We start from the raw sequence: 107,150 nt of genomic DNA, 5'->3' as shown, positions 1-107,150 counted from the left end.
ACTCTGGTCTGCCCTAAGAAGACGGGTTTCCCCTGCGCCCCTCTCTCGGACACTCAAACCAAAGCCCTTCAGCCCTTCTCGAGCCCGGCCACCTAGGCCGCGGTGGGCCTGAGGAGACACTTCGGGAGGGCCGGGTGAGTCCGCTTCCTCCTGACAATGCCCCGAATCCCTACCCTGCCGCACCTCCCGGCAGGGTGGCGCATCCGCGACTCCCAGGCGCGGGACCGCAGGGCCCAGACAGGGACGGGAGGTGGGGGGACCGGACCGCGGGGCGCGAAGCCGGGGCTGGCGGGTCGCAGCCCCCTCCTAGGCTGGCCTTCGGGGCCCGCCCCCGGCCTCCGCTCGCACACCAGCCCGCCGGCTGACGTCAGGGGAGGGGCGGAGTAGCGGCCGTCAGAGAAAGAGCCGGCGCCCGCCGCTGTGGCGCGGGGAGCCCGAGCTCAGGGGCGCCGAGTCGGACTGAGGGGCGGTGGCGCAGGGGACGCGGAGGAGGCGGGCGGGGGCGGCCCGGGGTCGGAGCCGAACGTGAGGGCGGTGCCCAGGCACTCCAGCCGCGAGCAGAGGGTGAGTGAGGCCAGAGCGGCGCGGGGTCGCAGCCGCGGGGCACCGGGGCGCCCCTTTGTCCCCGAACTCTGCTAGGGGCCGCTTTATGCGCGAGGGACAGGGTCTGGGGGCGCAGGGAAGGTCAGGGGTGGCACAGTTGTCCGCCCAAGATCCTTCCTGCGTCCCCGGCCGTGGCTCGTAGTGGGGCAAGCAGTGCCCGCAGCCAGGGGGTGCGGAGGCGCGGACTGGTCTGGGGAGAGGGGCAAAGAGGAGGGGTCCCTCGGGTTTACGGGTCTGGGGCCGGGATTCTCTCCAGGCCCCAGAGCTGCCCCCAGCTCCCCCACCCCCGACGGAAAGTTTGGGGCGGGCTTGGACCGAGGCCGATGTTGTGGGATCGGATTTCCCCGCCGTGGCCCCCCGCCCGTTCCGCCCGGGAGGCGGGGTGTCCTGGAAAGCCAGCTCCGGAGCTCAGCCGGCCGCCGTCTCCCCGGCTGGAGCTCTCGCCCTGAGACCGCTGTGCAGGGTGGGCAAGGGTGAGGGGCCACCGCTGGGACCCCGTGCCCCTGCATTAAACCCGGGGTCGCCCCGATTTCCCCGCCCTGGGAGGAGTTGGAGGTGGGGGCACCGCCGTGCGGGCACGTCCGAGCGGGCGCATCCGAGCGCGCGGCGGAGTCCAACCCGGCCTGGGGTAAGGGGCAGAAGAAGGGCCAGGGGGTGTTGGGGGACCGATAGGGTAAGCCTGCCCCCAGTCCCCCGCCCTTCCCGCGTAGGGTCCTGGGCCGACAGGGGGCGTCCGCAGGCCAGGCTCCGCCACGCTCCCTGTGCCGCCGCTTTGTTTGCATTCAAATCCCCGACCTGGGGGAGGGGAGAAGGGGGGCCAGGGATGCGGTTTTGGTGGGGGACCCTTTCTTTTGGGGTGGGCAGGTCCCCAGCTTCTGTGTCTCTGCGCCCGATCATGGAGGCCTGGAGCGGCGAAAATGAACCCAGATGGCCTGGCCGGGCGGGAGGCGCGATCCCTGAGTGGAAAGGCTCCTCAGACCCAGTGTGGGGCCGCTCCGCGGTTTATTGGGAGTCCCCTCGCGCCATCCCCGCCGCCCAGGCTAGTCCCCCCCCTCCCCGCCCCGCCTGAGTGCGCCGCCTGGGGATCCCCCATCGGACTAGCTCGGCTCCGGTGCCACTGTCCCTAGCCCGAGGGCCTGTGTCCCTAGGAGGCTGTCGGAGGAACGGAGGAGGCGCTGGTCACTTCCACGCCCATCCCATCCACTTCCTGCCTCCATTCTTGGACAACAAAGGGGCCTCGGAAGCGGAGCCCTTTTAGCCGCAGCCCTGCTTCAGCCCTTTTGGTGTAGAGTGGGGTTTCTGGCTCTGCCAGGCCATTGTTTGCCCTGGGGGAGGGGAGAGGCTGCGGTAGGACCCCCGCGCCTGATGCCTCAAGTCCCCCCACCACCCACCCACCACATGCCCCCTCACACTGCTAAGGGGGTCACACCTTCCAGAAGGGGCTAGCTGGAGCTCCAGTAGGGTCAAGTCCTTACTTCCAGAGGTTATTTTAAGAAATCATTGAATCTGTCAGGCCTGAGTATGGGGGAGGGGTCCCCTTTTTATTTTCTTAAATAACTTCCTGTTGAGAGGGAGTGGGGGAGGGCCTGGAGGCCAGATAAGGTGTCTTAGGAGTGTCCACTCCCCCAGCTAACTCAGCTCCTCCCCTTCAGGGAGATCCCATGGGCCTTTGGAGGCACGGGGGTGGCGGTGGGAGGGGGGGTGCTGAGACCAGGTATTAGAGGGGACTCTATCACTGCTCCAAGGATGGGGGGGCTCCTGGGGAGGCCTGATGAGGTCTTCTGTCCTGTCAGTGCCTCCTGGCATGGGCCTGTGTGGGCCCCCTTTTGGTCTGTTTACTCTGGCTGCTATTCTGACCCTCTTCTTTTCCCCCAGCAGGGCAGCTGGCCTGGAGCTTAGAGCAGGGGTGTGTGCCATGGCCCCACACTGGGCTGTCTGGCTGCTGGCAGTGGGGCTGTGGGGCCTGGGCATTGGAGCTGAGGTGTGGTGGAACCTGGTGCCCCGGAAGACAGTATCTTCTGGGGGTGAGTGTCTGAAGTCAGAGAAAACATACCACTTTGGGGAGAGGGGGCAGGAGGGGCTGCTGAGGGAAGAGAGATGGCTAAGGAGTTGCCCCTTAGAATGAATGGGCCTGCTTTATTCTGCTGTTAGGCTCAAGGCTTGGATGCATGTGACCCAGCTTTCTAAGAAGTGTGACTGAGTGACCCCAGGGACTTAGAACTGGTAGTCCAGCTCAGGACCTGGGCTATCCCCTGCCTAATCTGACGCTTAGCACCGGGCAGCCACTGTTATGCAAGGGAGAGGGACCATTCTGCACCACTCCCCCCATGCCTCACTCCTGCAATCGTTACTCACTGAGAGTCTAGTGAGAGAAACCTGAGCCAGCATAAGCACAAAGCCAAAGGTGCTTACCTCCCACCAAATCTTTCTAGCTCTCTGTCCCTAGGAGCCTCCTTATCAACTTTAATATACCCCTCTGCTGCCCTGATACTCTTGCCATCTGGTGGCCCTAGATGGGTATGTACGTTCAGGGGCTCATGGGGAGGACAACGGACCTTATAGCCTCGTTGCGCGCACGCACACACACACACACACACACACACACACCCCCACACACCCCTCCCCGTACGAAGAGGTGATGTCAGGTGTTTGTATCATCTCTGCACTCTGGGGACCTGGGATGAGCTCACCTCCACAGGCTGTACTCAGGTGCTAATGAGGCACTCCCTTACCAGCCTGTATCTGGGCCCACCTTTGGCTCCAAAGACTATGTTGATTTAGGGGAACCATGAGGACAGGTCAGGTCAGCGGCTATTTTGAGAGACGACGTAGGGATCCTGTAACTATATGAATGTTGTGGTGCCCTCCGTGGTGAAAGGCAACAAGACTTCCCAGCCCCCTGGCTTCAGTACCATCCTGGCCCCAGCCTTCATTTTCCCCTACCATCCCTGCTGGTGCCCCTGGATTTTGGGGGGTGGAGTGCAGCTCTCACAGCTTCTGTATGTCCTGCCCTGCTGGGTCAGGAGCCAGGGTCTAGCCGGAATGTGATGTGGACAGTGGGCAGCGGAGCATAGAAAGAAGAGACAATGAAAGAAGCTGGGACGGAAAAGTGCTCAGCTCTGCAGCCAGACTTGCTGCTGGCCCTGAGAGTCAGAGCCATAAGTCTGATGGCTTCCTCCGGCCGGAAGCTGTGGCTGAGATGTCCTTCCTCCCTTCCTTCTCACGGCTCAGATTTGCCCCTCCCAGGCTGGGAAGGCCTAGGAGGCCCGCAGGAGCTGTCAGCCAGGCAGCAATTCAGCAAATGCCCTTTATTGCCAGTCAGGGGGCTGGGCTGCATTGCTTATGGGGTGCTGTCCCTGATGTGGGGAACAAGGGCAGTTATGCCCAGGAGACCATCATATAAAGCAGTGGTTTTCAACCTTTTTCATCTTATACCACACAAACTAATTACTGAAATTCTGTGGCACACCAAAAATACATATTTTGCTGATCTGTCAAAAAAATAGGTATACTTTTGATTCATTCACACTAGATGGCTATTGTTGGCTGTTGTCATTTTTTTATTTGACAATCTAAGGGAGAAGAAGTCAGTGTCCCTGACTACATAGTCAGGTACTGCGTGTTTTAAAAATTTCTGTGGCAAAGTGGTCAAAAATCTCTGGTACAAAGGAAAGCTGATTCAGAGTGGGGGTGGGGGGTGCCTAGAGCTCTAGTAAGGCCTACCCATCCACAGCCATGCTCTCTTCCATCTTGTCCCTGCAGAGCTGGCCACAGTGGTACGGCGGTTCTCCCAAACAGGCATTCAGGACTTTCTGACGCTGACCCTGACTGAGCAGACTGGGCTCCTGTACGTGGGGGCCCGGGAGGCCTTGTTTGCCTTCAGCTTGGAGGCTCTGGAGCTGCAAGGAGTGGTGAGAGGTGGGGGTGGGGGAGGCACACAGGCGGATGACCTCAGGGGCTTCTCTGGGTCAGGCTGCTGCTCAGCCCGGCTAGCCCACCCCACATCCTCCCTCTTGGGAATCTTGCTGGGTCTGCAAGGCAGCTTTTGGTAGAGGGCGAGAGTTGCCTTCCCATCTGCAGCACTTACTAGGTCCTGCTGCTGTGGGGCTGTTTGGGGCCTATGTCCTCTACTGAAATAAGATACCAGGGAGTGGGGGCCATGTACTGTCATTGGTATCTTCATGTGGCTGCCACAGGCCATGCTAAGTTTGTACCTATGATGTTACTGATGTGCCCCCTACCTGTCCCCAGATCTCCTGGGAGGCGCCTATGGAGAAGAAGACCGAGTGCATCCAGAAAGGGAAGAATAACCGGGTGGGTGCTTGGACAAACCCAGAGGGGTGGGTGGGTGGGATCCTTGCCTCCCCCTGTCTGGGCGTCACGGCTCACACTCTCTGCCTAGGGCTCCCCTTGTGCCAATACTGGTCTGGGACCTGATCTTGGTCCAGTGATCCCATTCTCAGGCCCTTGTCTTTTAACTGGATCCATTTCTCTCTCCAGACGGAGTGTTTCAACTTCATCCGCTTCCTACAGCCGTATAATGCATCCCACCTGTATGTGTGTGGCACCTATGCCTTCCAGCCCAAGTGTACCTACATCGTGAGTGCTGCGCTCTCCCTTTGTCCTCCTTGCACTGCTCTGGGTGTTGGGCCTTCTGCATCTCACTCTACGTATCTTCCTTGTCCCAGGACATAGTCACCTTCACCTTGGAGCGTGGAGCCTTTGAGGATGGGAAGGGGAGGTGCCCATATGACCCAGCGAAGGGCCATGCTGGCCTCCTTGTGGGTGAGTGCCTACCCTGCTATAGGCTGAGTTATGCCCCTAGGACTCGTTCCCATCCGGGAGTATGTGGCCTGAGTGTAGTACCTTCACCTCTCTCTCTGGCCTGGCTGACCCTGTGTCTCCGTAGATGGCGAGCTATACTCAGCTACACTCAACAACTTCCTGGGCACAGAGCCCGTTATCCTGCGTAACATGGGACCTCACCACCCGGTGAAGACAGAGTACCTGGCCTTCTGGCTCAACGGTGAGCCCCAAGGAGCTGGCATGGGGACTGGGAGAGCTTTGGGGGTAAAGGCCACCACTAGGGCCTCACTAAGCCTCTTCTCCTTCCCTTAGAACCTCATTTTGTTGGCTCCGCCTACGTCCCAGAGAGCGTGGGGAGCTTCAACGGGGACGACGACAAGGTCTACTTCTTCTTCAGTGAGCGGGCGTTGGAGTACGACTGCTACATGGAGCAGGTGGTGGCCCGTGTGGCCCGAGTCTGCAAGGTACAGCAGTCTGTGGTGGTGGGCACTGGGGTCCCAGCTGGCTGCGCAGGGCTGACTGCCAATGTCCCTTTGTCATCTGCCAGGGAGACATGGGGGGTGCACGGACCCTGCAGAAGAAGTGGACCACCTTCCTGAAGGCACAGCTGGTGTGCTCAGCCCCCAGTCGCCAGCTCTACCTCAACCAGCTGCAGGCACTGCACACCCTGCAGGATGCCTCCTGGCACAACACCACCTTTTTTGCGGTTTTTCGGGCACGATGGTGAGCTGGCCAGGAATTCTTGGGGGTGGGAAGGAGCACGTCTTCAGGTTAGGTGTGGTTTATGGTGCAGGCCTCTGGGCAAGTCCAGCTGGCCAGTTTTCTGGAAGCCAAGGAGGATGTTGGGCATCTGCTCCCAGTGGGAGATGGGCCAGTGCACTGCCCCTGATGGCACGTTGGAGCTGCCATCACATTGTGTGTGCCCATAAGTGCTTTGTGCTGGGCCCTGCCTTCCCCCAACATGCCCTGAGCAGAGGTAAAGTGGGCACCAAACCTGACCCTTGGGACCCCTCCCTTGCTGTGACAGGGGTGATGTGGACCTGTCAGCCATCTGCGAGTACCAGTTGGGAGACATCCAGAAGGTGTTTGAGGGTCCCTACAAGGAGTACCGCGAGCAGTCCCAGAAGTGGGGCCTCTATACTGACCCCATACCCATCCCGCGGCCGGGCTCGGTGAGTTGTCCAGGGAGGGGCATGCTGCTGCCCTCACCCCAGTGCCACTCCCACAGGCTGACCACTGTCCCCCATCCTCAACCCCCCAGTGCATCAACAACTGGCACCGGCACCACGGCTACACCAGTTCCCTGGAGTTGCCTGACAACACCCTCAACTTCATCAAGAAACACCCGCTGATGGAAGAGAAGGTGAGGCCTCGCTGGGGCCGGCCCCTGCTTGTGAAGAAGGACACCAACTTCACTCACCTGGTGGCAGACCGGGTCACGGGGCTTGATGGAGCCTCCTATACAGTGCTGTTCATTGGCACAGGTAGGCACGTAGGCATGTGGGCCTGGCTGCTGGAGGCTGGCCGAAGGCCTGTGTGTCCGGATAGGATGATCTGGGGATGCCTCGAGGCCCTCGTGCCCTCCTTAATATCTGTCCTTCCCCTCCCTCCCAGGAGATGGCTGGCTGCTTAAGGCTGTGAGCCTGGGGCCCTGGGTCCACTTGATCGAGGAGCTGCAGGTGTTTGACCAGGAGCCCATGAAAAGCCTGGTCCTGTCCCAGAGCAAGGTAGTAATCAGGCCCTACTGGCAGCTGTTTCTCCACCTTGCCTAGTCCTGTGCGTGGCTCCTTCGCGGCTGGGGAGGCCCTCAAGCACATCTCACTTAGCTTGGGGCGAGTTCCAGGAAATCAGAGTCCTGGCAGCCCTTGCGCTCTGTCGGCCTTGTGTGCAGCCAGACCCCTGTGTGGTTGCGTTGCACCTAGCATTCCCGACCCCCGCGCCTCCCACTTCCCTGGGGTGCTGCGGGCATCTCACCTTTTTCTGGCCTGTTGTGACACCCTGAACTTGCATGTGCTCACCTTTTACCAACTATTGTGGCTTAAATTGTTCCCCAGAATATGGAATAATGGCAGACTGGCAATCACCATCCGAACAGGAAAACAGCTTATGCTATGCTGGTACTATTTTGAGGGCTTGCTGGGCCTCACAGAGAACGTACTTCCCTCGCTGTTTATCATACCATGCTGGAGCTGTGTGTGGGTGTGTGTACCTGTGTGTGGTTGTACTCAGCCCCACAGGGCTGCTGTTCCTCTCCAATAAGGTCGTCTCTAAGGTGCTTAGGATGGCGCCTGGCTTGTAGTAAGCCCTCCATGAGGTCTTTGGTGCTTATTATTGCATCCTTGCTTCTCCTGTCTTTTGGCTTCTTTTGCCATGTGCTGCCCCCCAGCAGTCCCCCCATGCCCAGGCTGTGTCTAGGCCTGGCTGACCCTCCTATGCCCACTGCTTCTCTTGCAGAGGCTGTTGTTTGCAGGTTCCCGCTCACAGCTGGTTCAGCTACCCCTGGCCGACTGTGTGAAGTACCGCTCCTGTGCAGACTGCATCCTTGCTCGGGACCCCTACTGTGCCTGGAGTGTCAATACCAGCCGCTGTGTGGCTGTGGGTGGCCACTCTGGGTAAGCAGGGCTCTGCTTCTATTGGGACCAGGAGGGGAAGGCAGGCAGTTGGAGCAGGGATGCTGACGGACCCTGCTTCCCCAACCAGATCCCTGCTGATCCAGCAAGTGATGGTCTCAGACACCTCAGGCATCTGTAACTTCCGTGGCAGTAAGAAAGGTGAGTTGTCCTTTGTCCTCCTCCCAGTGGGATGGGCCCTGGGCCAGAGCTGGAGTGTCTGTACCTCCCCTTGGCCCTGGGTTTCCTGCACTAACTCTGCACCTTCTCCTTTCCTGGCCGTTGCAGTCAGGCTCACGCCCAAAAACATCACAGTGGTGGCGGGCACAGACCTGGTACTGCCCTGCCGCCTGTCTTCCAACCTCGCCCATGCCCGATGGACCTTTGGGGGCCGAGACCTGCCTGCAGAACAGCCTGGCTCTTTCCTCTATGATGCTCGACTACAGGCCCTCGTCGTGATGGCTGCCCAGCCCCGCCACGCAGGGGCCTACCACTGCTTTTCAGAGGAGCAGGGGGCACGGCTGGCTGCTGAAGGCTACCTGGTTGCTGTGGTGGCAGGCCCTTCATTGACCTTGGAGGCCCGGGCACCCTTGGAAAACCTAGGGCTGGTGTGGCTGGCTGTGGTGGCCTTGGGGGCCGTGTGCCTGGTGCTGCTGCTGCTTGTTTTGTCACTGCGTCGTCGGCTGAGGGAGGAGCTGGAGAAAGGAGCAAAGGCGGCAGAGAGGACCCTGGTATACCCTCTGGAACTTCCCAAGGAACCCACCAGTCCCCCCTTCCGCCCTGGCCCCGAAACCGACGAGAAACTATGGGACCCTGTTGGCTACTACTACTCAGATGGCTCCCTCAAGATTGTGCCTGGACATGCTCGGTGCCAGCCTGGGACTGGGCCACCTTCCCCACCTCCTGGCATCCCTGGCCAGCCCCTGCCATCCCCAACTCGGCTTCACCTGGGGGGTGGGCGGAACTCAAATGCCAATGGTTATGTGCGCTTACAACTAGGTGGGGAGGACCACAGCGAGGGGCTTGGGCACCCCCTGCCTGAGTTAGCAGATGAACTAAGGCGTAAACTACATCAGCGCCAGCCCCTGCCAGACTCCAACCCCGAGGAGTCCTCGGTATGAGGGAGCCCCACCATGTTGGTGGGGCAGCCTGGGAGCTGTGGCTCCTACTTTTGCACAGGCACCAGCTACCTCAGGGACATGGCGCGGGTACCTGTTCTACTGGGACAGGTGCTGCCCAGCACCTGCCCGCCCATGAGGACCTGCTCTGCTCAGCACGGGCACTGCCACTTGGTGTGGCTCACCAAGGCACCAGCCGCCCAGAAGGCGTCTTCCTCCTCTCTGTGAGGGGCTGTGAATCACGGACATGTGGGACCCCAGCAGCCAAAACTTCAAGGCAGAAGTTGGAGATATGGGTGTGTTTGTGTATGTGTGTGTGCACATGGGTGTGTTTGTGTGACACAGTCTTCCTGTTTCTGTGGAGTCTTCCCTTGGCTTGGGGTCCTCCTGGTGAGTCATTGGAGCTATGAAGGGGAAGGGGTCAATCACTTTGCTTCTCTTACCCCCAGCTGTCCCCAGGGTGGGGGGCAGGGATGTACATATGGGGGTGGGCTGGGCAGGGTGCTGTACCCCTGGGGGAGTGCAGGGCTCTGGAGTGGGCCTAGTCCTGCTCCTAGGGTTGTGAAAGTTTTCAGGGTTTCAGGGAGGGAGTGGAGCCTCCTGTGTGTTTGGGGGTAAGGGGGGAGGGGCCTCCCACTTGGTCCTGGGGTTCAGTGATATTTTATACTTGGCCTCCTTCACAGGGTTGGGAGAGGTGTGGGGGGAGGGGGAGAGAGGGTGGGCATGCTATAGATATGGCATAACCTCTCCCAGCCCTGGAGGAGGGCTTCTAACTGTAACTTATTGTGTCCCCACATATTTATTTGTTGTAAATATTTGAGTATTTTTATATTGACAAATAAAAGGGAGAAAATAAAAGTGACTGGGATGAGACATTTGGGCTAAAACCTGGGTCTCGAGAGAAGGCTCCCTGTGGGCTGAGTCAGGCTGGACCATCCCACCTTCCTATAGTCCTGGGGCAGCTCCCCTTCTGGAGGGGGGGCCCGGACGACGAGGGGGCGGGGCACAGCCCAGGCTCCAGTGATTTCCCACAATGCTAGCTGTGGGGCTGGGAACCAGGCCAGGGCCAAGGCCTATTGGGAGTCACCCTTGGCCTCTGGCCAGAGGAAGAAGTCAGAATTGGGAGTCAAAGCAGAAGAGGAACTGACTTCTCAGAACTCTGGGAAGGGAAAGTGGGAATGAGGGTGGAAGAAGGGGAACTTCCTGGAAGACCCTTAAAGTTGTGTGCTCTGGCTGAGAGGCTGGGGCTCCCAAGGATCTTAGGGGGAGGAAAGGCTATTTCCAGCCTTCTAGTTGCCAGGAATGCTTCAGCTTTGTGGGACATGAGACTTGACCCAGGGCCACCGAGCACACACCAAGCCACTGTTCTATGCAAAGAGTGGTACAGGCCACAGATATAAGAAAAACAGGGACCAGTCTGGACTGTAAATTGTCCATAGACAGGCCGTGGAAGTGAAGCGTCCTGTAAACATGACTGGTCTGGGGGTCTGCTGTGGCCAGAAGAGGCTGTAGCCCTGAGTGTCCTAGGCGCCCACTGTGGGAAGTGGCGGGGGTGGGGGGGGGGTCCCACACACAACCTAATGACCTAATGCCCTTTCTTTGCTCTCTTGGGTTTACCATTGCTCTTGGTGGCTCCTGGCTCCCACGGGTTTTTAAGAAACGGGCCATCCCTGGCTGGTGTGGCTCAGTGGATTGAGCACCGGTCTGTGAACCGAAAGGTTGAGGGTTATATTTCTGGCCAGGGCACACACACAAAAAGAAAAAGGGGCCGAAATAGGCCAGAGGAGCTGGAGGAGGGGATGATGTAGTGAGGCCTTTCAAGTGGCCGCGGTGAGCCGTCTTCCTGGGCCTTGGGTGCTGCGGGAAAGGTGGGGAAGGACCTGGAGGTGGCGCTTCCCTGCCCTGGGAGCCCCAGGGATGAGGAGACACCCCTGGAGGGCTGGCTCTAGCGAGCGATACTTAAGTGGCCCGCGTTGCGCCCACCCCTCCCCCGCCCCCTTTCCGGGGGAGTTGGTCCCGCCCTAGGCGCCGCAGCCACCATTGAGCATGAGGCGCCCTCTTGCGGCCGCCCTCGGAGAGGCGCGCAGCCTGGGTCTCTCCTCGCGGTCCGATTGGCTCCCGCGGGAGAGTCGGGTGCCTGATTGGACGTCGGGTCCGCCTACACCAACCGGTCAAGTCCCGCAGACAGCCGGGTGGTGCCCTACCTACAGGCAGACTGTGCCGCGAGGCCATGGCGGCTCCCGGTCCCTGTGCTGACGGCCTCTGCTGCTCTCACTCAGGCGTGCGGCAGTCGCTGGACGAGATGGATTTCGAGAGGGGTGAGGCAGGCGCGGAGCCGGAGATAGCCCCGGGCGGTCGGGAGCTGGCGGCCCTGGGTCTCAAAGAGCTCGTCCGATCTCGGCACGAACTCGGCCACTGGAAACACCGACCGGCGCTCAGGGAGGGAAGCTGGGCCTCTCGGGTGTCAGAGAGGGGCGCCTAGGGATGTGCGCCCATGCTGGGGATGCCGCTGTGGTGCGGGCGGCAGCACTGTGCGGGGAACTAACCTTTTTGAGCCTCAGCGTTATTTATCCGTGGGACCCGATAAATAACACTTCTCCCACCTGCTTTCTTTCCTCCACCTCTCCCCACGGTTCCTTAACGGATCTCACGAGTAGTGAGAACTAGCTGGGACAGTTCTGCCCCTTGACAATGTCTAGAGTCATTTCAGTTGCTACAACTGGGAGGGTGCTACAGGCCTCTAGTAGATAGAGACCAGAGATGCTTGCATGCAGCTCACAGTGCACAGTACTGCTACCAAAAACAATTATCTGGCCCACACTGTCGGTTGTGCTGCTGTTGAGAAAGAAATCTTGCCCTATGCAAAGTAGGGCCCCTTTGCCTCCAGGTTACTCCGACAAATCACCTTGCTTCCATCAGAGCAATTTTTACAATCTGACATTACGGGCACACCTCGGAGATAATGCAGGTGTGATTCCAGACCACTGCAAAAGGGAGTATCTCGATAAAGCGAGTTGTAATCTTTTTGCTGATGGAAGGTCTTCCCCTCAGTTTGTAAAATACAAAACATCTGTGAGGTTCAATAAAGTGAAGTGCAATAAAAGGTGTGCCTGTATTTTGTTTGCTTGCTCATTTATTTTGCACACACGGATATCTTTTTTGTTGTGTGGATATTTTTTTCTTCATATCTTCCTTCTGAGTTCATTTTTCTTTTCCCTGAAGTATATATATCCTTTAATAGTTTTTTTCAGTGGGCATGCTTTCCCACCATACACACACACACAGACACAGTTGAAGGAGAATTTAGCTAGTATAAAAGTCCAGGTTGACAGTTATTTTTTTCGCTCAATCCTTTGGAAATATTATTCCTTTACATTCTTGTACCTGCCGCTGCTAAGAATTCTGCTAGTAATCAGATCATAATTCTTTAGTGGGTGAGAATTTTTTCTTTTTGTAACTTTTTTTTTAAAGATTTTATTCTTAGAGGAGAAGGGAGAGAGAGAAACATTGATGTGCGAGAGAGACATTGATGGATTGTCTCTTGTACATACCCGAGCAGGGGACCAAACCCAGAATCGAGACAGGTACCCTGACCAGGAATCAAACCAGTGACCTTTCGATTTGCAGGATGACACCCAACCAACTGAGCCACGCCAATTGGGGCTTTTTTTTATTCTTGATGTTCAGTCATTTCACCAGGCCAGATTTGTCTTTATTAATCCTCCTTGGCATGTAATGTAGTTTTTTATCTGAGAATTTATTTTTGTCTTTACTTCAGAATAATTCTCAGGTGTTACCTCCTAAAACATTTCCTCTCTCCCATTCTATCCAGTTTCTTTCTGTGTTTTTTATTTTTGAAACCTATATTAGACATTTTTGTACATTCTGTCTTCTGTGTTTCTTCACCTCTAATATTTTTCTCTTTACCACTCCTTATTCTGGGTGATTTCCAAGTCAATTCTCCTTTCAGCTGGGTCTGCAATACTATTGAACTGTATTGTTGTTTTATTTTAATGATTCTACTTTTTAATTTATTGACTTTTGTTTCATCTGCCTGCTCATTCCCCCTAATGTTCTGTTGATTTGTGGATTCCATTCCTTTATCTCCATGAATACATTAAATGTTTTGAAGTCTTAGATTATACCATTATGACCAGCTCAGGATTTGGAGCATGCATTTTCTCATTTTGCTGAATGTCTTGCATGGCAATAGATTGCTTCTTGCTTGCCACCTTCTAATCTTTGAGCTCAATGGAGGGGGTGTACTTCTTTTGTAAGAGATGCTCACAGATAACCTTTTCTGGCTAACAGGAGCATTCTTATAGGGCACTTTTAAAAAATTAATTTATATTTTTTATCCTCACCCAAGGATATGTTTACTGATTTGAGAGAGAAGGGAAGGGAGGAAGAGAGAGAAGGAGAGAAACATTGATGTGAGAAAGAAATATCAATTAGTTGCCTCCTGTACACGCCCTACTAGGAACTGAACCTGCAACCCAGGCATGTGCCCTAACCGGGAATCAAACCCATGATCCTTTGGTCTATGGGATGTTGCTCCAACCAACTGAGCCACTGTGGCCAGGGCTTATAAGGCATTTTTAAAAGTTGCTTCTGCCTGGCCCTTATAGGGTTCACTTGTCTGGATCAGTTTTTTGACACATTTTAAATTGGGGGTTTGTCCTTTAAGGGTAATGTAGGTAGATATAAGTCCCACACCTCCAAGTTGCATAGGTCAGAGCATTTGATTTTATAGGTTTTTTCTGCCTTTGCTGTCTTCTCACATGTATTCAAATGGTGCTGTTTCTCATTGCCTATAGGTTTCTGTTCAAATGAACAGATCACCTTATCAGAGATGCCATCCCTGACCACTGCCTATACCCCTTCTCTGCTTTACCCACATTTTGCCATGTATTATGCGCTCCTGTGTATCATGTGCATCCATGTTTTTGGCCCAAACTTTCAGGAAAAAAATCTTTCATTTTAATTTTTTAATTCAGTTACTTATTTATATTTAGATACTTGGTTTTTTTTTTTTAAGATTTTACTTATTTTTTCGAGAGGGGAAGGGAGAGAAATATCGCTGTGTGGTTGCTTCTCAGGTGCCCCCTACTGCAACCCAGGCACGTGCCCTAGACTGAGAATCAAACCAGCAACTCTTGGGTTCACAGTCCAGCACTCAATCCACTTAGCCACACCAGCCAGGGCTAGATACTTGTGTTTTTTGTATTATAAAGGAATTTTAGCATTTATTTTCGAATGTATGGTACAAGACATTTTATGTAACAATTATAAAGCACAACAACAGATACAAGGTATTTCAGGTACTATGGCATGTATAATGCATATCCTTATTTTTCCCTCAAAAACTTGGGCAAAAAAATACACATTATACACAGCAAAATGTAGTGTTTCTCTTCATAGCACTTAGCACCGCCTGACTTATTGTGTGTGTGTTTATTTTTTTCCTATCTCCGTTAATTAGAATATAAGCTCCATAAGTCCAAAATTTGGGGGGGAAGGTTTTTTTTTTCTCAGCTGACCCTTAGTATGCAGAATAGTACCACGTGCATAGTAAGTATTCAGTAAATATTTGCTGAAAGAGTAAAGGGCCCGGGCATGGCGACTTGCTTCCTGCTGCTACTCAGGAGAGTGGAGGTTTGTCACTTCTGGTTTATCCATATTGTGCCTGCTCCTGGCCTTGTGCACAGAGCCTTACCGAGTTCCCTGCCATGCATGTGGCCTGCAGTCTTTGCCCCAGACTCTGCTCCAGCATGGGACCCAAAGCCTCTGAGGTGTGTGTCTAGTTCTGAGAACTCTTTGGATCCTATAATCTCAGTGCTGGCTCACCACCTTGGCTGTGGTTTTCACCTTGTCCTGGCACCGGGCAGTGTCCTCTTCTTGCTTTTGAATTTGACTATATATTTTATTTTTTTAATGAAGAAGTTGAATGTTTTATTAAACTGTTTTGTTTTCCCTCAAGGCTGCTGCTTCACTCTATAATAATAGCACCAGCAGTCCTGGCTGGTCTGACTCAGTGGATTGAGCAGCAGTCTGCAAACCAAAGGGTCACTGGTTCGATTCCCAGTCAGGGCACATGCCTGGGTTGTGGGCCAGGTCCCCAGTGGGGGTTGTGTGAGAGGCAACCACATGTTGATGCTTCTCTCCCTCTCTCCCTCCTTTTCCCTCTCTAAAAATAATAAATAAAATCTTTAAATATAATAAATAAAATCTTTTTTTCATTAAAAATTTGTTCCTATAAAGCACGTTACAGTATTATTTTTAAAAAATTAACATTTTCACAGTACATTTGCTGCATATATGGTTCTTCACTTCATTTTTCAGTAGAGATCAAGTTATTTGGTTGTCAGTGATTCGCTGTTTGCTAAGACCAGTGGAGGACCTGGATAATAGCCAGCTGTTTTTGAATTGCTTGAGGAGAACCTTGTGAATTTGTAGTCCAGGGGTAATTCTGCTATTGCTTCAATACTTGGAATTGCAATAGTGCTGTAAGTACTGATTCTTTTGCAGGACCACGTATAGACTGACGAGTTTTCTGTATTTTCCAGTCCCAAAATGGAGTCAATAAAAAAAAAGAGCCCCATTTATTATTAGATAATGAATACAGAGGCTTTGCCTTCTGTCCCTCATATTTCCCCTTCTTCTCTAGGGGCTCCAATTCCTCAGGCTTCCAGTCCCTGTCCCCTCTGAGCTCTTCCAGGATGAGGACAGTCTCCCAGTTACTATAGTGATGGGCTGGGAAAATATCTGAGTGCATGCTGTCCCCAAAGGAAACAACCCTGGGTTCAGGTTTGCCAGTCATTTTCTTCAGAAGTTCATAAAGGTGGACAGTGTTCCCTTGGGAGTACCTGCCAGGTTTATCCAGAGATGGCAGTGCCTCCTGCTCCTCGTCATCCTCTGACGTTTTAGACAGGCCTGCCCTGGCCAGCCACTCCAGGTGGCCTTCAATAATAAATAAAATCTTTAAAAATTTTTTTAAAAATAGCACCAGCAAACTCAGTATATTGCTAAATGAAGATAGTATTGTTCATCATCTGACACTGTAACAGCTAACAAAAACTTTTCTCCATTGCCAGTTATTTCCAATGGAAAGGTCATTAAGTATTTTGACCCAAATCCAGAGACTGATGTAAGCAGGTTACAATTTTACATAAGCTTAAGATGACAATGTTATCCTTGAAATACATAATTTTTATAACTAGATTTCACTACAGGTAATTTCGGGAATCCTGAATATTATAACTATAGCCTAGCCTAAAAATCATAGGGTATTGTAAAAAAAAAAGATGTAAATTGTGATTATCTGCAATCATTAGAAAGTTAAGGGATATTTTCTTCCAATAGCATTATTGTAGCTTCTTTTTCCATTGGTATGACTAAAAGTTACTGTTTTAAAATTTCTGTCCACCACTAATTTAAGTCAACAATGCTAGATTAAGTTATCTCATATTACTTTATTTAGGGGGGTTCTGTTTCTACTCCAATAGATTTATGTATTTCTCATATGCTTCATTCATTAGTTCATTACTTCTGAAGGTCACTCAGTGTCATCTTGATCAGTCAACCATCTTCATAACACGATTTGTTAACAAGTCCTGGCTTTTCTGGAGGAGCTTCATTATTTTCAGTTACTTCTGTTAGAGGAGAATCGAGTTCACTAGCAGCTTTCACACTTTCCAAAGCACCAAACTCATCTTGTTTGTTCAATTTTGTCCCAATTTCAGGCAGACTACAGGAAACCACATCTCCCAAATATTCCTGTACAAAATTTCTGGTTTCCACTGTTCCATTTTCTGTTGTTATCCATTCATGTTTCCCTGTGAATTTACACACAGAGGGCAGATTGGGGCCATTGCACAGAACCCAAGGGCAGCTCTTGCCCTTAGGCCCCGGGGCTGGGGCTGGGGCGCAGGCTGCAGGCCGAGGCCCACAAGCTCCGTGCTGCTTGGAGCTCTGTGCTCCTCAAACATGTTAAACATTACTCAACATTTGTGTGTTTGAAGTGAGGAGAAGGGATTTCTGTGTCTGCTCAGTCTTCCTGCCCTGGTCAACAGCTCCTTGTCTGGTTCACAGCTGTCACCTGCACCTAGGACAATCCTTGGCACATTGAAAGTGCTCAGTTAATGAATATTGTTGAATGAATATTAACTAGGCACCCATTTTTTTATGATTTAGTGGATGGAAAAAATGAAGATCAAGAGATAAAGGAAACATTAAAAGTCTTCATTCAGCCCTGGCTGGTGTGGCTAAGTGGATTGAGCGCAGGCCTGTGAACCAAAAGGTCGCTGGTTTGATTCCCAGTCAGGGCACATGCCTGGGTTGCAGGTTAGGTCCCCAGTAGGAGGTGTGTGAGAGGCAACCGCACATTGATGCTTCTCTCCCTCTCTCTCTCCCTCCCTTCCTCTCTGTCTAAAAATAAATAAATAAAATCTTAAAAAAATTAAAAGTCCTCATTCAGCATCATTCCATACTTTGGTTGTCTTTCCACAGGAATCTGGTCAGCAGCCCTTAATGGAGACCTGGGCCGAGTGAAGTATTTAATCCAGAAGGCAGTAGACCCTAGCCAGCCCGACTTGGCTGGCTACACCGCTCTAGTGAGTTGGAAGGACTTGGGGTGAGCTTGGGGACCCCTGCATCGCAGAGGGATTGAAGTTTACCTTTGTCTTTATCTTTTCCCTTCCTTCTCTCCCAGCAGGGTTTCTTTCACTCTCTTTTTTAAGATTTTATTTATTTATTTTTATTTTTTAATAACTTTTCAAGTTTTTGTTTATTTAATTTTAGAGAAAGGGGAAGGGAAGGAGAAAGAAAGGGACAGAAACATCGATATGTGGTTGCCTCTCATGCACCCCCAACCAGGAACCTGGCACACAACCCAGGCATGTGCCCTGGCTGGGAATCGAACCTGAGAACATTTTGATTCACAGGCTAGCGCTCAATCCACTGAACCACACCAACCAGGGCCTATTTATTTATTTTTAGAGGGGGAAATGAGGGATAAAGAGAGGGAGGAAACATGGATGTGAGAGAGAAATATCCATCCGTTGCTTCTTGAATGCCCCCAACTGGGGGGCCTGACCTGCAGCCCAGGCTTGTGCCCTGACTGGGAATGAATGGAACTGTTGACCTTTCACTTTGCAGGAGGACACCCAACTCACTAAGCCACATCAGTCAGGGCAGGGTTTCTCTTTTAAGTGTCATGTGAACCTTTTAATTAGGATAAGTGCCTTACATTAGTTGTTTACTTTTGTTTTCGTTAACTCTCCTGTGAGGTAGAAATGATTGAGGAAACTGATGCCAGACGTGAAGACATTTGCCCAGGTCACACAGCAAATAGAGGTGGTCCCTGGAGGATCCGGGGCCAAATGCCACCCCTCCCCACCAAGTCACCTGCCTGGCTCTGCTGTCTCACCTCAGTCTCTGTTCCCTGCAGCACTATGCCAGCCGCAATGGACACTACGCAGTATGCCAGTTTCTGCTGGAAAATGGGGCCAAGTGTGACGCCCAGACACATGGGGGTGCCACCGCCCTGCACCGGGCCAGCTACTGTGGGCACACTGAGATTGCACGGCTTCTGCTCTCACATGGGTCCAACCCCAGGCTGGTAGATGACGATGGCATGACCAGTCTACATAAGGTATGGCTCCTCTCTCTCTTCAAAAACCCGGTCTTTGTCGTTATGAAAGGTATAACATATTCACCGCAGGAAACATGGGGAAAATGGAAAAGCATAAAGTAGAAAACAAAAATCATTTCTATTCTCAGTGTTCGCTTTCATACTTTGGGATTAATGTGTAATTTTCCAGCATTTATTCTGTGCATGTACATAAAAAATATGGAACAATTCACAAATTTGCGTGTCATCCTTTCATTCAATGCATGTAAACTGGAATTAAATGTAGTGTTAATTTATTTTTCTTTCCTTTAGTGATATGTGTGAGTGCTTTTCTCCCTAATTGTTCCCTGAATCTTAACACATACTCTTGCCTATCCCCATAGTCAACTCTCCGTGCTATAGCTGGACTGATAATTTCATCACACTTCTGACTAGGAATTCCTACATGGGGTAGATAATTTCAGGAGTCCAAGATGGTATACTGTTAAAATGAATTTCCCTTCAACCCCCGACCCTAGTCTCAGTCTTCTAGGTCCCTCTCTTAAGGCATGATTTTTACCCATTTTTTTTGTTTTAAATTATATTTTATTGATTATGCTATTAGAGTTGCCCCAGTTTTTCCTCCTTTGCCCCCATTACCCAGCACTCCCCACTCCCTTAGGCAATCCACACCCCTTTGTTCATGTCCCTGAGTCATGCATATAACTTCTTTGGCTACTCCATATATTTTCCTGTACTTTATATCCCCATGACTACCCATTTGTACTTCTCAATCTCCTCACCTCTACACCCATCTCCCCATACCTCCCTTCCATCTGGAAACCACAAAATGCTCTCTGTTTCTATGATTCTGTCTTTTGTTCTTCTTCTTTGCTTAGTTTGTTTTTTTAGATTCAATTATTGAAACGTATGTATTTATTGCAATTTTATTGTTCATAGTTTTGATCTTCTTTTTCTTAAATAAATCCTTTTAAAATTTTATGTAATAATGCTTTAGAGATGATGAACTCCTTTAGATTTTTTTTTTGGTCTGGGAAGTTCTTTATCTGCCCTTCCACTCTAAATGATGGGTGGAGAAATCTAGGCTGTAGGTCCCTGCTTTTCATGACTTTGAATATTTCTTGCCAATCCCTTCTAGCCTACAAAGTTTCTTTTGAGCAGTCAGCTGACAGTCTTATGAGAACTTCCCTGGAGGTAACTACTTTTCTCTTGCTACTATTAAGATTCTCTCTTTGTCTTTAACCTTTGGCATTTTAATTATGATGTGTCCTGGAGTGAGCCTGTTTGCATCTATCTTGTTTGGGACTCTGTTTGCTTCCTGGACTTGCATGTCTATTTCCTTCACCAAATTAGGAAAGTTTTCTTTCACTATTTTTACAAATAGATTTCCAATTTCTTGCTCTTCCTCTTCTCCTTCTGGCACCCCTTATGAAGTTAATGTTTGTACACTTGAAGCTGTCCCAGAGGCTCCTTACAAACTTGTAAACCTGTATAGCTATACACCTCCCTTTTGCTATGTTCCATAAATTTTGGAAAGTTGTATGTTTTCATTTTCAGTGGTCTCAAGGTAGTTACTGATTTCCTGTTTAGCAGCATGTTGCTCAGTTTCCACATATTTGTGTGTTTTCCAGTTTTCTTCTCACTGTTGTTGATTCCTAGTTTCATGCCATTGTAGTTGCTTAAGATTTCTTGATATGATTTGAATGTTCTGGAATTTACTGAGATTTGTTTTGTGGCATAATATGTGGTCTATCCTGGAGAATGTTCCACATGCACTTGAAAAAATGTGTATTATGCAGTTTTTGGATGAAATGTTTTAAAAATGTCTATTATGTCAATCTGGTATAATGTGATACTTAAGGCCATTATTTCCTTTTTAATTTTCTGCCAGAATTATCTCTCCATTGATGTTAGTGGGTTATTAAAATCTACTATTTTTGTATTACTGCATATTTCTTCCTTTATGTCCATTAATAATTGCTTTATGTACGAGGTGCTCCTGCGATGGCTGCGCAGATATTTACGATGGTTCTGTCCTGCTCTTGAATTGACCCTTTTATAGTTATTAATGTCTTTTGCCTTCCTTGTCTTTTTTTTACATTCTTTGTTTTAAAGCCTATTTAGTCTGATATGAGCATTGCTACTCCAGCTTTCATTTCATTTCTATTTGTGCAAAATATCTTTTTCCATCCCTTCATTTTCAGTCTGTATGTGTCTGTCAACTTCAGGTGAGTCTCTTGTGAGCTGCATGTCAATGGGTCGTGGCTTTTAAGCTGAGAGGACTCAGTCGTCCTGTTTGTTTTTATTGGAGCATTTAATACATTTAAAGTCATTATTGATAAGTAGTACTTATTTCCTTTTTGGTGTTATTATGGTTGTTTCTGTAGTTTCTTTCTATTCCTTTCTTCTTCTTCTCTTGATTACTTCCCTTATGGTTTGCTGGTTTTCTTTATTCTTTTGTTTGGATACCTTTCTATTTATTTTTTTGTGTGCCTTTTGCAGGTTTTTGGTTTGTGGTTACCATATAGTTTATGTATATTATTTTACATATATAGCTGTATTTTAAGCTTATAGGTGTATCAGTTCTCATATATTCTAAGAGGACATTTTTGCTCTTCTTCCCCCTACACTTTACATTTTGATGTCATGCTTTATATCTTTTTGTTTTGTGTATTTTCTAACTACTTGCAGTTTTTGTTGAGGTTGGTGCTTTTGTCTTTTGTTTATCTTAGTAGCTTTTCAAGTGGCTGATTTGCTCTGTTTATTAAATATTTGCCTTTACCTGAAGATATTTTTCCTTTCTCATATTTCCTTGTTTGTGGTTTTGGTCTCTCCTTTCCTGCTTAAAGAAGACCCTTTAACACTTCATATAAAGCTGGTTTAGTGATGATGAACTCCTCAAGTTTTGCTTGTCCAGGAAACTCTCTCTTTCCACTCTGAATGATAACCGTGCCTGGCAAAGTGTCCTCGATTGTAGGTTCCTTTCCTCCTGCACTTCCAGCATGTCCTGAGGCCCCCTTCTGGCCTGTACGGTTCTGCTGAAGAATCAGTGGATAGATAGCCTTATGGGGTTTCCTGTGCATGCAGCTTGTTTCCCTCTTGCTGCCTTTAAGATTATCACTTCATCTCTAACTTTTGCTGTTTTAATTACAATATATCCTGGTGTGGGTCTCTTTGAATTTGTTCTGTCTAAAACTCTGCTTCCTGGACCTGACCATGTGTTCCTTTCCCAGGTGAGGAAAGTTTGCTCCTTTCTCTCTTTCTCATCCTGGGCACCCTGCAATGTGAATGTTTGCATGCTTGACATTTTCCCAGAGGTCCCTTAAACAATTCTCATTTTTTCTCATTCTTTTTTTCTTTTTGCTGTTCTGATTGGTTGATTTCCACTAGTCTGGCTTCCAGGTTGCCAATTCAGTCTTCTGTATTAGCTAACCTGAGGTTGATTACTTCTAATGAATTTTTCCTTTCAGTTATTGTATTCTTCAGATCTGCTGGATTCTTTTCCTTTTTAAAAATGATAAATTTTATTTATTTATTTTTAGAGAGAGGGGAAAGGAGGGAGAAAGAGAGGGATGGAAACATTGATGTGAGAGAGAAACACCAATCAGCCACCTCTTGCATGAGCCCTGACAAGGAATTGAACCAGCAACATTTCACTTTGTGGAACAACACCCAACCAACTGAGCCACACCAGTCAGGGCTGCTTGGTTCTTCATTACTCTTTCTCTTTATTGAAATTCTCCTTAAGTTCCTCTATTTTACTCTGAAGTTTGGTGAGCATCCTTATAACCACTTCTTTGATTTATCAGGTAAATTGTTTATTGTGTTTCATTAGGGTTTTTTTTCCCCTGGGATTTTTTCTTGTTCCATCACTTAAGAGATATTCCTTCATGTTCTCATTTTGTTTGACATTCTAATTTATATAATTAGACATAATAGGTATCTTGTCCAGTTTGAAAAAGTGGCCTTATGTTGAAGCGACCTCTGTGTAGGTTGTGTGTGCTGGGTGTTTTTAACAGGCCATTAGAACCAGACAAGTGCTTCTAATACCCCAGGCACTGACCTGCCAGGCTAAAGCAGCTTCAGATGGGGAGCCCAGGTGCCTGTGGTAATGCCCTGTTGGTCCTGTTCGCTCCCTTGGTGCAGAGCTGAAATGGGCTCTGGGTGATGTGGTTGGGAACATACTGTGGTGATGTTCCATGTAGGCCAGAGTATCTGGATAGAGCTCCTGCCTGCACTATGGAGGTGGAGGGGAATGCACACAGTGGCACTCCGACCCCAGAAAGTTCCCACAGATCTTGGAGGGCTTCCATGGTTCCTCAGCTCTCTTTTGGACAGTTTCACTCTGTCATTTGTTATGCAAAAGCTACTCAATTGCCCTCAGTTGCATCTTAGGAGGAATTGTTCTCTCTATATGTGGGCATATACTTCAGTGCACTTATTGGGGGCGGGGGGCGAGCTCAACATCTTCCTAGGCCACCGCCATCTTCGACCTCTCATTCTTTCTTTAAAAAATTAACTACTTGCTCCCTGGTCAGTGTGGCTTAGTTGGTTGGAGTGTCGTCCTATAGACTGAAAGGTCGGGGGTCCGATTCCCTGTCAGGGCACATGCCCAGGTTGCAGGTTTGTCCCCTGGTTGGCATGCGTACGAGAGGGGCCCCAGTCATGTTTCTCTCTCCCATCAGTCTCTCGTGCTCTCTCTCCCTTCCTCTCTCTCTAAAACCAATGAAAAAATGTCCTTGGGTGAGGATAAAGAAAGAAAATAATTTAAAATCCTGACTTTAAAAAAGAAATAAATGAAGTAAACTACTTGCAAACATTGGGTTTTATTTGTTTATTTTTGGTAAAAAAAAACTACTTGGGATGCACCTCACAGTTGCTCACAACGTGCCAGTGCCTGAACTGAAGCAACAGAATGGAGAACCTAGGTCTGTATTTATCAAGAGTGCCTGCTAAAAATGATTTGGATTCAAATTTGAGGTAATCATTGCTAGTAATACTAATTTTGAGACCTTTCAAAAACTCCCATAATTATCCATTTGTCTGTCGGGAGGAGTAGGGAATACAGTGAAATAACAGTTGTTAGGAGTTCAAACTTCGTGGTCAGACAGACCTGCTTTAGAATCCCCAAGCTGCCACACTAGCTTTGTGACCGTAGGCAGGTCACTTAACTTTTGTAAGCCTCACTTTCTGCATATATACAATGGGAATAATGATAGTTCCCACCTCTGATGGTTACTGTGAAAGTTAAATAAGATAATTTATGTAAATCACTTAACTCTGTTATTTTTCGGAGATAGGTTAGAGCAGTGGTGTCAAGCTCATTTTCACGGCGGGCCACAGCAGCCTTGAGGTTGCCTTCAAAGCCAAATGTAACTTTAGGACTGTATAAGTGTAACTACTCCCTAATAGTTAAGCGAGAGCTCGGCACTGCCGCCCGGTAGAAACAAGGTGCCGGGCGGGATAAAACAACGTGGAGGGCTGGATTCTACCCATGGGCCCTGTGTTTGCCACCTGTGGGTTAGAGATTGACATCCAGATTGGGATCATCTATCTCAAATGAGAAGAAGAGAAAGCTGGGAACCTGGGCCCATTTTTCTCTGCTCATCTGGAAATTCCCAGAGGGCAGGGTCCACACCTGATGTCCCTTGTGCTCGTGGTGCCCAGCACCTGCAGGTGGTAGGAATGTTTGTAAGAGACACTTAGAGGCTCCAGGTTCAGTACTTGTCTTTAATGCACAGCCTGGACAAAGAAGAACAGCCATTGAACAAAGAACACAAGAACCAAAAACTTAAGCTAATTGCCAGAATGTCGCTAGAGTCTTCTACCCATCTGTATGCAAGTCATGGGATTTCATAGGAATTAGGGGAAGTCTGCTCAAACAGCCAGTGTCTCCATTTCTGTGAGGACCAATAGAAGTAGAGCAAAAAAGGGCAGGACTCAGTAAGGGTGTGACTTTTGATTCAGGCTGTTCTCTCCACAGGCTGCTGAGAAGGGCCACATGGACATCTGCTCCCTCCTATTGCAACACAGCCCCGCCCTGAAGGCCGTGCGGGATCGGAAGGCACGACTAGCATGTGACCTGCTGCCCTGCAACAGTGACCTGCGGGACCTCCTAGCCAGCTGAATCACCACCCTTCTGTCTCAGGCTGCCATGTGAGGACACACAGACTAGGTCTCCGGGCCTCAGCTTTGGTCAGCATCCATGCTGCAGGTTGGGAAACTGCGGCCTGAAGACTCAGGAAGAGCCCAGTTTTGGCCACTGAAGTGAGGGAGTAGATTTGGGGGCTGCAAGTGCTTAAATGTGGGCAGATGATGCTATTTTAAATTAATTCATGTGGAAACATCTACTCATTGGAAAAAATAAAGTTATAGTCTTACCTCATCCCATGCCAAAATTTCAAGTAGGTTAAAGACCTAAATTGAAAAACATGAAACTACGTAAATATTAGAAGAAACCATGGAAGAAGATATAACAAATTAAAAGCTTCTGCCAGCCTAAGGTCCTTGGTAAAAGTCACTTTACCTGTTCCTGTTTCCTCACCTATAAGGTGAGAATGATTATAATGGGGCCCCTCTCAAAGTCACTGGAGGTTAGATGCCTGAGTGCATGGGGAACACTGGAGAGAGCTCCTGGCCTGCTGCGAGCAACATATTAGAACACCCACTTCCTCAAAACCTGATCAGCATGTTTTTATACCTTAATCTCATTCATTTTAATAATCTGATAGATTTAAAAGTATTGTTTCATTTTGAATTGCTGAGTACTAATGAGGTAGACACCTGTCTTTTGTGAACTTGTCCATATCCTTTGCCCATTAAATTTTTCTCTTTTTTATTGACTCACAGGAATTGTTTATGTATTCTGGATATTGATTGCATATTTTATATGTCTATATTTTTTCCTTTCATACTGTCATTTGTTTTTGTCGGTATCTGTTCACGGAAACTGGCACAGTCACCGTAGATGGCAATTTGGCCATGGTTGCTAACATTTAAATGAACATAGCCAATAATTCGATTTCTCTGTAGCTACTTAGACAAACATTCATCTGTTTAAGCATCTACAAAGACACTTATCTACAGAGGCATTTACAAAGATGCACATTAGGGCCTGGGGTGTAATGTTAAAAACAAAAAAAGAAAGAAAGGAAAGGAAGGAAGGAAGGAAGGAAGAATGGAAAGGAAAGGAAAGGAAGGAAAGGAAAAGAAAGAAAAGAAAAAGAAAGAAGGAAAGAGAAAGAAGGAAAGAAGGAAGGAAGGAAAGGAGGACGGAAGGAAAGAAAGGAAGGAAGGAAAGAAAAAGAAGGAAGGAAGGAAGGAAGGAAGGAGGGAAACCAGGGTTCTCCCTGGTAAGGAGATGGTGACCTTCTGGTCCACGTATGATTTGAATGCAATGCAACGGGATGGTATATGCTGATGTGGGAAACGTGCTGAGCTGTGACCACAGTGTGATGCATCCTAAAACATGTCTGTAGAAATGTGCACTTCCACAAAATCACAGGAACAAAGTCAGGAGGGAATGTAGCAAACGGAACCGTGGCTCCCCAGGGCCACTGTGCTGAGAGTGCTTATAAGTGAAGGGGGTCTTCTTGGGCCTTATTCATTATGTGTGGATTTTTTACAAGGAGTAATTTTATTGTAAGTCAGAGTTAATGCCAGCTTGTTTCATGTGGAAGAAACATGCTTTTGGCCAAGTTTCAGATGAAGCCCAGCGGGTACTGCTGAGGGAGAGGAGCATGATTGGTGTGGCTGGCAGTGCAGCCCAGAGCCAGTCTGACTTTCTCTTGTCTGTTCCCTTCACTTGGGGCTAAGAAACCCTTTCCTTCTTCATAGGGAAAGGCAAGAAATCACCTTTGACAGGATACCCTGAAGCATAAATAGAGTTTCTTTTAAAAACTCTGGTCTCAGAACTGGCAAGAACTAACAAATTAGCCAGCCAGCCATGGGTGGGGCCACTGACAACCCTTCAGGGCCTTGGGCTGTCCTTGACCCACATTTCCCCTCCCTCTCTTTTGGTCATCTCTGCTCATGTTGCTCCCACTCTGGAGTCTTATTTACTGGCTATCAGATTTCCTTTCAAAGGTTAAGGCATAGTTCAAGGCACAGCTGGTTGAAGGGCATGCTGGCACCCTAGGGACGCTTAGGAAGTTTGACTTTGGGGCTTGTGACAGGTTGCTTTGTGACTGGATTAATGGTTGACATTGTGTATTTGAGCCCGGAGCAGATGTCAGTTTCTCCTTCCCCATGGAAAGGCATAGCCCATGCCAGGAGAGCATCGTAGGAACCTGAATGCAGGGCCTAGATGGATCTTTGAGGGCCAAGGTGCCAATGACAGGCTGGACTTGGCCCCTGATGGTGTAATTAAAGATGCTGGCCCTCAGAATAGTGAGGGAGAAGTGGGGGCAGCCTTGACAATTGCTGGGAGCTGGAAAATCCCTTGAAGCCTGGTCTCTCCCTGTCAGTGCCATGAGGGTTCCTGAAGCAGAAGGCAGCCTCCGGGGCCCATCCTTCCCGGGTCCTCTAGGGTTCTGGCTGCTTTCACTAGGACACTTGGGCTGGGCCTTTCAGGGTCTCTGGTGGCCAGACCCACAGCAATGTGGAGGCTCACATCTGACTTCTTCTTAAGTGGTATCTGAACTTAGGAAAGTAGGAACCATCCCCCCCTGCATCTGGGCTAGGGGCCCAGGCACCCCAGAATACGTGTCTATGGTAGAATTACTCAGGAGCAGGTGTGGGGGATGGCGCAGGCGCAGTATAGGTCCGAGGATACACCCGATTCAGTTCAGAACAGCCGCTCCTCCTGCCTGTGTGGCTGTGGGCCACGCTGGTATTTTGGTGGGAATTACAGAGCCACAGAGTCATCTGGCCCAGGTGCAAGCCTCCCTGCCCTGCCTGCTGCCAGGAGACAGCTCATCTATAAAAGGGCTCACAGCTCTTTTCACTGGGGGTTGGAGAGCGGGAAGGGGGGGACCATGGACGTCGTCAGTGTCCAGCAGTTGGTAAGGATGTGGGAAGAGGGGCAGAAGGTCAGGCAGTCATCTGGGACCCCCAGACTGACTCAGCAAAACGAGGAGGGAAGGCAGCTGCTTCTGTGGTCTGAGGATCAGGTTTTTGGAGCAGAAACTTCTCATTTGTCTGCTGGTTCTCATGGAGGTGGCGAGGGTGGGCTTAGGGAGCAACAGAGGGAAACTGATGGTGCAAAATGTTGGGTGACGGTGACATGAAAATTCTGGAATTTAGTAAGCTCTGCCCTGGGCTGTGATGGCTAAAGGAGCAGGAAAGGACAGGCTCCCTTGGAAAATGTGACTGTAGTTGGGCCTTGGTTTAGCTCAACTGTCAGGATTGCAATTGCTCTGGAAATGGCCTGAGAGTCTGGATGCCTTGGTAGGGGAGGGAGGACAGCACTCCAGTTCCCTGGACACTGAGAGACAAAGGAACACTGGTGACACTTGGGGTTGTGTTTTGGTGAGGCGGGACATAGGAGGCCCAGGATGTTACAGGACCCAGTGGGCCCCAGCCTGGTACAGCCTCTGCAGGAGTGGCTGCAGGGCCCAAGGAGTGTTGGCTTGCCAGACTTTGCTTTGAAAGAAAGACCCAGGCCCTGACATCCTGTCATTCCAACCTTTTAGTCCCCTCAGCATGTTCCTTCCTTGGTGCTCCCAGCTGCAAATGCCCTGGGCTGGGGCGGGGCGGGGGTGTCTGGAAGGACAGGCCAGGCATAGCATCAGGCGTTGGGCTCGGCCCCAGCACAGCAATGTGAGCTAAGTGCTAGTTTGACACCATTTTGCTGATGAAGAGGCAGCTCTGTGAAGAGCCAAGATTTGAACCCAGAAATTCAGACTACCCAGGCAGCATCTCCTCTGTCCCTCCAAGACTGGGGTCAGGTGGCAGTGTGGCGTGATCTGGTAGGAATGTAAGGGCAGCAACCCCTAAGGGAAGCCGAGGTGTCATGTGCCCAGGAGTAAAAATAGGTGTGGGGTCACCACCCCCAACCCTACGCCCTTGCTGACAGGACAGGGTGGGTGGTTGCTGGTGAGAGCCAGCAGCAACCCTGGCTCCGGGAGCTTTGAGAAGGGCCAGGCCAGCCCTCAGACCAGGACACTGGCCTGTGTTGGTCAGCTCTTGTCAGGACCCCCACTACATAGCTAGGTTCTCCAAGAACTTGTAATTTTCTTCTTTATCCTTACCCTGTTCCCACAGGTAAGTGGAGAAAGAGAGAAAAGGAAGGTGTTGGGACATGGACATGAAGTTCCTGATCCTGGAGTGTGGCCGGGCAACTGGAGGCTGGGACCCCGTGAGGTCGTGGCCCAGGAGAGGCAGAAACTGGGAGAAGAGAAGAGGAGGAGAGTGAGTGATGCAGGGTGGCAGCCAGAGCAGCTGGTGGTTCTGCTCTGGGCAGAAAAGATGGGGCTTAGAGCAAGCCTGGCCCTAAGGCCCCAGCACCTGTGGCTGATGGCTAGCCTGGTCTTTTGTCTTTTGCCCCAGCTGGAGAGATTTACGAGTTCCAGACTTAAACTGGAGAATCTGGCTGACTTGGAAAACTTGGTTCAAAGACGAAGAGAAAATCGACTGAAACGTAGAGTCCCCCCCAGGGCACCTGAGTCTGTGGTTAAGGTGGGTGAGATGCTGGGTAGTGGGGGGGCTTGGGCCACACCTGCACAGCAGCAACTGATGAGCTGGACAGTCCATTCTGGAGCCCCCCACCCTGTGTTCAGTTGCTGGGGCTACTGGGGCTTAAACAATTCTGGAGGCTGCAAGTCCGCAGTCTTGTTGTCAGCAAGATGGGCTCCTTTTGGAGCTGGGAGGGAGTCTGTCCAGGCCTGTCCAAGTTCCTGTGGGCTGGTGGCAAAGCTTGGTGTTCCCTTGCTTGTGGACACATCATCCCAGTCTCTGTCTCATGCTCACACGGCACTCTCCCTGGGTGCATGTCTCTGATTCCAAATGTCCCTTTTTTGTAAGGACACCAGTTACACTGGATTAGGGCCCACTCTGCTCCAGTATAACATCTTAACTACAGCTGCAATGACACTGTTTCCAATTAAGGTCACATTCTGAAGATCTGGAGGCCAGGACTTCAACATATGAACTTGGGGGACACAAATGAACCCCTAATTCCCCTCACCCAAACAGCTATTTAGCCAGAATCTCATGGGGTTTTTAAAAATCCTATTATTTGTACAAGCTGACAGTGTCTCTGTGGGGGCCACCTGGTGTGACTTAGTGAAGTGGTGATGTCCTGAGGCCTACCATTTGTGGATTTGCTCTTGTCCTTAACTTTTCCAGCCCCAGCCCCAGCCCCAGCTGGAGCCCGTGGACTTGGAGATGTTCCTGAAGGCAGCTGCTGAGAACCAGGAAGCCCTGATTGACAAGTACCTGACAGATGGAGGGGACCCTGATGCCCATGACAAGGTAGCGAGGGTGGAGCAAATCAGAGAGCAGCTCAGCAGCTGCAGGGGTCTTTGGGGTGCTTTCCTGTGTTACAGGACACAAATCCCTGGTGCCTGCTGAGCCAGAGGAAGGGGCCCTTTGCGAGATTCGGGAACAGACAGCTCTGTTCAGGTTGCCAGCTCTGGGAACAGGATTAGGGGTGGGACCTCTAGTGGTGGCCATGTTCCACCTACTTACTGTATTTTGCAGTGCATAATGCACCCTTTTTTGCCCAACATTTGGAGGGAAAGATAACCTGAAATACCTTGTATGTTTTTGTTTTGTAATTATTTGTTATATAAAACTTCTGTACCATAACATGTTAAAAAATAAATGCTAAAATTCCTTTATAATACCAAAAACAAATATCTCAAAATAATTAAAAACTTAGCCCTGGCTGATGTGGCTCAATGGACTGAGCACTGGCCTGAGAACCAGGGGGTCACTGGTTTGCTTCAGAACACACATGCCTGTATTGTGGGCTCCGTCCTCAGTGGGGGCGCTCCAGGGGCAACCACACACTGTTTCTCTCCCTCTCTCTAAAAAGAAAAGCTTAAAAAATTAAAATAAAATGGTTTCCTGAAAGTCAAGGCCAAAAATGTGGGTGCACATTATACACTGCAAAACATGCTAACCCCTGCCCCCCATCTCCACCCTCCAGCTCCACCGCACAGCCCTGCACTGGGCTTGCCTGAAGGGTCACAGCCAGCTGGTGAACAAGCTGTTGGAGGCAGGGGCCACTGTGGACACTCGCGACTTGGTGAGCAGCAGGGAAGGCCCACTCTCCAAGTAGAGGCGCTACCTGGCATACAGTGTCACAGGGTTTGTGCTTTTGTTTTGCAGCTGGACAGGACGCCTGTGTTCTGGGCCTGCCGCGGAGGACACCTGGACATCCTCAAACAGCTGCTTAACCACGGAGCCCAGGTCAATGCCCGGGACAAGGTGAGGGCACACCCCAGTGGGGCGGCCTGTCAGGAGCAGGTGCGCAGTCACAGGACAATGTTGTTCCTGGAGGAAATACAGCCCTTCGGACACTTTCTCACTCACACCCTTAGATCTGGAGCACCCCCCTGCACGTGACTGTGCGCACAGGGCACTGTGAGTGCCTGGAGCACCTCATCGCATGTGGAGCCCACATTGACGCACAGGACAAGGTGGGCACTTATTTGAGGCAGCTCCAGTGGGGGACAGTGACTGAGGGCACCTGAGCTCAGGGACAGCACCTGCCAACCCAACCCTTCCCATGGCTGGGGAGGTTAAGAGGATGACATCCCTTCAACAGGAGAGAGCCTAAGCGGGGCTGCCTTAGCTCACCAGGAAGTCAGAGAAATGGGGCCTTGGGGCAGAGGTCAGCCTGGGATGAGCTGCTGCTTCCACTGCTCCCCTGGTTGCACGTGCCATGGGGACCCTTAGAGTTTAGGAGATGCATACCTGTGAGGGAAGAAGAGGGAGCTGGGACAAGCGTGGGCATGCTCCCAGGAGGCAGAGCACCAACATTTCCTTTCTTGGAAGGAAGGGGACACAGCTCTACACGAGGCCGTGCGGCACGGCCACTACAGAGCCATGAAGGTACTGCTGCTCTATGGAGCCCAGCTGGGCATGCAGAACCAGGTGAGTCCCAGCAGGCCCCAGACCTGACTGTGCACCTAGGAGGGTGGCTGGGCAGAGCACCCGAAAGGACTGACCCAGCAACCTTGTCCTCAGGCTTCAGTGACCCCAGTGCAGCTGGCCCGAGACTGGCAACGAGGCATCCGCGAGGCTCTGCAGGCCCACGTCGGGCATCTCCGCACACGATGCTGATGACAGCAGACCCGCAGGGCCCCTCACAGCCACCATTCCATCCCTTTCTCCTCCTATCCTCACACCTGTCTGTGGTTTTGACTTCAGTCCTGATTCCTCAGGCCTCCAGGGCAGGTGGATGAAACAGCCTCTCTGGCTTCGAGTCTCAGGGATGAGCTGCTCCCTGCCGGGGCACAAGCTAGGAAGAACTGGAGTAGAACCCTGGGTGAGCAGGAAGAAAGCAAGGTGGGTCCAGACAAGGGACAGCAGAGAGGATGAAGCAAAAGCCAAGGTGTCCTACACCTCAGGGTCCCCAGGGTTGGTACTAGTCTTCCCCAGTGTCCAATGAGCCTCCACCTAGGGGACTGCTTATGCCCCAACCTCCACCAGGGTGTTTCCTGCCAGGTGGTGACTCAGCATGGCTAGCAGCTGCCCTCCAGGCCAGAGATGGCAGGCATTTCTGCAATTGGCCAGTGCCATTGGGCAGAGGTTTCTCAGCAACTCCACTGCTGTCACCAGAAACCCTGATGGTGTTGGGAATGGCTCTAGACCCATTTGCTCTTAGGGACTCTGGTGTTGGGTCTGGAGGGGTTGCCCAGCAGGTCTGGGGCCTCACAGTATAAGTCCAGTACCAACCTGGTTTCCACAGAAACCCTAAGACTGAGAACTGGAGCCATACTTTATAGAGAATCCCCTGCCCACTGTCTGAAGGCTTCGGTCAGGCCTGCCCACCGTTCTCTACTTGGCCAGCCAGGAGCTGCTCTGGTAAAGTGAAGTGACTGGGGTGCTGGGGTTGCCTGCGGCCCACTCAGTTTTTGGGGCAGTGGCCCGTAACCCTACTTTACCCCAGGTACTAACTCCACCCTGGTACTGGTGCTTGAGCTCCTGCCTGTACCCTGGGGCTGTTGTCTTCTGCAGCTGCCGAGGCAGGACACAGAGGGGCTGAGCTCCACTGTGAAGGGGGGCAGAGGAGCTCACCTGCTCCTGCCCTCCCACTGCTAACTGGAAGGCACATTTATGACCCCACATGGAACATGTTCTCCTAGAGGCTCCTCCTCTTTCACTGTCCTTCATACTTCAAGTTGTGCTGGTGCAGACGTGCTCCTGGCAGGGCTGGGTCCTTAAATGCCAGAGAATGAACCTTATAGAACTCAGACCTAACTGAGAGCTATAGGCCGAGGGACAGGCTGCAGAATGAAGATTTAGCCTACCTCACATACGTAAGCACCAGGACAGACATCCGTTCGACGGCAGTAATTTTTTGCCTAACGTCGGGGGCCTTCTCAGGCCAAGAATAAGCCTATTCTTACTGTGTGAAAAAGCTGACGACAGCCCCACATCTTCCCTTCCCACGGGCAGCTGCTGCCCTGTGTGGACGGAGCCACCATGCACCCAGATGCTGAGGTCATGGGAGAAATGGGTACTCTGGCCCATGGAGAAGACAACTCCCCACCTAGAAAATGGGGATACTTAAGTGACAGACAAAAATACCTTTTTATACGCATCAGTACTTTGTGTTCATTAAAACTGGTTGGTTATCGCTCACCCTACTTGCGTGTTCCGGGTTAGAAGGGACCAGGCCATTAGGCCCACAGCCTTGTCTTCCTCAGCAGCCAAGCGCAAGCCAGTTAACCATACTGCCCGACAGCAAGAGAGTCCCCTAGTGCAGAGGGGGCAGCCAGGGTACTTGACCCTCGCGCTCAAGGCATCTTTGCTCGCTGATAGATTCAAAGAGCAGTGGTTCTCAGCCTTCGCTGCTTATTAGAGTCACAAGGGAAATTTTTGAAGTCCTAATATCCAGACAACTGGATCCAAGTTCCTGGGTTGGAACCCAGGTGTCGGTATGGTCATACAGGTGACATCTGTCTATGTAGGAATCCTAAGGTATCTACAAAAAACCACCTGGAATATGAGAGTTTAGCAAGATCTCAGGGTAAAAAATAAACACACAAAAACCTGTTTCTACATTATTAGCAATGACCAGGTGAACACCGCAATTAAGAACAGTACCATTTACAATTGCTTCTGAAACGAAAATGTTTAGGCATAAATCTAACAAAACATGTAAGGACTTGTATGTTGAAAACTACAAAACACTGGTGAATTAAATCAAACAAGATTTAAATAAATGGAGACTTACCAAATTCATGGTTTGGAAGATGCAACATAGCAAAGATATCAATTCTCCCCCAAACTGATACACAGTTCCTGCCAAAATTCCAGTTAAGATTTTTTGTAGAGCTAGATAAGATTATTGTTAAACTTATAGCTTAATTTTGAGAAAGAATAAAGTGGGAAGAATGAGTCTACTGGATTTCAAAACTCACTACAGGCATCTTGGAGATATCGTAGGTTCAGTTGCAAACCACTACAATAAAGTGAGTTGTAATCTTTTTGCTGGTGGAGGGCCTTGCCTGCCATTTGCAAGCCATGCTACACCTGTGGAATGAAGAAAGGGGAGTGCAATAAAATGGAGTGTGTCTGTGTACAGCTACAGTAATTGCGACAGTGTGGAACTGATGGAGGGAAACACCAAGAGAACAGAAAGTACAATTCAGAAATGGACACAAATATACCCAAATGACTTTTCGACAAAGATACAAAAGTTAATTCAATGGAAAAAAGATAAAGGTGCTGGAGCAGCTTGAGACCTACAGGCTAAAAAAAGGAGTGATACCCACACCATACAGTTGCAAGTCAGACAACTATAATTCAACACACAAACACATGTGAGACCTGCACATCAAGCCCTCCAAAGGTAGCATTGCAGCAAGCAGAGGCAGGACGGGGAAGGAGAGATGGGGCTGCAGTTGCAGTCTGGTGCCCACCATGGCCCCAGCTGACGCAATGGAAGGAAGTTGTCAGGCTGCACCTCTCACACAACAGCAGGCGACAGAAGCCACATTCCAGCTTGAGGGGATAGCACTATTGCAGCTAAACCTGCAATATTCCTGTCTCAGTAGCAGGCTCCAACTGCACCTAAACTGGGCTGCAACACAGCACAGTGGTGTTGTGGCAGCATCAGATTGGTGGCCACCATTACTAGCAAGAAGGCAAATCTGAAGACTTGTGGACCCAACACCCCCAACCTACCCATCCTGGTAGAACCTGGTATGGAGACATCTAAAATAACCCAGCATGGTTGGCAGCCTCCAATTACAAAAAGGTGGGACTAGAAACTCACAGGCCCGGAATCCCACTGTCTGCCACATCCCACCACAGGGATGGTACTCTGAGAATGAGATGGCCCGGACACCAACCTCCTTGGGAAATACAGGGCATTTTCTACAACTGAGGCAACACTGCCCCAGGAAATCCCAGAGGTACCAGCAGACCTGGTAAAATGAAACAAAACTTGCACTATAGCACCATCTGCTGGTATAGAAAAGAAAGACCTTGTATATTTCAATCTGAGGAATGAGCAAAACAGTTACCGAAAAAAGAAGAGTTCACTACATCAGGTGCCCAGGCAGAGAAACAATCTATCAAGCACCATGAATAACCAAGGTAACAAGGAAGCTCAGAAAGAAAGTCTCCAGAAACCAAACTCCAAGACACAGAAGACTGATTTAAGAGAATTCAAGACTGTAGTTATGGAAAAAACTCAGTAAGGCAGTTCGATGAGCTAAGGAATAGAATTAATAAACAAAAGAAGAACCTTACCAGACAGATTCTGGAACTGAAGAACTCAAATGAGTGGAAGAATGAATTAGAAAGCACTGGAAACAGCAGGCCAGATGGAACACACAATTAGGAGCTCAAAGAAAGAAATCTAGAAACAAACAGCTCAGGGGGAAGAATGAACTGTGAGTTTAAAGAAAAGGGAAGATCTCTATGAGAACCACCTGACTCTGAGAAAGAGAAACAAAGATAATGGGTGTGCCAGCAGACAGAAGAGAAGGGGACAGAGAGCTTATCAAATAAATAATTAATAAGAACTTAACAAACCTATGGAAAGAGCTGAACCCTTAAATTCAAGAAGCTAACAGAGCTCACATTATCTCTAATGTGAATATTCTGTCCTGGCTGCCCTGCTTTGAGGTATAAACTGCATATGGTAAAAATGCACCCACTTTCGGAGCACATTTCCGTTGGTTCTGACAAATGTATATACCTGTGTAAGTACAACCACAGTCAAAATACAGGACATCTTCCAAAATGCTCTCCCATGTCCCTTTGCAGCCACCAGCCCTGAGGCCCAGGCTGGTCTTACTTCTGTCACTATAGGTTGCTTTGGCCTCTTCTAGAATAACTTTTATAGCTCCTCTAGAATTTCATATAAACAGGGAAAAAAAGCAGCAGTTGCTAACTGAACACCTAATTAAGTCAACCTCTAGGACACATTATATTAAAATTGTCAAAAAACTTATTGACAAGGAATTCTCACAGAAGCCAGGGGCAAAAAGATTGTAACGTACAAAGAAAACCCTATTATCGATTATCCCTGGGATTTTTAGCAGAAACCTTACAAGCCAGGAGAGAGTAGAGTGAAATATTTAAAATATTTTAAGAGAGAAACTACCAACCAGCAAAGTTAACCTTCAGATATGAAGAAAAAATGAAGGCTTTTTCAGACAAACAAAAGCTAAGGAAATTTACCACCACAAGACCTGCACTGCAGGAAATGTTTAAAGAAGCTCTTCTACCTGAAACAAAAAGATAAAAGTATATTAAAATGTTTGAGTCCTGGCTAGGTAGCTCACTCAGTTGGTTAGAGCATTGTCCTGATACGTAAGGCTGTGGGTTTGATCCCTGGTCAGAGCACTTATGACAGTTAGCCAATGAATGCATAAAATAAGCAGAACAACAAATTGATGTTCTTCTCCCTTCCTCTCTAAAATCAGTCAATTTTAAAAAAACTTTGAAGGAGAAAAATGGACAGATCGAAGCAGGAAATTGCAACTCTGTTTTAGAATAGGGCATAAACAATAACAAAGGTAAAGGGGAAAGAGCATTTTAAAGACTTTAAGTTAAGTTCTGCAATTTGGAAAGAAACACAGCATAAAAAGGGCTTCTTTGTGACAACAGAAACATAAGGGGGGGGGTGACTTAACTTGCACAGGTGAATGAAGACGCAATCAGAGGAAAAAACTATTATATGTATGAAACTTTATTTTACATAAACATAAAACAAATCTAAAGCTGAAACATGTAATATAAAAGAGAAAATTAAGGGGAAAAAAATCATAGAAAACCACCAATCTAAAATAGCAGACGGAAACACCAGCAGACAGAAACAAATGATGGAGATACAGAGCAATCAGAAAAGAAAAAGATAAAGTGGCATTAGTTAAGTCCTTATCTATCAATATGTAAACGTAAATGCACTAAACTCACCAATAAAAAGGCACAGACTAGCCCTGACTGCTGTGGCTCAATGGGATGGGCACTGTCCCACAGACAAAAAGGTCACTGGTTTAATTCTGAATTCCCAGTCAGGGAGCATGCCTGGATTGCAGGCTGGGTCCCCAGTTGAGGGCACATGAAAGGCAACCAAGCAATCGATATTTCACACATCAATATTTCTCGCACATTGATATTTCTCTTCCTCTGTCTCCTCCCCTTCCCCTCTCTCTATAAATGAATGGATGAATGAATGAACTAATCTTTCTTTTAAAAAGGCTTTTAAAAAGGCAAAGAGTAAAAGATGGAGTAAAAACCAAGACCCAAACTATACGCTGCCTTCAGGAGACACATCTCAGCTACAAAGACAAACACAGGTTCAAAGTAAAGGGGTAGAGATGATAATCCAAGCAAAGGCAGGAAGAGAAAAGCAGGTATTGCTGTATTTATATGAAACAAAATATATTTTTTATATAAAGATTTTATTTATTTATTTTTAGAGAGGGGAGAAGGAAGGGAGAAAGAGAGGGAGAAAAATATCATTGTGCGGTTGCCTCTTGCACGCCCCCTGCTGGGGACCTGGCCTACAACCCAGGCATGTGCCCTGACTGGGAATCAAACTGGTGACCTTTTGGCTCGAAGGCTAGTGCCCAATCCACTGAGTGACACCAGCCAGGGTAAAACAAAATAGATTTCAGGACAACAGAGGTAATAAGAGACCGAAGACAGACAGACATAATGATAAAGGGGATAATTCATCAAGCATAACACTTATCAACATATATGCACCCAGCCAGGAAGCACCAAAATATATAAAGCAATGCTAACAGACCTAGGGGAGAACCTGACAAAAACATAATTACAGTAGGGGATCTTATGAATACCCCACTGACATAATGGATTGATCATCCAAACAGGAAGTCAGTAAAAAACAGCAGCTTTAAATGAAACATTAGGCCAAATGAATATAACCACTATTTATAGAACTTTCCATACCAAAATGGCAGAATATACATTCATCTCAGGTGTACTCAGAACATTCTCAAGGACAGACCATATGCTGGGGTACCAAACTAGTCTCAATAATATTTAAGAATACTGAAATCATACCAAGCATATTTCTCAATCATAACAGTATAACATTGGAAAATAACTACAAGAAACCTGGAAAAAAAACACATATATGTGGAGATTACACAACATACTACAGAACCATGACTGGGTCAAAGAGGAAATAAAAAAGATCAAAAGATACACTGAGAGTCCTGGCCGGTGTGGCTCAGTTGGTTGGAGCATCGTCACATAGACTGAAGGGTTACAGGTTAGATTCCCATCAGGGCACACACCCAAGTTGCGGGTTTGATCCCTGATTGGGACATGTATGAGAAGGTGAGCAATTGATATTTCTCTCTGGCATCAGTGTTTCTCCCTCTCTCCTTTCCTCTCTAAAAAAAGAGATAAAAATGAAATAAAAAATTTAAAAAAAAAAAGATTGAGACAAATGAAAATGACAACTCACCAAAATTTTGGGTATGCAGCAAAGCCATACTAAAAGGGAAGTTTACAGCATTGCAGGCCTATCTCAAGAAACAAGAAAAATCTCAAATAACCTAACATTACACCTTAAGGAACTAGAAAAAGAACAAATAAAGCCAAAAGTCAGTAGAAGAGAGGAAATAAAAATTAGAGCAAAAATAAATGAAATGGAGAACAAAGAAAAATAGAGTAAAATTGATAAATATCTGGCTTGACTCACTAAGGAAAAATGAGACTCAATAAAATCAGAAATGAAAGAGCAGTTACAATGGACATGATAGAAATAAAGGATTGCACAAGAATACTATGAAAGGCTATATGCTAGCAAATTCGATAACCTATAAGAAATGGAAAAAAAGAAAAACTTCCCAAAATAAAGCCCAGGACCAGATGGTTCCATTAGGAAGTCTACCCAAACATTTAGAGAATACGTAATACCTATCCTTCTCAAATTCTTCCAAAAAAATTTGAAGAGAGAATATTTCCTAATTCATTTTATGTAGCTAACATTTCCCTGATACCAAAATCAGGCAAACACACTACAAGAACACTGAAGACCAATCTCTCTGATGAGCACAGATGCAAAAATCCTAAACAAAATTCCAGCAAATCAAATACAACAAAATATTAGAAAGATCACATGCATCACAATCAGGAGGGTTTATTCCTGGGACAGAAAGATGATTCAACACATGCAAACTGATTAATGCAATATACATTAACTAAATAAAAAGACAAAAGTCACATAATCATATTAATAGATGTTGAGAAAGCCTTCGACAAGATGCAACACCCACTGATGATTAAAACAGTCAATAAAATGAGTATTGAAGGGAAGCATCTCAAATAAAAAGACCACTTTTGACAAAGCCTCACCTAATATGCTCAGTGGTAGAAAACTGACAACTTTTCTTCCAAGATGAGGGACAAGATAAGGATGCCCACTCTCACCTTACCACTGTTATTCAACTTAGTACTGGAAGCCCTAGGCAGAGCAATTAGGCAAGAAAAAGAAATACAACGCATCCAAATTGGGGAGTAACACTGTCAGTATTTGCAGATGACATGACACCACATGTAGAAAACCCTAAAGACGCCACTGTTAAAGATTATTAGGAACAACAACAAATAATATAGTAAAGATGCAGCATACCAAGTCAATACACATGTGAGTGAGCATCTGATTTATGAGAGAGGGCAGTGCAGAGCAGAGGGAAAAGATGTGCTAGTCCAGTGTATAGACCTAGAATGCTTGGTTACCCATTTGGGGAAAAATAAAGGAAACTGAACAGTGCACATACCTATCAATTTCTGGTGAGTCTGACATTTAAGTGTGTCTACATGTGTGTTTATAGACGGGTAATGTAGAAAAATATTTTTACGACCTTAGGATAGGGAAGAATTTACTAAGACACGGGAAACAAACCATGAAAGAAAATACTTGATAAATCTGACTGCAGAAAAGTTAAGAATAACTATTTACCAAAAGACACAATAAGTAAAATGGTAAGCTAAACAAACTGAGGTAACTTTTTGCAGCAACTTTATCCTACAAATCCATAATTTGTATTTATAAACAACTATTGTGAACAGGAAAAAGGGCAAAAGACATGAATAGGCATTTCCCAGAAGAGAAAACATGAACTGCCCATCAACATATAAAAAAACGTTCAATCTAATTAGTAAACAGTAAAATGCAAATTAAAAAAAAAAAAAAAAAACAAACCCTGACCTGTCCTGGCTGCTGTAGCTTGGTGGATTGAGTGTCAGCTTGTGAACCGAAAGGTCACCAGTTCATTCCCAATAAGGGCACATGCCTGAGCTATTGGCCAGGTCCCCAGTTGGGGGGCATGTGAGAGGCAACCACACACCGATGTTTCTCTCCCTCTCTTTCTCCCTCCCTTCCCCTCTCTCTGAAACTAAAATAAAATCTTTAACCCTGGCCTGTGTCATACCTTATGCAAAAATTAACTCAAAATGGATCAGACATAAATGTAAAACAAATTTATAAAGTTTAGGAAAAAAACCACACATACATAGGAGATAATCTAGCAGGAGGCAAAAGATTCTTAGCCATGATACCAAAAACAAAATCTATAAAAGAAAAAAATCAATAAATTGGACTTGATCAAAATTAAAAACGTCTGCTCTGTAAAATACCCTGTTTAGAGGATGAGAAAATAAGCTACAGAGTGGGAGAAAATATTTGTAAACCAAAACCTTGATAAAAGACTAGTATTTAGAATATACATTAAGAACTCTTAAAACTCCACAGTAAAAAATTAAACAATCCAATGAGAAAGTGAGCAAAAGACATGTATAGATATCTCACATAGTGAAAGCACATGAAGAGATATACATTGGTCATTATGTTAATGCAAATGAAATCACAATGAGATATCACTACATACCTACCAGAATGGCTAAAATAAAATACAGTGACAGTAACAAATGTTGACAAGCATTCAAAGAACCTGGGTCACTCATACATTGCTGGTGGGGATGTAAAATTGTTCAGCCACTCTGAAAGTCAGTTTTTAAAAACCAAACACGCAATGGTCATATAATCTAGTAATTATACTACTAGATATTTACCTCAAAGAAAGAAACCAATGTTTACACAAAAACCTGTAATGAATGTTCATAGCAGCTTTATTTGGGAGAGGCAAGAACTGGAAGCCACCTAGGTGTCCTTAACTGGAACAATGAGCATACACCACGGAACACCATGCAACCACCAAAGGGATGAACTGCTGACACATGCCAACCACCTGGATGGACCTTCACGGCATGCACCCAGGAAAGCCAGTCCCAAATGGCTGCACACTGTATGATCCCACTTACGTTACATTCTTAAAATTACAGAGATGACAGGCACATCACTGGTTACCAGGGATCAGGGATGGTGGCTGGGGGGTGGAGGGTAGGGGGTGGCTCTGAAAGGGTAGTTGGAGGGACATCCTGGTGTTGATGGGACAGTTGTGTCTAGATTGTAGTGGGGGTTACACAAAGCTCCATGTGAGATGATACAGAACGATGCACCCTCTCTGCCCAGTGTCTGATTCCTGGCTTGATTCTGTACTGTAACTATGAAAGATGTAACCATTGAGGAAAACAGGGTGAAGGGTACCTCTATCTTTGCAACTTGCTATGAATCTGTAATTATTTCAACAAAGAGAAAAATAAGGCAATAGCTCTAAACGCAAACTGGTATCCTGGATTGGATCCTGTGACTGAAAGAGGACATTAGAAAAACTGGTAAAATCCAAATAAAGTGCCATTTAGTTCTCTTTGTACCAATGTTAATCTCTTAGTTTTGCTAAAGGTACTGAGGTGACGTAAGATATTAACATTAGGGAAAGCTAGATGAAGGGGAAGTATGTGGAACTCTTCTATGAATCTAAAATTATTTAAAAAAAAATAAGATCCTGATGCTAAATCCTGGGGTGGGCCCAAGTCTCAGTGTTTTTAACTTGCCAGGTGATTCTAATGTGCAGCCAAGGGGAAGAACCACTGTTCTGGAGAAAAATGATTTTAAAGTACAATAAGCCCTCACTTAATATCAAATGGGTTCTGCTTAAGCAAGCCAACTACAACAAAATAAATTTTACCACAGGCTGATCGGTATAAGCAAGAGTTAAGTTCCTAGGGCATCTCATCCACATTAGAATGAGATATTATTCAAGGACCTGCTGTATCTGTTTTCCACCTGGGATTTCGCTCTTGGAGTAGATTCCGTAAGAACAACTTCTCAGCAAGCACACTACTGTTGTTTTGAGACCTTCACTCCCGTTTATCCCAGATAAGGACCCAAATTCCTGAGAAATTTTCCAGAAATCTTCCTCTCACCCTACCCATTCTAAGATCCTTAGGTCCCTGTGATGCCCCCGTTTCCACACAAAGAACTGTGGACGGTAAACAGAGGTAAACCAGAAGAAAAAGACATGCCTTCTTGTTCCCAATTCTCTAAAACCCAATAGCTAGAGACAGGAAATAGGCAACGAGCTTAAAATGTTTCAGAGATATAGAAAAACTCTGATTTCATGTTTTGTTTTTTAAAGAAAGATCACGGTGACCCACCCACCTGGTCCTCCTCCAGCCCTCCCCTCCCGCGCTGCCCTCCATGCACTCACTCACACGGTCCCCCACCGAGGGCCAGGAAGACAGTGTGATGGTGTCTAACAGTTAGTTACTCTCCCTGGATCTGACAAGGAAGGAAGGATCAGGTGCAGCAGAAGAGCCCTTCCTCTCATACTTGACCTCTTGTTAAAACACAAAGTGACAATACTGTTAATGGCCACTAAGCAGGACAGGCAGGGGCGCAGCAGAACAGCAGGCCTTCTCAGTCCCCCAGGGGCCAGCTGGCATGCTCAGGGCTCTGTAAGGGTCAGAGAAGTCACCTCCACAGGAGGGGCAGGACTAGTGGCACAGACTTGTGAAGAATCGTGCTTCCAGGTTTGGCACATAGGACAGGCTGGGGTGTGCTCTGAAATGTGGCACTGTCAGGAAAGCCACAAAGTTCGCCACAGCCAAGGCCATGGATCTGAACCCCCAGCCAAAACTGGTGCTCTTGGTTTGCTCAGATAGTGCTGCCAGCAGCAGAAGACTGGCAGATTAGGAGTAAAGTGAGTACAGGTCACGGCCACACAAAGGCAGTAATTGTGTACTCACATCCTGGGTTGGCCCAAAGGGTACAGACACACTGTACTGTCACTGGGAGAAGGCTGGGCCCGTAAAACAGAAATGACGGTGTTCCTTTGACTCCCTTCAGAAGCAGGCCTGGGGGGCTGTGCCTTGCTGACCCCCATTTCCTAAAGGAGGCAGGACCTCCTGAATGCTCCTGGCACTGACACCTGGTTCTGAGAACAGCTCAGGACCAACATCTGTAAGGGCCATCTAAAACGTGGCCGGGAGGGGATGAGGACAGGCTGGTAGGAAGCTGCTCCGCAGCTGTACTCTCTCCATTCCCCACGTGCTTGTCTATTCCCCAGACCTGGGGCTGCCTGGCAAGCAGTTAAACTCCTGGGTTCCGCCCAGGGCTCTCCTCTGCTGGGAGGCTGGGTCTGCCGTGGTTGGACCCTACAGGAGAGAAGGAAAGGAGAATATCACAGTCAGTAAAGAGTGACAACCCTCTTTAGGACACAAAGCGTCAGGTCAGGCAGAGGTGCCACAGCATATATTGCAGCAGACTTGGGAGTGATTGGTTAGGAAAATGGCCAGCCTGACTCCACCTCAGAGTCACCACTGCAAGGGCAGGTGTCATCACTGAGAGGCAGCAAAGCAGGGGCTGGGGTTCTGCACACTGGAGGCCAAGGCCATAATGCTGGGCAAGGGCAGCCTGCCCTGGAAAGGAGCTTTAGGTTTCATGGATGGGAAGGTTTTCCATGAGTCCTTCTATCTTCTAGAAAGATGAAATGAAAAGTAGCAAGAAGGGACAGGAAGGACCCAGGCCCATCCTCAGAGAAATGCCTCCCAGGCCAGGGAAGCAGTTTCTGTGCTCCTCCTAGCAGCTAAACGGCTGGGAAAGCAAAGCAAAGCAAAAGAAAGATATTTACCTTGGGTGTTTTCTTAAAACAAAAAATGTTCACTAGTCCAGTCAATTATCAAATCCAGTTTCCAAATGTGCCAAAGAAGGAAACATCTACTGGGCAAGCTAGAGAGAGAGCAGAGAGAAAGAGAGAAGAGGAGGCAGGCTATTGAGGCGACCCCCCAGAGCCTCTGCCCGTGGCCCCAAGCAGACCGGCACTTGCTGGGCAGGAGAGCCGAGGCAGAGGCGCGCAGACACTGTTTCCGGCTGCTCAGAACAAGAGGGTCAGGGCAGGGAGAGTCTTCAGTGGACTTTCCCTGGGAAATCCAGTTCTGTGAAAGCTCAATGTGGAGGTGTTACTTCAAATTTGAAATGGCAGGTCAGACACTAGAAAACTGTTTCTGTAAAGGACTAATATTTTTAGGTTTTGCAAGTCATATGGTCTCTACGACAACAATTTGACTCCATTGTAGTTCAAAGGCAGCCACATACAATCTGTGAAAAAAGAGCTGGATCTAATAAAACTTCATTTACAGGACCAAACAGCGTGCCAGATTCAACCTTTGTCCTCTTTGCCAATCCTGGTATAAGCAGTCAAAAATCACCATGCTCTCTAAGCATGTAAATAAAGGCACCTCTCTGCATGGGAACCCAGTGGCAAAGTCACCCAGTGGCAGCTCTGACCCATCCTATTGAAGCAGTGCACGGTGAAACCTTCATGCGTGTAGCAACAGGAAACCCTCCAGGGTAACAGAGAAACTGCAGCAAGATGCCAGAGGTCCAAGGCCAGGGGCAGAAAGACAAGGGGCAAGTCTCATGGGATAAAAGTCAAGCCACATGCAGGAGGAAAAAACCCACAATATGACTATAGAAGGAGACAATAACCCATTACAAAGAAGAAATGACCCACAGAGACACTACACGTGACTCTCTTACACAACTGCCTAATGAACAGCTGAAGCCAAAAAAGGATTTTAAAAACCTCTGAGGAGGCCCTGGCTGGCTAGCTAAGTTGGTTAGAGCGTTATTTCAACATGCCAAGGTTGTGGGTTCAATCCCTGGTCAGGGCACACACAAGAATCAACCAGTGAATGCGTAAATAAGTGGAACAACAAATCAACAAATCAATGTTTCCCCCATTTCTCTCTCTCTCTCTAATGAATAAAAAACAAACAAAAACCTCTGAGGCCCTGGCCAGTGTGGCTCAGTTGGTTAGAGCATCATCCCACTACCAAAAGGTTATAGGTTTGAGCCCTGGCTGCGAACCAAAGTGTCACAGGCTCCATTCCCAGTCAGGGTACATGCCTGGGTTGCAGGCCATGACCCCCAGCAACTGCACATTGGTGTTTCTCTCTCTCTCTCTATCTCCCTCCCTTCCCTCTCTAAAAATAAATAAATAAGTAAAATCTTTACCCCGCCCCCCCCAAAAAAAAGGTTGCACGTTCAATTCCCTGTCAAGGTACATGCCTAGGCTGCTAGTTTAATCCTCTGTCCAGGTGAGTACGATCCCTAAAACGATTGATGTTTTTCTCTCTCTCTTCCTCTCTTTCTAAAAGCAATTAAAAAGTATCCTCAGGTGAGGGGAAGGACGGAAGGAAGGAAGGAAGGAAGGAAGGAAGGAAGGAAGGAAGGAAGGGAGGGAGGGAGGGAGGAAGGGAGGGAGGGAGGGAGGGAGGAAGGGAGGAAGGGAGGGAGGAAGGGAGGAGGGGGGGAAGGGAAGGGAGGGAAGGGAGGGAAGAGAAAGAAAAGAAAAGAAAAGAAGAAAAGAAAAGAAAAGAGAAAAAAGAAAAAAAGAAAAGAAAAAGAGAAAAAAGAAAAAGAGAGAGAGAAAAGAAAGAAAAGTCTCTGGGTATCTGGTAAAGGATAAAACGAAGAGAAAACCATCGCTCTCAGGCTCACCATGAATGTGACACACGCAGTCTGGGCAGCAGACAGAGCCAGGAACAGCTCCCATGCAGGAAAACCAAAACCAAAAGGCTTGCAAACGAATGTCTTGGTTTTTGAGACACAAGTCTAGTGCAACAGGGAAAACCTCTATGCAAGGGGATGTCATAAAATCAAAGGACATCGCAGCAATACACACAGGAGTGCCACCAGTCCCACAGGACGGCATGGATGTTCACTCGGGAGGGGTCCTGGGCCAGCCTACCTGTGGGGCTGAGGCACACACACCATCTGAGACCCTTTGCCCAGCACCCAGGGACGGGGCACTGGGCTGAGCCACCAAAGGGGCCCAACATGGGAGTCTGATGTCCCTTGCATCTGTACATCGCCTCTCAAAAAGTACCTTTCTGCTATAAGAACACACTGTGTTCTCATGCATGGGCCTGAGTAAACAGAGCTGTTCCACCACAGCCTAGAGACCAAGGACATGCACAGGCTCCAGGCCAGAGTGCCTGAGTCTGTCTCTGCCTCTAATTCTTCATCTGGAAAATGGGCACAACAACTACCCCCTCTCAAACTTCAGGGAAGTGCTCTCACATGAGTGAGGATAAAGAAAGCGCTGAGCAGTGCTCAGCACATAAGTGTTCACTAAGAGCCCCGTGTCCCCATGGCAGGGGTCAGGCCCTGAGGCCTGCATTCCCTTCCACAGCCTCTCCAAAGCCCCACATACTTCTCCAGGAATGCCAACCACTGCCATATCTCTTGCCCTAACCTAGGAGCTCAATCATAATAAAAGAACCTGATCAACAAGGACAAGAAAGTTCCCAGGCACTGACCACTCCTCCCCAAAGCCCACCCTTCACAGGCTGCTCTGCACCCTCCCTCCTTAGATGTGCATGATGGGGCTACCATCTCATCACAGAGTCGAGCCTTGCAACACCCTCCTCCTGTACACAGTAGGACCAGGAGAACTCACAGCCTGCTTTAAACACGAGTGTGATTTAACCACAGGCCTCAGGTGCCCTTTCTAGCTGGGAAGGTGCCCACCAGTCATCCGCCTTCTAAGCTAGACCCACTGGTGACCCAAATCTTCATTTTCCAGGTGACCTAACCCTAATTCTAAATGGCCAACAGAGATTCTGAACTTGATCTTATTCCCACTTAACAAGTGTTCTTTAACTCAGTCAATCATCCTAACAGGGCCTCAAGAGAAAATGTTGACTTAATATACTCAAGTACCTATTGGTCTATTATTATGGCTCAGTGTCATCTGAGCTATAAAAAACAGCAAGAAGCCCTGACTGGTGTGGCTCAGTTGGTCAGGTGTCATCCCTTGAAGCAAAAGGTCGCCAGTTCGATTCCCAGTCAGGGCATATGCCTGGGTTGCAGGTTCAGTCCCTGGTCGGGGAGCACATGAGAGGCAACCGATGAATGTTTCTCCCTTCTCTTTCTCCCTCCCTTCCTCTCTTTCTAAGTAAAAATAAAAATAAAAGTAAAATAAACAGCAAGAAAAAAAGAAGCTGGGGACAAAAAAGGAGGAAGACAAAAGAATGCAGGGTGGAGCGAGTGTAGAGAGAGCAAGTCTGTGTGCGCCAGCAGCACGGACCGGGAAGGGCACGGCACATGCCTTCTTCATTGACACAAGTGGAACGTGGCCGTGCAGGCTCACCTGCTGCTGAGGCTGTCCTGTCACTGAGGAGCCTGGTCTGGCTGCCTGAAATGACCTGGAGGTCCAAGTTCTCAGGGGACGGAGGCAGGTTCTGGGCCCGGGTAGCCAGGAGCGCATTGAGGTACTGTAGTCGTGTGACCTGGAGGACAGAGTGCATTACTGGGCAGGTGAGGCATGTGGCCATACCCCCCATGCCCACCTCTTGCCCACAAGCACCTGAACCAGGTGGGAGAGTCACACTGGGCAGGATGAGGAGAAAGAACCATAGCCTAGCTAAGGGCAGAAGAGAGCATTCAAGCAAAGTGCCTTTAAGATCTCATCTAGAAACTGGGTATGTAGGCCCAGAGATGGGACCAGATCAGCAGTGGTCAGAGGGGGCCCCTGGGGAGCCAAGGCCATCATTATGCAGAGCAAGTTCAAGGTTTGCTCTGGGACATCTCAGACTGACTCCACTGGAATTTACCCTCAATTCACATAAACTGGTAACTAGGTGGTCTAGCCCCTTGGGGACACAAAGCTGGTTAGAAGCCAGCATCAATGAGCAGCCCAAACCTTGATGAACTGCAGGTCAGAGAGAGCCCTCACAGTGTAGTCAGGACAATACGTGGACAAGTGGGTGCCGTCAGCTGGCTCAGGCTGCAGGTCATGTCGGAGGGACTGAAGCGAGGACACTGGGGACTGGTGAACTAGTGAAAGGAACAATCAGTGATGGGGAAGCCATGCTGGGAGCCGGGCAGGCCCCACTCTGGTGGGGGCCAACTGCACAGCCTCTAAGATCCACCCAATAATCACACCGGGGAGGGACTGCGACCAGAACTTTGGAGAATTGGCAAACATACTTCCTCCAGGGAGAAGTTTTACAGGGATGGGGGTGAGCAGCAAAGACATGCCCTGAAAACATGCTGCCCCTTCCTGCTCCATGACGCTTAGAGTAGGAAATCCAGCAGGTCCTGAAGTAGATCACCTTGAAGGAGGCTCAAGCGCTGGAGGAAGAAAGGGCAGAACCCTGGCCCCGGGGCCCCAGCTCGAGTACGGGAAGAGCCCAATGGCCAGCCCAGCCTTCATTCAGGAGGGGCTGCAGCTTACCCGAGGATGGCACGGTCAGGGCAGACACGCCGTAATAGGTGAAGGCCCCGTTCTCGAACTTCAGGCCCTCCTTCCCAATCTCCACCTCAACCCTGCCCTGGGAGGTGGAGGGAGAGACACAGAGGCGTACACACTACCGTTCCTGCCAGAAGGGTGCACAAGCAGAAAGCACCCACTCTGATTATGCAGGGATGCACCTAGATGTGCCTCCTTCTCTCAGACCCTTCCCTGCTTTCTGGTCAGGTGGGGGCCTGGCCCAGGCTCCTGGTTACCTGCAGAATGAGGACGAAGTAATCCACAGGCTGGCTGCGCTGGTACAGGTAATGATGTGCAGCCAGGCGGTTGTTCTCGTCAAACCTCACCTCCTGGTTGACGATGGGGTGCCTCAGCAGGTGCAGCAGGACCTTCTCGGAGATTCGTAATGGGCTAAACACATCCACCTCTGCCCAGGGCAGAGAGAAGAGAAGTGGCCACTGGGCCCTGACTGGCCTGTGTAACCACACTGACTCTTGCTGCCCACCTGGAATGTCCTGGCTGGCCCTTGAGCCAAGTCTCCTTCCCAACACAAGGAACGGGCAGCCACATACACCACAGGCAGCACCAGCCTGGCCCTGGCTTTCAGCTGTTTGGCACAGAGGAGCTGCCCCCTCAGGCAACCTGAGTGTCCAGAAGAGTATCTCTACTGACAGGGCAGCCAGGAGAAGCCCCAAGGTTCTCCTGGATGTTCTCCTTCTTATTGGGGATGGAGCAGTCCATGTCTGCCCTGGGGGGTGGGGTGGGGGGGTCACCTGACACACTGGATGACTAGCAAGAGAGTGGGGACAAGGCATACCCTTCACCCTCACCTCGGGAAAGGAAGCGCTGGGTGGCCAAGAGCAGCTGAGGCGAGATTTTCACTTTATGCTCATCGTCAGACACCTTGAACAAGGAAAACTCCTCTTTCCGTCTGAGAGGGGCGCTGAGAGAAGCAGGCTTCTTCCTCACCATGGTGTCTTCTGGGATGGTGAGCAGAAGGGGCTTAGGCACCAGTATGTTGCCCGCACCCCCTCCACAAGACTGGGGGCTCCTGGGGGACAACTCAGACCCCCAGACACACATTCTTGGCTCTTGAGATTGTACCCAGATGTCAATGCCACCACACAGTAATCCTGATACTCAGGACAGAGGGCAAGTAGCCTATATTGCAGTCACACCCGAGGAAGGACTAGCAAAGACTGTACCTCTCCTTGGAATTGGAGCAAGATAATGCTGACATGACACAAAGAAGCAGCAAAGTGATAGGCACCTGTGGTCACTAGAAGACTGCTCCCCAAAAAGTAGGCACTGGAGGAAGCCCGGTGCTACATGATGGCAGCTAACCCAGTGGCCCCGTGCCTGAGGCAGTCAAGAAACAAAACTAACAATGCTGCATTGTGGGATGCATGCACGGGCAAAGCAATTCACTTTACAGCACACAAGGGTGGGTGGCCCAGTGTCCTAAGTGCCATGAGAGGCCCCAGTCATCGAGCATGGATTCCGTGTCAACCCTGTAGACCTAAGCCACCATCCTAAGAGGCAGATGCTTCTAAGGCACAACCATGGCCCTGGTAACCTCCTGGGGCCACCTCCTTAGCAAAGACCTCCTTTTGGGAAGGCCTCCTCCCTTTCGGGAAGACCTCCTTAGCAAAGAACGAGTTCTCTGAGGAGACACTTCAGTAATGTACAAACCACATAAGAAGCAAAAGGTGTGAGGAGAGAGTCTGGGAAATGCACATTAAGGGCCGAGCCCCTCAGTAATGGAGAAAACAAGGGAGCCCCAAGCACTGGGACTGCAGGTCCACCCAAGATGGGCCACGACTCTGCATCCATGGGTAGGAGTGAGCCCTCCTGTAAAGGGGCAAAACTGTTCCACACAGGGGGACACAAAACAGAGATAACATCTCTGATCAGAGACCCACCATCCCCTGAAACCGAAACACAAGGGGAGATTGTACCCAGACTTGTTCCCCTGAAATACACATCTCAGTGAACCTGAAAGACCAGCTGAGCCACACTGCAGGAGGCAAGACTCACGGTAGTCCTCAGACTCGTCCAGGATCTCGGACTTGATGATCTCCTCAATGACGTCCTCCAGGGTGACCAGGCCCAGGACCTCATAGAAGGGGTCACCTTCACCCTCGTTGTTCACCTTCTGCACGATGGCCAGGTGGGACTTCCCTGGGGGAAGGGATGTGCACGTCACAATGTGCTGGAGGCGCCTGTGTTTCTCGGCCCCATCCTGCACAAGCCCACCAAAAGGACAGATGCTAATATTTGTGTTCCTATGAAGCACCAAGCACTGGGCGTGACCTTTCTAGGATTTTACTGAAGATTCTCAACATGCTCATGAGGACTCACCTCACCTCACATTCAAGGAACCTAAACCCCAGACACTGCACTCACCTAAGCTAAAGTCAGCCCCGGGTCTGTGTGGCTCCAAGCCGTGAATGTGGCTTAGGCATGGATGCATCACACAAATTAAGGACACAAGGCACTAAACCCAGAAATGCAGGCTCCATGGGACCATCTAGGTGAGGGAGCCAACAAGGCACCCCCACCCGACTCACTCTCCTAGGGCAGTTTTCCTAATTCTGAAGGCTGCCCTTTATTTCCAGAAGCCAAGGTCTATGAAGCTCGTCCAGGGGATGAAGATAAATGGTAATCAGCCAGTCAGAGCCCAAACTGTGTGGTAGGAGGCACAGCAGCAGGGAACTTTCCCCTTCTCCTGTCTTTCTTGGGTTACCTTCTTGTTTATCTGTCTAGTAAGGAAATGTGAGCTTCTCAGCGCTGGGGAAACTTTAAGAATTTACTTTGCTTTGGGTAAGCGTTCTTCACCTATAAAACTTTCTACCTATACAAAAAAAGAAGAAGATACAATGCAAGCCACATATGTAATTTCAAATTTTTGAGTGGCTACATTAAAAAAGACTCAGGTGAAATGGATTGACAATATATTGTAATAACTCAATGTAGCTAAAATATCACTTCAATATGTAATCACTATAAACATATCAATAGATATTTTACTTTTTTGTGCCAAATCTTTGAAGTTTGGTGTGTGTTGCACCTACAGCACGTTTCAGTTCAGGCCAGTTAGTTACCTGTCCAGAGTGCAGCAGCCACACATGGGTGGTAGGTAGCAGATGGGCTGTGCAGGTCCGAGACCTGAGAGCAGACTGGTCTCAGCTGCACCCTTCTCTGTTACTAGTGAAAACAGCTTGGGCAGGGAGCTGGCCTGGACCTGCACATGAAGAAGGTACTTGCTTCAAGAATCTTTTGATTAAGCAAGAAGTCAAGTTCCTTTTGTGTGAATCAACCTTTACATTCCTTGAGTTTAATTACAATGCAATGAGTAGAGTTTAGAAACACACTCTATGGAACTCTATCTGGCACACTCACCCCATTCCTACAGCACCCCCCACCCACACTGTCCTGGCCCCAGCAAACTGGTATAGGAAGGCCTCTGCTCCAGAGTTGGATGAAATGCAAAAACGTCAAGACTCAACCAAATGCTATTAGTGTATTATTATTAGTAGTGGTAAACCACTAACAGGATGATCAAGAAAGGAATGAGGCTATAAAAGAGTAAAAAGATTTACTGTATTTTATCAAACCTGAGATGCCATTGATTGTGAAGCACAGCCTGGCTGCAGAGAGGTTAAGAAGCATGTTTTAGTGATTACTGTGTGCTGGCCACCAATGGCTTTACTCATTTATTACCCTGAGTCTTTCTTTCCAACAACTCCCTAAGGCACATAATACTATTATTCCCATTTACAGTTTACAGAGAAAACGAGGCCCAGGGACGTTCAATACTCTACCCAAGTGCAAAACCAGGATTCAAACCCAAGCAGCTGGCTCCAGAGTTCATTGTCTTCACCACCATGCTTCACTGGCTTTCACTGAGAACAGTCTTAGAACACCCTCCCCTCAGGTGATTCCCACAGGGCCCATCTAAATAAAAGAAAAAATCATTCTTTCTCTTTCATCTCAATGATGCTCTAATAGGTTTAGACAAAAATTAAAGGTGGAAATGATACATTACATATCTTGCCCTTTCCAAAGGAAAAGGCTGGGAGTCCCTGCAGAACAATCTGTTCATTCCTACGGAGATGGGCACTGAATGGGAGTTGCAGCATTTCTAGAAGCTTTCTTCCCCTTGGCATTTGTGTTGGGAATGGCTCACACCAGAAGGCAGGCGCTATTTCTAGGAGGGCCATGGGAACCCTGCCACATGATATCAATCTGTCAGGCCAAATCAGGAAGGCCAAGACACACAATTTTAACCAGCAGTCTTCTTGGATTCTGGTACCAGAGCTCAGGTTCTACATGGCCATCTAAGGGCACAGATGACCCATTTCAGCTCCCTTCTTCCAGGAAACTACTTGCCGTGGCAGGTTATCTACAAAACGGACTAACTTCTCTCTTGCCTTCAAACTTCTATGAAGGAGGCACAATTTTCTCAATGACCTGCTACATGGAAGGCCCCCCAAAACAGTGGCCATGTGATTTCATCTCCAGACAATGTTTGAGGGGACCCAGAAGGCAACTGTGAGAAAGCAGTGGAAGTACACAGAAAAAGGGCAGTTGGTGGGGTTATGTCTATTTTTCATCTGAGAGGATACACAGTCTGAAAATATGGGCCCTGCTGGCAAACATGGCCACAGGCCTGCCTTGTGCCAGGGCGACAAGCAAGACACAGGTGGTATGTCTCAACATCGACCAGAAAGCCCTGAAAAAGCCCTACAGTTTAATTTAGCTAGTTAGCAGGCACCAGAGTACTCATAAATTTTATGCATGCTCAAGGACTCTTTTGAAATGCCCTCTTTTGAATATCCTAGTTTCTAGGATAATTTTAAAAATTCAGTTGGAGTTTAAACTCCTCTGCCCTTTTGTTTTTTAAAGCAACTGCTTGAATCTGTCCCATAAGAAAGAACACTGCTAACATTCCCCATGGAAGATCTGACTCTTCAGAGCTGTGACTTTTAACAATGAACCAGGACTCAGGCACTTTAAAGCAGAGACCGACAAACTCACCTACCCTAACCCCCCTCTGGCTGAAGTCCTTGAATTATCTCATTGGGGGTTGACAAAGAAGGCAGAGGCTGATGGCTTTCAAGGAAATACATATTATTTATTCTGGCTCCAAAGTACTCATTCTTCCTGGTAATGTTGGTACAAAATAATCAGTGTCACCTTAAGTCTGCACACTGACTGAAGGCTCCTCACTGGGGAGGGGGACTCTTCCAGACTATAAAGTCCCAGAGAGACAGGGCTCTGGAAGCACAATAGCAACAGAAGCCAGAATGGTAGCTGCCAAGATGTCAGGGACTCCAACCTTCAGGAAATCCAGAGGCACCACTACCTCACACTCCTGGCAGAGAGGTAGGATGGGAACAGAGTTCTGAAAGCTCCTCAAGACTGCAATATGCCTTTTGTTCATAAGCAGAATAAAGAAAGGGGTTGGGCTATAAAGAAGATATCCACCAAAGAACTGCACTGCATGAGAAGCAGAAAAAGCTCCAGGATTTCAGAGAAAAGAGGAGGTCATTCTACCCTAAGAATGGCCCTCACTCACCACAGGAGGAGGAAGGCAAGGGAAGGAAGCACTCCCCACTCAACCTCCAGGTTGCAAGTCGCCCCCGCCAATTTCTAGTACTAGTAGAAGGAGGAGGAGGAACTGTTGCTAATAGGCAGCTACTGGGTTAGCATCAGGCTGCATGAAACCTGCTTGGCTGTCCAGTGCTGCTCTGAGGCCACCACTAGCACAGGAGTGGCCTACCCTGTGGCCATCCCTACCTACTGGCTCCTTTCCAACAACATCTAAACCTAAACCCACTTGCCCATCTTAATCCCCACCTCATCCTCTCACAGCCACTGGTCTCTGGCTTCTGCAGCCATACTTCATGGAAAGCCTGTCTTCAATACCTGTTGTACCTACCTCTCATCCCTCATTCACTCCATCCCAACACCCTACACCAAAACACCCAACCCACTTGTGCAAAGGTCAAGGGAACCCTGCTGGCTGGATCCAGGTGGCACAACACTGGCCTCCTCTTCCGATCACTCTCCTTCCCTTGGTGAGTGGTCTCTTGCCCAGGTCCAGATGGTCTGAGGCACTGGCCCTTCTCAGCAGCCTCTCCTCTGCTGCCCTCACAAAACATGCATGCACCCTCAGGGTTAGGCTCTCTGCTCCCCTTCTGTGGTTGTGGGACCACTGCTACACTCAAGACCATATGTTCACCTCCACTCAGATCCTTCCAATTTCACATCACCTGCTCTCTAAGACTTGGCCAAAGGGCTACTGCACAAACTCCAATGTCCAGAACACACTCCTAGCCCAGCCCCAATCCCTCTTCCCTGACCATGCTCGGCCTCAGGGAAGGTGAAAATCCAGGCCTCTTCCCCAGCTCCTTCCTCTTGCCCCCAAGCACCTGACAACCTAAAACCCTCCAATTCCACCTCCAAAAGCTCTCTTGGGACTCCTTTCCAGGCCCTATTCAGCCTGCCACCCTCTCCTCTGCAACCCCCACCACCCACCCACTGTTCCCCACACCAGTCATGGCGACAAGCTCTGCTCACAGGCACCACCCTGGTGTCAAGTCTAGCCTCCCTAGTGTCTCAAGCTGGGAGGTGGCACAGGAGGGATGGAATGAACCCTCTCCAGCTGACTTCAGGGCCACCTCATAGACCACAGTGACCTAGATGAAGTACTTACCACCAGGAAGTTCTGTCTGGCCCCTCCTCTGGGCTCCCCTCCCCTGAGAGGGGCTGCATGGCCACCCCTCAAATTCTCTAGCAGGGCAGTCAGAGCTACCCATCAAAGCCTCCTGCCCAACAGGAAGCACAGTAACCACTCAACTATGCAACACTCAGGCCTCTCAAAAACACAAAAAGTGATGCTGCATGTACACACTCACGAGTCTGGCATACAGCAGTGCTAACACAGGAGTTAACACAGTGATCACCACAAAGCTGTCTCCTTGCCATCTGTCAGGGGCTCACCAAGTACCTCCCAGGCCAGCCTGCAGTGGAAGACCTTATAGCTGCCAGAAAATCAGGGAGCTTTGCTCACTTCCCAGCCTCACACACAGGCTTTAGGATCAAGCCCACCCAGAATCCTGGGGTGTCCCATGCCCATCCTGCAGGAGTTTAAGCTGGTGGCCAAGGAGCAGCCAAGCTCTAAGGAGCACACCCAAGCCTGGCAATGCAGAGGACTGCAGAGGAGCACCACACCTTCACATTGTAGAGTAAGTCTTGGTTTTTACCTGCAACCTTAGAGTTGCTCATACATAACAAGATGAAATATGTAGTTGAGGGGAAACTTGAGAGACCACAGGGTTAAAAAGGGGAAACTTTTCTAAAAGATAGAGGAAGTTTTCTAAAGACAGCTGAAGAAGAGGCTAAATCAGTATCCATGAAGTTGCTTTTGGCAAATCAAAGTGGACTCTTCATCTACACCAACAAAAAAGTATATGCCAATCACTCACTTTTCTGTAATCAAGAAGGCTGCAGCCCATTAGTGACAATGCTGACCTGGAAACAGGCCAAGCTATTTTGACATTACAGGTATCCCTTACTTCATTGCTCTTCAGATGTTGCATTTTTTACAAATTGAAGTCAAGATCCTCCACCAGCAAAAAGATTAAGACTCACTTTATTGTGGTGGTCTGGAACTGAACCCACAATATCCAAAGTATGCCTGTACATGTAAATAGATAATAGCTTCAAGTTATCTGGAGAACTAGTTTTTTCTACTTTTTAAAGTTTCTATCCACGAGTTTGAACCTGCTTCAAAGCCATAGCCCATAAAAATGACCTGGAAAGGGAAAGAGCTGCGGGTTAGAGCCTAGTGAACACACCTCCCAGAACTGGGGGCCTACCACGAAAAGGGAAGTTTTGCTGTCTCTAGAAATGTCACCCTCTGAACGATAGCCTTTAAATAATATTTCAAAAAGTCACTCAAAGCTGCAAGGCCATCATCTTCTTTAAAGGCCACATTAAAAAAAAAGCCACTTTGAGGTCTCACTGCCTTCCACAGGGCTGGGACCCTCTTCCCAAGGCTTCCATAACCCTCCATCCCTTTTCTAAGGGAGGGCGAAGGCCTTCGGGTTCCCTCCACGATTCCTGGACTTTACCTCGCTTGAACTCCTCCAGAACAGCGTCTAGCTTCGTGTCGTTGAAGACAAAGTGGAGTGGGTGGTTGTAGAAGCGGGTGATGGTGCTGAGCGGCGTGCAGTCCTCAGGATCCACAAAGGCCAAGTCCTTGAGATAGAGCATGTCCACGATGTTCGAGCGCTCCTCCTCGTACACAGGGATGCGCGTGTGGCCACTCTGCATGATGCTAGCCAAAACGCCAAAGTCCAGCACGGTGCTGGCGTCTAGCATAAAGCAGTCCTCAAGCGGCGTGAGCACTTCCTCCACCGTCCGGTAGCGCAGCACGCCCTTGCTTAGGTCGCTGTAGGGGTCGCCGCCGCCTCTTGCCAGCTCCAGCACGCGCTCTCGCAGCCGCCCAGGTCGCGCCGCCAGCTCCAGCAGCTGCCCCACCGGCAAGGCCACGGGCAAAGTGAGCAGCACAGCCAGGCGGCTGAGCGCCAGAGCGCGCGGGGCCAGAGCCAGTGTCCAGCGTCCGCTCACGGCGGCCGGCAACACCTCGGCTACCAGGAACGCGAGCCCTGCGCTGCCCAACACGGCGGGCAAGGCGCGATGGCCGGCAGCGCTGTACAGCAGCACAGCCAGCGCCGCCTGCGCCAGGCTAGCTAACAGCAGCAGCGCGCCAAGGACGCAGCCGGCCCAGCGCCTCGCTGGCTCCAGGCGCCGCGCCGCTGCGCGCTCTGCCTCTGAGCCGTTCTCGCGCAGCACCTGCACCTCGGCTGGTGCCAGCACCAGCGCGCTCAACTGGAGGCCTCGTGCCAGCGCTGCCAGTGCTAGCAGCCCCGCCGCCCCGAAGCCTAGCATCCAGGACGGCACCGCCTCCTGGAACGCCGCCTCGACGCTCGGCTCCGTGCGCACGGCCTCGGCACGCAGGCGCAGGCGCAGCAGCGCACGCCACTCGCCCGCGGAGGTCGCCGCCGCTTCTCCAGCTGCCGTGCCGCTGGGCTCCCCACGCACTGCCAGCAGTGCCAAGTGCGGGAGCTCGGCCTCGGCGCGCAGGCGCAGCAGCGCACGCCACTCGCCAGTAGGGGCCACCGCCTCCCCCGGCTCCGCAGCCGGCCCGCCCTCGGGGCAGCCCGCCCCCTCGGGGACCGCCCAAGACCAGGAGCTGTTAGCTAAGCCCGAGCCGAAGAAGCGCAAGCGGAAGGTGGCCTCGGGCGCAGCAGGCACCTCCCCTCCGCGTGCCCACGACGCGCCCGCAGCCCCGGCCTGCTCCAGGCAGACGCCCAGCACTCGCGGGCCCTGTGCCGCCTCCCCGGCGGCGTGCCCCAGGCACAGCGAGGCCAACAGCCAGCTCAGCAGCCCCGCCGCCGCCACTGCCGCCATCGCCCGCTGCCCCTCTCGCCCTCCGTGCAGCCTACCTCCACCTCTGTCGGCCAATCGGTGCTGCGCTCGCACCGCCTGCGCCAATGGGCGATGCTAAGGGGCGTGCCCAGGGTCGGGCTAGGCTGCGCCAGGGCGTAAACAGGCCGTGCGGGCGAGGCGAGGCGGGGCTGGTGGGGCCTGTGGGGCTTGTGGGGTGTGTGGGCGCGGCGCTCTGCGTGGTAGTCCCCGTGCGGGAGACCTGGCTAGAGCTCTGAGAAGTTCCGGGCGGGACTTCTGAGAAGTGCCGCTTTGGGAACTGCCGACTAGAGGCAAGGATGTGGAAGGGAGATCCGGAGCTGGGCTCCAGGAAACTAAGGTTCGGGCAGATGCTTGTTGATGACTCCCAACCTCGCTGTAGTCTGGGGACGACGACATAGCCTTTGGAAGAAAAGATATAAACACACGAGATCACTACCCACCGGGACTCTTGCCGCTACTTCATGTTGTTTTCTAGGAGAAAAGTAAAGCCCAACTCGGCGTGGATGTTGTATTTCAATGCCACCTACCTAATATGGCGTCATCCACCCAGGTCACCACCTAGCCACATTCGGCAACAGCGGCTCTGTCAGCAATTCATGGACCTGTCATTCCACTTGTACTTCTTTGGTCTCAGGCTTCCTGGGGAAAGAACCTATCTATCACTTAATTTTGTTGAGGAAACCTTTGGACAGACACAGCAATTTGGATCACACTTGGAAAGCACAAATGGTCATTTGAACTGTCAATATCCAAAGACAAAGAATCCAGAATATGGTGAAGCTCCTCACCGAGTGCTTCCCTGTTAACAGTAGAGGCCTCAGCTGTACTTCTCCAGCTCCTTCCTCAGATCTGCGCCATTTCCCCTCCCCTGCTTAGTCGCAGCACCAATGGAGACACTTGCCACTTGACCTGCAGGTCCCTCCTTGACCCTTCATGGGCCATTTTCCCTACTGGTCATTTGGTTCAAGACATTTCCATGTTTTATTCAAATGTATGTTTTAAATTCATAGCTATCGTGACTTCTCTGGCTAATTCCTGCTTGCTTCTTGTCTGCAAATATCACTTCCTCCAGCTGATCTTCCTCCACCATCTTGACTAGGTTGGGTCAAGGTTATGAGAACTAGGTGTCTCTCCCTAAGAGCATCCAGTACTTACCTTATGGTGATAAGTACATTAATTCAACAAGTATTTCCTGTATGGAAAGCCTGCAATGTACCAGGTCCTGTTCTAGTGCTGGTACTGTGTGGAAATAAAAGTTCCTGCTCTCCTGGAGCTTAGGTTCCATCCAGTATTGGGACAACAGGAAACACACAAATCATATTTTAATATCTGGCAGTAAGCGCTATGGAGAAAAACAAGACTATAAGAGACAGGGGTTAGGATCATGCTGTTTGTGTAGGGTGATCTAAGAAGGCTTCTCCAGGGAAGTGATATTTGGACAGGGCCAGACCAAGCAAGGTAAACCTCACAAAGAACTGGGGGAAGTGTTCCAAGTGGAGAAGACAGTGAATCCAAGGGTCCTTGCGTGACTATCTCCCTCTAGGTGTCTTCCTCATTAAACTCACTGAGGGGCTGGTTGCACCTGGCATGCAACAGGGGCTTTAACATGTGGAACAAATGGATGGATAACATTTATTCTTCCCATCTATACACTTTTTGCATGTTATTTCCTTTATCTGGAATGTCCTTTCTGCCTACACAAGTGCCTCCCTTTCTTTAAACAATCCCCACAACTTGGTGGCTCTGTTAAGCCTAACTGGCTTGAGCCCCTGGCCTCAACAAAATCATGTACTATGGCCAAGACACCTGTGGGCACTGCAGGAGCGGATGTAGTGAGGTCACTCTCAGGTGGGCTCCCCTCAGGAGATCAGAACTCTCACTTTGAGACCAGGAGGCAACTGCTCATTATAAAGCAATGTGACCCTATCTCTGGATTAAGCTCCTTTCTCCTTCAGCCTTCAGGGTAGAGAGGAGGGGCAATTTGCCCACTCCAACTGGCCCCTCTGGCACCTGCTGGCAGAAGACCCTGAGGTATCCATTTTACAGGATTTCTAATTGTGGTAACTGAGCACATGTCTAGCAACTCCTGTGAGGCCAGCTTTGATTATACATATTTTATAAATTATATTTCTCCTTTTTAAAAACAGATTTTATTTGCTTAACTTTAGAAAGAAGGGAAGGGAGGGAGACAGAGGCAGAGAAACATCTGGCCCGAAACCCAGGCATGTGCCCTGACCAGGAGCTGAACCAGCAACGTTTTGGTTCAAAGGCCGGCCAGGGCTCTGCTTCTTTTCTACTGCTAAACTGCCCCAGAATGCTGGCCCCTTGCTCTGACACAAGTGACAGACAATCAGTCACTTCTATTTCTGTGACAGGCACTGAATATTGACTAATTCAAATAGGAAAAGTTTAGACTCACCACAATTTCTTATTTCATTTTTTATTACCAGTCAAAAATAAATTCCATATATTGTTTAGCAAATATCATTGTTTTGTGACAAAAGACACGAGTCATAACAACAAAACTCCCCGAGAGTCAAACTCATAACAATGCCAAAATAAATCACAAAAATATACAAATTAAAATCTTATGCAAAATAAATATGAGTTACTTGCTATGGTGGCTGTGACTTGCCTACCCATTTGGTGGCCACCTGCAAAAATCTCCCTTACAAAGGAAGATGTGTAGGGATGGGCCAATTCCAGGGTAGAACTCAGCTCAGGAACCAGAGGTTGGAATAGGAAGTGAAAAATTGCACTGGGAAGAGGAAGTCATCGGACCAGGAATATTTGGAAATAATTATGACCCTATGCAAGAAGTGATTATAAAAGGGGAAGGGGAGTGGGTGGAGGAAGAAGGACCATCTGTTGATAGTAAATATGTGTGCAAAGAGGTAGCTGTGGAAGAATGTGCACCTGCTTTTACTTTACACACACTAACTTGGTTCAGGCCAATGTGCTTGGCCCCACCTGGCACTCAGGTCTCAAGAACACAGCTTTGCAAGCCTCCATGTGGATCAGCAAGCTGTTCCTGTAGAAAACTAAGGGGTTTCCCCCACAGGGAACAAACGTCCAGTGTCTTTTTTCCTTCTGGCTGAGAACCCATAGGTGTCATCACCTTCTCTCAGACTTTTAGGAATAAATTCTGTGAGTGGCCAGGGGCAGGCATACTTGGTGCTAGACATTTCCTGGTCCCGAGACAGGATTCTCCAGGTACCTGAACAGGAGAGCACTTGGGTGACAGAACTCACTGGCTGAGGAAAGGACAGTACTCAGGTAGAAGGCCTACAGTCTGCCTTGCCTGATGTTGGGCCCCAGCAACTGTTTTGTCTGACAGAAGGGCCAACGTGGACCTTAGTCCCGCAGTCTCCCCCATCAGTGGGCAGCCTGGAGCTATGCAGCAGGGCCTGATTCAGTCCCAGGGAAAAGGTGCTGGGGCAGGATTTCCTGTGGGTGCAGAGCTCTGTACCACCAGCTTCAGCACAGGCCGTGATGACATCTCACACTAGGATTACAGACATGGGGGAAACGTGGCTGCCAGTTGTGTGCCTTTAAGGTGGAAACTTTTCCTGGGTCCTGAAAGTGTATAAAGAGGACAGGTAAGCCTCATCTATAAGGGAAATGGCATGGGCATGAAGAACTCATTTAGGTTGGCTTCCTACATGTTCTGTTCTCAATCTCCAAGAGACCTTGGGTTTGGACTAGAAGTAGGGAATCTGGAAAGCAGAGTTCAGGGTTCAGACTGGTCTTTGGTTGTGGGGTGGGAAGGGGATGGTATTACTTGCTAACACAGATGCCCACGAGATTCCCTCTTAGAACCTGAAGGAGTATTACGGACAAGTCACCTCTAGTGTAGATGCTGTCCCAACCCAGGGGGAAGACTTTGGTAAAAGTGAGGGCAGCCTGGGGAGCAGGGGTGAGCAAACTGAAAGGTAGGGGACCCTGCCTAACCCATCACGTCAGCCCCATCATAAGGGGACAGTTGTCCAAAGGGGCAGATAGGAGGCAAACCAATGGAGACAGTGGTGAAAATGGCCTCAACTCACCAGGAGAGCTTATCAGCAGGGTTCTCAGAAAGTCCTGGACCCAGCAAGTGACAAGAGCAGGGCTCCTCTGCTGTAGCTGGGAGTTATCAGTCCTTGATCACAGCTCCTCAGAATCCCCCAGCCTCAGTGACATCAGACTAGCCTCTGTGCACATGTCCTCAATGCTATTTGGTTCTTTCCTTCCTGGGAAGAACAGGGCCTCTGGGACCCCGACGTCTTTGGAAGGCAAGGAGGTGGAAGAGTGGGCTCCCTGAGTCAGGGACATAGCCAGAAGGTTGCAGCGGGGAGAGATAATGGCTTTTGCTTCCCGGAGTGAAAAACACTTTCAAAGTTTTTGTGGAAAACAATTTTTTAAATAAAGTTCCTTAACCCTGTCTTCCCTTCTGTATTCCCTTCCCCAAATGATATTTAAAAAGAGGAGCAATAAGCCTAATTTAGAAAGTTTCCAGTAAAAACACAGCCTTTCCTGTGGTGGCTGCTCCATGCCACAGTCCAGGGCTGGGCAGCCACTACTTCAGAGCTGTTCATAGGTCCCTGTCAGAGGCCAGCCTCCTCACAGGCTGGGGGCCACCTGGCTGCTCAGTAAGACAGGCTCTCTGCACCCTGTCTGGCCTGACAGGCTCCCTCTCTTCGGGTGGGCCCACTGGGGCGGCCCCCGCGGAGCTGACGGGGGGCCCCGGGCCCTCCTGTCAGATGGTGCTCTCAGGACCAGCTTTGTGCAGCGTGGCATTGCGCTCATTGAGGAGAGTCGTGGTCTCGTCCACCACAGGCAGCTCAGGCTTGTCCACCAAGTTCTCCGTGCAGATGGTGCACCCATCCAAAGGAAACTGAGGGGAGTTGTCCATCCGTGAGGCCAGCAGCCCGTTCTGGTACTGCTGCCGGGTGATCTGCACGAAGGAGGGGAGAGGGTCACTAAGAGCAAGGCTGGGAGGCCAAGGCCACCAGAGACCTGGGAAAGCAGGACCAGAAGGACAGAGGCTGCAAGTCCAGAAGGAGGATATGAGCAGAGGGAGTCTCTGGAAACCCATCAAGACTAAGCAGCAAGACTAAGGAAGACACTCATGTCAGGCCTGGGCCCTGCATTCTGGGTAGTGGACAGAAAAAAGAGTTGCTGATTCCCGAGGCAGTGATCCAAAGGCCCAGATGGTGGCCGCAGGAAGCACTGACCTTAATGTACTGCAGGTCCATGAGCGCCCGGACACTGAAGTCAGAGACGTACTGGCCCAGGACAGAGCTGCCAAACTGGTTGCTGCTGCCTGTCAAGGGGGCTGTGGTTGAGAGGTCTGTGCGGTCCGGGTAACTGAGGGAGGCTGAGCGGCTCAGGGGCATGGGGTGCGATGGGGAGCGGTCTGTGGGAAGACAGAGGATGTCAGGCCCCGCCACCCTGCCGCCCTCACAGCCTCTTGTCTAGCCTTGTCCCAAGGATGCCCCCACCAGGAATGAGAACACTTCTTAAGGACAATAAGAAGCTCTCACCACAGAAGCTCTGACCTCATCAAAGCAAGTGAGTTAGTTTGTTTAGCAGTGTTGCGCAATAACTATTAAAAAGCCTACCGAAACAAACAAAAAACAAAGCCAAAGACTCAGGAAGTTTATGCTACAGAACCCAAACAACTGATCAATCAAGGGCAGCACAATGGTTACCCTCGTCTCAGTAATACCTCGTGTCAATGGACATAGACCGCATATCTTTGAATTACATTAAAGATTACACAATTTGCACTCTCACAACATACACATACACACACACCTCAACATGACACCCTGCTCACAACTAAAAATGCTCTTAAGAGATCAAACATTTGTTCTGCATATGACCTGTTCTATGTGGACAGTCCTACCCACTGGTGTCTGCTGAGCCCCAGCCAGCCTGAGAGGTGTCTGCAGGCAGCAGGTTCCTTTCCCAGGAACTAGAGGCTCCAGAACTTCAGGCTTCCCATTCCCAGTTTCCAGTCCTCCTCCTGGGAGGCAAAGCCTGGGCAGTGTTGGCGGTGTCTCTTCCCACCACCAGGGGCAGCTCAGGCCTCATTCCGTTGACTGTAACCAGAAAAGGGGGATGATTCAACCTCAAATGAGGAAGGATCACACTCCTTATTCTGAAAAACAAACTGCACACATTATTATGCATCATTAGCTCTAATTTTAAAAAAACACTTAGAAAACAATAAAATCCACGAATAAGTTAACTGTGAAGGCATGCTGGCTTGTGTCAAACAAACAGGAAGTAAGACTAAGCTGATTTGCTTAGTTAAGTACTAAATTACTAACTAATTACTAAGTTAGTGGTTCAGTCAAATAGCTCAGTGAAGAGAGCAAACATCTGGGTGACTGAATGACCAATAGAGCTTTAACAAAGTGGGAGTGATTCAGTAATGTGCCATCTTAGAACATCATTCAGAAAACATGGGAAAACTGTGTGGACATTCCACAATGGGGTGGTGCACAATTATTAGAGGGTCATGTGCATGTATCTCTTACTCCAACCTAAGTAACGCCTCTGATGAAGTTCTAGAAGAAAATAGGATAGAAGAAAGAGGATATCAATATTCCACATTAAGGGGAGCATTTGAGATCTTGCTTCCTGGCAACTGTCATCAGTTCAGTTCAAATAAACTCTTATAAAAATTAAAAAAATACATCACATTAATTATTTGGATCATAGAATGCTTTTCATTAATGCTTATTAACATTCCAGAACAGGAAGTGAATTTAAAACCAACACAAATTGGTGACATGGCCTATTAAAAATAGAGGCCCTAAAGAAAAATAAAACAAAATACAAAGTGTTTGTTTCTGAATAATGAAATTACAATGCTTCTTAATTTTCTTAAGACTCTTCTATTTTCCCAATAAGCTATGTTACTTTTATGATTAAAACAAAACAATATATACAAAGAAGGAATTTTTAATTTGGCAATTCTACTTCTAAAAGAATATTCTATGGACATAATCTTAAATGTAGAAAACATTTTTCACAAAGAGGTTTACATCATGTTATTATTTAAAATACATACCCCATGCATAAGGGGGAATAGCAAATGAAGGCACATCTACTTGATGGGACCCTGTGGCTCTAACTAGAAAGCTTATGGGAAAGCATCTCTTGTCCCAGATCAAGTAAAAATAGAATTCAAACGGCGTATGCATGAACTCCTGGCCATACGTGAAACAAGAAAGTGCAGAAGAGAAAGAGGGAAGCTGGTCAGTGAAGGCCGAATGGCCTGTCTGTTCTCATCAGACATGCCCTGCTCAGAGGCCATTACCGGCTTCCAGCTTCCTCTCACAGTCAAAAGTAGACTGTGTTTGAAAGGGACCAGTAACTTTTTAGTCACCTTTTAAATTTTATTTTATTTCTCTAGAAGAGGATCAATAGTAAAGTGTGCTTTGGTACAGTGAAAAAGAAAAAAAAAACAGATGTAGGATTGTTAAATGGGAAACAGTTAAGCAAGGTGCTAGGTCCTTAGGCCTGTGGAGGCTCAGGAACTCCTCTAGGTAACACACTGGGACTGGAGCTCAAGGCACGAGCCATTCTCTCAACCTCCTCAGGGCACACCAGGCCAGGCCAGGATTCTGGTGACAAGGCCAGCATCTCCTGCCCCCGTCTGCTGCCTCAGAACGTGCGGAACAGGGATCCCTCGAGTGAGTAGGAATAAGTCTGGCCAACATAGTCCCACCAGTCCTGGAACAGGGCTCAGGAGTGCAACATACCAAAGGCCAGAGATACCATATGGCATTTGGCTTTTTCCTAAATACTCAGACTGCCACATTTTAGCTGTAAAACAAATAATAATTGAGCTCTAACTAAACATTTACATCAATTCCCTCATTGCTTCCAACAATTTTAAGGGTGTATATGAGGAAACCAAGACTTAGGGAGGCTGAGTCAGTCCCTCAGAATCATTTAGCTGGTAGCTGTGGAGATGGCGTTCCCAGGACAGCCTGACTGTGGCTGCACTGCTAACTGCCCAGCCGCTGACACCTCTGCTAGAAAGACACCAGCAGTCACAGAATGAAAAGCAAAGCCTGTGGAGAAGGGTAGAACATTTTTTAGAGAAAGCTAATATGACCAATCTGTGAGTGGCCTTGATCAGGGTGGCTGAACAGCTAGGCTCATCTGGCCTGGTTGGGAGTAACTCTCCATCCTAGCATATCATCTGAGAGAGAGAGAGAGAGAGAGTGAGTTTTTGTATGGCATGTGCATGTGTGCACACCTTTTCAAAGATTAAAGAACCTTTAGGAAAGCCCTTCCAGGACCAGGACAAAGCCACCTAGTAATTGGGCCCCAGGCCAAGCTGGCCCTTAAGTGTGAACAGGTGAGAAGCCCCAGTGCCTAGTGGGGCAGGTTAATGCAGCTGCAGTGTGTGGGCTCAGGCGACAGGTGGCAGTGCAGAGTTCTCCAGCCATGCCATGTTACCTGAGAGCCGGGAGAGTAGGGAGTTCCGCTTGCCAGGCGGACACCCGACCTGGGTTGAAGGTACTGGAGCAAAAGAGGAAAAGGTCAGTGGTGGGTGGGGTCCAGGTCAGGAGGCAGAACATGGAGCCAACAGGAATGGGCTGGAGAAGCAGACCCGCTGTCCAGGCTCCCTATAGCAGCGAGGGGGCACAATGGAAAAGGAGACACGGCTTTGACAGGGAGGGTGCTCAGGGGATGCTGGTGGACTGGTCCCAAAGTTCCCACAGGGAATCCAGAGCCCTGAGAAGCCATCTCCTTTCCCTTCTGGCCACTCCAAATGGGAACTGAGAGTCTCCAGGTCAAGGAAGAGAGCCCAGGGGCATGACCCAGGTCTCTGAGGCACTGCTGCAGGGAGAGTACCTGGAGGAAATGTCCCATAACTGTGTGCCCCTCTGAACAAGATTTCCCCAAGCTGAATGGCAAGAGATGCTCTTAGGAGAGGCAGAGAAGTCCTCCCCAAGGCTCTGGAGTCTTGTCTCTCCTCTTCCCCTCTTCCCTTCCTCAGAGGCCACTCATGCTGGTAGAGGGGCAGAGCTGTGTCATGCCCATGGATGAGCTGAACTGGGTCAATAAGCATGGATGCCCAGGTTCCCACACAGGATCCTCTTGGTCAAAGGACAACTGGCACTGCCAAGGCTCCCAGGAGCTGCAGCACCCCCCCTCACAGTGTAGCCTGTCCCCCAGCACCAAAGTGGGCTTCCACTCTCCAGCCCACAGCCACTAGGGCCCGTCTTGAGGCTTGGAGGGGTCCCAAGATGAGTGAGGAGCTGTGCTGGCCCCTTTAGCAAGGGGCATCTGGACCAACCAGGACTGAAGAAGCAGAGGACACCGGGGTGGCCAGAGAGGCCCTTCTTTGGTCTTGCCATAATCTCTCCTGGAGGTTGTCCAGTATTCTTTTTGCCCTCAAGTCCCTTTATTCTATCACAACTGACACTTAACCAAGAGGCAGCAGCTAAGCCCCAAGAAATCAAACCTGTCTGCCACCTGCCCTGGTCTGGCTCCCAACTGCGGGCACTTTGGACACCCTCACCCCTATCCCTAGGTTCCCCCCTCCCAGTTCTCATAGACAAAGCCCTGTGGCTTCCATCCACTTGCCTCCTCTCTCAGCTCTCCACCTCCCATGATGGCCAGTGAGGGCCACCATGGCCTGCTTACCAGCTGGCCCAGTCTACCATCATATTTCCCCTGCTCAAAGACCATTAACAGCTTCCTGCTTACTATCACAACCACACACCATCAACTTTCTGGGGCTCCCCAACTCATCCTTACTCCTCAGTTTTCCTCCCCTGTGGCAGGGCAGTTTCCCTCCTATCTCAGGACACACTCTCAGCTCCTTCCAGGCCTTTGCTCAGAATCCCTCCCCACCCCATCCCATCCTATGAATCCTGTCCAAAGGAGCAAGTCACTCTGCTCTTCCAGGCCACCTCCTCCAGGCCCCAGTGGCTCTAGCACTCACTGGTCTCCCTCTCCTCAAACCACCTAGGTTATGAACCATCTAGGTCCCAAGGTGCTGGGGGCCACTCACTGCTGCTCCACTCCAGGGCCGCTGGAGGGCAGCACCAGGACAGCCCAGCAACTCACCAGGGGGGCCTGAGGACAGGGCCATGGTCCCATAGTAGGAGAAGGCACCCGTCTCAAACTTCATGTTCTCCTTCCCAGCCTCCACCTCCACTTTCCCCTGAAAGAACACAGGGTTAAGGTTACAAAGTGAGAAAAATAAAACAAAACAAAACAAAAACAATGAGGCAAAAGGAAGACATGAGGGGTAATGGCACTCTGAGCCCAAGGGAAGAGCTTGGGGGACCTGACCTGAGGGCTCAAAGGTGGTCACTCCGAAGAGAACAGACAACAGAGAACACTGGCTCAGAGCAGGCCATACACAGTCTCTGGGCAGGAAAGCCCTGCGTCCCCACCATCTCAGCAGTAGGGGGAGCAGGTGCAGGTAGGCACTCACCTGCAGGATGAGGATAAAGTAGTCAGCTGGCTTGTTCCGGGTGTACAGATAGTGGCGGACATAGTATTTGTTGTGCTCATCAAACTTGAGTTCCTGAATGACATCTGGGTACTTGAGCAGCCGAAGCAGGATCTTCTCTGATATCAGGGAAGGGCAGAACTGGGGGACCTCTGCAGGGGGAAAGAGGAGGATTTCATATGGGGCCAGGCTGGGCCCGCCAGGACACAATCACTGCAGTGCAAGGACAGCTCTCTCACTGCTAGGACCTTCCATTTAGTTCTGAGGGAAGGAAGAGCCCTAAGCTCCAGGCGGGTCAGACTAGAGTCTGTCTGCCTGCTAGGCTTGAACAAGGGCCCCTGCACTACCAGGGTATGACCTTGGCAAGTTATTTAACCTGTATCTCAGTTTCCTCATCTGTAAAATGGGAATTAAAAACTTCAGAGTTGTTGTGAGGTTAAACAGGTTAATACATGTAAAGCACTCAGACACATTATTGGCATATGGAAAATGTCTGATAAATGTTATTATCATTATTATCATTATCAACATCATCCATATCCTGCCAGAAAAAAGCAAAGGAAAAGGATTTATTAAAGTCAGATTGGTGTCAGGGGAGGGAGTGGGCAGGCTCTTTCTCATCCATCACCCAGGTCCCCAAGGGAGCTGTGAATCCCAGGTGAGAGACATGACATTGATCTAGAGGTCAAATCCTGCAGTCAAGTCCAGCATATGCAGGTAGAGGGGAGGTGGGAGAGACAAGAACAGAGCTAGTACAGGCTCCTCAAGGGGATGAGCCAGACAAGGACCGTGCACTGCATCTGGGTGGGCCCACAGCACGTGCAAGGGCCTACTTCTCCCTCCTACTCAACGAGACTCGATGAGCCCATTTCAGGTCCTCCTGGGGCTTATTTATTTCAAAAGTAACTTGACGCTTCCTAGAAGTTTGCAAGAGGGAAAGCAAATCACAGGGCTCACCCAAGGATGTGGGAGCTGCCTGGCCCCATCTGGGTTTCCCTGCACTTTGCATCTGTATAGCCTCACCCTATGGGGGAAGTAGCCAGGGACCCAGTCCTTTTCCCTCTGTGACTGTCCCACCAACGATGAAGGCCCTCCTTTCACTCTTACCTGTGGACAGAAAGCGGTGAGCAGCTAGGAGTAGCTGAGGTGAAATTTTCACCTTGAGTTCGTTGTCAGCATCCTTGAAGGCTGAGAAGTCCCGTTTGTTCTTTTCAGACACCCGTTTCCGGCTTCGGTTGTCAGCTGCAAGAGAATGAATCTGGAGCTGAGCATGCTGTCCCCACAGTGGACTCAGAAATAGACTGGAACCACTTTGCCAGCTCTCAGCTCAGCAGTTCCTCCCTCCGCACTGAAGCTGCAGTGCCTGGGCCAGGGCAGGTCCCCAGGCTGGTGCTAAGGCACAAAGGCAGGGGGAACCAAGACAGCCTCTGCTCCCTGGTCTAAGCAACATGCTCCCAAACCACCGCAGCCTACATCCTGCACTGTGGACTTACCACCCAGGACAGCAGATGTCAGGCCTAAGGGGGAAAGGACTCTGGGCCTGTGGGGAGGGTGGGACTCACTGTACATATCCGACTCGTCCAGGATCTCAGACTTGATGATCTCCTCAATGACGTCCTCCAGGGTGACCAGGCCCAGAACCTCATAGAAGGGGTCACCTTCACCCTCGTTGTTCACCTTCTGCACAATGGCCAGGTGGGACTTCCCTGGCAGACAACGCAATGAGTCAGACAAGAGCAGAGGAACCAGTCATGAGACTCCTCCACCAAAATGTTAACACATTTGGGGTCATGCGTTATTAGGGTGGGGTCAGGGGTGGGTTTTTTTCCTTTTCTGTAGTTCCTGAAGTTTCTATTGCAAAAAGATACTGCTTTAATGAAAAATAAAACCAAAAGTATTTTTTGATATTAGGGCATTAAGGACCATTGGTTTAAATAGAATGAAAATGACAAGGTCCTTCTGGGGAGGGAAAAACCCATACTGACAACCGGTGGGCAGAGAAGCCCTAGGTGAGTGCCAGCTGGACAAGGGGCTCCTCAGAGGGCACCCACCTTCCATGGGGCTCAAGGGCCATTGACAATGCTTCAGTGGGCTCCTTAGCAAAACTGCCCTGCAAGTACCCTGGGGCCATGCCACTCACTGCCCAATGCTAAGGCTCTGCATTCCCAAAGCCATTAACAAATTAGCCCAACATAATTAGGCCAGGCAGGCACTATAATTAGAGAAGGGCCACCATTTCAACCTAAAGCAAGAGAAAGTTAGGAAGGGAGTTGGAGGAAAACCTTCCACAGAAGCTTTGTAAGGTGGTTGGGTTTCCCAGGCTTTCTTGGGCCCCACACCCTGGCCCTGTGCCCCTGAACCCAGTGTGTGACAACAGGGAGACAGCCCAGAGAGCTTGGCCCAGACTCCAAGTTGAACAAACAGTAGGACACAGATTTGGAACAGCGTGAGGGAGAAAGCCCTGGGAGAGCTGCGAAGGTCAGGTCAGAGTCTCCTCACAGCTTCCCCTTTACAATCGAATCTTAGGGCCTCACTCTAAGGATGTCCCTGTAGACGATGTTCTCTAGATTTCTTAAGGCCACAGGAAATTCCCAAACCCTAGCATATGCTCTTTAGAACTTCTAGAGGCCTCTTAGGGAGAACAGAGATGCTAGTTCTCATTTCCTTTGAAAAAAGTATTGTAAAAAATATCTGCGTGCACCCAAGTGATGGGGAGAAATATTGTCCTGTGAAACATTCTCACACACACAGTGCAGGTCACTATGATACACTTATTTCTATCTTTGAGTTGTGGTCAAAACACTATCAACACCTTGCTAGACAAAACCATGGCTAGACTCACTTTTAAAATTTCCTTGTGCCACTGGCTGGTATGGCTCAGAGGATTGAGCGCTGGCCTGCAAACCAAAGGGTCACCAATTCGATTTCCACTTGGGGCACAAGCCTGGGTTGCGGGCTAGGTCCCCAGACGGGAGCGTGTAAGAGGCAACCACACATGGATGTTTCTCTCCTCTTTCTCCCTCCCTTCCGCCAGGGCCCTCAAGCAGCAGCCAGTCCGGGCCAGGGCCTGGCCACTGTGCCTGCTGGAGGCAGCCCATCCAGGAGAGCCCTCTGGGGAGGAAAAAAAACGCTGTGAGGGGCCTGGGGTAGCTAGTTTAGCTTGTGTCATCAGACAGGAACCAGAATTAAAGCAGGTAGCTTTTACTGCCTTCCAGACTAGCAAACTCTAGAAGCCTGGTGAGCCCAGTGTGAGGGAGATGGGCCTTCACAGGCACTCTGGTTGGTGAGCAGGAAAACAGGCACATTTCAGGATGACTTGGCAACATGTCTCAAAACAAAGGGTCCCTAACCTTGGCCTGAGAAATTCCATTTGTAGGAACTTACCCTGTGTATATAATCTTCACTAAAGCAGAAAGACACAAAAGCCAAGAGGGTGATCAAAACATTTTTTCACAGAGCCTCAAACCAGAGACAACTGAAATCAATATCATTGGAGCAGGAAGGCTGAACAGGGGCTACTGCTGCCTGGGGAGAGACAGCAGGGCCAGAGGGACAAAATGTGGAACAAAACCCAAGACAGGGCACTAGTGGAAGAGCAAGTGATGGGACAGAATGTGTGGTACCATCTGCCCGCATAGAAATGGGGGGTGGGGGACAGGGAACCTTGAAATGTCTGGAAGTAACAGTGGTCACCTCTGGGGGCTTTTGAAGTTGAGGAGGAGCTATTATAGCTTACTCTATATTCCTCCATATTGTTCTACTTGATGGGCATGTTTTACTTCTATATTATTATTATTAATCCTCACCTAAGGATATGTTTACTGGTTTTAAAGAGAAAGGAAGGGAGAGAGAAACATCAGTCCGGTTGCCTCCCATATGCAACCTGACTGGGGATCAAAATCACAACCTAGTATGTGCTCTGACCAGGAATCGAACCTGCAACCTTTTGGTACACAGGACAATGCTCCAACCAACTGAGCAACCCAGCCAGGGCAACTTCTATACTTTTTTAATTGAGAAAAAATTAAGGGGAAGCCCTGACTGGTGTGGCTCAGTAGACTGAATGCCAGCCTGCAAACCAAAAGGTTGCCAGTTCAATTCCCAACCCGAGTACATGCCTGGGTTGCAGGCCAGGTCCCCAGTAGGGGGCCCGTGAGAAGCAACCACACATTGATGTTTCTCTCTCTCCCTTTCTCCCTCTCTCCCCCCTCTCTAAAAATAAAAAATAAATAAAATATTTTTTAAAAATTAAGGAATGCAAAGGAAACCGGTGAGAGAGTCTAGCATGAGCAAGGGCCCTGTGCCTGTACTGAGGCACATGGAGCCCCAGGAATAGGGCGCATCTCTGAATGCTGCCCAGTTAGCAGCACCCTGCTCATACCCCAGAAGTCAGAGCCCCTGCAGATTCAGCTTCAATGATACAAGAAAATGTCTGCCCACTGAAACTTCCAATCAACCCACAGTCAAGGGTTGCACTAGGCCTCACCAGGAAAGGCTGGCAGCTCCTCTAAAAAACAGAAATATCCCTCCTGTGGGTGAAACAAGCTGATTCCTTGAGCCTGATTAAAGCCACTCTCAGCCTCTCTGCTTTCTGAGGGTACTTTGTGGAACCGAGTGGTATATATGGTGCCCTCTAGTGACAGCACCATCAAGCGGGGTACCCTGTAGATGTGCCAACCTGGAACACAGCCTAGTCACCCCTATTCTGTACCCGAAAGCGCCTGGTGCACTGGAGTTGACTATGGCTGGCCACTTGGGGGCCCCACACAAAGGACCACTCAGTCACTCTCTGCTGATCCAACCATCGGACCCTGGGCTGTGTTTGCCTTTCCTAATTTTTCTTCCCCGAAAGGGCAGGGTTTTTTTCATTTGTTTTTTTGGTCTTAGCAGAATGTTCCTCTTCCAAAGTCAGCAGTGACATACAATAGTGGGGGTCTTATGCTCAGGCCACTGCCTCTAACCAGGGCCACTCTCTCCTTCCTCCAGGAATCTCCTGATGTTCCTCTGACCTTAGGGCCTGCTCTCTGGGGTTTCTAGAGGCTGCACAGTGCAGTTCCTCTTAATGCAAGAGTACCCCAGGGCTCAGTCCTTGCATCTGCTCCCTTGCCTCATGACTTTAAATACAAACTATGTGGCAAGGCATCTCAAACAAATATTTGCAGCCCAGCCCTCTTCTGTGCTCTCCAACTCATATATCCAACTGCTCGCTAACAGCAAGATCCATGTGGATGTCTAACACCTTGAACTTACTACCAAAACCAAGCTCCTGCCCTTCCCCCTGCCTTCCCCATCTTTCTCTATCCAGCTGACCGGCATGAGGAAGAAAACTTTGCCTCCTCCATTATTCTACCCTTCTACATCCAACCCTTTCAGCAGATCTGTCAGCTCTGCCTGCAAGAAGCACCCAGAATCCAACCTCTTCTGGCAGTCTCCACTGCTACCATTCTGGGCCACATGTGTCTCCCTCTCACCCAGAGGGTAGAAACAGCTTCTTACCATTGCTCTGTTTCATCCTGGGTCCACTTTCAACACAGCAGCAAGGGGGACCCCCTCACCGGGATGTCAGGTGGCCTCACGCATCATTCCACTCACAAGCCACAGTCCTCAGTGGCCAGGTCCCAAAGCCCCTCATGCACCTCACCAGCCTCTTACTCCTCTCTCCTGTGCTGAGGTCAGCCTTAGCCTTCTTGCTGTCAACACCTAAGGCTGATCCCTTCACCTGGCCATTTCTCCTCCACACACCCGCATAGCTCACCCCCCCTTTAGGTTTTCGTTCAAATGTCACCCTCTTAGTAACAGCCTCACTTACAACAACCCCTCCTCTAACACCCAAGCCAGTCCTTAGTTTATCACCTAAAATAAATTATATAACATGTTTATTCACTTTATCCCTTATAGTCCCTCTTCTCCTATAAGATTGCGAGTCCATTACAGCAGGAGATTCAGTCTGTGTTCCCAAAACTTGGAACAGTGAGTGGCATCAAGTAAGCATTCAGTAAATGTTTGTGGGGAAACGACTTAGTCCACATGGGAAGGCAGAAAGGGATGGAGACTAGAGAAATGATCATTTTGAATTTTAGCAATAAAAGGTTTCTGTAATTCAGAAATAACTGTTAACTGATTTACCTTTTAAAATAAAGAGGATCAACTTAGGACTTACATGTTTATGATTCTTAATTTATGGAATTTAAATCTAATATAGAATTTTATTTTTTATGTTACCTCATCCTTTTTTAAAAGATTTTATTTATTTATTTTTAAAGAGAGGGGAAGGGAGGGAGAAAGAGAGAGAAACATCAATGTGCAAAAGATACATTCATCAGTTGCCTCTCACACGCCCCCAACTGGGGACCTGGCCCACAACCCAGGCATGTGCCCTGACCAGGAATCGAACCAGCACATTTTGGTTTTGCAGGCTGGCACTCAATCCACTGAGCCACACCAGCCAGGGCTGAGTTACCTCCTCTTACTATTGGTGTCCATTCAACTGGATAACTGGATTTTGGAGGTGGTTACGGAAAGAAATAAAACATGAAAAGTTAAATAATACATCTATTCTAAAGGCTGAGAATCCCACATTTTTTTCAAAGCAATCTTTATTCAAAGAAAAATGACTGAGAAATATAGCTAAATGTTCATATTTGGCCAATCCATAGAAAATTGCTGATATTCAACTATTTTTGACCAACAAAAATAATCTCATATGATTTAACCTAACAGTATGGGGAATTCAAAATGGTTTTTGTTTTCTTTTTTGTACTTTTCTGAGTAGAAATTTCAAATTCTCCATAGTCAGTAGCATAAATCTTATCATTAGACAGATGCACATACATTAAATTTTAAAAGACTCTCATACTGCTTCCTCTGGGGACTGGGACTTCCTGAGCCTTTAATTCAAGCACTGTTCAGAACCTGGCTGTGGAGAGGAGCACCTTGAAGTCACTGTCTCTCAGTCGCCTCTGGGCCACACCCAGCTGCCAGCTTGCCCCAACGCCCTTTGTCACCCTGTGTCCAGTCAGCCAGTCTCCTCCAGGTCAGAGAACTGCACTGTGCAGCCTCTAGAAATGCCAGAGAGGCCAAGGAAACCAGAGGGCAAATCCAAGCTTCTTCCACTGCCCTCTCTCACCTGGAACAGGGGCAAGAAGTGAAACAACCCAGACCTGCATCCAGAGAGAACCCCTCCCCTGAATCTGCCCTGGGTACCCCAGCTTGCGCCCCAGTTCTTCCTTTCCCTTGCACGACTGTTCTGTTACTGGCTTGTGCCACTGGCCAACTGGCGTCCACGTCCCCATGGAGCAGGCTACAGCTCAGCCAGGCCTGCACTGTCACTCTGCTCCTTTCCATATCCCCCATCTTCACCCCTCCCCACCAAGCCTTGCACACAGCAGATGCTCCAGGCTCTTTGCTGGATATACACAGGTGGTAGTCTCCAGAAGCTGAAGGAAGCCCAGTCCCCAGCCTTTGCTGTGCCCTCCTTCCTCATAAAAAGCTTTCTCTCTAAAGGACAAATCACTAGGTGCTGGGTTTCAAAGTCCACAGGGCTCTCAGAGGGCCCTACTCACCAGTTCTGGCTGCATTTCTCACAGATTAGATCTCTCCCAAGATGCTGTGATCAGCATACTCCTTGCTGGCATCCCTGGAAAGTCCTGCTTCCCAACACCCCAGGTCCCCAGGAGTAGCCTTAGCTCTCAGTTCCTCCTGAGGTGCCCTCCTTTCCTAGGAATCCCTTCCTTTCTCCTCCCTCCACCCTGGCCACAGACAACAGCAGGATTAAGTGACTATTAATAGTGCTGACCTCAACCAGTAGGAGGAGAGGACAGCCCAGCCAGATGCAGGCAGGGCAGGAGAGAACCCAGGAGGACACAGAGCAGTAGCAGAACCCCTGCACAGCGGTCCCAACCCACACCCCTCAGCTCCAAGGTGGGAGGGTAATCCCCCACAGAGAAGGCTAGGCTGAGAGGGGCAGGGTGAAGATGTTTAATCAATAAGCAATTTAAAAGAACACTGAGGAGGTCCTTCATTTTAACATAAATTAATATATATTATCAGACCACGGAGACTAAAACAGTGCAGACTAAAAACTGTTGAAAAAAAGAGCATTTTTTCTTCAGGATTTGGTAGTATGTGTCAAAATGTAAAATGTCCCTGGCTGGTGTAGCTCAGTGGATTGAGCACGGGCTGCAGCGTGAGAGGCAACCACACATTAATGTTTTTCTTCCTCTCTTTCTCCCTCCCTCCCTTACCCCCTCTCTAAAAATAAATAAAGTCTTTTTGAAAATGTAAAATGTATAAAATCTGGACTCAGCCAATCTTCCACTTCTAAGAAAAACCTTAATACAAAAGAAATAGCCTGACCGAAGTGAGAGGTGTGCCTAGGAGGGTCTGCCCAAGTACTTTATGGCACAGTACTGCAGCCACTGAAAAAAGAGGCTGACGCACAGAAATATAAAGAGATGGTGCTCACTATTTGTGTACAGCAGAAAAGCTGAAGAACAGGATAGTAAGAGCACTCAATAGTAGTTCCTCATGCTTTGGCTTACTGCATTTTAAAATCAGTATATATTATTTTATTTTTTCCTTTTATAATCAAAAGAGGTAAGAATGTGATATCTCATTTTGAGAGAGGGAGAAAAGCAATATAGTTCATTGCTGACTTACTTGAAGAGAATGTACCAAAAATATTTGCATTTTGGATGGTGGAATAAGAGTGACTTTCATTTTTTTAAATATTTTATTGTTTATACTATTACAGTTGCCTCAATTTTTCCCCCTCTGTCCCCCCCCACTCCCTTAGGCAACCCCCACACTGTTGTCCATGTGCATGGGTCCTGCATATATGTTCTTACACTAATCCCTTCACCTTCTTTCAACCAGTCCTCTCTTCCCCTCCCCTCTTACAACTCTGTCTGTTCCATGCTTCTATGCCTCTGATTATGTTTTGTTCCTTAGTTTATTTTGTTCATTACATTCCACTTATATGTGAGATCATATGATATTTGTCTTTCACTAACTGGCTTATTTCACTTAGCATAAAAGTCTCCAGGTCCATCCATGCTGTTGCAAAAGGTGAGCTCTTTCTGTTTTACTCTGGGTAGTACTCCATAGCGTAAATGTATCACAGCTTTTTTATCTATTCATCTACTGATGGGCACTTGGGCCGTTTCCAGATATTGGCCATTGTAAACAACATTGCTATGAACATTAGAGTGCATAGGTTCTTCTGAATTGGTGTTTCAAGATTCTTAGTATATATTTCCAGAAGTGGAATCACTGGGTCAAAGGCAGTTCATTTTTAATTGTCTGAGGAAACTCCATACTGCTTTCCACAGTGGCTGCACCAGTCTGCATTCCCACCAACAGTGCACTAGGATTCCCTTTTCTCCACATCCTTGCCAGCACTTGTTGTTTGTTGATTTATTAATGATGGCCATCCTAACCGGTGTGAGGTGATAAATCACTGTGGTTTTAATTTGCATCTCTCTGATGGCTAGTGATGTTGAGCAATGACCCATTGACATGTGACTTTGTATGTACTCTTTGGACAAGTATCTACTCAAGTCCTTTGCCCATTTTTTAATTGGATTGTTTGTCTTCCTAGTGTTGAGTCGTATAAGTTCTTTATATATTTTGGAAATTAAACCTTTGTCTGATGTATCATTGGCAAATATGTTCTCCCATACAGTGGGTTCCCTTTTCATTTTGATGATGGTTTCTTTAGCTGTGTAGAAGCTTTTTAATTTGATGTAGTTCCATTTGTTTATTTTTTTCCTTTGTTTCCCATGACCTAGGAGATATATTGGCAAATATATTGCTACACGAAATAATCTGAAATTTTATTGTCTATGTTTTCCTCTAGGATTTTTATGGTATTGTGACTTATATTTAAGTCTCTTATCCATTCTGCATTTATTCTGGTGTATGGTGTAACCTGGTGGTTTAGTTTCCTTTTCTCACATGTACCAGTTCAGCTCTCCCAACACCATTTATTAAAGAAGCTGTCTTTACTCCATTGTGTGCTCATGCCCCCTTTGTCAAATGGTGACTTTCATTTCTTTTTTAAGATTTTATTTACTTATTTTTAGAGAAAGAGGAAGGGATGGAGAAAGAGAGGGACAGAAACACCAATGTGTGGTTGCCTCTCACATGCCCCCTACTGAGGACCTGGCCCGAAACCCAGGCTTGTGCCCTGACTGGGAATCAAACCAGCAACCTTTTGGTTCCCAGGCCCACGCTCAATCCACTCGAACCACACCAGTCAGAGCTGGTGACTTTCATTTCTTAATCTTTTCTACTTTTCTCAAAGCTTCTATAATAAATATACTACTTTCTTTTTACTTTTTAAGCTTTGTTCACCTCCCCTGTGGAGTGTGCCAGTAGTGGACACCAGGATGGACTTAACCCTCTCTCCCCCTTTTACTACTAGACATGATTGCTTCCAGTTTTTTCCTGCTGTCCCTGTAAGTCCATCATTTAACCCATGCGATATGTCAATATATTTCAACATGTATTTAGGTCAAAAGTTCCGTGCATTGACGAAGTTTTTAGAAACTTCCAAATTGTCTTCTGTATATTAGGAGGCCCAGTGTGCACTTTCACCGGCACAAATTATATTCAGTGGTTCTTGATGTATTCGTCAACCACTAGCACAGAGGCTAAACATGCAGCGGGTACTCAATAAGGCAGCTATTCAATAAATATCACCAATGAAAGAACTTGAAAAAACTGCATTATAATTGGTTATGTTTTTAAAGGAAAGAAATAAAAACAGAAGGCAAGACAAAGAGATAAAGAGAGTAAAGTAGAAAACAAAAGAGAAGGTGATAGGAGGGCAACCACAGGAAAAGAAGAAATGGAAAAGCAAACACAGTAGCCCACTTGCCAAAACAGACAGAGGTCCACAGAGAAAAGGATTTCTAGACACTTCCTGGGAGACTTGCCCCACCACCCTGAGCCAGCACCTCCCATGCACACGGGAGAGAGCCCTGGCTGTCCAGAACCTTTTAGAACAGTGTCTCCAAAGGAGCACTCATCCAACACAAACAAGCAATTTTAGCTTTTGTTTATAAACAGGCTGACCAAGATCCCTGGAAGGAAATCCCCCGAATTAAGCAAGCACAAGGATGTACAGCGGCAACCTCCCGACCCCTGCCAGCCCTGTCAATCAGCATAGAGGAAACAGTAACCATGGAGTCAGGGCTCAAGAGTTGGCCAAAATAATTTAAAATTATTAAGAAAACTATTTGAAACATGGATTTATAGTCATTGTCAGTACTGACAAATCCCACCTTGAAAAAGGATGTAACATATGTGCTAGAGATAATATGAATGGTAACTATTAACAAGACATTTAGAAATTATGGTTATTTCACCTCTACCTCTTTTTTATTTTAATCTTCACCCAAGGACATTTTCTCATTATTTTTAGAGAGAGAGGGAGGGAGGGAGGGAGGAAGGGAGAGAGAAAGGGAGAGACACATCAGTTGGTTGGCTGCCTTCTTACACATGCCTCCATTGGGATGGAACCCACAACCTGGGCATGTGACCTAAGTGGGAATCAAACCCATACATAACCTTTGGGCCTGTGGGACGACACTCCAGCTAACTGAGCCACACCAGCTAGGGCTCATCTTCACATCTTTAAAAAAAATATGTGTTTGTTTCATAATATATGTATTAGAAAACAGTACATGTATATATAACTTTTGAGAGAATAGAGGTACAAATTAAAATTTTTTTGTAATGATCACAAAATTTTGGAGAACTCCCTTTAGAACAGCCTTATAAAGATGGTGAGGCCTTAGTTGTCCCTTCCCACAGCAGGCACTCAGGTGTCCCCTTCAGGGCCCACCTTCCCCCAGCCACAGAGTCGCTAGGGTGCACACAGGGTAGCATGTGGTGGGAAGCATGGTCCAATTGCTGCTCTGGATACCCCTCCTATGACTGACCCCACTCTTCACGGGAGAAAATTGAGGCTCGGAGAGGTTGCCAGGACCACCCCAGGAAGGGTGAATAAGCTGGGATTCAGTTAAGAAACTTCTCCAAACAGCCTTCACTCAACCAGAGAGCCCTAAGGGTTAAGCTGTTACAGACAGGGTGTCAGGAGACCCTAAAGTTCTCTTTCACTCTGGGGACAAGTCTTCATGTTGTTGATTTTTCACTTAGCCAGTAGTCACTACTTTTTAAATCTTTTATTATGGAAAATATCAAGCATACAGAAAGGAGAAAAAATAATACAATTATATCTTCAGGGCCCTTCACCTAATTTCAACTAACTCCCTTGGCCAATCTGGTTTCCTCTTTCTGCCTACCCACTTCACTGGCTTATTTTGAAGCAAATCCCAGGTTTTATCTGTGAACATCTATAAATTTTACAAGCATTTTAGTAAGTAAAGACTCTTTTTAAAAGCAAAACCACAACAGTAATACCACATACAGTAATTCCTTAAGATCATTAACATCAACAGTGTTCTAATTTCCTTCTAATTTTTTTTACATCAAACTAATTTTTACATGATTTTTTGATACTGGTAATAAAAGTAGAAAGAAGGAAATTAAGATCACTTATAATCTGGCCTTCCAAAGATAACTACTGTTAACTGAGTAGTACTTTCTTCGGCTTTGAAAATTAATACAAATACATAAAATACTACAATGATATTTTTGCCACACACTGGATCATCATGTATTGTCTTGTACACCACTTTTTAAATGCTTCACATTCTTTGCCTTTTTCTAAAACATTTTTAAAAATTGAATGGCCTCATCATATTTCACTGTTCGTATGTGCAAATAATCCTAATCCCTACTAGGCTCTCAAATTGGGTTCTTCCCGTTTTTGCCATTACAGAAATCCTTGTAATAAATATGTTTGGGTTATATCTCCATGTCCTTCAGACAGATTTCTAGAAGGGGGATCACTGGGTCAAAAGGCAGGGTTTGGTTTTTGGGGTTTTTTTTTAAGTTTCTTAAATTACCCAAAGAAGGAGTTCACACCTAATGCTGATGTCTGCAACCTCAGTGATGTGGAAAGCTCCCCTGGAGGACACAGCCAGAGATGGCCCAAAAGGCAGAGGAACACACAGTACTCAGGCTTTAGGCAGCAGAAGAAAATGAAGTGGAGAAATGACCCTGGCCGGACTGGCAATAATAGGCTAGGAAGAGCAGGAGGGAGGAAAGTGATTAGAAGATGTCCGGTGAGTTCCCTCCTTCTGACTTTGCGTCTCCCTTCCCACCCAGTCCTCTCTTCTCAGGACCCTCTTGGCCCGTTCCCCTGTCATCCCAGCTCCTGGCGATCTGACCCCCACCATTGGGCAGGAGTCCTCTCCTTCTCATATCTCTGCTTACAGAGCCACAGGACCCATTCTTTAGACCTGTGTGTGCAACCAGCTAATAATCTACAGGCAAATCGACCCCAAAGCTGGACCATGGTTAACGAGCCCACATGTCCCATGTTTGTCATGGAGCTGTAGCAGGAAATTCTAAATGCTTTGCTGACTGACATCAACCTACATTAAGTCCAGAACTAGGTTTCTACTGAACTATGTCCATCACACACACTCACACAAAGAAAAAGCTTTATTTTTTCTTTAATGAACCCAGTTGGTAACTGGTAATCATATAACAAATGTTCCCAAATTTACTACTAAAGTCATTCTAGGCCTTGATTTCAAAACCTGAAGAGGGAGTAAAACTGCACCAACATCTGACCTAATGTGAGAGGCCTTCCTTTACTGGTTCTCAGAAGCAGGAGTGTGTGTGTGTGAGTGTGTGTGTGTGTGTGTGTGTGTGTGAAGGGGACTATACAAAAAGGGTGAGAATATTACTTGATGTGTTCAAACTTGCTCACCTAAACTGAGAGATTAGTTATAAGAGGGAAAAAGACTTAATTATTAAACCTTTTTTTTTCTGCCACAAAAAAAGCAGGGATACCTTGAAATATCTTCCAGTGTTGTTCTTTTAGTTTTGTTCTTTTAATGGCAGGAAAAACAATTCCATAGATCTATCTCTCTCATGAAAATAGATGCCAACATTCTAAATAAGAATACTGGCAAATCAAACCCAGTGATGTGCAAATGATAATACATTATGACTAAGGCTTATTGCAGTCATGCAATAATTGTTATGGGTTAAAATTTAAAAATATGTATAAAGATAAATCATTCAATCATCCCAACAGGCATTTTCAAAGCATTTGGTAAAGCCCTGGCTGAGTCATTGGGCATCGTTCTGCAAGGCAAAAGGTTGCTGGTTTGATTCCCCATCAGGGCACATGCCTGGATTGCAGATTTGGTCCCCAAGAGAAGTGCATATGAGAGGCAATCAATTGATGTTTCTCTTCCTGTCTTCCTCCTTCCCTTCCCCTCTCTCTAAAAATAAATAAATAAATTCTATTTTTAAAAAAGCACTTGGTAAAATTCAACATATATTCAATATAAAAACTCTAGGCAAACTAAGAAAAGAAGGAAACTTGGTTGATCTGATAAAGAAAATCTACCCCCCAAAAAGTCACAGCAAATTGTTAAAGTAGGAAGCTAAACATTAATAAAGGAAGAGAGCAAAGGGAATCAGACATTATTAAGCATAATCGACTAGGGAGCATAAGCCTGCATGCTTCCCTAGGAAGTTACAACTTCACACACTCCCCAGAAAATCACCGGTGGGTTCCACAGATCACTGAGGGAAGGGATAAAGCAAGGAGGAGGTAAGTACATATGCAGCAAGAGCCAAGATGGCAACCACAGAAGCCTGTCAGTCCAGCCTGGGGAAAGGCTTAGATTGGATAAGACTCACAAACCCAGTAGATGTAGGAAATACATGGTTTAGGGGGTGGATCTATCAGACGCCTGGGAAGCTTGGGAAGTTGACTGGTTATTTTAAAAAAGAGTCTGATCCTTCCCAAGCCAAAAATAATGTAATTCCAGCTAACAAAGACTTCTGTCTCTCTGTCTCTCTCTCTCAGACTCTCCCTTGCCCTATAATAAGCACTTGCCCTTTTCTTTGGTGGGTTCTCTTTCCTTGTCATATATTCAACATATATATTCCTTGGGTTCTCTTTCCTTGAATATATTCAACATATATTAGCAGCTCCACAGATTCCAAACACAGGTTCCAAGCAGGAGCTTAGGTCCAGCAGCACAGAGACAGATCACAGCCAAGAACGGCGCTAAGCTACCTGGACAAGGTCAGAGACTACTTATGCCAAACTAATGGCACAGAATCTTTGGACACTGGCCTTTGTTTTGGCCTTGATGAAGATGAAGCTGGACTTTTTCAATAGCAGGATGGAGAGAAGACATGACATTGGGCACCCAGGGGCAGCCTTCTAACATTACCACGGCACAACCCCCCATGCATGGGTCTCTTGGAATGCTTTCCTTGGAACTCTGTGAAAGAACAAGATTTTCATCAGCAGCCAAATCATGCATAATGACATTTTTTAAAAAGATGTATTCATCTATTTATTTTTAGAAAGAGAGGGAAGGAAGAAAGAGAGGGAGAGAAACATCGATGCATGAGAGATACATCAATTGGTTGCCTCTCACGCACCCCCAACTAGGGACTTGGCCCACAATCCATTCAATTCGCAGTCACAACCTGGGAATTGAACCAATGACCTTTCCATACACAGGTTGGTATTCAATCCACTGAGCCACATCAGCCAAGGTACATAATGACAGATTTTAAAAGCTTTTCCTTGAGACATAGAATGAGACAATGATGCCCACTATCACCAGTTCAACATGATCCTACATGTCCTTGCCAGTGAATAAGACAAGAACATGATATAAAATGTATAAAGTTTAGCAGTAATTAAATAAAACTGTCCTTATTCACAGGCAACATAATTAATTATGTGTATAGAAAATTGAAAAATAAACTTCTTGGTCAAGTTGCTCAGTTGGTTGGAACATCATCGCATACACCAAAAGTTTGCAGGTTCCATCCCCAGTTAGGACACATACCTGGGTTGCGGGTTCGATACCCAGTTGGGGTGCCTATAAGAGATAAACAATTTGTGTTTCTCTTTCACACTGATGTTTCTCTCTCTCTCTCCCCCTTCCCTTCTCTCTAAAATCAATAAGCATATCCTCAGGTGAGGATTAAAAATAAATAAATAAATAAAATAAACTATTAGCATTAATGAGTGAATGTAGCAAGGCCAATGGAGTCAAAGTCACTATACAGAAATTAACTATTATTTCTCTGTACTTGTGTGGTACAACAAAGAATATCTTTGGTCTTTGACCCTGGTTCCTGGCACAGATTCAAAAGCTCTTGGAACTTCCTGATTAATCGTGGTATCTTTGTTATGGGAATGACAGGATTCTAGGTGGACCCCTAGATGGGGCTGGTCACCAATAAAATCAAACCAGGAACTTTCAGGTGCCCTAATTCCAGGGAAGGGACGGGGAGCTGGGGATTAAGTTCAATCAATAATTTACTGTATTTTTAGGACCATAAGACACACCAGACTATAAGACGCACCTAGGTTTTAGAGGAGGAAAATAGGGGAAAAAATTTTGAAGCCAAAAATGTGGAAAAATATTTAATAACCTGTGACCTTGCTCCCCCATCGCTCCCCTACCCATAGCAAGCCAGGTAAGCTACATTCAGACTATAAGACACACTACCCTTTTCCTCCCAGTTCGGCGGGGGAGGCGTGCGTCTTATAGTCAGAAAAAAAAAAATACTGTAATCTGCCCTGACCAGTGTGGCTCAGTTGGTTGGGCATAGTGCTACAAAGCAAAAGGTTGCAGGTTTGATTCCTGGGAGTGTGCACAAGAGCAACCAATAGACTTCTCTCTCTCACATCAATATTTGTCTCCCTCTTTTTCTCCCTCCCCTCCCCCTCTCTAAAAATAAGTAAAATCTTAACAGAAAAAAAACCCGAATCAATTATGCACAGGTAATGAAACCCTGATAAAAACTCTAGACTGCAGAGCTCAGTGGAGTTTCCTGGATGGTGAACAAACTGATGTCCCCAGAGGGTGACACGCCCTGATTCCAGGACAGAGGGCAGGGAAGCTCTGCCTCCTGGACCGCTCCAGCCCTTATCCCATGTTTATCCTTTAAGATAAAGCTAATTATAAGGGTGCCACTTTCCTGGGTCATTGTGAGTCATTCAGTGAATTACTGAACCCGAGTCGTGGGAGCCCCCAAATGTACAGCTGGTTAGTCAGAAGTGTACAAGTGGGGGAACCCCACTTTTGGCTGGGGCCTACTGGTAGAGGGCTGAGGCCCCAGACCTGTGGGATCTCATGCTAACTCCAGGTGATTAGCGTCAGAATTGAACTGCAGCCCACCCCAGCTGGAACAATCTGCAGCAAATGGAGAAACTAAAACTTTAAAAACACCACTTAAAGTCACCAAATACCTAAAAATAAATCTAAGAAAAGACGTGTAAGGCTTCTACACAGAAAATGATAAAACACTGAAAGAAATTAAGAAGACATAAATACATGGAGGGGTAACTATGTTTATGGATCAGAAGACTATTATAAAGATGTCAAACCTTCAAGTTGACCTCTAGATTCAATGTAATTCCATAAAATTCCCAGGAAAAAGGCTAAAAATAGTCAAAACCATATTGAAGAACAAAGAACTGAGTACTTGACATCACCAGATATCAAGACTTATTAGAATCTGGAAGAGGATGTCAAGAGCACTAACCATAATGGATGATAAGCACATGAAAATGCACTCGTATTTAGTCACTAGGAAAATTGATATGAAAATCACAATGAGAGAGTAGCACACACCTACCTGATTTGCTAAAATAAAATAAATAAATAAATAGCTGACAATACCAGAGCTGTGGGGATAGGAGTGAGAACAGACATGAGCTCTCCGGAACACTATCTCATCTACGCCTGTACTGGGCCCTAGTGATTCTACTCCCAGAAATATTGCCAATGGAAATGCCCACAAATAGTCCCCAAAAGACATACACAAGAGTGTTCTTAGTGGCATGATTTGCAATAGTCTCAAACTGCAAACAATCCAAATATCCACCAGCAGTACCATTACGGTATATTTGTATCATGAATACTATTCTCCAACAAAAAAAGACTGAACTACAGGTACACACAATGCAAATGAAGCACAAAACCTTAATGCTGTGGCAGCAGGAGCCAGAAACAAAAGAGCATGCATACTATATGACTCACTTATAAAAGCTAATTAAAAAGTTAACTCAGGATCATTTGGGGGCAAGGCCGTGTCTGGGACAGGACAGTGGAGGGGTTTCTAGGGCACTGGCAATGGTCTGTTTCCTGAGTTCAGTGGTACACAAGGGTGTTCCTTTGTAAAAATCTAAGTTGTACACTTATGATTTATATACTTTGCTTCAACAAAAAGTTCACTTTAAAGCAAATCTAGGTGTGGTTGCAAGAGGTGGGAGGTGGTGGCTGCAAATGGGTGAAGGGGGTCAAAAGGTACTAACTTGTGTTTATAAGATAGATAAGTCCTGGGATATAATGTACAGTGTGGTGACTACGGTTAATAATATTCAACTGTACATTTAACAGCTGCTAAGAGAGTATATCTTAAAAGTTCTCATCACAAGAAAAAATTTTTTATAACTATGTGTGGTGATGGATATTAACTCAACTTATTGTGGTGACCAATTTATAACATATATATATAAATATAGAATCATTATTTTATACACCTGAAACTTATATAATGTTGTATGTCAATTATATCTCAATTTTAAAAATCTAGAAATGACAGATCTGACTGGTGTGGCTCAGTGGGTTGGGCACTGTCCCACAGACTAAAAAGTCACCAGTTCGATTCCCAGTCAGAGCACATGTATGGGTTGTAGGTTAGGTCCCTGGTTGGTGGTGTGCAAGAGGCAACTGACTAATGTTTCTTTCCCTCTTTTTGTTCCTCCTTTCCCCTCTCACTAAAATATAAATAAATAAAATCTTAAAAAAGAAACCTAGAACTGAAAGTAAATTTTCCAACCTGGAATTATTGGAGAATCTGAATCTTCCAATCTTTTTCATTATGTCTACAACCTCATTAGCAACAGCGATTAAGAGCTTGACTCTGGAGGGGAACAGTTTGGGGTTACCACTTAGTTGTCACCTGACTGGGGAAGATTCTCAGCTTCTCTGAGCCTCAGTTTCCCAACTCTAGCACTTGGAGGACTAGTTAAGTATTCAATGAAGGTTAACTATTAATGAGGACATCTTCCTGCGTTACACTCTCTGCTCTACCCTTCCAGAGCTTTGAGGTTGGCCTCCTGGGGATTCTCTGCACCCTTGGATCCCTTCTTATCCCTGCTGCTTTCAGATCATAGCCTCATCCCTCCCTCACTGATATCCCAGGGAGGGAGCAGGCAACTGGTGAATCCTGAACCAAACCGAAGTCCGTGTGGCCAGGCCCTTTCCCCGCCCACCTCCAGAGCAGCCATCCTCAGATTATGCTCCTGCCCTTAGAACACAAATATGCTGGCAATCAGGATGGCAAGCTTAACTTTTTCCAATTTTCAGGAAACAAATTATTAAATAAATGAGGAGAAATGTCTCAGTTTTAAGTTTCTCTTCCTTACATTTTTTTCTTAAGCTCTGGCTTCTGTTACCCTTTATATACACACGAGAGTTGGGATAAGATAGTATCTGAATTAGCATGTAATTATATAGTGGAGTGGAGTGGGCTCTTTTGACCTCAGTGTATTCATAATTCCAAGAAAGGCACCACGCCCAGACAGTGGGGCAACCTGCCACCTGAGACAGTGTGAGAACCACCATGGCCCAAGTTGGTGTCAATGCCAACAGGGGTGCCTTTTGGACAGTAATAACAGTAATTTTTAAAATAGCGAACATTTACTGCATGATGACATGGTTCCAGGCACTGAGCTAAGCATTGTACGTGCCTTACTGCATTTGGTCCTCACCGCAACCTGAGCTGGATACTGTCATTAATGTGGACGACCAAACCACCGGCAACCAAACAAATTTTTCTGAGACCAAGAGCCAGTCACTATTTTGAGCCTTTCATGAAATAAACACCACTGACTAAGCATTTGCTCACTTTTTAAATTTGGGAAGTTTGATGAGACATGAATATATGTTTGAAACAGGACTTCAGGTGAGAGTTCGAGCGTGTGTGTGTGTGTGTGTGTGTGTGTGTGAGAGAGAGAGAGAGAGAGAGAGAGAGAGAGAGAGCCTGCCTAGAGGGGGTAAATGTGTGTATGAGTCAGCCTGCCTGTGTGTGGGTGTGTGTTTAAACATGCCTAGGAGGGATGAGCCTGTGCGTGGGGGGTGAGTGTGTGTGTGTAGTGAGTATATGTGGGAGTAAGCCTGTCTTTGTGTGCAGGAGGGTGAGTGTGTGCGCGTGCGTGTGTGTGTGTGTGTAGTAACTATGTGTGGAAGTGAGCCTGTCTGTGTGCGGATGACTGTTCTGTGGGAGTGAGACTATGTCTGTGTGTGTGGGGGGCGGGTGGTAAGGTATGTACAGAAGAAAGCCTATCTCTGTGGGGGGCGGGGGTTAAATGTATGTGGTGGTGAGTATTATGTGCAAGTAAGCCTGTCTTTGTGTGCAAAGATATGTGGGGAGCTGTGTCTGTCTGTGTGAGCCTGTCTTTGTGAGTGTGCCTATCTGCAGGGGATGAGTGTGTGTGCACACAGTGTGTATGTGTGGGAGTGAGCCTGTCTCAGGTGGGGAGGGGAAAGAGAACCTCTTTCCATTTCAGGCTCCTGGGTGCCTGCTGGCCAGGGACCAAGCATTCCAGAGAGCCCAGGAAACCAGTCTGTCGAGAACCCTGTCCAAGTCCAGGTAAGAGGGCCCTGCAGCTGGAAGAGACCCCGTGCCCTCCGGGGAATGCTCTGACAACACCAGGTGTAACCCTGGCAGAGAAGGCTCGCCTCGTCACCAGAGTACTGCCGGGCCTTGGCCCGTGGAAATCCTCCCAGATGCCCCTCCCCAGAATCCCAGAGATAAAAAAAGAATGTCATTGCTTATCGGAAGAGAAATCTTAAGATCCAATCTAAACACTGTTCCAAATTATAGGTAGACCATGATTTCAACATGAAAATACACACAGGCAACTAATGGGAGAGAGCATGCTATAAAAATGAAAATGACTTTCATCTTGTTGTTTGTGCTGTGTGTTTCAAGATTGTTTAAATTAAGAAAAAACAACCTTAAATTAAATTCCTAAAAGAGTTATTGCAATAACTCAAAATATTAAAAGTAGTTCTTTCTAGGTCACAAGCTCATGGATTACTTTGTAGATTTTTGTGTTTTCTAAGGTTCTAGCCAAGAGCTGTACTTTTTAAAAAATAATAACCACTAGTAAAAAGAAAATCACATAATAAATGAGCAGGAATAGACTAAGCAGTCCAGATTCTGGCCTACGAAATGAGCTAGTAGTCCCTCACGTAGCCACAAAGCCTCTGACAGGGCTCCGCATACTCAGGTATGACAGGACTGGTAATCTGAGGTTCAGGACAGGCCAGCTGTGCCCACAGCAGGCAGAATGGCTCACAGGAGAGGATGGTGCTGGATCAAACGGCAACAACAACACCAGAAAGCCGCTCCCCATCCTTGTAGCTGAGGATCATCTTAGGCACCTGAGGGAAATTCTGTAACCCTCACATCCTTCTGGCAAGTTCTACTGAGAAGTTAAAAAAAAAAATCCCTACAACAAAAGGGAGGCTTTGAGAGAGAGCCAGTTTAGGACAAGAAAGGCAGTGGGTCCTCCCCATAGGCTGGGCTGAAAGAACCAGATGACCGTGCCAAAATCAGTCATCATCGTGACAGTGACAGAAGGGCCTGGTCTACCTTCCCCATATCTATACACACACTCCTCTCTCTGGCTGTGGCAGCTTTTTTTTTTTTTAAGATTGTATTTATTTATTTTTAGAGAGGGAAGGGAGAGAGAAACATCAATGTGCAGTTGCTGGGGGTCATGGCCTGCAACCCAGGCATGTACCCTGACTGGGAATCGAACTTGTGACACTTTGGTTCGCAGCCCGCGTTCAATCCACTGAGCTACGCCAGCCAGGGCTGGCAGCTTTTTAATAGTGTCTGATAAACAGTTCACTGCCCCTGCCCTCATGAGACTAAAATGAGAGGGAACCTGCAATTTGAGGCAACATTCCTTTCCTCAGGATGGCCTCGCTGTTCCAGTACCCCAGCTCATCTATGTAACAGCATTAACTCGCAGGAAGCAGTGGAGAAAGAAGGCATATGGTGGCCTGACCTCAAAATCCTTTTGGAAAGGGCTAAGAAGCAGTCACAATACACAAAAGCCAGTTTACCATACATTGGCCTAATAAGCCCATTCCTCATCCTGTGGTCTAGTTCAAGTTCTTTCAGGAGAGTCACAGAGGTGGGAAAGGCTATGCCTATTCATCCTGGAAGACCCAGTTACAAGGTCACCTCCTCTGGAGTGCCCAGATTTCCCAAGACAAGTCCCTGTCGCTTATCTATTTCTTCTGCAGGATGTCCTGTGGTTTTGTGTTTCTGTGGTCTCATCTATTTTCAAACTTACACATCTGTTCAGTGCCTCCCATCCCGACCAGAGGAGTCCAGGAAAACTCTGGAGCTGGGCTTTCCAATGAAAAATATGTGACTGAGAAGTAAACACCACTGTGATCTCGGTATGATCTCGAACCTAAGAAAAATTCTTATTAAGGCATAGACGTAAGACAGGGCCTTCCAGGACACAGAGAGCTTTAGGACAGAACTGCAAACAGGACAGGGAAACAATGCCCAGTCCTAGCTCCTGGGCAGAAGCTGCCCACAGACTGTGCGCTGCCAGTCAGGGGAAGAGGTGCCAGGTTCCCTGCCCACACGCACCACACTAAAAAAATGAGGAGGAGCCTGGGCAGTGTATCGAGTGCTGCCCCACTGGCAGCCCTGCCCTAGCAGGCAGCTCCTGTCACTCTCTCAGATACACCTGCCTCCAGGCAGCTTCTCGAGATCAAATCACCAGCCCAATTCAGACTGTTTCCAGGTGGAGTTGCCTGAGACCAGGTGCACGGCTGCCTTCGATTCGGCCCTTGAGGCTGCCCTCTCCCAGTGCCTCATAACAGCTGTCCATGCCACCGTCTAGGTTCAGCCCTCACCCTAGCAGACCTCTAAAGGAGACTCCCCAAACTATGCCTGCTTGGCTCCTTCCCATCTCTCCCAGGAGTCACTTTGGCCAGGCTTCTGCCTTCTCCACATGTTTGGCCTACTCTCAGCTGATTCCAGACCTCTTCAACTGGTCCTGGTCTCACTCCCAAGCCCCAGAAGGGCACTTTCACCTGCTCACCTGCCAAGATGGGCTACACCTTCATACTGTTCAGTGGGGCACATGGCCAGCAATGTAGGCATCATCTGAGAACCCGTCAGAGATGCAGCCTCTCAGGCCACACCCAGACCCACTGAGCTCAAATCTGCATTTTAACAAAACTGTCCAGGCAGTTCAGGTCCATAGTCAAGTATGAGACGCTCTTATATGTACAAGGCTGGGCACAAGATGTCCAATAAAGGGTCACACCATTATTATTTACCACTACACCCTTCCCCCAACCCTTACAAAACTGGCTCTGCTCCCTCCTCTCCCCACTTATACTACAGTATATGACAACTACATGACAACACTGTCAACCGGAACCCAAACCAGAAACCTCAGCTGTTTACAACCACTTGCCAGCCCTGGTTTCTCCATGAGGATCAAGAGTCCTATTGTTTGGACTTCAGAAGCACCTCGAAACCCTGGTCTTCCTTGGCCCTACTGTACCTACCTGAGCAGTATACAGCTAAACTCCATCTACATGTCCGTTTCTCCGACAGTTCTATGAACAAGGCTGTGTGAGTCCTCTCTGGTTCCTAACAAATGCAAAATCATGCAGTGCTCTTTCTTGACTTTATAAAGTAGTTTCAAGAATAAAAGTAAGTGGGGGAAGTGTGATGTAGCACACATACAAATACAGGAGGAGTTCTGATGAAATTATTTCTCACTTTTTTTTCCCTCCATTATATAACCTGCAAACTTTCTATGAGGAGCCTAATAGATCCAAGGTCACTTCATGGGTCAGTGACTGAGCTGGGTGAAGTTTAAACCCAGCTCTTTACAGGGGCTAGAAGATTATAAAGTAGGTGGGGAAAGATAGGATGACTAAAGAAGAGCTAAGTGCCTGGGAGGGGCAGGAATGTCACAGAAGGAGGGGCACAGTGGAAAGCTGAAAGGTAGGCTTCAGTGTTGAACTTGATCTCCTGACCTATGGACCTCCTTGTGGAGAGTTCATTCATGCTTTCCATCAGGGTCTGAGAGAACATCTGCGGGCAGGAAAAATGCGGCTGGGCCAGGAATAGCCCAGGGAGGTTTTGTTCTAAGATTCCCAGCTATAAACAAATTCAACCACAACACCTTACTGCAAACAGTTCTAAGTGAGGTTTAAGTGGAAAGGCCAAAGTGCAAAGTGCAAACCAGCCCTTCTCAGTGCCCTCACAGCTCTCACCAACTAGAGGGTCTTAGTCCTGAGGTCCTGCAGCACCTGGCATTGTGTCTGGCACACAGTATGGATCCAATACATATCTAATGATAATTGCCTTGAATTGAAAAGCAGAAGCAGCTGGAGCTCCTTGCCTTAGTCTAGGGGAAGCCCAGCCCCTATGCCTGTCTCTCATTATGCAGGAGCATACTCATCATTTATTAATATTAATGCATGAAGCTATATAAACTTCTGATCGTCAAAGATCACTTACAGAGAAACTGAGGCATGGGGAAAGGGAACCATGAGTCACACTCAAGACCTTAAACTGTACTCCTCAGTCCCTGACCCAAACCACGAATACACATGTCATTGCAGGAGTTCCTCTTGTCTTTCTTGGTACAGCCGGAAAAGTCAAGCTCCCATTTTTCTTTATCCCTTATCAGCCCCTCAAAATCCTAACACTACTGAAGTGGGGATAACTCTCTCTCAAACCTGACAGGTCATTCATTCAGTGACTTTTTATTGAGATCTGCTCTGTGCCAAGAACCATTCCAGGAGCTAGGGAACATCAGTAGCAAAACAGAGCACCCTGCCCTTTGGAACTTACATTATAATGGGAGGAGATGACAATAAACAACACAGTGAATTCATATATTACACGGCTGTTAGAAAGTCATATGTGCCATAAGAAAAAGAAAAATCAGCACAGGGCGGGGAGATCGGGGAGGTCAGGGTGGGATGGGGGTTACACTTTTGAACAGGGTAACAGGAAGACCTCACCAAGAAGGTGAAGTTAAAGCAGACATTAGGGAGGGGAGACAGTGAGGCGGCTGGGGAAGAACATTCCAACTGAGGAAACAGCCATGGCAAATGCCCCAAGCTGGGGCATCATGGTGTATTCCAGAAACAGCAAGAATGCCAGTAGGGCTTGCCAGACAGTCATCCAATTATTTGTTATTTGTTCATTATTTCATTCGTTCATTCGTTCGTTCGTTCATTCATTCATTCATTGTGTAACAAGCATTTACTATTCCTCTCTTAAGACACTGAATGATGAAAACACTAAAGGATGGGATCTCTACCTCGAGGACCTTATAATGTTGCGGAGCAAGGAAGAATCCAAATGACTTTGCAAGATCAGGTACAGCTCAGAGCCCTCACCCAACCTGGAGGTGCTGAAGAGTCCACTGAAGTACAAGCACACCAGCTCTGATTTTAATGGTTCTAACAATGCTGGCTCACTTGTTTTCCTCAGCTGAAAAAGAAGCCTCCCAAACCCCAGATTTGTAAAGAAAATCTCTTAGGTCACAGGTGTACACTAGGCTTGCCATGTTCTAGATTCCCTCAGACTAAAAAGGTAGATGCCAAATGTGGAAGAGACCATACTGGAGGGGCCAGTGGCATGAAGAACAGCATGGCAGTGAGTTAAGACAAGAAACAGGGAGGTGACAGCATGAAGTCTAGGGTGTGCTCACTTGGGAGACCATCCATCCTGTCACACCCACATCTTCAGGGCTTCATGCTGCACCGGGCAGACTGCACCTGAGTTTCCATGGAATTATCAGGACATCTTTTGTTAAGGAGGAAAGCTGGCAATAAGGAGAGTTCCACTCAGTACAGCTCGGGCCTGAGAGATGCTAGCTCTGTTTTCCTAGCTTCATGAAGTGGCTTTCTTTTTCTTTTTCTTTTTTTTTATTTTAAGAGTCCAATGATGGCCCTGCTTCCCAAGACTCAGGAAGCTCCCACCCTGTGAGAGCTCAGCCCTACTGATCAGGGGCTGGGAAGCCTAGCCAAGCCCATCCATTCGGGCTGGAACCAGAGCTGGACTGAATGATTCAAACATGATTGTTGGGTGGGTAACCAGCAAGAGTCCCAAAGACCACAGGGGTGCTCAGGAGCAAGCTGCCCTATTGAGTTCTAACCAGGTTCCTGATTGAGGACACAGAAGTCCTCAGATGCGGCAGGGTGGGAGCCGAGCACAGAGCATCACTTCTCCTCTGTTCCAGGCTCGGGTACCTGGGAGAAACAGGTTCAGGGGTCTACACTCCAAAGCTCCAGGGAGGCAATACCATCACCAGCAGCCACCTCCATCCCTCCAGTCCCCGTGCAGTCTCCACTGGGGCTTACATTACTCAAGTCCTCCTTATCTCTGGTGTTGAGGTGCAATCTGTCTAACTGGAAAAGACTGCGTACCAATCCCCCACCCTGGCAGTGACCCAAGCATCTTTTCAGACCAAACCTGGCCAGGCCAGCTCCTTCCTATCCCACCAACATTCTGTTCCAGAAAAAAACTGACAATGAGGGTCTGGGGCTTGCTCCCAGCTAGGGTTCAGGAGTTGCTCCCGGCACTCAGTGGCCTGGGAGGCTTAACAAGCAAAGTGCCAGGTTTAGGATGAGCTCCTCCCCTCCTCCATTCCTTCACAAAAAGCTTCTCTTTCTGCCTCCTCACTCCCTGTGGCCTAGGAGGGTTTTATTCCATAATTGGCTTGTTTACTGCCACTCTGAGGGCTTGGAGTAGCAGAGGTGGGAGGAAAGATTGTTGGAAGAAGGAAAGAGGTGTGTGCCCTGAGCTTCGAGGTTGGTGAGTAAACCCTCCAAGTGCTTCTGACAACCTGAGGACAGGTCAAGAACCCATGTGAGAAAAAAACACAGGGAATGCAAGGCAAGCTGAAGATTCCAGCAGACCAAGGAGGGAAGCTTATGCTTGATGCCTGGGAAAGGCAGAACAATAACCAAAACTTAATCTGCTTGCTTCTGCTGAAGAGTCAAAAGCATTACTTGGCACTGTTCTGAGCTCCCAATCGGCCTCAGTGGGCTAGGAGTTCCAGTGATGCCACTCCCCTGCTCACAGACCTCCCTCCCATGGCTCCCAGCTCCTAGCAAACTTACCGTCCTGACCTTCAGGCTCTCCCACACTGACCACTCATCAGCAGAGACTATATCCCCCCAGAACAGAACCACCTGCTGGACCACAAGTGTATCCTTTTTGCTCCTGGGGTTCTCTCTACCTCAAGTACCAAGTCTCTCCAACTTTTATGACTGTTCTCAGACACTCCCTCCCCTGTGAAAGTTTTCCCAGTTCCCCAGCCCCTTCCCTACACCACCTCAACCAGATTTGCATGCTCTCTGATCTAATCGCTTTGACCCAGTGTTGGCCTCAGTAAGGCATCTGCCTTCATCTGGCCTGCTTGATACCTCCTTGAGGTCTTGCTCCATTCTCCAAGTATGCTAATGTCTTACTCAGCTTTGATTTACCTGAAGCAAAGTACAGGAACTGGCCCACAGCAGATGCTTAAGAATTGTTTTTGCTGCCGCAAAAACAGGTCACCTCAGAAGCCTAGAAAGTCATCAGCAAAAGGGCAGAGTCCCATTAAAGGAACACTACGATCAGCAGATGTAAAACAGGCCAGAGTGTGACCAAAGTTAGCCAGAAGCGCAGCTCAGGCCTTACCTTTCTTGAACTCCTCCAGCATGGCATCCAGCTTGGTGTCATGAAAGACAAAGTGCACAGGGTGGTTGTAGAAGCGGGTGATGGTCTTGAGGGGGGTGCAATCATCCGGGTCCACAAAGGCCAAGTCTTTGACATAGAGTATATCTACGATATTAGACTGCTCATCTTCAAACACAGGGATGCGGGTATAGCCACTCTCCATAATCTCGGACATTGTGTTGAAGTCCAGAATGGCATCGCTGCGGATCATGAAGCAGTCGTGGAGCTGAGTCATGATGTCCTCCACGGTTTTGGTCCGTAGTTCCAAGGCACCCTGGATCATATTTAGTTCCTCTTTCACGAGGTCGTTATAAGGCTCTGTCACCTTCAACATCTCCATCAGCTTCTCCCGATTGTAAACTGTGCGAATCTCCTGGCCCAGAAAAAAGTCCAGGAGCTTGCTGATGGGAAAGCTGATGGGGAAGGTGAGTAGCATAAAGAATTTGGTAAGAATGATTGTGTTGGCACCCACAGCCAGCCCGTGTCGGGAGCACAAGGCCTGAGGTACGATCTCCCCAAAGATGACAATGCCAATGGTGGAGGAGGCCACGGCCATGAGTCCGGATCCGATGAGGTTGTCCAGAAGGATGGTGAGGGAGGTGTTGACCAGCACGTTTCCCAGGAGCAGCGAGCACAGCAGATAGTTGCCCTTGCGCCGGATGGGCTCGATCTTGCGAGCATAGCGCCTCTCCTTTTCGGTACCACAGTTCTGGACAATGCGCAGTTCCATGGGGTCCAGGGCCATCAGCCCCAGGTTGAGGCCAGAGAAGATGCCCGACAGCACTAACAGCACCAAAACGAGAAGTATGTGCAGCCAGAGGGGCAGAAACCTGCCCTCCTCCTCCACCATGTAGAGCAGTGAGTCCTTATCGGTCCACCTCTGCCAGGGCCCGTCCACGCCAGCCCTGGTGCACAGCGCGTACAGCTTCATATTCTCGCTCCTTCGGAGGAACTTGGTGAGCACCACCAGCATCCCGGATGTGTTCCCGCGGCTCACGTTGACCAGCTGCTGGACGACCAGGTCCTTGGTAAGTTCGGGGCAGTGGGTGGAGTTGTGGAGGGCCTCGGAATTGTCCACCTCGGTGAAGGAGATCAGGTTGCTGGAGATGGAGCCCAGCCTATGGCCGTACAGCCTCAAGTTCACTGTGCTACCCTCCGACACAAAGATGATGCCATCCGGGTTCATCCCACACGATTTGTTGCAGCTCGACAGCCGCATGCCAAGGATCGCGCTCCGCTGCGGGTCTCCCTGGCCCCGGGCCCCCCGCGCCCACAGCAGCACTGGCAGCACCAGCACCACCAGGTGGAAGCGCCCTCGGGCCAGCCCGCCGCCCGGGCGCCCGCCCCCGCCCGCCGGCGCCATGTTGCTCCGGCTCGGCCGCCGCTGCTCCCCGCGCCCCACCGCGCGGTCAGCTCGCGCCGTCGATCCCGCCGCGCCGCCGCCGCCGCCGAGCCAACTGCCTGGGCGGCCGACCTGACGTCAGATCAGCGCCGGCCCACGCCCCGCAGGTCCACGCCCATACGGCTCACGCCCCTAATTTACATGAGAGGTCCCGCCCCCCAGGCGCGCGGCTCTAGTGCCCGGACTTAAGAGATCCGGTGTTTAAGGTGGAGCGGGAACCTCCCGCGGACACTGTCCGGCCCCCCCCGCCACGCCCCCTTACACCCTTCTGACGTCCCTAGGGCCCTGCCCACCTCCGCCCCTCCCCCTTACGTCCAATTCACGTCCGCGGCAGCCTCCGACCGGCGATCTCCCCAACCTTCAATCTTGGTGTTTCGCAGAGCGTTCCTCTTCCGCCGCTTGGTTGGGTCTGGCATCTTCTCCGTCCTCCTTCCGTGCCTCTTCCCTAGAAATGTTCGGCTCTTGGCCTGGGGTCTTCTCTGCCGGAGCCTCGAAAGCAGCACCGTGCTGTGCTGTGCCGAGAAAAAAAGAACAGGGGAAGCTAGGGGCTTAATCCTGAAAGAAGTTGTCAAGTCCCGTGGCCTTGCAGCCTGACCCTTGGAGGCTGTTCTGGTCTCAGTACTTCTGCGTGTTTGCCGACCTTGCCCTAAGGCCAGCAGTACTTTCCCCCAACCCAAGGCTTCCTTTGGCCAGTGGCTTCCCTAGGGTGGAGGGGAAGTCAGGAACTAAGGCTATAGAATGTACCCGCAGATAGAAGGGCTAGAATCTGGCCTGAACTTATTTCATGTCATTTCCATTTATAACACATTTATGGCACCTACTATGTGCCAGGCACTTGTTCTTGGTTCTGACAACATACCGTGAATATGCCGAAGTCCCTGCCTACTGGAGTTTACAATTAGAGTAGGAACAGGCAAAAAACAAATAATCACATACATAACATTCTTATCTAAGAGATGATGTCATTGTTTCTATATTATAGATGAAGAACTTGAGGTAGCACAAATCTGGGTCCTTGCAAATCATCATCTGAACAGCAGGCTTGTGTAACTTTGGTAGGGCGAGTTGGAGTGTCTCTCAGGCCGTTTCTACAGCTTTGAAATGAGGGGAAGATGATGATGCAGAAGCACTGCACTAAGCTGTAGGAACACCTGGCCTAGGCACTGAACACCACAGGACATCTCCTTGAAGGTTCTTTGGTTGTGTAGTGTTGTTGCCTGCCCTTCCCAGACCAAACCCCTAACCCCAAATTGAGGTGGTGACTGGACAGCTGGAGCTGCTGCATGTGGAAACTGGAGCTGAGAGGTGGCACCAGGCGTAGTCCTAGCCCTAAATGATTGCTTCCTGGACAGCCCTGCCTTTGTATCAGTCAGCAACTATGAATTGAGTGCCAAGCACTCAGAGTGTGTGGGGAAGAGAGTGGCTTCTGCCCTATTAGGGGGAAGGAGACAGACAAACATCCTTATAATAACTGCAGAGGTGCACTGAGGGGAGGATCAGGTGCCAATTTGGCCACTGGGTCTCAGAGCAGGTTTGTTCCCAGCTCCAGAGACACAGAATCCACTTTCCTCTGTGTCCACACAAACCCTTGTGTTTATTTTTATTTTGGTATTTTTATTTTTATTTCTATTTGCCAACAAAAGCAACCATCAATACCAGCTTGAAAGAGTAGATCGTACAGGGCTATAGGAGGAGGCATGGTGGGAGAGGCATGATTCAATTAATCGCTGTTAGCAGGGGCAGAGGGTCTGCATACTAGGCCAACCTGAAGTAGTCCCTTGCAGGTAGGTGCCTCACTTTATATTCCACAGTGAGTGCCAGGTTTTCAGGGAACATGCGCCTCAAGATGGGCACTGGCCAAGACAGAACAAAAGCAGAAAGCAGGATCTTTGCCCCACAGTTCCTTCCATCTCCCCCAACCAGGAGGAGCTACTTGCATGGGCCTGTCTCATGGCGAGCCAGCTCTCAAGGAGGCTTCTGGTGACCCCACCTCATCTCTTTCCAGATGGCTTTAGGACTAGTGCTCTCCCCCAGGCACTTTTCCATTCAATTATGGACCAATTGGCTATTTTTATTTTGCCTTTTTCAGACTGTACTCAGAAGCTCTGTACATATGCACTGAGTTCAGTGACAGAAGCCAACAAAAAGAAGGAAAAAATAAGCTTTTGAGAAACTTCGGTGAAATACACCCATGCACAATTATATTCATGTCTGTGATTAGTGAATAGGGCAGAGCCAAAGAGATGATTTCTCTTTGCTCTATCAGGGCCTTCAATCTGGCAGAGGACACAAGACTCCCTTGGTAAAATATAAATGCAGTATGAAGCAGAAAGTGTCACAGGAGGTATTGGAGGACCAGTCTGGAGTTCAGATGCATTTACTGACAGACTTGAGCTCCTGGTTAGGTCATTTAACCTTTCTGCACCTGCAGAGTTGGAAAAATCTCCCCACAGAATGGTGGGAACAACATGGAGATGGATGTATATTAATAGCAAAAGTGAGGAAGTCTGGAAGCAAGTGTGACTCCTGTGAACCAGGCTGTGAAAGTGGCAGAAAGTAACCAAGTAAGGAGCCTCTCTCCTCTAGGGGCAGACCTGTTTCTCTGCCTCCAGGTGGAAGCCCTTACTCACCTGAGTTGCCTCCATTTGTAAATAAAAAGTGTGGGAGTTTTTCTCAGAGAGATTCTGATATTTGAACCTTGGGTGTCTCCAAGCACTCCATTCATGAGATCCTTGGATCTAACAGATCCTCTCTGGGTTTAGGCCCTGTGGCAGCATGTCTACATCTCCGTGGTTGAGCCCACTCCTCCTGGTCCTGTGCAGACAGTCTTGAAGTTTCATCACCCCTTCTCCTATACCTGGTGTGGTGCTGACACTGAGATTCTAATGGTGAATGGATGCTGACCTAGTACCGGGGATCTCCTGTCGCACTCCCAGGGATGGGGTCCTTCCAGCCTGAATTTTCCCTTCTCAACTGCTGGATCTCCACAATGGGAAATTGCTGACAGAAAAGATGCCTGTCTGGTATCAGAGGTCAGAGCCTAGACAGAGTCCCTCAGGGGACACTATGGTCCTTAGGACCCCAGAGCCTGGATGGGAGCAATGAGACACCTCTCAGGGTGAGACACAGGTCACTGTCACTACATGCAGTGGCCTGTTCACCAGCTGTTCATAATCTACAATGAACCTGAGCATTTGCAGGACACACACAAGCCATTAAATTGTCTTAGGAGGAACAACCATCCCTCCACAGAGCAAACATGGGGTGAGCTTGGATGATGCCAAACTCTGGTCATCCCATCAGGAGGAAGCATGAGGACCTGGTGCCACAATTTCTACCTGAAACAGACACTTCACTGAGTCAGAGGAAGGGGTTAAAACATTCTGTCAGCAAGTCCAGGCCCATAAAAGGATGCCAGAATAGCAAGAGGAGGAAGCATTTGTATTAACTGGTCAGGCTTCAAGACTTCTGTGGCCATAGGACAAGTTGTTCGTCTTTGGGACAGGACCACAGGACCACAGGAAGCAGGATGCCTCACCATAGGGGTTTAGGCACAGCTCTGGAAGCACACTGGGGGTTTGGTTTGGCCATGGATTGCCTGTGTGACCTGGGACTCTGGGACATTCCTGAGTGCTGATGAGAGGATGCCTGGCCCTGGTAAGAGCCCAATAAACATGATCGATAACCATGACAATGATGGAAATGATGTGGCTGAGATTTTTAAGAGGACACTCAAATTCCTTTAGTTCCAATATATCTCTCTCCATCAAACTCTAGACCCTGTGTTGTATTCTCTTCCTTTTCCTGCAGAGGCAGAAAGTCAGTAGAGGATGATGGAGGAAGAAGGGAAACTGGGGGTGGGTAGAACTGGTAGAATGAAGCAGGAGGGCTTTCACAGCAACAAGAGGCTCAGGCTGCAAAGGCTGGTGAATGCGAAGGAGGGAAGCCTGATGCCTGTGGAAGGCAAGGCCTGCTGGGAAGCTCCTGCTGGTACCAAAGTCCCTGTGAGGAATCCCAGGCAGCATGGGATCTGACAAGCCTCTTCACGCTCCCCATACCTGGGACCAGGACTCTGCTTGCTGTCTCTCCTTGCTACTTCCTTCCTCCTCCCTTGGTGTACTGCAGCATCCTCCATTCCCAAGACTGGCTACCCCAGAAAGCTTTTTCTTCTGGCTCCCAAAACACAGAAACCTTTTTTTTTTTCAAGGTAACAAACACTTAGTGTTTATAAAGGCTTAAGAACAAAGTTCTTGGAGTCAGTCTCTAGTTCCTGACCCTTTTTCTTAGTTGGCCAATGGAGAAATGCTGTAGCAGAAATGTCATGGACTCTGTCCCTTACTAGCTTGTAAACTGGGGTAATGTGCTTCACTCCTGAGGGCTTTGCTTTCCTTCATTTTTAGGATGAGGATTGAGAGATCCCTGTAGCCCTGGCTGGCATGGCTCAGTTGGTTAGGTGTTGCCCTGCAGAGTGAAGGGTCACCGGTTTGGTTCTTGGTCAGGACACATGCCTGGGTGTGGGCCTTGTCCCCTGTTGGGGCATGTGCAAGAGGTTACTGACCAATGTTTCTCCCCCTCTCTCCCTACCTTTCCCTCTCTAAAATAAATAAGTTCTTTTAAAAAGAGAAAGCTAGACTTGTCTGGCTGTATTGAAAGGATTAAATGAACTTGTGTCTGAAAGCTACTGTCTGAAATTCAGTTCCTTTTCATTCTCCAGGGCCAGACTTTCACATGACATTTCATTCACTTATTCATTTGTGCATTTTTATACAATATTTTTACTTGGCTTTTAAAGTTGCCCACTTATATATGTTCATTGCAACAAATTAAAAAATATAAAGTGTATAAAGTGAAAAACAGAAGGTTCCCTGACCCTCAATTCCCCCATCTCCCTCTTCATTTTCTTCTTTTCCATGCTCTGGAGTAGATGCCACTTCCCACTGGCTTGAGAGTCCCTCAAGGCCAAACTCGTGTCCTTGTCATCTCCATATCAGAGTTCAGCATTCCATCTGCATTTGTAGTATGAATTGGAGTTCCCTTAAAAAGGGAATAGGAATAATACTGTTGGAGGACAGGGGTGGGAAATAAGGAGGAACCACTTGGTAATTTTATATATAAAATTGCAACAGAGAAAACTCTTTTCATGGAACTATATATATTTTTTAAGTTTTTATTTATTTTTAGAGAGAGGAGAAGGGAGGGAGAAAGAGAGGGAGAGAAACATCAATGTGTGGTTGCCTTTTGTGAGCCCCTACTAGGGACCTGGCCTGCAACCCAGGCATGTGCCCTGACTGGGAATCAAACCAATGACCCTTTGGTTCACAGGCTGGCACTCAATCCACTGAGCCACACCAGCCAGGGTGGGACTATATTTACATGTTGATATAATTCTGCTCTATCCTATTTCTTTAAAAAAATTTTTTTGACCCTAGCTAACTAGCTCAGTTGTTTAGAGCATCATCTTGATATGTCAATGTTGTGGGTTTCCCAGTCAGGGCACAAATAAGAATTACCAATGAATGCATAAACAAGGGGACAACAAATAGATCTCTCTCTCTCTCTCTCCAGCCTCCACCTCTCCCCCTTCTTTTCTCTCTTTAAAATCAATCAATAAAAATTTTTGAAAATATTTTAATGTATTTTTAGAGAGAGGAGAAGGGAAGGAGAAAGAGAGGGAGAGGGAGAGAAACATGAATGTGTACTTGCTTCTCACATGCCTCCTACTAGGGATCTGGCCTGCAAACCAGGCATGTGCCCTGACTGGGAATCGAACCGGTGTCCCTTTTGTTTGCAGGCCAGTGCTCAACCCACTAAGCCGCACCAGCCAGGGCTCAATAAATACAAATTTTTAAAATACAATTAAAAATCATCTGATCTTGACCTAACTACATCTATGTCTTGAATCAATTTGAAAAACAATGGTTTCATTTGTGGCTCATGGCATCCACTGGAATTACCTTTGGAGGAAACCTGAGAGGATGGGTGGGCATAATCCATATGAGGCAATAAATTACTCCAGGTCAAAAATTAGGCAAATTCCTTATTTCTGAATCACATTTATCTCCCAGACCTACCCAGAAAAGGAGACAACCTTTGAGATCTTTTTTCCCCAAGGACTGAGATTTCTGCAGGTTTGCCCCAACATTTGCCAAGGCACCAAATCCCTGGAGAGCTTCCAGCGCCCTAGCTCACCTTGCTATGCCTCCAGTCTTTATCTTCAACATGAGGGTACTGGATCAGAGAATCTGGTTCTATTCTAATTTAAATTCTTTGATGTATAATTCTTCCTGGGCAACCAAGAAAGGAAGGTAAATGAGAGATCACCAAGCTCAGGTGTGAGTATCTGTTCTGATCTGTCTCACTTCCTATCCCTTTCTTCTGAGAACAGTACCTTCCTTCCCTCTGGGAACCTGTCCCACCTTTACTTTCATGGATTCTACAGGGGACTGGCAACTGACCAGGCCTGGATAAAAGCACCCCAGGCCACAACTGACCAAGGGTGGACAAGATACCAAGAAGGGCCAACCAGGAGTCGTGCCTGGGCTTTGATGTAGGGGGGAGGGTCCCTAAGAAGAGATTACAGAAACCTCATGCTGCCTGCTGCTCTGTCCCCTCTCCCTGTTGACTGCAGTACTTGCCCCACAAGAGAGGGTACCAGTATCATCTCCTCTTACAGACGAGAAAAAGGGGATTTGGAAACCTGAAGAAACCTGCTCAGGATCACACAAGAGTGAATTTCAATACTGTTCAAATCTACCGGGACTCCAGATCTTCTTTACCCCTGCACTGTACTGTACCTGAGAGGGCTAGGGTTATAGGCATAGAATTATAATCTGTTGATGAAGGAATCTCGACTTGAGGGGCCTTAATATGGCATTGTTTTATTTCTTTTCTAATCAAGTCTTTTAACCAATTCTGTCAATTTCCCTTCTCTCCTCCTTGAGGGCTTGGCTGGATCCCCCAGCTGTAGTGTGACTTTTTGTGTTTAAAGTCCAGTTAGGTCCGTGAAAAACTACCATCTTGTTTCTGGTTTACATCATCTGCACCCCTGCCCTATCATCCAGGCTTGGGGTCTAGTATCTGCTCCAGGGATTTGGAGTAGGGAAGGGTTTTGGTCAGCTTTTCAATCCTCCAATGTCTGCAGCCAGTTGGAAGGGTTGGGGGTGGTGAGCTGTTTGTGTGTATACATGTGTCTGGTGTCAAGTGAAGGGAGTCGTGTTGGTTCTGGGACAATTCCCTCTTCCTTTTTATGCCTGGTCGGGGCAAGAGGGAAACATTTCTCTTTACTTACTCTCCCACAGTTTGAACCCCCCTAGTTTTGGCTGTGGCTGCTTGACAAAATGTGGCTTGTGTCCAGTTATTGCTTTTTATAGTGGGAAGTTCAACTCAGCCCACTGGGACTCCTTACCCCCAGGTTTGTGGTGGTGGGGTAACCTTTGCCTGTCAGGTAGCTTCTTTTGGAAGAATCCACCCAGTGGTTGTAGTATAGACCTCTGGGCTACTGATCCCTGTCTCTGCCACAGGTCTCTCTCTCCAGTTTTCCCTTCCCTTTGCTCTAGGAGTAATGGACAAGACAGCAATTTGGCTACCTGAGCAGAGGTCTCATTGTGATAATACATGCCAGATCTTCCTCCAGAAGCCCATTACCAACTCCTCCCACACTGGGTTACGCCTGCCAGCATTCTGGTTTCTTCTGCTTTTCTTAGCTGCCATTGTTAGTCTGGGCAAGCGTGACCCCATGACGTAGGAGCCGCCTGCATGCTGCTCTTGCAGGTACAGCAAGCCCCTCCGGCTACATCACACATTGCATCACGGGTTAGAATCAGCCCATCCACCTCGCTGCTCCGAGGTTGCAAGGACAGCTTTTAACATTACTAAAACACTGGCCAAGTTCTTCAGATATGCAAAGTAACTCTCAATGGCCCTGCTCTGGTTCTCCCTTCCCCCAAGCAATAGCTGCAGGGGTTTTCTCCATTTTGGGAGATCTCTAGCTCAGCACCCTGTTCTAGTTGTATAAGTCTTCATGATAGAAAATATAAATCTTTATTATAAACAGCCATGCATGGATCTAGCTATTTAAAGAAATATCAAATAGAATACAATTTAAAGAAATACAACCACATTTTTGCAATTAGGCTCCTTACACATTAATCTTCAGTTTTTATTCATTAATGCTTAGTCTAACCTTGAGTTGCTGGCTTGCCCCCAGAGTCAGAAGCCCTCAGTCTGCATTTCTGGAAGCAGCTGTCATCCCACTAGCTCTGGACTTTGGGCCAGGTAAACGTGGGAGCCCCAAGGTAGCTTCCCTAGACCCCATGGCTTCCACTTGTCCTGAAGAGCCTGCCATTCCTTGTGGTGATGGGCTCTCCCTGCTGCCAGGCAGATGGGAATTTTCAGCCTCATCCAGCCTGCCCCTTAGCTTTTGCCATAGCTGTAGCTCAGCTGTACCCATGTACTTCCCCATCCACCCAGCTCCTGGAGAGCTCAGGGCTTCTTTGCTTGTTCATCTTCCACAGGAAAAAGGCAAATGAGGAAAATTATAACCACCAAATCCTTTTTCTTCCTTCCTCACCCAAGCATATTTTTTCATCGTTTTTTAGGGAGAGAGGAAGGGAGAGAGAAGCATTGATTCGTTGCCTCCCATATGAGCCTGGACTGGGGATCAGACCCACAAGCTAAGTATGTGCCCTGACTGGAACTGAACCCACAACCCTTCGTTTACAGGGCAACAGTCCAACCCAGTGAGCCACAGCAGCCAGGGCCCAAAGCCTTTCCTTTGCTGTTTGATCTTTGAAGCTATAGCTTATCATATTTCT

General features: G+C 48.1%; 5 protein-coding genes across 11 annotated transcripts; 3 read left to right on the top strand and 2 right to left on the bottom strand.

The window, feature by feature from the left end:
• Positions 1-405: 405 nt before the first annotated feature.
• Positions 406-9,833, top strand: SEMA4C (semaphorin 4C). 3 transcript variants are annotated; one of them, XM_045827669.1, is made up of 15 exons: positions 406-564; positions 2,482-2,627; positions 4,366-4,514; positions 4,855-4,917; positions 5,104-5,202; positions 5,292-5,388; positions 5,513-5,629; positions 5,722-5,873; positions 5,957-6,132; positions 6,437-6,581; positions 6,671-6,893; positions 7,024-7,136; positions 7,864-8,021; positions 8,110-8,180; positions 8,307-9,833. In XM_045827669.1, the coding sequence occupies exons 2-15, from the start codon at positions 2,519-2,521 to the stop codon at positions 9,137-9,139; spliced, it is 2,505 nt and encodes an 834-aa protein (XP_045683625.1). In that variant the 5' UTR covers positions 406-564; positions 2,482-2,518; the 3' UTR covers positions 9,140-9,833. The 3 variants fall into 3 exon arrangements, with proteins under 3 accessions (XP_045683625.1, XP_045683626.1, XP_045683627.1); XM_045827670.1 differs by having other exon boundaries at positions 2,479-2,627; XM_045827671.1 differs by lacking the exon at positions 406-564 and adding an exon at positions 1,143-1,231.
• A 1,489-nt stretch (positions 9,834-11,322) lies between these two features.
• On the top strand, positions 11,323-25,609 carry ANKRD39 (ankyrin repeat domain 39). Its single transcript, XM_045828111.1, has 4 exons — positions 11,323-11,454; positions 17,645-17,748; positions 18,585-18,788; positions 24,751-25,609. The coding sequence occupies exons 1-4, from the start codon at positions 11,367-11,369 to the stop codon at positions 24,892-24,894; spliced, it is 540 nt and encodes a 179-aa protein (XP_045684067.1). The 5' UTR covers positions 11,323-11,366; the 3' UTR covers positions 24,895-25,609.
• A 2,109-nt stretch (positions 25,610-27,718) lies between these two features.
• ANKRD23 (ankyrin repeat domain 23) lies at positions 27,719-35,682 on the top strand. The gene is made up of 9 exons (XM_045827019.1): positions 27,719-27,769; positions 28,971-29,117; positions 29,256-29,384; positions 30,054-30,179; positions 30,859-30,957; positions 31,041-31,139; positions 31,253-31,351; positions 31,710-31,808; positions 31,902-35,682. The coding sequence occupies exons 1-9, from the start codon at positions 27,743-27,745 to the stop codon at positions 31,995-31,997; spliced, it is 921 nt and encodes a 306-aa protein (XP_045682975.1). The 5' UTR covers positions 27,719-27,742; the 3' UTR covers positions 31,998-35,682.
• A 5,807-nt stretch (positions 35,683-41,489) lies between these two features.
• Positions 41,490-59,516, bottom strand: CNNM3 (cyclin and CBS domain divalent metal cation transport mediator 3). 2 transcript variants are annotated; one of them, XM_045827586.1, is made up of 9 exons: positions 57,178-59,516; positions 51,074-51,217; positions 49,867-50,016; positions 49,294-49,463; positions 49,022-49,118; positions 48,488-48,621; positions 47,936-48,074; positions 44,411-44,508; positions 41,490-43,934 (listed from the first exon to the last, which is right to left on the bottom strand). In XM_045827586.1, exons 1-8 carry the CDS (start codon positions 58,517-58,519, stop codon positions 44,459-44,461), a joined length of 2,226 nt encoding a protein of 741 aa, XP_045683542.1. In that variant the 5' UTR covers positions 58,520-59,516; the 3' UTR covers positions 41,490-43,934; positions 44,411-44,458. The 2 variants fall into 2 exon arrangements, with proteins under 2 accessions (XP_045683542.1, XP_045683541.1); XM_045827585.1 differs by lacking the exon at positions 44,411-44,508 and having other exon boundaries at positions 57,178-59,513.
• A 1,445-nt stretch (positions 59,517-60,961) lies between these two features.
• On the bottom strand, positions 60,962-98,373 carry CNNM4 (cyclin and CBS domain divalent metal cation transport mediator 4). 4 transcript variants are annotated; one of them, XM_045827558.1, is made up of 8 exons: positions 96,897-98,373; positions 70,571-70,714; positions 70,116-70,250; positions 68,991-69,160; positions 68,618-68,714; positions 66,998-67,060; positions 63,751-63,932; positions 60,962-63,470 (listed from the first exon to the last, which is right to left on the bottom strand). In XM_045827558.1, exons 1-8 carry the CDS (start codon positions 98,296-98,298, stop codon positions 63,273-63,275), a joined length of 2,391 nt encoding a protein of 796 aa, XP_045683514.1. In that variant the 5' UTR covers positions 98,299-98,373; the 3' UTR covers positions 60,962-63,272. The 4 variants fall into 4 exon arrangements, 3 of the variants coding, with proteins under 3 accessions (XP_045683514.1, XP_045683515.1, XP_045683516.1); XR_006784389.1 differs by lacking the exon at positions 60,962-63,470 and adding an exon at positions 64,425-64,620 and having other exon boundaries at positions 63,841-63,932; XM_045827559.1 differs by lacking the exon at positions 66,998-67,060.
• Positions 98,374-107,150: the final 8,777 nt, after the last annotated feature.

Source organism: Phyllostomus hastatus, unplaced genomic scaffold (assembly GCF_019186645.2).
Source record: "Phyllostomus hastatus isolate PE091 unplaced genomic scaffold, TTU_PhHast_1.1 phas_scaffold_78, whole genome shotgun sequence".
Taxonomy (NCBI): Eukaryota; Metazoa; Chordata; class Mammalia; order Chiroptera; family Phyllostomidae; genus Phyllostomus; species Phyllostomus hastatus.
The sequence above is the reverse complement of the archived record's forward strand: the minus strand, read 5'-3'. Positions and strand labels throughout refer to the sequence as shown.

Bases quoted from the DNA above. Each gene is read 5' to 3' on its own strand.
- SEMA4C (XM_045827669.1), top strand. From the start codon at position 2,519: ATGGCCCCACACTGGGCTGTCTGGCTGCTGGCAGTGGGGCTGTGGGGC. The intron at 5,874-5,956 runs GTACAGCAGTCT...GTCATCTGCCAG, and splicing joins GTGTGGCCCGAGTCTGCAAG to GGAGACATGGGGGGTGCACG. The intron at 8,022-8,109 runs GTAAGCAGGGCT...TTCCCCAACCAG, and splicing joins GCTGTGGGTGGCCACTCTGG to ATCCCTGCTGATCCAGCAAG.
- ANKRD39 (XM_045828111.1), top strand. From the start codon at position 11,367: ATGGCGGCTCCCGGTCCCTGTGCTGACGGCCTCTGCTGCTCTCACTCA. The intron at 11,455-17,644 runs GTGAGGCAGGCG...GTCTTTCCACAG, and splicing joins CGAGATGGATTTCGAGAGGG to GAATCTGGTCAGCAGCCCTT. The intron at 17,749-18,584 runs GTGAGTTGGAAG...TGTTCCCTGCAG, and splicing joins TGGCTGGCTACACCGCTCTA to CACTATGCCAGCCGCAATGG.
- ANKRD23 (XM_045827019.1), top strand. From the start codon at position 27,743: ATGGACGTCGTCAGTGTCCAGCAGTTG. The intron at 27,770-28,970 runs GTAAGGATGTGG...CTGTTCCCACAG, and splicing joins TCGTCAGTGTCCAGCAGTTG to GTAAGTGGAGAAAGAGAGAA. The intron at 31,809-31,901 runs GTGAGTCCCAGC...CCTTGTCCTCAG, and splicing joins AGCTGGGCATGCAGAACCAG to GCTTCAGTGACCCCAGTGCA.
- CNNM3 (XM_045827585.1), bottom strand. From the start codon at position 58,519: ATGGCGGCAGTGGCGGCGGCGGGGCTGCTGAGCTGGCTGTTGGCCTCG. The intron at 48,075-48,487 runs GTTTGGGCTGCT...TCTGTCCTCCAG, and splicing joins CTGACCTGCAGTTCATCAAG to GTCACACGACTACAGTACCT. The intron at 43,935-47,935 runs GTGAGCCTGCAC...TCTCTCCTGTAG, and splicing joins CAGGACAGCCTCAGCAGCAG to GGTCCAACCACGGCAGACCC.
- CNNM4 (XM_045827558.1), bottom strand. From the start codon at position 98,298: ATGGCGCCGGCGGGCGGGGGCGGGCGCCCGGGCGGCGGGCTGGCCCGA. The intron at 69,161-70,115 runs GTAAGAGTGAAA...TTCCCCCTGCAG, and splicing joins TCACCGCTTTCTGTCCACAG to AGGTCCCCCAGTTCTGCCCT. The intron at 67,061-68,617 runs GTGAGTTGCTGG...CTTTTGCTCCAG, and splicing joins CCTGTCCTCAGGCCCCCCTG to TACCTTCAACCCAGGTCGGG.